This window comes from Mytilus edulis, chromosome 14 (assembly GCF_963676685.1).
Source record: "Mytilus edulis chromosome 14, xbMytEdul2.2, whole genome shotgun sequence".
NCBI classification, from domain to species: domain Eukaryota; kingdom Metazoa; phylum Mollusca; class Bivalvia; order Mytilida; family Mytilidae; genus Mytilus; species Mytilus edulis.
The window spans coordinates 56,017,672-56,161,850 of NC_092357.1; the positions used below are offsets into that span (position 1 = coordinate 56,017,672).

The 144,179-nt window shown below is 32.0% G+C and overlaps 1 protein-coding gene across 1 annotated transcript; it reads right to left on the reverse strand.

Annotated features, from left to right (window-relative positions):
* Window positions 1-213: 213 nt before the first annotated feature.
* On the reverse strand, window positions 214-93,297 carry LOC139504319 (melanopsin-A-like). The gene is made up of 3 exons (XM_071294387.1): window positions 92,893-93,297; window positions 91,957-92,083; window positions 214-620 (listed from the first exon to the last, which is right to left on the reverse strand). Exons 1-3 carry the CDS (start codon window positions 93,295-93,297, stop codon window positions 214-216), a joined length of 939 nt encoding a protein of 312 aa, XP_071150488.1.
* Window positions 93,298-144,179: the final 50,882 nt, after the last annotated feature.

The following is a 144,179-nucleotide window of genomic DNA, read 5'->3' on the forward strand; positions in this document are numbered from 1 at the left end:
TATAGATTTATTTCGTCTTCAAGTCATTGTTCCATAGAGATTTACGGAAGTCTCGGATCCGACTGTTAACACTGACTCTGACTGGTAAAATGAAGGGGGTCATCTCAAAATAGAAAATAATTAGTTTTTCAAGAAAAATTTGCAAGTAACAATTTAACAAGATTTTACACAAAGATTAAATTATTAAAACAAGGTTTGTCTTCTGTTAACAAATCATGCACAAGCCTCCACAATCAGTCTGGGTTTTTGTCTTAGGTGCCTCCACAAAGTACCCATCACTTTATAATTTTTAAGGTCACCCATGGCATGTTCAACAAGAACTCTATATTCTGCAATAACTCTGTTAAATTTTCTACTCTTGTGTTTCTGGTGATCTGGTTTTGTAGTAATTTGTTGTCGCGTTAAAGGCGTAAATACGGGATGCCGATTAGGATAGATTATATCTCCCAACTGCACACATTCTTCTGGGAAATTTAGCGGTGCATTGGCTCCAATTTGTCTCATCATCCTATACTGCTGTGCCTCATTTTGGTTGCCTAAATATCCACTTTCAACATAGCAAATGCTTCCCTCGTTGTCAACTATCACTTGAGTATGTATGGCGTGATAGTTACGATGACCTGAATAATATAGTTCTTGCGGCTCAATTTGTGGCCTGTATATATATCTACAGAAGTGCCGCCGATTGCACCTACGGCAGCAGAGAGTTTAGGCCAAATGCCTCGTTTTCCTCTCCATTCGTTCAAAGCCGGCCACTGCACGAACGACTCCAAGGTTCTTTGAAATATTGGCATGCACGCATTAATTTCTGCTTGAACTGTGGCAACACGAACATTACAAATCAACGCGAGAGCATGGTATGATGGATACGTCCGAAACCACATAATGTACAACATGACCCGATTCTTCTGTGATAATGTGTGGGGTCTACCAGTATATTGTGAAACTGAGTACTTGACAAGCTGCAGAACATAAACACAGTTGATATACGTAAATTTTACATTGAGGTTCTGCAAACCGAAATCATGAATTCACCAACATTCCATCTGACTCCCTTTTTTTTCGGAAAATTACATCATTCTGTAACAAACAAACTTTTAAATACCATTTAGGTATTTTTCACTTGTGCACACGACCTTTTCAACACCAGAATTTAAACTTTAAAAGATTTAAACTTGAGCGCATGACTTTTAAACTAGAGAGCACTACATTTTAAAACTGATTCGCACGAATTAATAAAAAAATATGCCCACGGCTTACAAAAACTGTTGCGCACGAATTGTTCACTCGTGCACATAACCCTTCAAACTCTAGAGCATAAGATTCAAACTTGAGCTCATGACTTTTAAACTCGTGTGCATGACATTTAAACTAGTGCGCACTATATTTTTAAACTCGTGTGCACGACTTTAAAAACTGGTGCGCTTGACTTAAAACTGGTGCTCATGGCTTTGCACAAATGTTGCGCGACTTTTCAACTGGTGCACACGAGTGTAAAGTTTCGAACCAGTTTGAGAGTCGTGCAAACCGTTTTGAAAGTAGGCATACCAGAGCTTCATGTCACAAAACTTGGATCAGTGCTATCAGCACACACACAACTGAAATATTAGTATTTTCGTGGCACTGAAAGGGCTTCGTACTAAAGGAAAAATCATTGGCACGAAATTGAACGGCATTTGTCATAATATGTACTTTTAATGAAATGATAAATAAATAAAGTAAAAAGATACAAAGTAATTATTTTTATTTCAGAACCAACTATTCTTATGAGGAAGAAAAAAAGTGTTTTTTGTCGGACCAAGAAGTCTTTTGTTAAAAGACTATTGTGATTCAGAGCGGACCATGCTACGTGCTCTTACAAAAAGGGGGAGATGTGATAAAAAATTTACCAAACATTTCCGTTATTCTAATAATATTTATCCACATCTGACGCCTAGAACAAAACTTAGTAGTTTTTTGGTCGGGTTGTTTGGTCGGGTTGTTGATTCTTTGACATATATTCCATTTCTATTTTAAATACCATTAGGTTTCAGGGGTTTCACCGGTTGCAAGATAAATAGAACATTTGTGCTCAGAAAATTGAGTAAATACATAACTTCCACTCCATTCTTCTAATTCATCACCCCTAATTCTACGACGAAGATACATTAAAGGGTCCGGGGGAGGTCCAATAATTGAATGAATGATCTGAAGTAGTTGTACAAACTCGGAATAAGGAGGGTTAAGATTTAAAACTGGATAAATCTCGAGAAACATTTGTTATCTAGCAGGATCCATTGTTATCTACAACATATTTATAGAAATTAACCTTCGAATATGTAAGCATACATGCAAATTTGTCGATTTAAACAAAATTATGGAAAGCCCTCTTATCCCCCAGGCGGATCCAAAATTTCAAAAAATGGGCCGGCTACATTTGTTTGTTCTTGAAAAGGGCCAGACCATTTTTTTAATTTTTCGATAACTATAAAATTGAGAATGGAAATGGGGAATGTGTCAAAAAGACAACAACCCGACCAAATAAAAAACAACAACAGAGGGTCATCAACAGGTCTTCAATGTAGCGAGAAATTCCCGCACCCAGAGGCGTCCTTCAGCTGGCCCCTAAACAAATATATACTAGTCCAGTGATAATGAACGCCATACTAATTTCCAAATTGTACACAAGAAACTAAAATTAAAATAATACAAGACTCCTTCTTAATCCGCCTCTGCCATGTCTGCCATTTTTTCCGTAAATTTATATTTGAAAAATAAATATATTGTATATGCGAGCTTCTTTTTTTTATGGTTTTCAGAGATCGGGAATAACAATCGAGTGCACCGTTTTTTCGTTCAAAGAAAGTTAACTTTAGTTCCACGTGTTGCCGGCATAAATTGTCAACATGGAAGACCGTGTTTCTGGTAAGATGCTTTTTGTTTTTGAAATTGTAATAAAGAAAACCCATTATATATATTTGTCACATTTATTTTATCTAAACATTGTTTGAAAATATAGACATTCCTGTAAAGCTTTTTAAAGAAAAGATTGAGATGACAGAATGGATTTTATAACAAAAATAAGTTTGCCATAAAATTCTATTCTTGCTTTGTGGATATCTTTGCACTGTCGTATAGTTTCATCAAGTATATCTGCATATAAGGTCACGAAAGTACGGAGCCCCATAAATGCAATGTAAATATAAATATGTTCGTTTGCCGAGGTTCAATCTGATGCGCACGATCTTGAAACCCGTGCGTGTGTCTTTTTCACTTGTGCACACGACCTTTTCAACACCAGAATTTAAACTTTAAAAGATTTAAACTTGAGCGCATGACTTTTAAACTAGAGAGCACTACATTTTAAAACTGATTCGCACGAATTAATAAAAAATATGCCCACGGCTTACAAAAACTGTTGCGCACGAATTGTTCACTCGTGCACATAACCCTTCAAACTCTAGAGCATAAGATTCAAACTTGAGCTCATGACTTTTAAACTCGTGTGCATGACATTTAAACTAGTGCGCACTATATTTTTAAACTCGTGTGCACGACTTTAAAAACTGGTGCGCTTGACTTAAAACTGGTGCTCATGGCTTTGCACAAATGTTGCGCGACTTTTCAACTGGTGCACACGAGTGTAAAGTTTCGAACCAGTTTGAGAGTCGTGCAAACCGTTTTGAAAGTAGGCATACCAGAGCTTCATGTCACAAAACTTGGATCAGTGCTATCAGCACACACACAACTGAAATATTAGTATTTTCGTGGCACTGAAAGGGCTTCGTACTAAAGGAAAAATCATTGGCACGAAATTGAACGGCATTTGTCATAATATGTACTTTTAATGAAATGATAAATAAATAAAGTAAAAAGATACAAAGTAATTATTTTTATTTCAGAACCAACTATTCTTATGAGGAAGAAAAAAAGTGTTTTTTGTCGGACCAAGAAGTCTTTTGTTAAAAGACTATTGTGATTCAGAGCGGACCATGCTACGTGCTCTTACAAAAAGGGGGAGATGTGATAAAAAATTTACCAAACATTTCCGTTATTCTAATAATATTTATCCACATCTGACGCCTAGAACAAAACTTAGTAGTTTTTTGGTCGGGTTGTTTGGTCGGGTTGTTGATTCTTTGACATATATTCCATTTCTATTCTAAATTTGAGGGTTCTTTTACTCATGATGTGAAAAAGCTGTCATGCTTATATATTTAAAATGTACATATTACCATGCGTCGTATATCTTTAATCGTCTAGCTTTATTAGTTCCAATTCATAACTTCCAAATAGAAATTAAAGTATATGCCTTTTTCTACCATTAAGGTTGATATGATGGACAACTTGACAAAATAGCTGTGAAGTGAACATTTCGTTAACAGTAGATCGTTAACCATTTAAATAAATGTATATCTCATTGATGTTTAATTCTAAGAAACAAAGCGGTTATCAGGAATAATAATAATTTAATTGTTTTACCACCGTCTAAATTAAAGATTGATGTCCGTTGCATTTCCGATTTTTATTTAATGTGTTGTGAAATGTTGCTTATTCTGTCGTTGTAGTTTGTTCACATGATGTTGTCAGTTCTAAATCGACTAATGCATTTCTATAATCAGGTTGTTTTTGCCTCCTTACGATTGATATACCTTTATTTTCCTTTATCGAACTACTCACTGGCTATTTTCTTATATCCGAGGTTTTCCTATTTCATGTTTTGAAAGTTTGACTGTCTTAACTCGAATAGAAGATAATACACGGGTTCAAGTCTCGCTTACTTCTGCTGCAGTCTCATACTGTTTAATTTTTATGCAATTCATTAGTGAGATTCTTGTGGTTAAGAAGCTTAAGCCAAGCAAAGAAGGATGTACGAGTTTTTGACATGATGAATTTGAGAAAATTAAGGTCACAATGATTTGTTGATGACCAAATCTTATATATAGATAATTATAAAAACAAAGACTAAAGGTAGTGTAAACCCAGGCCGCGGCGCCATAAAACGTTTTTTTTTTCTGAGTAAAAAAATATTCTCAGAATAAATTATTTTACTCAGCTAAGAATGAGAACTTTTTTATCCGCCATAAAAATATTCTTAACGTTGAGAATAATCTCAGCTGAGAATTTTTTGTCTTTGCTGAGATTTTTTTCCTCAGTGATGTAAGCGATAAAATAGATGTTTGGAAACTAAAAAGTATACCAAACTTCGCTAAAACTCAGTTTTATCTCTTTAACAATAATTTAAAAGATAAAAATAATCTATGATAGATAAAATGACAAGTAGCATTTTGTAAGCATCGGTAAATGGAAAGTTTGTGCAAGCATCTGTTAATGGACAAAAAGTCACAGGATACTGTATAAAGTCACAAATAAATTACTTTTCATATATTGGTCAGGAAGAGAAAATGTAAGAACGACTCGTGTGAGAAGGCATGGCATATTATATTGTCCATTTCATTTATTAACAACACCTTGTAAAAATATTCTTTTCTAAAATAAAAACTGTTTAGTAGAAAAAACAAAACAATCCGTCACACTGATATATGAGGGTCTTGATAAGGGAAAAAGGGGAGTGGAGAGGATGTTCTATTTTTCTGTATTCTGTAATTCTATTGGCTATTTTTCTCTATTCAGTAAGAAATGTTTTCTGTAAAATTCTTGTGTTCTGATCGTTCATATGGAAATTTCCTTCTGTATCATGATTTTGACATGATAGATGTTTGTCTGTATCAACGACATATATATATATGAAGACACTACCCAGTAACCCCCCCCCCCTTTTTTCACTTTACCGCACAAATGATACATTAATCAGTTTTGACTACTATCTGTTTAAAACCAAACAGGGGGTAAATTATTTAACTTACTTCGTAATAATTTGGATATCTGAGATAATAAACACTTAGATATGGTGACATTAGGTATATTTGAGTAATATACATGTATTTGGTAAATGAACATCAAGTTTAGCACCTCATTATTCAGTCTTTTTCTTTATCTGTTTTTTACAAATTTCTTTCTTTCTTTTTTTGGAAGGTGGGGGGATATTTTCTATTCTGAAAATCACCTTGTATATCTTTCAAATTTCAAATAAAGATCTGATATTAAAGCGGGATATATATATAGTGCACAATACTACAAGTGTAGGAGTATCTACAATGAGAAGTTGTTTAATTGTTCGTTTTTTTGTGGTCTCTTTTAGAATTCGGTAAAATTAATATGCTACAACCAAGGAGGTTATATGAGATATAACCTTCTTGCTACAACCAACTAACAAAGATGGGGTTATCAACTTAAATTTTAAATTCTCATATGCTATCACAGAATTATAAGACATCTTTTGATTTCTAAAGCTTAAATTATGTTGTATGCTACTCAGTAATTTTGTCCATGTTCAAAGAAAATGTTACGTCCATATTTGGAATATTTGTACTATATTGCATTTTATATAATACTTATGCTCATTTGACAAAAAAATCATACTTATTCATTTACTTCTATAAATAGCAGATTCTGCTCAAAGGGTTTTATTGGTTCTAAAAGATATTAGATGCTCTCGAGATCATGATTATATTAAAGGGCCACTAGCTGTCAAATTCATGTTCACCAATTTGATTCAAATTCTCATATTTTATTGATAACAATGTTAAACATTTTTCCAAACTATCAAAAGTATAAAATAAACAATTTACAGGTCATGGTCTCAATAAGATTTAGCTTCGTTTCGTGTGAATTTTAGCAATGACGCCATCTAATTAAATTTCGAAGTAACCTTCTATGACCATATAAGCGATGTAAACATAAACATAGATATAAATAGATTAAGCAACTCGTGCACCTGGATTTTTATAGGTCTACTAAATTTTGTATTATAGATTAAAAATTTATGTTTATCGTCGTTTTTTTTCAAAAATAAGAAAAAAATCTGAGGATCAAATCAGTCAATTAAATTATTTACCTTTGTTTCACTTTCATTGTTGGCATTCTTCTCCTAAAAATACCGTACACGGACTATGCATGCGTTATTCTATCTCTTTCTACGGGGTTAAATTGGAGTTCACATGAATACAGGTCAAATGAGATCGAGTTATTCACTTGCAAGTGAATAATTCATTATCAATTTTTATTAGCTTAATTTGACAAAATTGAACCATTTTAGGTACTAAAAGTGAATTTTTATTTCACTATTTCACTTTCATAAATGATTGAACAAAAAAAATCATACTTTAGATTTTTCATATATCTCATAGCTAGTGCCACTTTAAATAACTTTCGTAGTCATTAGATTGAATTGTTTTAAAAAAAAAAAACACTTTCATTTCTGTTTATAACATGTTTTGTGTCTACAGAAAATGAAGACAAATTTGATGTTGAGTATTTTATCCTAAAGAAAATGTAGGAAAAAGAAGACGTTAACCAAACAAAAAGTGTTGAACTGAGTAAAGATGTGTATGATTTTTCGGATACAATTTCATTTTAAGTAAACTTTTAAGATTTGAAATGTCAAAATTTCGACTTTGAAAAAAATTTAATGACCAAATTTATCTTTACTATGTCCCTGATACGCTTTGGAATCCGTAAAAATCCTATTGACATTTAGTTCTTTATCAAAATACCATCAAAAGCAACATGGAAAATTATTTTTTTTATACTTAAGTAAGATTTTGGCTATACTCAAATATTTAAGAATATTCTTAACTTGAGTAAAAAAATATCTAAGCATTTTTTTATGGCGGTGTACTTTGCTGAGAATTAAAAAAATGAGAAAATTCTCAGGCTGAGTTAAAAAAAACTTTACTCAAATAGTTTTATGGCGCCGGGGCCTGAGATTTTTTTTATGGCGGTGTATTTTGCTGAGAATAAGAAAATTGAGAAAATTCTCAGGCTGAGTAAAAAAACTTTACTCAAATAGATTTATGGCGCCGTGGCCAGATCACGTAAAAATTCGAGTAAAAGACATCCCATGCTCGGCTGACGATGGTCAGATAACCTATTTCTTAGAGAATGCAGGATGTAAAATATACAGATACTTTACGGAGCGCATACGAGTTGATGGCTTAATAACAAACTGCCTATCAGGAGACCAAATATTCTATTGTGAACTCATGGAACATTCTTTTCCTAGACAAGTAACAATAGGAAACTACAGAGCAACAACCTTGCATAGAGGTCAACCAACTTAAAACAGAGACGACATAGTTTGCAAAAAATGCTTCGAAAAAGGCCACTTCATCAGCAATTGTCCAAATGATTGGACATGTAATATATGTAAAAAAATTGGACACAAACAATCAGAATGTGAGAGCCCTTTTCAGACAACAACAATGAACATAATTAAAATGAATCATCAAACACTGATGATGACAATACCGATTCAGAGACTGATGACAATAATAAGACTAACAAAAATCAACATTAACAACCGTAGGAATCCTACGTATTCCAGAAACATCTAGACCGATGCGTCGACAGGATTAACGTCTCCTACTATGCCATTCTAATCAACATACAGTCGAAATGCCTCAATCGTAAATATCACAAAAGCAGTACAATTATGTTCCAGACGACAAATCATTTAACTTTTAAACACAAGACTGCAAAGATAAATGTCGTAACATATTGATGAAGTATTTTAAGATCGTTACTATACAGCTTATTTACCAAATTTTACCGGATTTGTTATCACATAAGCAACACGACGGGTGCCACATGTGGAGCAGGATCTGCTTACCCTTCCGGAGCACCTGAGATCACCCCTAGTTTTTTGGTGGGGTTCGTGTTGTTTATTCTTTAGTTTTCTATGTTGTGTCATGTGTGCTGTTGGTCTTTTTCATTTTTAGCCATGGTGTTGTCAGTTTGTTTTAGATTAATGAGTTTGACTGTCCCTTTGGTATCTTTCGTCCCTCTTTTATGATTTGTAATTTTTCAATTATCCGTTATCTTTAAAATGTAATGTATCAGTACATGGGACGCATATAAGCCACTCTATGCAAAAAGGATCAAGCAGTTCTTTGACTTATTTTACAAGACACAAAGAGAACATAAGCATAAAAAACTTAAGAACTTTAACTTAACATGGACTATAAGGAATAAAAACTTGACTAACTGGAGAAAATGTTATAAAAAGATCCAAAAAGTGGGGTGTAAGCACAAAAATGATTGCATAATTTAAAGCTTAATCGTATCCATGAGGAGTGTTTTGTCGACCAGTAGTCTGCTACTGATAATAATGTACCCTTTTTTTAAATTTTGCTCATTTTAGTTTATTTTGCCTTTTTGAACTGACTGTAAATAATGTAACAGAGTGTGCTTTAGTGATTTCAAGTGAAAAGTTGAAAACTGGAAATTTAGAAAAAAGAAACACGTTTGTCATAACCTCTTTTTAAAAGTATAAATATAGAGGAAACTATCAAGATATAATGCACACATTTTAGTTTCGATAGTATCTTGAATCTTCAGTTACATATATGAGACAATGTATCTGAAAGTTATATGTATCCTCGGTGTATTTCTTTTTTCATTACCTTAAACATCAAATAATCACATTCTAGTACAAATGGAGATCTGGTTACTAGTTATTAACGTGTATTTATTTGAGATTAGGATATACTAATGCAAAGCATTGAAAAATCTCAATTTTTTATTTGCAAACATCGAAAACAAACTGAAGTGTATCAATATTATAAAAACACAGTTCGATTATATCATCTAGACATTTGATTAGGTACTTTCTGATTGAATTTTTAACTGAGTTCAGTATTTTTTTATTTTACTTTGTTGTTGAGTCTTCAGAAGATGGTAGGAGCCTCACTCCATATTTTTCAAAAATTGAAATTTATTTCTAAAGACCATTATTTGTACTAGCAGTTAAAAAGAGTATAGTTATACATTAAAAACATGTAGGTTGTAGGCAAGAAGTATTCCTCATATCTCTCAACCAAAGATACAAATTGAAATTCACCAACAATTCACAGTTGATTTAAAAAAACGCAACACGAATTTCACCTATTTAACCTGGAAACAAATCTCTTGTTTTGGAAAATCAAAACTTTTTACTTAATTTATCTTAATTGTTACACTCTTTTCCATCTTAATAGCACGTTATAGAAAGAACACACTCTATGTTCAAAGATATGTCTGTGTGAACCTGATATTAAAAATTCCAATGAAAGTGAAAAATGGGAAGCGTAAGTGACAGATAATTGATTGAAATGGTCTTTGATATATGCATTTCATGGCAGAGTATTCAATTGGGTGAGTAGTCAGTTGGATACGCTCGAATCAGGTACATCAGAAATTGCATTTCAAACTTTGAATAAGTCTGTACGGTTGCTTAAAATTGCCTACATCTTTATTGAACGTTTGTGTATGGTTGTCTTATTGGCATTCGTACAACATTTCCTTATTTTAATGTTTTTATAATTACAACATACTAATTGCTTACAATTGAAAATGGAAATCCTGCATTGTCCAACCTTTGAATATTTGACAAATGGATCACCCAACTCTCGTTGAAACCTAGGGATTTGTTAAGTTCATCAAATGCCGTCTCAAAAAGAGAAGCAAAAAATACTAAGTTGACACTTAAACTCATTAATCGAAACTAAGTCACAACACGAACAACGCAATACACAAACCTCTGCATCGAAAAGTAAAGAATGAGCTAACACGAACCCCACAAAAACATTGGGGTGATTTCAGATATTTTTGAAAGGTAAACAAATCCTGCTAATGTGTATTAAATCTTTTTCTTTTAGTAAATAATAATAATATAATAATAAAAAAAATCTTTATTTAAAGAAGGTAAACACAGTTAGTTACAATTACTAATCTTCCATGCGGCCCTCATATACATGTATACAATACACATGATACAAGTAAAAAATAATAATAATAATAAGAAAAAAAGCAAACATACAACATATAAACACAATTGTATAGACATAATAGTTCAATGTACATGTACCATGATTAAAAGATATAAAACAGTTACAGATTGCATGTAGTAAATAGATATAATATACCAATCATTAAAATCATACATTCTAAGAGTAATAGTTGCAATCATTTCAGACTGAATATTGGGACTGTCTCAAGTATTGTTTTATAATTTGTTTAATAGAATAAGTATTTTGCACTTTACGCATTACATATGGTAGTCAGTTCCATAAAACTGATCCAGAATAAGCAAAAGATTTTTTAAACGGTTCAGTTTTTGACTTTAAAACTATCAAGTTACCTTGAGTAACACCCCCTAAGGCATAAGGATTATTTTAACAGATATAAGTTGAAACTTTTGAAATAGGTACTGTGATGCTTCTTTCCGCATACATTTAAATAGCAATAAATATTTGTGGTATTTGATACTTTTTTCTACTTTCATCCATCCAAGTTCTTTAAATAAGGGGGCTGATGGGGATAATGGGTCTGCATCAAGAATTAATCTAGCTGCTCTTTTTTGAAGTTTTTATATTCTTACTATCCCTTCATTTTTACATTCCCCCTACACAATACAGCAGTAATCGATGAGAGGCAGAATATACCGTTTATAATATGCTTTCCTGGCATTAATATCTAAAGATTTCTTAAATTTAAATTTAAAGAAAGAAGGTATATTCTTGATGAAATACTAGCACAAATTTGATCAATTTGATTTTTCCAGCTAAGTGTGCTGTCAATTTTAACACCTAATAATTTCTCACATGATGAATTTTGTTGTGTTTCTGAATTTATTACTAAATTTGGTTGAAAAGATTGGGTTTATAACTTCTGACTTGTTCCAGTAACCAAACATTTAGTTTTTTTTGGTATTGATGAACATATTGTTCATTTTGCACCATTCTTCAACCTTGCATAAATCTTCTTGAACATCATCATTTAAATTTTCTATACTTTCCCCGGATTTATGAAGAGTAGTATCATCAGCATACAAGTCTGTTTTACAATTTTGAATGCAAAGGGGAAGGTAATTTATAAATAAGACAAATAATAAAGAACCTAGTATAGATCCTTGGGGGACACCACATTTCACATCTTTTTTTAGAATTACTCTATTATTTGTTTAGTTTTATTTCTCCAAAATCTATATTCACTCCACAATCCAAGTGCATTATATTTATCCCTCATGTTCCTAGAATATATAATTTCACTATTATACCAATCAGGTTGCTTATCCTTTTTAACTCTCTTTTCAACATCAGAGAGGAGAATGAAGATCATCCTATTTTTTTTGTCATGTACATATATTTAAAAAACTTTTGAAATTCTGAGGTCAAATGTTTAAATATATATTGGTAAAAAAGAAGAAAATACGCAGCTGGAATATTCATATTTTGTGTCTGGCACATTAATATTTGATTTACAAATAAATCTAGATCTTTATTATTACAATTTATATAACGAAAAGAAGGATGAAATATAAAAGAAATAAAAAAAGAAAACGCGGAAAATAATCTATGTACAATAAACATTTGACAGATATATTAAAGATTTAGATTTTTTACAAATATTCAAACTTGCATAAATATATAGTCGATACATATACAAGATATAGTGTCTTAAAGAGGGTCAAAAGATACCAGAGAGATAGTCAAACTCATAGATCAAAAATGAACTGACAACGCCATGGCTAAAATTGAAAAAGAAAAACAGACAAATAATAGACCACAACATAGAAAACCAAAGACTAAGCAACACGAACCCTACTTAAAAATTGGCGTGATCTTAGGTGCCCCGGAGGGTTAAGCAGATCCTGCTCCACATGTTGCAACCGTCGTGAAATATACTTGAATAAGAGGCGAAAGATATCAAGATGACATCAAAAAATCATATGCTAAGAAAAACTCCATTGCAAAACACGACGAAAACGGGACGGTTAGAAGCTCGAGTTCCACATTGGTTTTTTTTTATATTATACTAATAGCAAATCATTTCACAAAGTTTTGAAGTACACATCTATTATTTTCCCGATAATATTGGATATTCAATCATCATTTCCGGGTTCGAGTAAAGAATCTGTTAAAAGACAAAACGACATCTAAACATATAATATTAGTTCATATAAATGTTTGTTGGCTTTGTAAAATTTGTTCTTACTGTTTTTAATTTTATATGTTTTAATAGTAATAATCATGTTTTAGACGAACTACGACTGCAACTGGTGCTGTCGTTTTCACCTTTTGATTTGAGCGTCACCGCTGATTCAATTGTCAAATGATTGTAGTCGAAAAGAAAAACATATTCAGTACACAACTTGAACCCGGTATACGCATATATTCTTGGTATAATACAACATATAAATACGAATGAATCTAAAAATTAACATTTTACCAAAAGATATTAATTTTATGCAAGAAAGTATGAACCCCTTGCTTTTTTTTGCGCGTCACTAGATGTGCTTTTGGAATTCAGTTTGTACAAGATAATGTACGTGTTGTTTAAATTGATGATACTTTGGTTTAAATTATGCTTACGAACTGAGTAAAACTGTTTTGTAGGTGTAAATTAAGGATTTTAAATGAGGAGGATTTCGAAAATATCTGTCTTATGATTTTGAATACAAAAAATCTCACGAAGTTAGGAATATTACGCAAATTAGAAAACCTGCATTTGCCTAACCAACCATTTGGCCATCGATAAAACATTAAGCCAGCAACTTTGTCGAATGAAATACCTGTCCTTGCAACGATCAGACACTAATAGTTATCAAAGGCTTATAATGTAATACTCCGGACGCGCGTTTCGTCTACATAAGGGACGCTCAGTTAAAAAAAGTAATAAAGTCAAGCAAGTATAAAGTTGAAGAGCATTGAGAACCATAAATTCCAAAATGTTGTACCGAATACGGCTTTGGTTATCTATGCCTGGGATAAGAAAATCCTTAGTATTTCGAATATTTCATACCTTTGTTAACAGTAAATTAATCGGAGACGAGAAGAACCTAAACAGATATATGTTTCAGTCTAAATCTATCAGAACCTCTTAATACGAGGTTCACATAGGACCTTTTTTGTACTAAGAACCAACTTTGTAGCTCTTGTAATATTGATGAGTAGAAACGGATACTAGTATATGCTTCTCTTCAAAATGTGATGTTTTGAGGTATTAAGTAAACTACGTTTTGCCAGACTTATGAATCAATCAGTACACATTCATTGAGTTTAATAGAAATTCATGATACACTTTCAGAGATAGTATGACATGTGTATTGCCGACATTAAAGTATCAACACTTTGTTCATGTTGTAGAATTTTAAGTTTCACAACTATTAAACATATTCTGTTGCCTTCAATTTATAGAACAAAAATCGATATAAGTACCGATGAAGACAATACTCAACCAAGTTACAAATGAATTTTAATTCATAACGTTTCCACACACGTTAACCTAAAGAATCATTCATTCAACTTTGCTGGGACAGTCCATTCATAGGCAGGGTAAACATAATGAATGCGCTTAACTTAAATAAGCCATTTATTAATTTTCAACTATTTATTGTTCATCAATGCGTACATGTTCAATGCAGCAATATTTTAATTTATGGGTCTCAAGTACTCTTAACGCTATTTTCATTTCTCACGTATTTAAACTTCCATATACAATTTGTCTTCTCATTCGTCTTTGTTACTTGTTTTCAAGTTATATAAATCATTCCGACCTTTATAATCAATTGTTACATTATCTTAATCATTAGCAAAACCAGTCATAATTGTATTTCTAAATGGATAAGTTCCATAATGTCGTGTATATTTAATTGCTATCGGACATTCATACTGTATTAGGAAGCAATACCTATAAACAGGATCTTATGAGGACCAGAAATGTATTTCCATTCTCAATTTTATTGATTTCCCGTTGTTGATATCCGTCCAAAATGTGTTTTCCTTTTTCGCCGTGACGCCAAAATTTCAGATTGTAGCCAAAAGAAAACCAGTGCTAGACAGATAAGAAGAAATTGTTGCTTAGTTTTTAGTTTTCTTTGTTGTGTCTTGTTTACTATTATTTGTCTGTTTGCCTTTTTATTTTTTGGCCATGGCATTGTCAGTTGTCAATCTATGAGTACGACTGTCCCTCTGGTATCTTTAACCCCTTGTTTTTAATTGCGGAGGATTAAATTATCCACCGGAGTCTTAATGAAGTGGATCTTATCGTTTAAACGTTCTTTCATGGCCGTCAACTATAAGTAAACCCGGAATTATAAATTCGGTGGTTTGAAATTGAAAAAAAAACATCTAATTTCTGTGTTTTACCTCATAGTTCTTTTGATAAAGTTATCGTGCGATAACCAACCATCTCGTGGTCGACAGGAATGCCAATTTCTTGTTTGTTACTCGAATATTTTCGCTTTCTGTTCCACTGCTATAGTATTATTGCTTGAGCGGTTCAAACTAGGACAGTGCGATCAAGTTATACACATACCATGCCAACGTAAGATTCAGTGTAAACTCTGATCAAGTAAATCAGAGAGTAAGAAGCGTACAGACTTATAAAATAAAACTTATTTTTCTACATGTACAATAAATTTATCTTGGCGTTCCTCGATCAACATCAACTGAGAATAGAAATCATGTGAAAGATCAGAGGAGTCCTGTTCTCTCATCATGTCATAATTTTCGTTAAATTCCCCTAACAGCAAATTGTCTGCACAATATTTCTGATTTTGATTTAGAGCATGTACAAACAGAAGTGCTATTTGACCCCCTTCTTGCTTTGAACGTAAACTACGTGATGATTAGTACTGTGATTATTGTAATAAAATGTAGTCTTGGTCGTTGTTCAATGGTTGTCGTTTTTAGGTATGGTTCATTTTCGTTTTTCGTTTTTTATATAGATAAGATAGTGGCATTTTATATTTAGAATTATTTTATCATAGTCATTTGTGGGCCTGTAAAGCTTGCTGTTCGGTGTGATCCAAGACTCCGTGTTGAACTTCAATATATAATTGACAACTGTTTATACATTGTGACTTTGATGGATAGTGTTATCATTGACATTCATACCACATCTTCTTCTTTATATTGACTCTAAAGTTTGAGAAGATTGTCATCAGTCAGTAAACAATTCAATCAGGACTAAGTCAGAGTAGGATCGTTAAAAGTTGAATTTCAAGGTTTTTTTTCTAAGAATAATGAGGGTTTGTTGTGAACGTTTACTGTAGTTTTCCTTGTTTGAATACTTTGCTCATTGATGAAGGCCGTACGTTGACCTATAGTTGTATATTTCTGTGTTCTGTGGTCTTAGTTGTTTGATTTGCAATTATACACCATCTTTTTATAGATTGCTGTGTTTAAATAAAATATCAAAGCTACCATTTAAGTTTTCGTTAGCCTTAAATAATTACACCATTATACGCTTTAAATCAACGATCTGTATTATGTTCATAAAAATGTTTTAATTGTGCTTGTTAAACAAAAGATAACTTGATATTCAATCAATGTACATGTGTTAATTTCATTGTTCATTAGAATACTGTTTGTATTTCGTCATAACTTTTCTTGGAAGAATGAGCGTTTGTTGTTTCGTCTTTTACAGTTACTGTAGTGATCCGTGTTTGTTCAATATTGTTAAAATGATGAACTCTATTCTTCGATTTCAAGCATGGGTATACATTCAACACATGTTTTCTAAAGACCTTGTTTCGACTCAAATAAACAAATGGTGTAAAAATTCCTGCTACTTTAGTTATCATGGAAGGTATTGCCATTGCAATAGGGTCGATTTCAGCTTCCTTATTCAATACTTTCAACAGAAGTAGCACTGTAAATGGTGTGTAACATATCAAGAAGAATCCTATAAAAGAAAACAGTAGATTTGGTTACACACAAATTCTTCTTATTTGTTTTTGAATAATCTAAAAACTAGAAAAATATTTTTATGATAAAACTATTTTTTGAAGATGTGAAAACGTCTAATTCCTCTTTCTTTTTAATAAAACCAAAACCAATTCGGACTCCTCTGGTTTCGACGGATTTAAGCACACCACCAAAAAACTTCAAGGCTCAAGTTTCAATAGCTGATTTAATCAAAACAGGAGAAGAAAGTCAAACTGAGTGGTGTTTAGTTCTTGTGAGCAAACACAAACCTTGAATACAGGTTTTGTATTCTAAATCAGATTTGAACATCTTTTAATATTGGTAATTTGTTTATGTTACAGTGTTTTTTCGTTTTCATTTTGTTTGTACTAACATTTGATCGTTTACTCCTTAACGTATACCCTATACCCTTGTTGTATTGATGATGAAAAGGAATCAACAAAATAAAAAATAAACACAATCAAGTTAATGCGTTTAAGGTGCTTTTCACAATCTGCCTTCATCAAGATTGTTCAACCCAAAAGATTTGAAAGTTTAAAATGTAAGATTGATGGACACTATGAATATATATAAATCGAATCACATAAATGCTTAGTTATATGACAAACGGGCCTAACAACTAACCTATGATTATGGTCGTTGTCACTGCCAGTTCTTGTTCCATAGTAAGTTTCTTTCGACCTTGATTTGCTTTGTTCAAGAATTTCTTCTTTAGACTTGATCTCAAGTGTGCCTTTGAATCTTTCATCACCTTTAAGTATTTCAATAAAAGGTTCATGCGGAGAACATTTGTTTAGAACTATAAAAAAAACTTTGCGAAATTTCTTCGTTTCTACAAAAATCTGTTTTTTTCTCGAAATTTTCCGATTATTGACATCAATTTGTATTACGTCGAAAACATATTTATAATTAAATTAAATATAGAATTAAAGCATAGACGTATACAGCTATATTAACAAAAAACCAAAGCAATGCATATTTTTTTTTATTATTTGTATATCGTTTGTTGGCTAATTATCTAAATTTCTCATAGTGTGAACATGTAAGATTGGGCATGGTCGTGCATATCAAAAAGGGATTGTGTTGTTACAAGAATAATTTGTAGGATATACAAACCTTTGCATACACATTTCCATATGAAAATATCATCACCGAAACTGGCATTACAAAGTAGGTAGCAAAAAGAGCCAAGATGAATGATTCTCCGTTATTGCTATCTCCAACTAGATCTATCGCACACAAGGTACCAACTCCTTCGTACGTGTACTGGTTCCATCCCAACAAAGGACTAATTGCAAAACCAAATGTAATGAGACAACAAACAATTATAGACATGATACTTGTTGTGGTTGACAGGTATTTTGCTAGATTTGTTTGAACAACACATATGTACCGGTCGACGGAAATCAAAGTCAAAAGAAGCATTGATGTAAGACTGCAAAACGACATCAAAAAGCCGTAATATCTACAGCCAGATTCCCCAAAGAGCCAGACGTTGTTAAAGCAGGACATTACCACCATTGGTGTCCCAAAAGTTGTCATTATCAAATTCAAACAACAAATTGCGGCAATGTACAGATTTGATCTAGCAATTCGTGTCCTTTCTTTAACCAGGAATACAAAAATGACAGAACCGTTCGAAATGAAAGATCCCAGCCCTGATATTAAAAGTACCAGACCGGAATTCAAATGAAACCAAGGTGGCGTTTGTGCAGCTATGAGTTCATGATGGTATTCTATAGTATTTCCTGTTGCATTACATGTCATAATTCACCTTTCACGTCTTTTTTTCTGAAATAATCAAATGTATCCTTTTAAATACGATTAACAACAACTATGACATTAAAACGTTTTATCCAAGATGTCTTTTCGACCAAGTAGACGAGCTATGCCCCATTTGCTCATAAATATTCATTAAAATTGCCTTATTGTTCTATCAAATTTAAATAAGTAGAGGTACGGTTTATACTCAAATCTAAAATTTAATGATCAATAGGAAAAAACTTTGAATGCTACCGGGCTTCTAAAAACTAACATAACAAATACGTTGAACTCCGAGGAAAAATCAAAACGGACAGTCACTATTCAAATGATAAAAGTGCATTATATTGACAAAATGTGTGACCAAAACAGACAAAATAGGAAAACAATGTCTAAGATATATACGTCAGACGGGTATTGTTTCTACAAAAAACTCATCAGGGATGCTAGAATGGAGAAAACAGTACTTCTAATTAACACAAGACCTACGTTTGTATGTTAATTAACTTATTTGTTGTATAGAACTGTGAAAGGAACAGCTGGTCTTCTTGATAGTTTATTTTGCCATTGCATTATTTTTTTATATCTTGAAATTTGGAAATTGAGGCTTAATGACAGAATTTTAATAAACTGATAAACAATCTAAATAATAACTGCCGAACAAAAGTTGGCACGCCCTTATTATAAAGATACATAGCCAAAAAGAAAACAATATTAAAAAATTTGCGTTTGTATAGTTTTTGTTTTAACAGGAAAAACACATTTGGACTTTCAGAAAAGCAACATATTTATTTTTGTGAAATTTTTAATGGTACGTATTGTCCTCTACAGACAAATATATCAGTTACATTTTATATGTTTATGTCTTTTTTGTCTAATTGTTTAACTTTAACGTGCTTTTCAGGTTTTTTTTATATTACTATACTATATGTATATATGAATTCAACCAATCTTTTATAAAATCGATACAGAAAAGAACCAATGATCACCCTACATGCCCTATCAGCACCCTTGTCATTTGATGTTTGATGTAAATATCAATCTTTTCAATATTTCAAGATTGTTAGAAAAATGCAAACCTTTGATTAAAAGAAGTTTACAATATTTTAAACCTGCTAGTATGATAGTATGACATCGTACATATTTACATCAGTTACCGTAGTTTGTTAATTTATATACTAAAATTTAAAAATACATACAAGACTAACAAAGGCCAGAGCCTCCAGACTATGTTTTCCTTGAAACTACATATTAAGTAATTAACGTTTATATATAAAAAGAAAGTTTGTGTAAGGTTGCACTTTGACCGATGTTTAAACAAATCAAATGTTTTTATTCTTTAATCTTTCTAAATTTGCGTCGTTTTTTTTAATTTGTAAACGTGAACTATATTTTATAACATGGTACATGGTAATTTAATACATCAATATGTATTTAAACAGCCATGTTAAAATAAAAATAAATAACAATAATACACCAATCCACTTAACTAATATAAGAATAAAGACCCCTCCCGTTTCCATCCACGATCCTTTAAACTAAAATAATATCATACCTATGTCCATGCGACAATTCTACTCCCACCAATTGAATTGACGTTATAGTAGGTTGTTACACTTTATATAGATGATTACCTTTCTATTTTACTGGTATTAATTGTTATCTGTCTGATATCAATGTATTATACGTTGCTAATCGTATTCTCTATAATAGGAATTATGCATCATGTACATGAAAGGACATACGTTAGTTATGTCGTTGACTTCATGTTCATTAATTTGCAGAGAACGTTTAGATTATAATGTAATTCAAAACGGATTGTGCTGTAAAATTCCAAATCATTAGCTCAAACATATCTAACGACTAGAAAACAACTGTCATAGTCCTTGCTTGGCTAGGGCATTTCTTTCCTGAAGTGCGCATCTGCGATTTTCCTTACGAAGTACAGACATTTGATGAGAGTTGTCAGATTTGCAATTCTGCACGTATATACATTTTACAAATTAAAACAGTCTGAAAGGACCCAACAATACTTTTTTCTTATTGCAATATTTAATCTATTATGTTTCATCTTATTCTCTTGTTCTCATGTTGTTTTAATTCGAAGTTTAATTAGTGTATAATTAGACTGCATCACCCTTAAACTTTACGGTCTAAATATAATCATAGTTCTTTCTCTGCACCCTTGTTGTCATTTGATCTTATATTATGCAAATATCTATTCTTTTCAATATTGCATAAATAAGGCGTAAATGAACCGGTTACTTTGCATTATGTTAAGTCAGGAAAATATCGGATTGATTTAATTGGTCAATGCATGTCATTGTTCGTTTACAGACGCACTTACGAGTTGGTTGACCATTATGTGATATTTTATTAACAGATGACGATGCATATTTTGCAAACATCGTTAAAACAACCCGTCCTTCTTTTTCCCTGAGTGTGACCTACCTAATTAGACTTAAAGGCTTAACATGACGGGTGTCACATGTGGATCACATTTTCCAAACTTTTCCAGGGCACATGACAACACCTCCAACTTTGATAGTTTCACGTGTTTTTGTTATACTGTTTGTCATTTTGTTCAGTCATGGCGTTCCAATTTATAAATAACTTTGAGTTTTAATGTCCCTTTAGTATCACCGCCAATTGGTTGAAAATGTCATAAACAATGGAAATTCAACCAATGACGTGAGATATTTTCATTTTGGGGTACGAACAATGAAATTACCCATGATCCTTTAGATTCTGTAAAGGCGAATTTATATATAACTTTGAGTTGTAATGTTCCTTTGGTATCACCGCCAATTAGTTATCGCATCATTTGTTTTATCTTTCTTGTCTCATAAGACATTGAAAACTATGTAAACAAGTATGTTACCACCAAGCTGAAAGTTGTCAACTGCAAATAAATCAGAAAAATATTGATCCAGAAATTTGAAAATCAAAACTTTAGTTCTGCATATCATTTTGATTTTTATTGTTTTATACTAAAAAAGTTTAATAATAATGACTACATGCCATCCTTTTTGATTTTGATGATTTCTCAGGTATCTTTCAGAAACCAACAGTATAACACTATGACATTTAACGTGACAACAAAAATATTCTCCATTTCAGCACCTATTATGTCTTTTATGTCTTGTTTCCATTTGATGAACGTTTAGAAGAAGTATACCTATTTCGCTTTGCCATCTTCAGTCAAATGATCTTAAAACTAGGCGAGTTATAATAACTACCGGAGAGGTCAACTAAATTTAAAAAGTTAAATTACAAAAATACTGAACTCCGTTGACAATTCAAAACGGAAAGTCCTTAATCAAATAACCAAACCAAGAGCACAAACACATCAAATGAATCTATGAAAACTGTCATATTCCTGACTTGAAACAGGCATTTTATTTTGTAGAATAGTATTAAATTTTGGCATAATTTTTATGCCCCACCTACGATAGTAGAGGAGCATTATGTTTTCTGGTCTGTGCCTCCGTTCGTCCGTCCGCTTCAGGTTAAAGTTTTTGGTCAAGGTAGATTTTGAAGAAGTTGAAGTCCAATCAACTTGAAACTTAGTACACTTGTTCCCAATGATATGATCTTTCTAATTTTAATGCCAAATTATAGTTTTGACCCCAATTTTATGGTCCACTGAACATAAAAAATAATAGTCTGAAGTTCAGGTTAAAGTTTTTGGTCAAGGTAGTTTTTGATGAAGTTAAAATTACATCAACTTGAAACTTAGTACACATAATCCCTATGATATGATCTTTCTAATTTTAATTCCAATTTAAAGTTTTGACCCCAATTTCACGGTTCACTGAACATAGAAAATGATAGTGCGAGTGGGGCATTCGTGTACTATGGACACATTCTTGTTTCACATATTTTTGTTACTGGATATTTGTTCCTTCAACTTTTGAAAAGTTAATATAATAGAAATTTTGTTGTTGGAACTGATTTTCTGCAATCGATATGATTTTGAATTGCTATGGTTTCAAACACATGTACGTACAATATTAAAATAAGTTTCATTTTAACAAAACAAAAAAACAATATACAAATGTACATAAAGTTTATTTTCAATCTCCACATTTAGTTTAAGCGAAAAGTGAACACTCGTTGACTTTTATGTGCACGTAAAAATTATCTTGTGAAATCTGAAGTAAACGCCCTTTTTCAAAAGAATAAACGTACGCAGAGTAAACGTATATTTACTTGGGTTGACATTAGAAATTTCCATAATGACTGCGTTAACGTAAAAATAGTAAACGCAAAAAATGAAGTTCACTTTAAAATATGTTCACTTGGCGTTACATTTATGTTATGCTTGGTCCTTACCCAACTGTAGTATTTTATTGTTTCGAAGTTCCATTCGAGGTCTAAAAAGTAAAATCACAAAAATACTGAACTTAGAGGAAGATCAATTGGGAAAGTCCATAATCACATGGCAAAATCAAATAACAAAACGCATCAAAAACGAATGGACAAGAACTGTCATATTCCTGACTTGGTACAGGCATTTTCAAATGTAGAAAATGGTGGATTAAACCTGGTTCTATAGCGCTAACCCTCCCACTTCAATGACAGTCTCATCAATTTCCGATATTTTTACATTGATGCGTTAAATAAATAAACAAGTAACATAATATAAATGGTTTCTATAATTATCATAAAGAGGAAGTCTCAATAAAACATATATTTACGCAAGATTAAAAGAGGTAGGGCGAAAGATACCAGAGTTACGCAAACTAACAGATGAGTTCGAATTAAGATAGTTGAATGTCAAATTGATAACGAGGGTGAAGATCATTTAAAAACAACAAAAAATTTTTGACAAATCTTGCGTAAGCCATCTATGTCTGGGTAAAAAAAAATATTCACTATGCAAGCTGCGTCAGGTAGAAATCGACCTCATGAAAATAATATCAATAAATCTGTTATGATCAAAAACCTATTTTGACTTCAGCAAATCCCAAAGCAAAATCTGTGGAAAATTAGGTCATTGTTTAATATGAAAGAATAAAATAAACATCTATTTCTAAATTTAAAATTTAAAAGCACATGACGTCTAGTGTGATATACATAGTTTTTCTGTTAATTGTTTGATAAACAATCAATATGAGGATATCGAAATTAGCACCACGAAAATGACATAAGGTCGGGATCACTTATCATTTTTATTCCTGTATCTCTTAATTTTGAGATCTATTTTCTGTATTTTCTGTTCTGTTTGCCCACTATGCACTTTTTTTTTAATTTCATTTTTGTACATTATTCTCTACATTTCAGCACCGGTTTTTTTTCTATGTTCTTGTTTTTCTTTTTTTCTTTATTCTGCACTTTTTTCCATTATCCTCTTTTTAAAAAAATCCCTTCATAAAAAGTAAAATAAGATAAAAATACAGAACGCCAAGTAAAATTCAAATCGGAAAGTACCTAATTAAATGGCAAAATCAATAGGTAATATTCCGGTCATGGAACAGGTATTTGCTCATTCAGATAATGGTAGATTAAACCTGTTTTATTTAGCTAGCTAAACCTCTCGCTTGTTATGACAGTCATACATAGTTACACATACAAATACTGTATATCACTCAAGATGTCGGTGACCTTAGAATAGAAATTGTCAGTAACTAGTAAATGGAGTGAGATAACAGTTTGAATTCCCTTTTAACATGTTTATTTTAAAATATCGACTATCTTAAACTTATTTAGTACTAACTTAGCACATTTTGCCGATTACGTCTTACATCAGGAAACGTCAATTATAAGTCTGGTACATAACATGTTACTATATATGATCAGCACGTGACATCGCCAAACCAATACAAATATCAGACAACATAAAAGGTTTGCTGGATAAATAATTTCTTGCGTCCGTAGCGCTTCATCAGGAACGCTCAAAGCCAACCATTTGAAATTCAAAGAAGTATAAGTACCGAAACCGTTGAAGAGCTATATGTCAAAAATACCTAGGATAAGTAGCCAAATTCATCTAAAGCCAACTTTGTCTGAGTTTAAGAGTAAAGGTTTAAAGATAAAAATATTTGTTTTTAAGAATGTGCATCTTAAAATATAAAACATTAGCTTTGTACATTCAATAACTTGTCCATTTTTTACTCTTATTTTCAGGTTTCTTTTTAATCAGTTACACACCATACACATGTGTACTTCTTTGGAAAGTTTTGAGTACGGATGGTGAAATCGACCCAATTGCGATGGCTATACCGGCTATGATAACTAAGATAGCTGGAATATTTACACCATTCGTCCATTCGTCTATTTAAACAGGAGCAAACTCTTTCGAAAACATCTGCTGAATTTATATCCCTGTTTGAAATCGAAGAAGAGAGTACATACCGCGAGGGGAATTGAGCAAACAGCTGTCCTATCCGTTAACCTCAAAGGCGAAACAACAAAGGTGTATTCTTCTAACATAACAGAAGTGAACAACTCACATTGTCACCCTATCAAACATAAAATCTCAATAATCGACGATAACGTGCCAAATATGATATCAAATATCCATTCTACCGTGGCTTTTTTACTGTGGCCAACTCTGATATCCATGAACATGATGAATATCAGGAGGATTCTTGATGTAACGGAAAAATTGTCGGTGAAAAATTACAGATATACTTGCCTGGTGTTTATGTTATTTTTTTGCACGTTGAATGATATGTCAAACGTTTGATTTTGTTAAGGTGTTTATGGACTTCTATTTTCTTTTTGTTAGACCTTTTTAGGTACAGAGAGAATAACGATGTTATCGTAAATTAGCAAAATCGATGGCTTCGCACATTCTACCACATTGTAATAAATCACACTTTGTTTGATTGTTGCCAAGCAATTCCGAAATGCTACAGTTAACTAATGTTATACTATGCATGATGTGATTGATTATCGTCTGACCATATACAATTCAGAAAATGTGGTAAGATTGCCCATGTGACAATCCTCTCCATAAGAGACCACATGTCACAGAAATAAACAAGTATAGGTCACCATACGGCCTTCATCAATGAGCAAAGACCGTACCTCATAGTCATCTTTTAAATTGTTAAAAAGAACCAGAAAACTAACTGCCATTATATTCTTAGATTTTTGTTAGTTACTTTTTGCCTTGAATTAGCTGTAAGAACTGTGGGTAATCTGAAGTCAGTACTTTTGTGTTTTTTTTAGAAGTGAGGGGTGCATTATTTCTTCCCTATTACGTCCGGTTTATGTCTGGATAAAGTTTTGCCTGATTTGTATCGATCTGATTAGTAAAACCCTTCTCAAGTGATTTTTATAGTTGTAATGTTACACCACTGCCCCTTGTTGGCGCCTTCAAATTTGTTTATTCCTGCCACATGCTGTATGTGCATGTCTCAAGTCAGTAGCCTTTACATCAGTGGTTGTCGTTAGTTGCTGTACTTCATATCTGTCATTCGTTCATTATTTTATACATAAATCGGGTTGTTACTTTTCTCGTTTGAATAGTGTGGAAATTGTCTGATTATGCAGTGTGTGTATAGCCCATTGGTAAAGCCATATAGATGTCAATTTCTATGTCAGTTTGTCTTTTGTTGAAAGTTGTATCTATGACAATCCTACCACACCTTCTGATTTTTATATTGGCAACTATTTTTACATTGTAGATCCTGTTTTGTCAAATACTCTTCAAGCTAAACATTTTCTGTAAAACATTATGACATAACCCTTTTATGAAAACACTAAACTTAACCCAAAGAGTAAAGAAAAATCATAAACTTCTAACGGCAAACGCGATATTTTGACAGCAACTGACATTTTTCAGCATAGATAGTGCTTGATTTGTTTTTAGTTTATTTTGACATAAAGAAAAGAATTGTAGTAGGATAATTTGAAGTCCCTACTTTTGGATTATAATTATTGATGGACAAATGTATTGAGAATCAGAATGAAGTGTGATACACCTAACAATTTCGACAACAGTACTTGCATTTAAAAGTTTGAAAATGGTATAAATAAGTTTTCAGGCGTATAATTTAATAGGTGATTTTTTTTTTAAATTTGATTTCAAAGCAATTATTACATCAGTTTCAAATTTGTTGTTTTTTTATACCCGAAAAGATTTGACAACTTCTTATACATGTTATATATGTAAAATCTCCTTGTGCATACTTAGAAAGTAAAATAACAAAAAAACTGAACCTAGAGGAAAATTAATCGGAAAGACCATAATCAATGCAAGTAAGGTCGTCGATATGATATCGTAAGCTTACTCAATATCTACTACTACCTAGTCTCGACAAGACAGTTGTTTGATTGAAGAAGTGTAAGTAAAATACAGTACAATACAATATACATTATTTAAAACCACTCCGTCACATTCACATGTAAAACAAGAGGTTAAAGGTTATATTTAGAAATTAACTGTTTTTAAATTTTTTGACTTTTCTACCTCAGGTATAAACCACCTTAGCTGTATTTGGCAAAACTTTTAGGAATTGTTGGTCCTGAATGTTCTTCAACTTCGTACTTTATTTGGCCCTTTTAATTTGTTTTTGGATTCGAGCGTCACTGATGAGTCTTTTGTAGACGAAACGCGCGTCTGGTGGATATATAAAATTTCGTCCAGGTATCTACGATGAGTTTATTAATACATACAAAATACAATCACATACAATTATTGATAGAAATAAAACAAACTTGAAATGAAATATATTAATAATTACTATACTTTGTGATGACTTTGAAACGAATGAAAATATATTTTAGTACCTTTATGTTAACTAATGATAGTAGTCCTTTCATTTCTGTTGCACTGAGATATTTAAGATAGTATACCTATCAAAAAGGACTAATCAGCAATCCTCATATACCTTGATTTGGACAATAATAGTGAAGCTATCGTCTACCTATTTATCTTATGCACGTGTTTTCAAATACACATGCACGTTACTTTCAAACACCTACCAATGTTTGCTACATCAATCAATCACTATGATATTACTCACATTTTTTATTGGCACACTGGATTTGTTAATCGTAAACCTTATTGTATTTGTATTGATATTGTATGTAAACAGTTAATTTGTAATTAAGAAGATTTCAATGATAATTCATGGCACCTCATAAGTGCTGACAACTGGGCTCGTTATATTAGATTCATGAAGATTTGGTGTTAATAAACCAATTAAGATTTTCGGTGCTTTGAATGTATTTTTAAGCTGCACAATAATATAATCTTGCCATTGAGTATTGATAATAGTATAATAGCTCTGAAGTTTACTGTTTTATCTTAAGCTTCTTAATACTCTCTTGTCGATCTTAAGCGTTGTAGATCAGTCTGATCGCTGGTCATTCGCTATAATCTGTGTTTTACAGGATTCATGAACAGATCATTTGAATTATTCTTAACATTATGGATCACCTGTTTCAACTCAAAAAGTCTTATTGTATATGTATTTTTATTTGTTGGTTACTTCGTACCATTATTATGAATTTTGTAGTAAAATAAATTGTATTGATTACTCTATTAACGACAGTTTCCAATAAATTATCTACGGTAATCACTTTCTGTATTATTATTAACGACCAATATATAAGTGTATCACACATTGTTATCAATATAATGGAATCAAATGCCACTGCCGTACAAATAAGGGCAACAGTAGTATACCGCTGTTCGAAATTAATGAATTTATTGAGAACAAAACAAATCCGGGTTACAAACTAAAACTGAGAGAAACACATCAAATATATGAGGAGAACTACGATATTATATGCATTAATCAAGTCTCAAGTACTCAATTAATTGTTTCTGAATTTGAAGGTTGAACAACTATGTAAAACATTAAATGCTTTATACACTTAATTTATAAGAAGATCTATTAATTTCTAACTAAAAATTGCTCACCAATGCGCACATGTTCAATGCATCATTATATTCATTGATCGGGTCTCAAGTACTTTTAACGCTATTTTCATTTCTCACGTATTTAAACTTCCATATTCAATGTGTCTCATTATTCGTCTTCGTTACTGATTTCCAAGTTATATAAATCATTCCGACATTTATAATCAATTGTTACAATATCTTAATCATTAGCAAAACCATTTGTAATTGCATTTCTAAATGGATGTTCCATAATGTCGTGGATATCTGACATTCATATTGTATTAGGAAGCAATACATATAAAGAGGATCTTATGAGGACCAAAAATGTATTTGTTATCCCGTTGTTGATATTCGTCCAAAATGGGTTCCCTTTTTTGCTGTGACGCCAAAATTTCAGATTATGGCCAACAGAAAATAAGTGCTAGACAGATAAGGAGAAATTGTTGCTTGTTTTTAGTTTTCTACGTTGTGTTTTGGTTACTATTATTTGTCTGTTTGTCTTTTTATTTTTTAGCCATGGTGTTTTCATTTTTGTTTTCAATCTATGAATATGACTGTCCCTCTTGTAACTTTAACCCCTTGTTTTTTTTTAACTGCGGAGAATAAAATTATCCACCGGAATCTTAATGAAGTGGATGTTATCGTATAAATATTATAGCATGACCGTCAACTATAAGTAAACCCCGAATCATAATTTGGGTTGTTTGAAATTGAAAAAAAAACCATATAATTTCTGTGTTTTACAATAAAACATTTTAAATCCAAAAAACCTATGATCGATTCTTAAGGTATCTTACGATTTTCAACCATCTCGTGATCGACAGGAATTTCATTTTCTAGTTTGTTCTCGTAGAGTTCCTCTTTTTTCCACGAATATTATATTATTATTTATTTCAGACAAGGACAGTGCTGCATATCTAGAAGTAAATATGCAAGCTTACATACGAGTCTGTACTCTATTTCTGCAGATTTCTTCGGACATACACAAACAGAAGTACGAATTGACTTCCTCCTTCCTTAGAATATAGATGACGTGATGATTAGAACCATGTTGATTGTAATAAAACGTTGTCTTGAATGTTTTTCAATGGTTGTCTCTGTGTCACATCGCTATCAATTTAATAAAAATTTAAAATACTGTCATACAAGTTAGAGGTTTAGCTAGCTATAACCAGGCTTAATTCACCATTTTCTTCATAAGAAAAAGTCTATTCAAAGTCAAGAATATGGCAGTTATTATTTGATGAGTTTGAGCTTTTAATCTTGCAATTAAATTAGATTAGATACTTACCGTTTTGATTTTTCCTCAGAGTTCGGTATTTTTCTGATTTTAACATTTTGTATTGTTTATAGTTGTTTTTCGTTTCTCGTTTTTTATAACGATTAGATCATTTGTTTTTTTACTGTTTGAATAATTGTATACTAATCATTTTGGGACCCGTATAGCTTACTGTTCAGTGTGTGCCAAGACTCAGTGTTGAACATCGTACTTCAACCTATTATTTTAAAACAAAATGTACAGTGTGACTTAAAAAAAGAGTTGTCTTATTGGCACTCATGCCACATCATATCATTTATATTGACAAAAAAGTTATCAGCTAACAATTTCATAACGACGAAGTTATGATAGAGTAGGATCGTTCAGAAATTAATTTTAATATGTTTTTTCCTGTGTTGTTTAATCTTTTATGTATATTGTAGTTTTTCGTGATTGTTCAATACTTTGTTTATTGTTGAAGGCCGTACAGTAACCTGTAGTCGTTTATTTCTGTGTCATTTGGTCTCAGTTATTTAAATTTTCAATCATACCAAATGTTCCTATTTTATAGCTTGCTTTTGTTACAATTCAAACATATCAAAGCTACCATTTGCGTTTTCGGTAGACTTCGATAAATACCTTTAATATCAACGGTAAGTATTTATTTCCCAAAATAGTTTTTAATTGTGTTTTTTAGTGAACAAAAGATAACTTGATATTCAATCAATGTACAATAGTCAATTTCATCGTTCATTACAATACTGTTTGTATTTCGTCATAACTTTTCTTGGAAGAAGGAGCGTGTGTTGTTGTTTCGTCTTTTACATCTACTGTGGTGATCCTTGTTTGTTCAATATTGTTAATATGATGAACTCTATTCTTCGATTTAAAGCATGGGTATACATTCAACACATGTTTTCTAAAGACCTTGTTTCGACTCAAATAGACAAATGGTGTAAAAATTCCTGCTACTTTAGTTATCATGGAAGGTATTGCCATGGTAATGGGGTCGATTTCAGCATCCTTATTCAATACTTTCCACAGAAGTAGGACTGCAAATGGTGTGTAACATATCAAGAAGAATCCTATAAAAGAAAAAAATAGATTTGAAATCACACAAATTCTTCCAATTTGTTTTTCGAATATCTTAAAACTGTAAAAACACTTTCCTGATAGAATCATCTTTCAAAGATGTGAAAACATCCAATTCATCTTCTTTTTTAAAACATTTGTAACATCTCTGGATTCGTCGGATTAAAACACACTTTCAAAAACTGAAAGACTTAAATTTGATTGACTGGCGTAATAAATACAGGAACAAAAAGTGATATTCACTCCTAGTAGGCAAACAAATAATAGGATCTGTATAGTTTAATCAGATTTGAACATTTTTAGTATTGTAATATGTGTTGTTTTTTCGTTATCGTTGTGTTGGTATTAACAATTGATCGTTAACCCCTTAACGGATACCCTTTACCCTTGTTTTATTGTTAAGAATAAAATGATCCTAAAAACGATTCAACAAAATGAAGAAAAATAACACTTATTAATTTGATGCGTTTACCCTTCCGGAGCACCTGAGATCACCCCTAGTTTTTGGTGGGGTTCGTGTTGTTTATTCTTTAGTTTTCTATGTTGTGTCGTGTGTACTATTGTTTTTCTGTTTGTCTTTTTTATTTTTAGCCATGGCGTTGTCAGTTTGTTTTAGATTTATGAGTTTGACTGTCCCTTTGGTATCTTTCGTCCCTCTTTTAATGCGCTTTCCACGATCTTCCTTCATCAAGATCGTTTAACTCAAAATTTGTTTTGAAAGCAAGATAGATCAAATCCCACAAATATATACTTGTAAAAAACGGACCTAAAAACTAACCTATGATTATGGTCGTTGTCACTGCAAGGTCTTGTTCCATAGTAAGTTTCTTTCGACATTGCTTTGCTTTGTTACACCATTTCTTCGTCAGATTCGATCTTAAGTGCGCCTTGGAATCTTTCATCACCTTTATTCATTTGAATAAAAGTGAAACATTTTATAAGAACGATAAAAAAAAATAGCCTTTTTTTTTATAAAGGTTCGATTAACGACACGTTATAATTTGTTATCTCGAGATTTCTCGACTATTTTTCATATATCGTTTTTAACATTGAGAACAAATTTATAAACAAGGAGAAAGTGAAAGCATGAACGTATACATCTATATTCATACAAACAATACATAAATAAATTTTGCCTTATTTGTATGTCATTTGTTGGCTGATGATATAAAATTCTCATTGTGTAAACGCAGGTTTAGGATTGGGCATGTTCACACACACCAAGACGGGTTAGTGTTTTTACAAAAATACTTTGTAGGATATACCAACCTTCGCGTAAATTTTTCCATATGAAAATATCATCACAGAAACTGGCATTACAAAGTAGGTAGCAAAAAGAGCCAAGATGAATGATTCTCCGTTATTGCTATCTCCAACTAGATCCATCGCACACGAGGTACCAACTCCTTTGTACGTGTACTGGTTCCATCCCAACAAAGGACTAATCGCAAAACCAAATGTAATGAGACAACCCACAATTATAGACATGATGCTTGTTGTGGTTGACAGGTATTTTGCTAAATTTGGTTGAACAACATATATGTACCGGTCGATGGAAATCATGGTCAAAAGAAGCATTGATGCAAGACTGCAAAACGACATCAAAAATCCGTTATATCTACAGCTAGATACACCAAAGAGCCAGACGTTGTTAAAGCAAGACATTACCACCATTGGTGTCCCAAACGTTGTCATTATCAAATTCAAACAACAAATTGCTACAATATACAGATTTGATCTAGTTATACGTGTCCTTTCTTTAACTAGGAATACAAAAATGACAGAACCGTTCAAAATGAAAGATCCCAGCCCTGATATTAGAAGTATCAGACCGAAAGTTAAATGAAACCAAGACGGCGTTTGTGCAGCTATGAGTTCATGATGGTATTGTATAGTATTTCCTGTTGCATTGCATGACATAATTCACTTTTCAGTTGCGTACGTCTTTATTCTGAAAGAAATAAAATTTCGTCTTTCTTAATAGGATTAACAAAAACTACAACATTTAAACGTTTTATCCAAGAAGTCTATTCTTTCTATCAATAGATGTTAGATTTGAGTATTTCTTAAAGACACAATGTAACAAATATTAAAATACTCGAGTTGTGCATAAAAAGTCGTTAAAATTGCCTTATTGTTTCATCAAATATATATAAGTAGAGGTACGTTTTACACTCAAATCTAACATTTAATTGTCAAAAAGGACAAACTCTGAATGATACTGGGGTTCTAAAAAGTAAAAAACAAATAATATTGAACACCGAAGAAAATTCAAAACGGACAGTTACCAGTAAAAGGACAAAATTGCATTATATTGACAACAATGTGTGAATAAAACAGATCGAAATAATAGGAAAACAATGTCTAAGATATACACGTCAGTCGGGTATTGCGTCTACAAAATACTCATCAGGGATGCTAGAAAATAATAAAAACCGTATTTATAATTAACAAAAGACCTAAGTATTTATGTAAATTAACCTATTTGATGTATAGAACTGTGAAAAGATCTGCTCGTCTCCTCAAGACGTTTTGTCTGGCATTGCTTAATTCTTTTATACCTAAATATTTTGAAATTGAAGCTAAGTGACAGCATTTTAATTACTTGATCACAAATTTAAATAATAACTGTCGAAAAAAAGTTTTCATGCCCTTATTATAAAGATACTTTGCCCAAAAGAAAACAATAATAAAATAATTGCATTTGTATAGTTTTTGTTTTAACAAAAAAAAAAAACACATTCGGACTTTCAGAAAACATATTTATTTTGGTGAAATTTGTAATGGTACATATATTCCTTTTTAGTCAAATATATCATTTAATTTTTATATGTATATGTCTTTTTCGTCTAATTGTAATTGTTTTACTTTAACACGCTTTTCATTTTTTTTTTATATTACTATACTATATAGGTATAAATGATTTTAACCAATTTTTTATAAAATCAAAACAGAAAAGAGCCAATGATATCTTTCTCTACACCCTTGTCATTTAATGTTAGATCATACAAACATCAATCTTTTCAATATTTCAAGATTGTTAAAAATGCAAACGTTTGATTAAAAAAAGTTTACAAAATTTGTAACCTGCTAGTTTGTTAGTATGACATCGTACATATTTTCATCAGTTACTGTTGCTCGTTAATTTAAGGGTTGAATTTTGTATAAACAAATTAAATGTCTTTATTCTTTAATCTTTTTAAATTGACGTCGTTCCTTTTAATTTGTGAAAGTGAACTATTAATCATAACATAGTACATAGAACATTATATATGTTTTGATGCATTGTATCCTCACTATTAAAAATGAAAATAAATAACAATAATACAGCAACTCACCAATTACATATAAGAAAAAGATCTCTCCAGTTTCTATTAACCGTGCCTTAATAATAATATCATACCTATGTCCATGCGACAATTCTACTTCCACCAATTAAATATAAGAAAAAGATCTCTCCAGTTTCTATTAACCGTGCCTTAATAATAATATCATACCTATGTCCATGCGACAATTCTACTCCCACCAATTAAATATAAGAAAAAGATCTCTCCAGTTTCTATTAACCGTGCCTTAATAATAATATCATACCTATGCCCATGCGACAATTCTACTCCCACCAATTAAATATAAGAAAAAGATCTCTCCAGTTTCTATTAACCGTGCCTTAATAATAATATCATACCTATGTCCATGCGACAATTCTACTCCCACCAATTAAATATAAGAAAAAGATCTCTCCAGTTTCTATTAACCGTGCCTTAATAATAATATCATACCTATGTCCATGCGACAATTCTACTCCCACCAATTAAATATAAGAAAAAGATCTCTCCAGTTTCTATTAATCGTGCCTTAATAATAATATCATACCTATGTCCATGCGACAATTCTACTCCCACCAATTAAATATAAGAAAAAGATCTCTCCAGTTTCTATTAACCGTGCCTTAATAATAATATCATACCTATGTCCATGCGACAATTCTACTCCCACCAATTGAATTGACGTTACAGTAAGTTGTTTCACTTTATATAAATGATTACCTGTCTATTTTACTGTTATTAATTGTTATCTGTCTGATATCAATGTATTATAAGTTGCTAATCGTATTCTCTATAAGAAGAATTATACATCATGTACATGAGTGGACATACGCTATGTCGTTGACTTCATGTTAATTAATTTGCAAATAAATTTTGGATTATGATGTATATAGTACTATTTGATACAATGAGAGGACATACGTTATGTCGTTGACTGCATGTTTATTAATTTGCAGGGAACGTTTAGATTATAATTTATATAGTACTATCTTATATAATGTCTTATAACCGACGACTTAGAATCAATAAAATATAATCTGCGTTTTTTTCATTTGTATTTTTAAACGAATTTCCAAGGCTAATTCAAAAAGGGGAAGTATAATTAAACTTGATAAACCAAACTCTATAAATATAAAAAACAAAAATACCAAACTCTAAGGGAAATTCAAAACGGACTGTGCTGTAAAATTTCAAAATCATAAACTCAAACATATCTAACGATTAGAAAACAACTGTCATAGTCCTTGCTTGGCTTAGCTAGGGCATTTCATCCCTGAAGTGAGCATCTGCGATTTTCCTTACAAAGTCTATAAGTACAGACATTTGATGCGAGTTGTCAGATTTGCAATATACATCGCACAAATAACAGTCTGAAATGACCCAACAATACTACTATATTTTTTAATCTTACCGCAACATTTAATCAATTATAAAATAAAATTGAGAATGAAAATGGGGAATTTGTCAAAGAGACAACAACCCGACCATAGAGCAGACAACAGCCAAAGGCCATCAGTGGGTCTTCAATTCAGGGAAAAACCCCCGTACCAGGAGGCGTCCTTCAGCACGCCTCTAAACAAATATGTATACTAGTTCATATGTTTTATTTTATTCTCTTGTTATCATTTTTTGGGTCTATTCTATTTAGTATAATTTGACTCATAGTATGCCTCACCCTTAAGCATTGCGGTCTAAAATGTTACCATAGTTTTTTCTCTGCACCCTTGTTGTCATTTGATTTTAGATCATACAAATATCTATCTTTTCAATATTGCATAAATAAGACGTAAATAACCCGATTACTTTGCATTATATTAAGTCAGGAACATATCGGATTGATTTGTCAATGCATGTCATTGTTCGTTTACAGACGCAATGACGAGTTGGTTGACCGTTATGTTATATGTTATTAGCAGATGACGGACGATACAAATGTTGCAAACATCATTATAACAACAACCCGTCCTCCTTTTCCCTAAATTTGACCTACCACATTAGATTCACATAAAATTGAAAAAGGAAATAGGGAATGCTTGTCACATGTGGATCACATTTTTCCGTATCTTAAAGAACACCTGACAACACTTCCAGTTTTGTTTGTTTTCCGTGTTGGTTTTTGTATACTTTTGTTTGTCTTTATTTAGTTATGGCGTTCCCATTCTGATTCAACTTTGAGTTTGAATGTCCCTTTGGTATCACCATCAATCAATTATGGTATAATTTTTCATCTTCCTTGTCCTATAAGTCATTGAAAACTGTGTAAACATATATGTTTACCACCAAGCTAAAAATGGTCTACTGCAAATTAATCAGAAAATCAGTGATCTAGTTTGGAGTAGGTTCAGTAAGACCCCTTTTTGGCCCCAAAATATAGCAGTTTTACAAAATTGTTAAAATGTAAACCTTTAGTTATTTATTGGACAGTAGAATGCTTCTGCTACATAAATTATGACTGTTTTTGACAATGCAATGCACATATATCCGGTACTAGCACCATTAAGTCATGCTAAATTACTGAAATCCTCATAATTCTAGCATTTTAGTTAAATTTTAGACGGTTTTCGTGTAAAACAAAAGTGGCCGCATTCGTGTTCATCCTTAATATTGAAATGTAAGTTGTATTTTATGATAATACATAACATATATAAAGAGTGAGGATGAACACGGATGCGGCCACTTTCATTTTCACAAAAAAACATCTGAAAAGTGACATTTTTCGGCATATTAGGTAGATTTTTCATATTTGAGCTTGAATCGGATCGTTTTTAATGACTAAATCTGTTAAAATCTTTCACATAAACAAATGAATTCAAATGTTTAAAAAGTGGTCAAAATCTTTCGTCAGATGAACCTGAAATTTGAGGCCAAAATCGGTCTTTACCGGACCTACTCCTTTGAAATTTTTTACCGTCACCGCTATAGTAAAAGCTGCAATCGCTGCTGCAGATTTGACACACTGTATGTAGTGTGCCGGTAGATATTTTGAAACTCGAAACTCGCATATTGGTAATTGTATAATTAAAATAAAAGACACTTCTAAAGTTTGGTCGTCGTTTCAAAAGTGAGGCATTTGCCTCCATTACGCTACGGCCCTGTAAGCGTTCGTTATACAAATAATACCAAACGAAGCGCTTCAAACATATTATATTTATAAATTGTTGTACTAATTTTTATGTCTTTTTTCATCCAGAAAAAGTCTCACCTCGGATATTTTCCTTTTCTAATTGTCATAACATAAGTAGAATATCTTATGAACAATTTCTGCATTTCAAAATATATAATAATGTGATAAGATACAACATGTGAAATTCAAATAATCAATGCTTGTCTATTAACACCCTCCCTCTAGTTAATCAATGTTTGTCTATTAACACCCTCCCTCTAGTTAATCAATGCTTGTCTATTAACACCCTCCTTCGAGTGAATCAATGCTTGTCTATTAACACCCTCCCTCTAGTTAAGCAATGCTTGTCTGTTAACACCCTCCCTCTAGTTAATCAATGCTTGTCTATTAACACTCTCCCTCTAGTGAATCAACGCTTGTCTATTAACACCCTCCCTCTAGTGAATCAATGCTTTTTTTTTATTAAAACTCTCCCTCTAGTTACATTTGTAATCAATGCTTGTCTATTAACACCCTCCCTATAGTGAATCAATGCTTTTGTTTATATGTATTTTGTATCGAGTTAATAATGTTACACTACTATTTCAGGTTAAGGTGGAGGTTGACGCCTGTTAAAACGTTTAAACCCAATACATTTATATGCACCTGTTCTAAGTCAATAGCCTGTTGTTTAGTTGTTGTTGTTTGTTTCTTTATTTTCGTTTTTTGTATAGATTAGACCGTTGGTTTTCCTGCTTGAATTATTTCTACAATAGTTTTTTATGGACTTTTTATACCAATACCATGCTGTTATGTGTCAGCCAAGGCTCTCGGTTGACGGTCGTTCTTTGACCTATAATTGTTAACTTTTTTTATTGAAACTTCGAACGATATTTGTCTCATAAGCACTCATATCACATATTCTTTTTTTCATATTTAATGAGAAAAATCTCTGATATTAATGATATATCATAAAACAGAAACACGACACATAATATATTGTAAATTCATAATTTATTTCATCAAAATCTGATAAGAGATGAAAGAGAAAAAGAGAACATGAATGTATACACTAGTGTTAACATGATGTGCTTCTTGTAATGGCACGCATATTTGGGTAAAAAGGGGGCAAACAATATAGTGAAGAGTGAGAGAAAATTTCCCCTAATGGTAGTAAGGATTTTGGAGAAGTTAAAGATACAAAGATGTCTTCGTAAATTAAGCGTTACAGTCATGAAGATTGTGAAAAAAAACCATGTACATGTATTACTGGTTATGAAGTAAAAAGTAAGAATTTCTTGTTTTTTGGGTTGAGACTGTTAATTGTATGGTCCGAATAGCTTGTTAATACGTGTTTATTTAACAGAAAGTAACTGGTATATAATATATCTGACATATGTATTGTTATGTTGTTACTCTATTTATCAATAAAGGCGACAGTAGTAAACCGCTGTTCGAAACTCATAAATCGATAGAGAAAATACAAATCCGGGTTACAATATAAAACTGCGGGAAATGCATCACATATAAGAGGAGAACAACGACACACAACGGACAACAGAAACACGACATTAAAATGTAACACACATAGAACCGAAGTATAATATAACAGTGGCCATTTTCCTAAAAAAAATGGCGGGTTGTACCTGATTTTGTGGCTTGCCAAACCTCCCGCTTTTCTGGCAATGTTAAATATAACATTGAAATGACAGGACTACAATACAAACAAAATGGGAAAGAGGAACGAAAGATTCCAAAGGGACAGTCAAACTCATAAATCTAAAACAAACTGACAACGCCATGGCTAAAAATGAAAAAGACAAACAAACAACAGCACACATGAAACAACATAGAAAACTAAATAATAAACAACAAGAACTCCATAAAAAAAACTAGGGGTGATCTCAGGTGCTCCGGAAAACATATAGGACAGAGAAACACACGAATAATAGCTAACAAAAAGTACCAAAGTTAAAATTTTTATACGCCAGACGTTCGCCTCGTCCACACAAGAATAACCAATTACGCTCAGATGAAAAAAAGTTCGGAAGCCAAATATCAAACATTTTATATTGCTACTATTTCCAAATGAAATACGTGGGGTAAACTATTGTTAATAATAATAATATAAGGCGGACGACGTATACATTTCAGACAAAATTAATTGTTTACTTGCGTCATAAAGAAATATCTACTTAAACGCTTTATTAAAGTCACAATCACTGCAAAATATAGTCATTGACCGTACGCCAAATGATCAGCACATTAGCAGTATTAAAATCCAATCGGAAGTGTCAGGAATATTTGCTGCTTCCATTAATTCCCATTAAAGCCTATTAACGGGTTGATAGTTTTTAAACCTACATGTATTGACCGGTTACCAGTTTTTCACAGATGCATATACGCTTTCATGAAATAGTTGAAACCAGGATATAGTTTTTGAATTTTTTAACCGGTAAAAAGTCTTTTTTTTCAGATAATTTCATTAGTAAGTCTTTCTACTTTTCTGTTGAAAGACTTATTGTTTTTCTTCTGATTATTATTATTATTAAGTCTTTCCACTTTTCTGTGGAAAGACTTATTGTTTTTGTTCTGATTATTAGGTCTTTCCACTTTTCTGTGGAAAGACCTATTGTTTTTCTTCTGATTATTTTTTTTTTCTTCCACCTAATTTTGTTCTTGCAATAAATATTTGTTTCGCAATATGTCGCTTAGATATTTGGTATATGATATCGAACAGTTTATGCGCTTTTGAAATTTACCCTGCGTAACCGAATACTTTTCTTTGTAGGAGTTATCTCCCCAAACTTTGTTTTCCTTGTGTCCACGACTCCTTCGCAACCGTAAAAGATTACGACAAATTTATTTTATAAAATTGCTCGTTATATCCTTCGCATGATTTGTCCAATTTCGACCGAAGCAATATGAACGGTCCATATAAGAGTTATTTACCCTTTTGTATTTGAAATTTTGAAATGTATTTTAAACTGGAACACCATAAGTGATAGAGATCTAGGATCTTTTGATTTGAGGTCCTTGGTCCAACAAAATGAAAATTAGGTCAAGGTCAAAGGTCAAGGTCATATTCTAATTTTTGAATTTGTCTTATTTTGTATAAATTGTTAGTTGCGACATGTGGTAACTAAATAATTTTAGTTGAAAGGGTGCGTAAACAATGAATGGGAGTTTTCGCCCCTATCATATCTTAAATTATGTGTAAAGTGATATAACTTATTAACCATACATATTAGAGACCTAGGGTCTTTTGATTTGAGATCCTCAGTTTGTGACCTTGAAATTGAGGTCAAGGTCATAGGTTAATTTGAAGTTCTATATTTTGACCTTTGCTTTAAATTTATAGCTATACATCATAAAGCCATATGAACTGACATTTTAGACTGATTTTTTATATTTTAATATCAAAATAGATATTAACTTGTGGAAAGACCTTCAATTGATCTCTGAACAATTGGTTTTTAATTTTTTTTTTCTTCCGCCAAATTTTGTTCTTGCGATAAATGTTTGTTTCGCAATATGTCGCTTAGATATTTCTCATATGGTATCGTATAGTTTATGCGCTTTTAAATTTCACCCTGCTAAGGCAAACCATTTCCTTTGTAAGAGTTATCTCCCTATTCACTGTTTATCATGTGTGTGCATCTCCTTCGTAACAAAAAAAGATAGCGACAAAATTCCTTTTACAAATTGTTCGTTACATCCTCAGGAATTTTTGGCTAATTTGGATCGGAGCGATTTGATGAAATTTTTAGGAGTTATCTACCTTTAAAAAATAAATTTGTCGGTATGTTTTTGTAACTCATAAACAGTTAACCGTATAACCCTTGAATGTTTTTATTTTAGGCCCCTAGGTCCTAACTTAGAAAAAGAGGTCAATGTCAAAGGTCAAGGTCAAGTTCTTAATTGTGACTTTTGCTTGTTTTTGCATTTTCTCCGACACTTTGAAAGATACATTTGAAAGCATAAGTGCAAAATGTCTGCTTTATTGTAATGAAGATATGCTACATTTAGTATTATACAATTTAATAGCATCTTAAAGGAGTTGGTGCCCCTGAAATGTCTTTATATGAGGTAATTTGATTATAACTTCAACTAAGTTCATTATAAAGGCATTTGACCTTATACAAAAGGTAAGGTGATAAATGACCTTGATAAATGACTACCGGAAGTGACCTTGAGAAACCGGAAGTAGCCTTTTTTGTAATATTTTCATATAAAGTACTCAGAATCCATATATTTTGTCATATAGATACATAAACTGATGACTGAAGACTAAAAATGACTTCCAACAAACCGGAAGTGGCCAATTATCTCCCATTCTACATACAAAAGTATATAGAAACTATATATTTTTGGAATCAGTGTGAAAGAAGCTATCATATGAGACCGGAAGTGACATTAATTTCACCGGAAGCTTTATATTATCTCCCTTATATCACTCAAAAATATAATTTAACCATTATTTATAACATCAGTATGAAGAAACTTTCTTTCATATGGAAAGACTTTCCATTGTTCTCTGAACAATTGGTTTTTAATTTTATCTATAATTCATAGTGAAAAATAATACATTTTTGGGTATACTAATACATTATTTGGTTTAGATTCTTTGACAGTTTGTTTGGAGACGGTGCATACATACACCATATAGTATTGGTTGTAGTGACGAAAAATTTGATGCACGGTCGTACAGACGGACGGATAAGGTATCGGACATCCAGACATTAAGACTATATCTAAGAATCACCAGCGTAATTATCAAAAAGCTTTGTTTAAATGAATTTGAAAGAATAGATAGGAAATTAAATCTATGTTTAATATGTGATATCTTTACTGCAAACTTAGTTCATTTTTTAACTTACTGAAAGTATTTACCTTTTCAAAGCAAAGCTTACATTTCAAAGCAGAACCGATATTGAACAATACAGCTCATTTACTTCAACATCTACAACCACTGGGTCGATGCCACTTCTGGTGGAGAATTATTTCCCCGAGGGTATCAAAAGTCCAGTAGTCAGCACTGTTTGTGCTGACATGAATTGTCATTGATATGGATATATTTATAAATTTAATGTTTACAAATTTTTGAAGTTTTTGAAATACTAAGGCTTTTCTACATCAGGCATAGCTTATCTTAGCTGTATTTGGGAAATCTTTTAGGAATGCTCAATGCTCTTCAACTTCGTACTTTATTTGGCCTTTTTAACTTTTTTGGATTCGAGCGTCACTGATGAGTCTTTTGTAGACGAAACGCGCGTCTGGCGTACATGTATATACTAAATTTGGTCCTGGTATCTATGATGAGTTTATATATAGACCATATTAATATACATTAATCTACTAAATGCAAATGACAAACTAATGGTTTGAGTGCTAAATATAATAATGCGATATTGGTATGATCTATCAAATGAAAGAGTGCTGTTAATTATTTACCTGTATACAAATTGCCAATATGCATGAAGGTAATTTGCTTATCAATTACTTTTGTTTATTATTGTTTTGTTTAAATCGATATATTTTCTCTGTCTTAAATCTGTCCAATTTAGTTAGCATTAAGAAACGTTCGGAAATTTAGTTACGGAATAATCAGAAACTGACACTTTGTCTTTTCGTTGTTGCATTTCTAGTGTTCTCAATATAGCAAGTAAGAAAGAAAAGTTTTTTTCTCAATGACATTTTTATTTTATTTAACAAACAGGCGCAAAATAGAAACAAACAGGTATTTTCACTTTTCTCTGATTATTTTCTCCCCAATTAAACTGTCTTAAATGACTTTTGTGATTTTATTTAGTATTTTTTTTCTCAGAAAAAGTCTCTTCATATTTCACTATCTGCAGGGATAAATGTTTCACAAAGACAAGCCTGTTTAAAATGATTATCTCCTATTGGGTCTGTCTGTATGACCTTCATTGTAACCATGGGAACGATTGAGATTCGCTGTTCTGTGTGTGTGTTGGGTTTTTTCAAATATCTTATAAGAAATTAACTGTAACTTACACAGTTATTCACAAAACAAATAAAAAAAAACATCTTTAAAAAAGCAGATCAAATAAAAGTGGTTTTTTTTTAAGAATACGTTATTCTAATCACTGTTCGTTATTAACGACCCTCTTAATTATTTTGCTTAAATACCATCAACAGTACCAAATAAACAGTTTCAACGACGCTTTTCGACGATATATGCGTAATTGAAAAATATTCGAACACCCTAAACTTACCGCAGAGCTGTTAAACCAAAAATATAAATATTTATAGACAATGCCGAGAATAGAATTTAAGCTTTGGATATCCTTTGGCCATTTATTGTTTGCGTATTTGCTATATATTCGTGAATTCAAAACTATTCGCAATTTTAAAATGTAAAATTTTATAAAAGTATTACCATTGTTTCGCAATATTTTTAATTTGCTAATTGCATAAAGACAACAGCAGTTTACTGCTGTTCAAACTCCATAAATCGATTGAGAGAAAACAAATCTGGGTTACAAAATAAAACCGCGGTACCACATTAATTAAAAATTAGAAATAACGGAGCAGCAAAAACAAATGCCAAACAAACTAATTGATAACAAATGTCATATTCCTGAAAAAGTGGTGGTGAGTTGACCTGGTTGTATGGCTAACCAAAACATCCCATTTATATTGCAGAGTTATAAAATATCATCAGAATCAAATGCAACAACACGCTGCACGTTGAAAGCACGGATGAATAATATAATACTAGCAGTCAGTCGTAAAAACATGCAGCAATTAACATGTTCTTTTCATGATTGGTATTTACTTAGTAAGACTGACTGTTTAATTCAAATCTTAATCAAATTCCCTTTCATAAGTGACCTACCAAATTAGACTATTTACTGAATTTGTTATCACATAAGCAACACGACAGGAGCCACATCTGGAGCAGAATATGCTTACCCTTCCGGAGCACCTGAGATCACCCCTAGTCTTTTTGTGGGGTTTGTGTTGTTTATTCTTTAGTTTTCTATATTGTGTCATGTGTGCTGTTCTTTGTTTGTCTTTTTCATTTTTAGCCATGACGTTGTCAGTTTGTTTTAGATTTATGAGTTTGACTGTCCCTTTGGTATCTTTCGTCTCTTTTTTACTGTATCATTATCATTTTTGGTCTTTTATATACATTTGTAGTGTGTGGGTTTTTTTTTAACTCAACGTGCATTGGTCATGTTGGTAGAGGGCATTTGGTACTATGTTAAAAATAGATAAGACTACAAGTTTTCATAAAATGTCAAAATGTGTGTCATAATGATGTTAGATTGGTATCTAAAAATATACAATGATAATCAAACCTGTCAGTCTAACATAATTTATTTGTCAACCCAACCAGTCGTTACTATTGCTCATCAATGATAACTATCATCAATGAAGCGTGTGTAGCGGACAACATAGAAGTTACTAATTTTATTTGCTTTTTGCCTGATTAGGATGTAAACCATTATTGTACTATGAAATATTTAGAGAGTTGAATATCTATCACAAAATTAATCTATATAGGGTGAAAAAGGGGAACATTCAGAATTTAACCAAATTTGCTTTATTTCACAGATTTTAAAGAAATTAACTGAAATAAGAAGTTTTATAAATATTTAATGAAGATTGATAGAATCCTGGGCCTTAAATATGATGACTCAGCATAAATTCACAGTTTACAGTATGCATAGTTTACTTAAAGTCCTGGATACAAAATTAAATCATAATATTTGCATATTTGTAAGTTAAATTGTTAAGAAGTGCTCATATTTACTCTTCGCAGTCATTGAAACTCATAGATCCTTCCTGAATATTATTTATGGGGTATTTGTGTCCTTTCGATAACCCAAAAGTAAGCCGCAACACCTAAGTTTGCTTTTTTCACCACGGCATAATAAATACAAGCTAGAAAAACAAAAATATCTCAAGAAAACTTACAATAGTGTGTTCTATCCTGAATATGTACTAAATATTCCAAATTGCTAGAAACAGCAGAATGATTTAGGAAATTTGAGGCCCCAGGGGCAAAAAACATAGAAAATTGTCTACCCCCTGGGTCATAAAACAAATAATTTAACTTGTAAATGCTATGCTTTTATGATTTTAAAGTTCTTGATATAGAAAACAATAACTATGCTTGGAAGTTATGCAAAATTCAGATGTTAGCAGTCATCTCTACAACATTTTGAGTGAATTTATACAGTCGGGGCACTTAGCGAACTCCATAATATTATGGAATTGGCTAAATTTGACTGCTTTATGAAAATCCATAATATTATGAGATTAAATAATATTTCCAGTTATATTATGCGTATCCATAATTTTGAATATTATTGAATTTCATAATTATGCATGAAAAAATTAAATTTGATGTGTCCGAAAAACAATGTTTTGGGTACTGCTAACAAGTTCCGTACTTTATTAATCTTAAAATGCTATTTTTATGATCATCTATTGATTATATTCATCCGACAATCGTCGCCTTTCTCGCGTCATATTTAAAATGCTTTCGTCTTCAATGTCTTTTATCTAGGACAGTATTTTGTACAAGGGAGACAAATCGTGTCGTCTTATAAGCCATATTTTTCTTAAATGTATTATCGTTCCTTAAACAATGAATAAATCGTGTTTTAGAAAATAAATGTAGAAAATAAGTGTGTCAGTTGACCTCGTTTTCAATACATTAGTTTTATCAAGGGGAAATGTTACAAAAAAATAGTACACATCCTTCAGACGTCTTTATAAATTATAAATGATTATGTACACAATAGGTATAGAAACACATTACTTTCACGTGTTTATATGTCTTGATTTGACGAAATTTAATTAATGGTCAGATCCACAAAAACTCATTACATGCAATTGTTATTGTTTCAAATTCAGTTTATGTTGCAGACCGTTTTAATGTTGCTTATGTGTATTTGTGTATATTGGGTAAGGTGGGTACATTAATTCGAATACACATGCATACAACGTATTTTTTCTGTCACCATCAAATTTGAAATGTTTCTTTTCAAACCCTTTAAAATTAAAATTGTGTCTGTAAAAGAAAAGTCTCTTGTGTTGTCTTACATGTAAATAAAAATTACATCTTAGAATAAAAATCGAGACATCAAGACAGAATTTAAAAAAAATCATAATCTATAAACATAGGCAGGTAGAAAATAGATATTCATTTTGATGTATTACCAATACATATTTATTTCGACGTCGGTCAATATTTGATGATAGATACACCTGAGTATTTAAAACAGCACTATGACATGTATGATTGTTATTTTCCTACATAACACGTTGCATATCAAAATTCAGTTATTGTCCATTTGACTTCTATATATCTGCAGAAAAAAATTCTTAAAAAATTAAGATAACATATTGGTTCTTGAGAAGCACAAAATTAATTTATATACAAGTATAAAAACAGCAGAAGAAATAAATTGTAAATATTAAACTATTTCAAAGCGAAGCAAGGTCATGTAATACAATATTATTTAGTTCAGCAGTATGATTAATTGGTAAGAAACAGATGACATAATTTACGTTTGATATGAAAATTTATACACATTGCAGAATGAACTCATAATATTAATGCCTAGTTGAAATTATATCACAACATACTAATGGGAGTGCAACCTGTCAAAATAATCTTTTGGAAATAAATATATAAGTACTGTATGAAATGTGGATGATGACTTATGCATGACGACATTTATAATAGACTTTTATTTTTGTTTGTTAATATATAATATTAAAATCGAAAAAAAAAATTCTATTTCTATTTATCCAAATTTATTCGTTGACTTCTTTGCACATCATACTAGTCAAAAACACGAAGTTTGTTAGTCAAAATATAATATAGAATAATATAAATAAATATATTAAATATTTATAATATAGAGATTTGAACACTCCAAACAAATATCAATCACTACGTGTTAATCGCAATTCATTGAATGGTAAATCAGTTGATTCAAACAATAAAATATAATATAAAAGCTACGAGAAATGTTGTATAAAGGTTTAAAAATTGTTCTATTATCTCGGCTAATATTCTTAAACTATAACACCTGTATTCCTTAATTTCCGAATTAAGTAGTATTTTTTTATTGAGAGTAATGACTTATTGCTCCGGATTCACAATAATATGTCCGAGTAGGACGTCATGTCTAATTACATAAAATTGAGATCGAAATAGGGAATATATGTAAAAGAGAAAACACTCCAGCCAGAGAGCAGACAACAGACTGACACTTTGTGAACTAGCAAGACTTGAATCCTGGTCAACATTTAAGACTAGTAAAAAGCCGGGTTGATATGGTATTATCGTGATTTGTCGTAAGGAAGCTGTTTTTCTCCAATTTAAGTTTAGACGAGTAAATTCATATAAGATATATGACGTCCCATTGAATTGCTTTAAACTAATACAATAATATATTACATATATGAATGTTACTTCCTATTAAGTTTACAAAAATGTCGCGCTTACAAAATACTAAAACAATATAACCACTCTCTGTGAAAGATGGGCGACAGATTCCAGAGGGACAGTCAAACTTATAGATCGAAAATAAACTGACAAGGCTATGGCTAAAAAAGAAAAGACAAACATTCAAATAATAGAACCCAATACACAACACAGAAAGGTAAACACTGAGCAACACGAACCCCAACGAAAACTGTGGATGATATCAGGTGCTCCGGAAGGGTATGCTGATCCTGATCCACATGTGGCACCCGTCGTGTTGCTCATGTTATTACAAACCCGGTAAATACTTTAATTCGGTATGTCATATACGTGAAAAGGAAAGGGGATTTTAGTTATGAAATAAGGAACATATCCGATATCATCTGTAAAACGGTTAATCCATAACTATCATTTATCATCTACAAAATACCACATTTAATAAACATACTCTATCGACACCATTCAAACTCTCGTCCTCTTTGAAAAACTAAAGCTAATGATTGAAGAGTTTTGAAGAAGGCTTATTTTCTTTGGTAAAGTGCTAGTTACATTACACCATAACGAATATTATGGTACACCATAATTTAAGATATATTATAAAAATCAATAATATTATAAGATAGCATAATGTGTGGATTAATATTATGAAATCAAATAATTTTGGAAATGCTTATAATGCATCAAGATATTAAAAAATCGATCATATCGTGATAACGATTTTATTGGAATATGTTTTTGTTTCGGTAGACATGTCTAACATTTGGTGCTTTCATAAGATAAACACTGGCAATGTTTTGAATTTGACATAGGTAACAATTTATTTAAAAATAAACCATTTATCCGCTATTTCATTTACTTTAAAAAAAAAAAACATAACTAAAAAACAGGCAAAGGATACCCAGAGGACATAAAAACCCACAAGTCGAAAATAAACTGACTAAGCCATGGCTAAAAAAGAAAACAAAAAAACACTCTGAAAACAGTAAACATTACAGAAGAATAAAAAAACGTAGACAATCTCATCTAACCTTTACAACATACCCAATTTAATAACCATACTCTATCGATTCTATTATATAAGTGCATTAATTTTAAAGCAATGTACTGATTCGTTCATTCAAATAAAGCAGTCAATATAAAAGTTTCGACACCATTCAAACTCTGGTTCATGGACATTTTTATAAAACTTAAGCTTATGATCGAAGAGATTTGCAGAAGGTTTATTCTCTTTGGTAAAGTGCTACCCAAAGTATTTTTTCGTGAAAGCAGCATACCATCCGTATATACATTGGACATCCGTTCAGTCCGGACATCTTTTTTTTTCATCCGTTAGGCGTCCGTTCGTGCTATCCAGTAAGGTGTGACCGAAGCACGAACGGACGTCTAACGAATGAAAATAAAAGTTGTCCGTTGACAGAATTGTTATCCGTTGGGAGTCCGTTGATGTACTGACCGAATACAGCGGACGTGTAACAGATGCCTTACGGACACATACCGGATATGCAAAGTACGAGAAACGGAAACGTACCGGACAGAACGGATGTCGAACGTACATCCAACGGAAGAGTACCGCATAAAACGCACACCTAACGGAAGCGTACCGGATAAAACAGATGAACAATATATACGGAAAAATAAAAGGCAACAATAATAATACATGTACATCGCATAAATATTCAAAATGTTTAGGTGTAACTGTTTTTGGTTTATTCTTCAAAATACCGCATAAGGTCAGCGTCTGAAATAAGAGCTGCTTGATTGTGAAGAATCGCCCTTACTTTAAGGTTGATTATGAATAATAAGAATTCATGAACCTTAAGAAATCTGACATACCAATAATTGGCATTTCTGACGAAAATTTCAATTGGCATATATCCGTTTCAGATCCGTTCTCATCCGTTTTATCCGTTATACGTCCGGTAGAAGTCCGATCTCATTCGTTCAACATCCGTTTTATCCGTTATACGTCCGGTAGAAGTCCGTTGGTGAGTTTATCATCCAGACCACCAATAGATGTATAACGGACACGTAACGTATACAAAATGGAAACGAAACGGACGAGTATCGTACAAAATGGACGCCTAACGGACGTTCAACGGACGTTCAACGGACATTTTATCCGTTGGACGTCCGTTCAACGTTTTGAATATGCTCACAATTTTCGACCGGACAGAACGGACGTCGACGGATAAAACGTACGCTTAACGGACATGCAACGGATATGGACGGACGTCTTACGAATAAGAACGGACGTCTAACGGACATGAACGGATGGAAAAAAGGTTTTCCGTTAGGCGTGCGTTCGAGATATCCGGTAAGATGTGACCGAGGCTTTTCTTGCATCCTTATTTGCAACACACTATAAAACACGATTTTACATTTCTAGCGATAGACTTTACATCTACAGCGCTTGAATTTACATCTTCAGTGCTACACTTTATACGGATTTGGCTATACTTTTTGGACCTTTTGTATTATAGCTCTTCATCTTTTTTTTTATAAGCTTTGGATTTCAAATATTTTGGCCACGAGCATCACTGAAGAGACATGTATTGTCGAATTGCGCATCTGGTGCAGAAAATTGATACCGTTAATTGTATTACTACCACTGGGTCGATGCCTCTGGTGATGGACTATTAGTCCTAGAGGGTATCACTAGCCCAATAGCCAGTACTTCGGTACTGGCATGAAAATACGGATTTTTTATGTGTTATTAAAATTTGCTATTACAAAATGATAGAAATTGTTATAAATTAAGGAATGTATCTCCCTCATGCAAAGCTCTGATTCCTTTTACAGATTTGGCTATAATTTTTGGACCTTTTGGGTTATAGCTCTTCATCTTTTTTATAAGCTTTGGATTTCAAATATTTTGGCCACGAGCATCACTGAAGAGACATGTATTGTCGAAATGCGCATCTGGTGCAAGAAAATTGATACCGTTAATTTTATTATAACTTCAGCGCTAGACTTTACATTTTCAGCACTGGACTTTACATTTCCAGCGCTTGACTTTACATCTCAAGCGCTAGACTTTATATCTCCAGCGCTTGACTTTACATCTAGATCTCCAGCTCTTAACTTTACATCTCCAGCGCTTGATTTTACATCTTCAGCGCCAGACTTTACATCTCCAGCGCTTGATTTTACATCTCCAGCGCTTAACTTTACATCTTGAGCGCTAGACTTTGCATATCTCTAGCGCTAGATATTACACATCTCCAGCGCTAGACTTTACATCCCCAACGCTAGACTTTACATCTACAGCGCTTGACTTTACATATCCAGCTCTAGACTTTAAATCTCCAGCGCTGGACTTTACATCTCCAGCGCTGGAGTCTACATTTCCAGCGCTTGACTTTACATCTCCAGCGCTATACTTTATATCTCCAGCGCTTGACTTTACATCTAGATCTCCAGCGCTTAACTTTACATCTCAAGCGCTTGATAGTACATCTTCAGCGCTAGACTTTACATCTCCAGCGCTTGGTTTTACATCTGCAGCGCTTGACTTTACATCTCCAGCGCTAGACTTTGCATATCTCCAGCGCTAGATTTTACACATCTCCAGTGCTAGACTTTACATCCCAAGCGCTAGACTTTACATCTTCAGCGCTTGACTTTACATATTCAGCGCTAGACTTTAGATCTCCAGCGCTAGACATTACAACTTCAGCGCTGAACTTTACATATCCAGCGCTAGACTTTACATCTCTAGCGCTAGACTCTATATCTCCAGCGCTAGACTTTACACATCATCAGCGCAGGACTTTAAAATACACTTTATAATCTGTGTGAGACCAACAGGGCTTCGTACTTTAGAGCCTCTAGTTATTTATTATAAAGAAATCGCATGTATAGGCGCACCTGTATTCTGGTTGATATTCGCATGTGTTACGGAGAATATATCTCCCAATTGAAACTATATTCCGCGCTTGTATGACAGTTATGAATATTTTTATATTTTTCTCATAGTATTTGTTATATGATATATTTTATAACAATTGCATTAGGATTTTTTGTAATTTCACATTTAAATTTGCAAAAGTATCATCTCCTCTAAAGCAGTGACATCGAATGTTTTCTTATAACTAATTTTTTTTATCCAATATTTACAACATTTATTATAATTTCACAACATTGTTTTCGCTGTAATAAAAGCGAACTGTTTACGTCTGCAACATTAGACAGAAAATTTCACACTAAGTTAACCTGATTCCCAGAGATGATAAAAACAATGTAATTAAATATCCACCAGCTGCATTTGCAGACGACTATTATTTGAACTCTTAATGACTAGACTGACCTACTGAAGGTGTCATAACATTTAGGAATCCCGTAAAGATTAACGTTCAACTTTCTACACTGTAATAAACTATTTAAAAAATACTGTTATTTTTAAAAGAAATTGTAACTTTGTTTCAACATAATTCATATTGTACTGAAAAATAACGATTAGATTAATTTAACTTGCAAAATTATAAGTAAAACTATAAAAACGAGTTCTAATCTACTTAAATTCAATCATACTCCTTAAAACTATTTAAAACTATTAACTATTGTTTTTCAATAATTTAAAACTATTTAAGTTAAGATATCTAATCGGGTCCTACTAAAAAGCGTCGGGAGCGCCCGGATGAAGAAAAAGCGCCCGTGGAAAAAAAATTAGCGCCCGGGGAAAATATATAGAGATGAATGTTTCAATTTTAACAATAATATATGAATACTATTTCGAAAAGCTAATAATGGATCACAGTTTATGCTGAAGATTTATAAATCGTTAAACACCGACAGATACGTTTCTCAAATTTCCCAGATAAATATTAATTTTATAAAATTAAAAGAGTTGCACATTATTTAAGAACGGTAAAAGTAATTGAACAAGTGTTCACCATGCAGTTGCGAATATTAGACCTCGGGAACTGAATTTTTTTAAACTAACTAAATATACGTTTTGATCGAGGACAATATCGTTCATGATTCTTCTATATACTTATATTTACCAACTTATATACAATTTTTAAATCTAAAATGTAAAAGTGCAACAACACTATCTAAACACTTTAGATTTAGCATCGTTAATATCCCCATTTATACGGGTGAAACACGCAATGTTTTTTTTTCATTCAGGAAATCACTTATTCTCCCGGGCCTTTTTTTTCTTCCTCGGGCGCTTTTTCTTTTCTCGGGCGCTCTCGGGCGTTCCCAAGCGCTTTTTAGTAAGACAGATCTTATCGTATTATTTATTTATCGTAGGACATGTAGAAAAAAATCCGTCCTTTCGGATAAGTAGTTTTATACATATCAGCCCAAGGTTATCCTAGTAACGTGTCGAGTAACGAGTAGCAGCATGAAAACAAATAAATGGTGGTGTCAAACTGTCAAATCCAATGTATCTGTGTTTTCCTCCCAAAATGTTTTTATACGGAGCACTCAGGGGAGGACAGGATAACTTCTTTAACACCGAAAAATATATTAGAAAAAAAAAATGAATAAATGATATGTTTTAGAAATTGTAATCACAATGACTGACATGCTTGAAATCCTAAATTGGATGCGCAGTTGCTTATTATTTTCTGTTCTTCAATTTTACCCCACCCCCCTTTTTTTAAGAAATGAATATATTTCATAGATTAGACTACATCCATTTTTTTGGGGTAAAATATGGTTCTTTAAATCCCAACATTGGTAGAGCCTTCAAACACCAAACCCTGGATCAGTGCATTTAGTCTGTTATGATTATGGCAGAAGACATGCAGAGAAATGACTAATGACCAATGCATTATAGGATTTACATTTTTCCTTTTGGTCAATCATCTTGCAGGGTCCAAACGAGTTCACCTGTATGTGTGCCATTTGTTTTCTTAATTTCTTTATCAGCTATTGACTTGGTATCTTCTTATCAAATAATGTGTGTGAAACTTAAATCTCATTTAGATATACATGTTAGTTTCTTACCCTTTTTACTTAAAAAAAAAACCATTTGCCAATGTAATAAAAAGAATAACGAATCAAAGAATTCAAATAGGCTGCGCGCATTAGCAAATTCATGTGTTGTTCGGTCACTCGTTGAATATTTTTCTTTTTGGATTCTTCGATAATTTATTCTATAAATCTCATTTTAATTTCAATTGTACGTACACGTACTTATGTATATATGTTTGTTAACTGGAAAATATTTCTCGGTCTTAAAATCAATTATACGTCGTATACTTTTCTATGTTAAACTTATATAGTTAGGCACTTTTGTTGTATGTTTATATCATTCGGTTTTTTTAGACATTTATTTTCATTAGTTCACTGTTGTAGCCTAAACATATATTCAAAAGGCTAAGTCTAAGAAATCAAGTTGAACCCCATCATGAGTTGAAACATCAATATATATAGTCTTATGTCTCTACTTTTTATATTTTGTTGTAAGAGATGTATAAATACTCTGTCACGTCCGGTCTATGTTTTAGTCAGTTTTTTTCTGTTTGTATCGATCTGATGAGACAAGCCATTTTCAACTGGCTTCTATAGTTTGTTCATATGTTAGAAGGTTGAGCGCTCACAAACATGTTTAAACCCGCCACATTATGTATGCGCCTGTCTTTTGTATAGAACCTGCAATTTAGTGGTTGTAATGGTTCATGTCATTATTTTTTGTTTTTCCCAATTGATTTGTGAATTATGCCGTTATTTTTCTCAATTTATTTGTTTCACTTTTTATTTATGTCTTGGCCTTTCATAATCGACTTTAAGGTATCGACTTTTGTCATTGTTGAAAGTCGTACCGTTACCTCTTATTGCTAACATCTACTAAATATATGAACTTTTGGGGAAAGTTGTCTCATTGGCAATCATACAACATCGCCTTATATTTATAATCTTAGGAAAGGTATAGGAAATAGTAAGGAAATTGGAAATATATATGCACGCCATTTAATAAAATGCATGCTAGTGCTTTGTTACAGAAAATAACATGCAAAACATTAAACGTTTGAAGTTGTAAATTGTGTTAAAGCTTGCTGAAGAATATCTCAAAAACGTTTTACGACACTCCCGATAAGGACCGGTAACTCTGTATTTTTTTGCGGGAAAATATGAATGGCTTCTCATATCTAATCTTTCAGAAAAATCGATTTCTTACAAAAGAGTGTCCACCATGCACTTACACTGCACTATTAAAAGCATAGTAGAATATATTGATATACAATTGGATGAAATATAAAAAAGAAGATGTGCATGGTATGATTGCCAATGAGACAACTATCCACAAAAGACCAAAATAACACAAACATTAACAACTATAGGTCACCGTAAGGCCTTCAACAATGAGCAAAACCCATACCGCGTAGTCAGCTATAAAAGGCCCCGTTAAGACAATGTAAAACAATTCAAACGAGAAAACTAACGGCCTTATTTATGTTTAAAAAATGAACGAAAAACAAATTTGTAACACTTGAACAAACGACAACCACTGAATTACAGGCTCCTGACTTGGGACGGGCATATACATAAATAATGTGGAAATTATATATACAGCCCTTGGATGGTGTTAACTTTCCAAAAAATTGTATAGTGTACTGGTGTAATGGTGTAAGGTGTATGGTGATGTGGTGTATGGTGCTGTGGTGTATGGTGTAAGGGGAATGGTGTAATGGTGTTTGAGGAATGGTGTGATTGTGTAACTAGCGATCGGGAATGGTTTGAATGATGGTGTACGACATCTCATTGGTTGAAACGAATTTCTTTTTATTTTATTTTTTCGAGTTGTAAACATACTCAATAATAATAATCTTAATATTTGAAATTTAATTGCATTATGGGTAATTTCGGATCGTGTAGATAGAATGGGGAATGGTGCATGGTGTAATGTGTAAGGTGTATGGTGCAAAGGTGTAACGTGTATGGTGTAATGGTACAAGGTGTATGGTGTAATGCTGTAAGGTGTATGGTGTAATGGTGTATAGTGTTAGTGGGAAGTTTACACCATCCAAGGACTGTGCATGTAACTGTTATATTAATAATAAAATAACAACAAACCAGTACATACTCTGTGACGTTTATTATAATATGAGGCAGGCATTACCTGTAAATGGGGACGAAGTCTGTATGAATTATTATTTTGTAACTTAAATATTTGTTCAAAAAAAAAAGAAACGGAAATACCGTATCATTTCCGATTTTGGTTCTGTTGTTAGGGATTTTAGTTATGACGTTATTTAAATTATGACGTCATATACAATGTAAACAAAGAAACGCTATCATCAGGTAACGTTTTTTCATATCAAGGAATTATGTAAAATGAAATTGGTATTGCGCGTTCCTTCCTATTTTTATACTAAACTGATAAATATATATTTTACTCAAAGATTCATGCAAACGAGACCGGAAAAAGGAAGTACATAGTACATTTCTGCGCAGGTCCGGGATTTCAAAACACGACAAAAAAAAATTTGAACGATTTTGAGTTCATTAGAAAAATGAAAAATTCGGGAAATTTTCCCGTATTTTTTTTTTTATTGAATTTTCTACTGTTATTGGGGACTACGTCCCCATATTCGTATAATAGTCCCAAGTAAACTGATTTGTATCTCAACAATATCATAGTTATTACGGTGCGGTTGAATTTCCTGTCATTTATTCATCATCCACGCAAGAACTTGTCTCAGAAAAAAATATACTCTGTACATTAAACTCAGTTTCAGGAATAGCAAATGTACAGAGGTGACTGTGATCTTTTTCTGTGACATCTGCTTTTGACCATCCACAAGAACTTGAGTCATCCGATGTTTAGTACTTCAGTACTTTGATTAAGTTGGAAGTTTTCAGTTCAAAATCGATTCATGATTTTTTTTGGTGAAAATAAGATTTTTGAAATATCAATTATTGCAACAACAGAAATCGCGTATTTGTCTTCAATAGTTTTAATAAGAACATAACACTTTGTAAATATAGGACCAATTGGCCTATTATTTTCCTTATTACAGTGTATTCAATTTAATGATATACATTGCCTTGTATTGTTTCTTGTGTTCGTCCGGAACCATTCATGAACTATTTGCCACTGGAGTCCAATCAAATCGTTTCCTTTGTTGACTAGTATATATAAATCGATTGAAGCTTGTTTATATCAAGTGACTAATTACATGTAATATTTGTTTTTATAAACTGTAGTATCAAAGCTCCTCTATGCACACAAGACGTAATTTATTATTAATTATGGACTTCTTCCAGTAGTTATTTTATATCTATGTTAATCTTTGGTACACCATTCTTACATGTCAGTCCTCTCCCACCATAACATCACTCGATTTTGGTTAATAAGTTGAAAAGTTAAATTTCGTTTATTGTAAGTGTAATGTATCAAGAAAACAAAGACGGGTTCAAACAGAAAGGTTTTGAAATCAAAGATAACTGTGCACCTTAAGATCAGCATGGGTTTATTAGTCGTCAATACGTGTACTTAAAGTCCAGTCTAAAAATAAGCATACTAGGTACTTTGATTCAAGGACGAAACCACGATGTCTAGTCTTACTAAAAAATATAATCAATATTCAAACTCTACTTATGAAGATTATGTATCTCCCTCATGCAAAGCTCTGATTCCTTTCACAAATTTGACTATACTTTTGGACCTTTTGGATTATAGCTCTTCATCTTTTATATAAGCTTTGGATTTCAAATATTTTCGCCACGAGCATCACTGAAGAGACATATTTTGTCGAAATGCGCATCTGGTGCAACAAAATTGGTACCGTTGATTTTATTAGAACAGATTATACCCATGTCATATATTTTACCAATTCAATTCAAATATTTATTGTCATATAAACTCTGAACAATAAGTTTGTGACAAATAATATAAACATACACAAAATGCATTTAACAAACAAAACCATGAAAACAAAAACAGCAAAAAAGCAAAACAATCTATCTATATGATATATAAATATATATTTTATAAATAAATCAAGAGTCCCCTGTCCTCAGTTCTAATGCCTGTTTAAAATAGGACCCTAAGCTTTCTACTTCTTTTGAGGTTGATGGACAAAGAAGATATGTATTTTTTTCATTTTCTTGCCAGGACATAAAATCTGGCATATGTTTAATTACATTTCCTATAAAGTTCTCTCTTAGTTTAGCAATTTTTTTGCAGTATAAAATAAAATGGGCTTCATCCTCCATTGTATTACAGGATGTGCATAGTCTTTTTTCTCTAGGTATTTTTAAATGTCTGCCTTTTTCTATCATTAAATTATGATCGCTAATTCTCATTTTTGTTATGTTACTTCTCTTTTCAAAAGATTTACAGTTTAAGTAGTTTTCCATTTCTAAATTTTGCTTTAAACTTTTATATAAATACAATTTACTTTTTTTATTTATTTTTTCAAATTTTTGTTCAAATATATTTGTGTAGAAATTTAAGAATTGATGTTTTAAGGTTTTTTTTAACAACTTTACCACTTAATCATAAAAGAATCGCGTCTTGTCATTGCCAGTGGCGATCTATGATAGGGCGTGTGCAAGATGTTCACCCCTCCTTTCATCGAAATAGACAGAAAATAGTATGGTTTTCACAGTTATATATATCTAAAGGATAAAGTAGTCCTTCACCTAGCTCCTCTCGCCAGTATGAATTGCCTTTTTGGGATTTACACTCCCTTTTCACATTTCATGGATTCTCCCTGATTGTACTAACTATTGTATAGAAATGAGTTAAATCAGTCTAGAAAATACTGAAGGTGGTATGGGAGTCTAAATAAAAATGATAGAATTTGTTCGTTACTTTGCCAAAACGTAGTATCTATTGATACATGTCGAAAAATATAATAAAAATGATAAGTCAACGCGCATTTTCTCAAGCTACAGGACGGGACAAAATGACACATTGTGTATGGATAACACCATTTTGTGATTAGAAACTAAACAAAATGATAGAATTATTAAATAGTTCAGGAACATATAGATTTCAGACACTGCTTTGAGAATATCAAAAGAAAAGATAGGGTCACCGTACTTTTTTCCGTCTAAAATACAAAATAGGAAAATTCCATGAATCCTTCAGAAAATGCACTGTTTTAGAGATACCTCCCCCTAAAATGCCAATTAAAAAAACCTAAAAACAAGCCAAAATAGTTAACATTTGCAATAATATTAATATTTATAAGTTCTATTCTTATAAATTGGCTCTTATAAATGAAAATTCACATTAAATATCTGCATTCCTGCATCAAATTTTGCTATCTTGATGGAAAATCTAGATCTTTGGTTCTCTGTTTTTTTACAATCCAAGATGGAGGAAGACACTAATACCACCCTAAGACTAGATCATCTTTTATTTAAATTTTCTCAACTTGTAATTTTTTTAAGAAAAATATGTATTAGGTTTTCAATCAAATTAGTATTATCACAACTGCATGTGACCATGATGACTTTGTGTACTTTTGAAAATATTACAATTACTGTTACACAGTAGCATATCAGATTCCTAACCATATATATAATTATCTATAGATGAAGGCTATTCATTGGGGAACCGTCGTGTAATGCATTAAATTTTTGCTCGCGTAATTAACATAATTTAAAGAAAGATGTGATATTGTAATCAATGAGTCAATTTTTCACAACAGACCAAGTGACACAAAAATTACCAACTTAAGGTCACCGTACGACCTTCACTAATAAAATAAAATACCAAACTGCAAAATCAGTTACAAAGACTCGAAATGATAGGTAAAACAATACAAACAAGTTAACAAACAGCCTGACTTATGGTTTAATTGGTGAACGACAAAAAATGAATTATACTTCATATGAAAATGCAATATTTTGATGGCTGATACGAGGGTGTTAATTTACTCTATCACATGGCCGAGAGAGTGACAATTTTTTTTTTTAATATTTCCTTTTCGTCTAGAAAATCGATAGTTTAAAGGACAATGGGTTGACTATACATCAAGTAAATAAAAACACGGCTAAAGTTCTGCTACGTTTTGACTCAGATTTTATCATTTGACTGTCAATCCCCCCCCCCCCCCACCCACCCAAAAAAAAAAAAAAAAACAAGACCGTTCCTGTTTGTATATGGTTTAACACTAGTAATTTTTAAGACACTTTATAGCTTGTTGTCCGGTGTTAGCTAAGGCTCCGTGTTGAAGGTCGTACCTTGACCTATAATGGTTTACTTTTATAAATTGATACTTGGATAGAGAGTTGTCTCATTGGCACTAGCACATGCCACATCTTCCTATATATATGTATACTATATAAATAGAAAAACTGATTACCAAAAACAAGATGAATAAAAAATATCAAACAAGAATTACAAATACATCATTTAGTGAAATATTCCATGTGGAACACCTAATAAAATTATTATTTAGCGAAACAATATTGGGAGGAACATATATATATTTGCATATAGGAAAACACATCAACTTAACATTGAATACAATGTTTCTTTGAGGATTTTATATTAAATGGTCTTCAAGTGAAATATGCCAATTTTCACCATTGAAGTGTTCTGTTAGGGGAACATAGAAATATTACACTAAGAACACATTTACATTGTACAAGTTACAGTTTGGTAAATAATTATCTAGGGAACCCACACACCTTTTAAAAGACACATATTTATGGTAAACACATACATGTATCACTTAAAAATGAAGCGATCCCACATAACCCGTTATTTCCTGAGAGACGGACAGAGATAAAGGAACATGGGAAGGGAAGGGAAGCGGGGGTTAGCGGGCGGGCAGTTGGGGTCAAGGGATTAGGAACTGGATGAAGAGAAGAGGTAAAAGATGTGATATTCTGGTGAAAATGATTTGACGGATTTTCGTATAGGGGTTAAGAAAATTGAAAGTAGGAATCATCCCTCTTTTCTGTAACGCCAAACGTATTTTTTATAAATAATTTAACGACCGAAAATAGCAGATTTTATATAAACATGTACATACACGTATGTTATAAACATAAACATGTTTACCCCCGCCACATTTTTGCGCCTGTCCCAAGTCAGCTGCCTCTGGCCTTTGTTAGTCTTGTATATTTTTTAATTTTAGTTTCTTGTGTACAATTTGGAGTTTAGTATGGTGTTCATTATCACTGAACTAGTATATATTTATTTAATAGGGACCAGGACCAGGACCAGGTGCGGGAATTTCTCGCTACGTTGAAGACATGTTGGTGACCTTCTGCTGTTGTCTTTTCTATGGTCGGGTAGTTGTCTCTTTGACAAATTCCCCATTTCCTTTCTCAATTTAATGACTTCCTCATGTTTTATAAACAAAATGGAAAACAATTTTCATGCAAGTAACTTTTGTAGATTTGTAAATTAAAATTTTACTACAGTTTGGGGATTCCGGAGTGGAGGTGGGTGAGGTTCTAGGGGTTGAACCCCCCTTTTTTTTCTTAACTATTATTGCATTTGAATTGGGACATATGTTGGACCCCCCTTTTTTTAAATGGCTGGATCCGCCTCTCAAGTATACGTTATGTTAGGTTTCATTGCAAATTTATTGTGTAGCATTTTAAAACAACATATTTTATACAACCTTGAAAATATATATCAAAGTTCACCAATATTTACCGCAGATAGAAAAAGGCGCGTTGTTGAAACAATCAAATGTGATTATCAAACAAGATAGGAATGTTAAAGTTAGGCTTGTTGCTAATTAAAATAAACAGGCTGGGAGTTCCGATAATAAATCTCAGACAAACGCTCCAACTAAACTGTCAACAATTGAGATTTCCTGTCGAAATAATTATCCGCTATATAAAGAAGAAATGCATGTGTTGGACGTTATAAAATGCGAGTTTCATTTTAGTATTATAATACTAGTGTAGCCAGGTGTAGGGTGAGGCTGTATAAAGAACTAGCTTTATACATTTTTTTTCTAAAACATTATTATATTATTACATATTACTTTTAACTGATTCGCTGTAATTGATTGTTATTTTCTTTACGTCCAGTCACAAATATTTCGAACATGTTCAAGACAAGAACAGATAAATCATAAGTACAACATGTAGGTCCTTTATGTAACTGTATGGAGTTTAAACATCACGATTTTAATTGTTGTGAAATAATTCTGACTCTGACCATTTAGATATTGACAAATATAATGTCTATCAATATTAGAATAGTATAAAGCATGACATTATTCTCATTGGAAACTTTAGAACTTAAAATTGGGAATGTGTCAAAGAGACAGTAACCCGTCCAAAGAGCAGAAAACAGCACAGGGCCACCAATTGTTCGACACAGTGAGGAAATCCCACAAGTGAGGTTTTGCTTGCATCTAAACAGTATGTTTGTATCCAAGTTCAGCAAATATGAAATTTAATAAAAAAAAAAAATCTCCGAAACATATAAAGGAACCAAAATAAGTAGTAAAAAAAACCCATACTAAACTAACATAGGCCAGAGAATCCCGACTTAGAATAGCCGCACAAATGCGGCATGTATATATATAATGGCAGTCAGCAGGGTTAAAGAAATCAGTTGTTCGACCTGTTAGTCAAATGCGTTTTGTTTAAATATACTTTTTCAATATTTTGGTCTTTTGGAAAATGTTGTTTGTGCTGTTTTTAGACCCTTCTACAACGAAATTTGGTTTACATGCACGAGTATAATAATTGCGGTTTTTATCCAACGCAATCATAGGTTTGAACGTAGTTTTCAATTTAGACTCGTATAAATATATATAATTATATATATAAAACTCGTCTTAACATCAACCCAACAATGTCAGATCTATAAACTTGCTTTCGCAAATATTTTGTTCTTCCCTCGCCGGGACACCCAATCGCCTGCACTGTTGCCGTCCTGCTAGACCTCAATTTATATATAACTTGTTTAGTGAAATCTTACCCCCCCCCCCCCCCCCCATGTATACATCTATCCTATGTGGAATCAACAAACACACAGCAATATGCAAAGTAAAAAGAAGTCCGGAACCGATCTTAGAATAGGTAACACAAGAATATTTTAAGACACGTTCGAAAGGCGGCTATTGTGATTGTGTCAGCTCGACAGGGACACATTCAAATGTCTGAATGTTGCAAAACTCCACGAAAAACGTATCGCATGTAACACACCCACAAAGAGGCTGCCCAACGGAAATAAACCCTAGTACTGAAATGTTGCAAAACTACAAAAAGACAAAGAGTACACAAAACAACATTAAATACTGAGTAACAAAACACCTACAAAACAAACAACAGAAAAGTAAACAGATGAATGCATCTCTCACAAAAAATTAATTGTTTAGCTCTACCATGATTTATTCTGAAAGTTATAGATTTTTTTGGGGGAAAAAGATCGTGGATTAAGACTTGTGCCTGATCAAACATATAAATTTAAAATCAGTATTTGCTGCTTGACAGGTGTAAAAGAAAATCTTGTCTGCCAGGAGTCAGAATAATGTATTCGAGTAGAAACTCTGCAATTTCGAACTTTATTCGATCGTCACTGATGAGCCTTTTGTAGACGAAACGCGCGTCTGGCTCAAATACAAAATTTAAATCCTTGTATCTACGATGAGTTTATTAGGCTTACTGTGAGTACTCTCATATTTGTACTTAGTGTCTATTTGGTTTTGTTTGGGATGTACAAGTACCCGGACACGTCCACGTGTAATTTCATGTAGTATTTGTATCTTTAATCATCTGTCGAGTTAAGACTTTCAACTGATTTTTATAGATCGTTCTTATGTTGTACTATTACACCACTGTTTCATGTAAGGGAGTGGGTTGCGATCACGCAAACATGTTTGACCCCGCCACATCCAGTATGTATGTGTCTCTCCCAAATCTGGAGCCTGTAATTCAGTGGCTGTCGTTTGTTTCTGTTACATATTTGTTTTTCGTTCATTTTTTGGTACATAAATTAGGCCGTTATTTTTCTCGTTTAAATTGTTTTATATTATCATTTTGGGGTCTTTTATAGCTGACTTTTATTAATTTCTGTGCCATTTTTGGTCGTTTGTGAAGAGTTGATGCATTGGCAATCATACCATTTCTTCTTTTTTCTATATTTGCTTTGTGAACTAGCACGCTTAATAAACTGACCCAGTGCGTCATTGTAGTACAAAGTTTTGAAAATTTTCAAACCTCATATATCAATTGCCGTCATAAGACGGCATGCTGGACTCATTCGTATCTTGGACTGTTCGCATTCGGGATGCAATCTGGACTCAATCAGCAAAAAAACAGCAGTGGTAAATCTTTCTAGATCATGCCCGTTCCACATGACACTGTCCAGAAAATAGTTATCAAAGACACAAGGATTATAGTTTTTTAAGGCAGACGCGCGTTTCGTCTACATAAGACTGATCGGTGACGTTAAGTTCCAAAATAGTTATTAAGCCAAACAAGTACAAAGAAGAAGAGCATTGAGGACCAACAATTCCAAAAAGTTGTGCCAAATACGGCTAAGGTGATCAATTCCTGGGATAATGAAATTCTTAGTCACAGATCAATGTTACGATTTTGATCATCGCGATACTAGAGAATTTGTCACGACATAATAACGATTGTAATTCGACTAGACAAAATTGATTGAGACTTCCCGAATGTTAAGGGATGCACCTTACTGTCGGGGTGCTTGTCCAAACTCTCCGATCCGTAGGAGTCCGAGTGTTACGAACGTATACTACAGCGTTCAGGCAATAACAGGACATTCCATATCATTGAGGATAGTAATCCGACTTTTTAACTTTTCGAGTCTAAACGCAGTCTGATCTCAAATGGGAGCAATAATCGCCCTGTGTAAACCCCGCTTTAAAGATCATAGAACGATTCTAGCACGCTCATGCCGTCCTAATCACGCACGTCTTACGACCTTACTACGTTCATATTACGACCATTTTTACTTATAGCCACGCTCGGGCTCATTCTCATTGTCATATAAAGCATGCAAAAGCTCTCCAGGTTTTATTCGTCTGTATATAATTTGGACCTAATGTTGCTAGTCTCCAACAGCTCAGCCATGCTTGACACATTTGTATCATCCCACTATTAATTGTTCAATAAAATATCTTCATTTGATCTTGATAGATCAGCAATATACGTTGTGATAGGTTAATCCGACATCTCATCTGGATCAGGATTCGTATCAGAGGCCCCACTGACTCTACCTCTATCCATATCATGCACAAATACAAAATATTGTAGATTTTGGTGGCCTGTCTGTGTTGTTATCGAGAATTTTACGTATAAATGAAAATAAGGAGGAATGGAACAGTATTTATATTGACTCCGACAACATGATATTGACGTTATTATATTACCGAGAGCGTAGTAAAATCGCCATATGAACATGGTAAGATCGTAGAATGATCGTGATAAAATCGTTCTTTAATCGCAGAAGAAACGTGCTAAGATCGTTTTTTAATCGGATAAAGTGTGATATAATCGTAGTAAGAACGTGATGAGCGTAGCAAGATCGTGATTATCGTAGTGAGGTCGCAGAACAAGCGTGGTGAAAACGGGGTATACTCTTGGCGGAATCGTTGTAGAAAAGTAATGAGGTCGTAGTAGCATCGTGAACTCATCCAAAATTTACATTTTCATGCCGCCCATACCGCGACCTCAACACGATCTGAATACTTTTTAGATCGTGATGAGCGTGGTGCGATCGTGGTCTAGTGTGACTTGTTCATAAAATAACAGCGGGCAAGCTGAAGAGATGCCGTGCATTTACATTGATACATGTATACATTGTATATTTAGTATTGACCATTTACTGAAATAACTATCTATTCTGTCTTTTTGGAACATTACCATTGAACTTTCATTGTAATTCTTTTGCACTATTGAGGAAGTTATATAATATAAAACATCGTAAAGCTTAACTTATAGCTGTTTTGATTTTAGCCAGTGGCTTTATCTCCGAAATCTAAAAATAACAGGAAAGACGAAAACACCTGTTATATTTACCTGAATGTGTGATCTTGGATTGGGTTTTAAATAAAAAGACACTTTTCTATTATTACTGTTACTATTACAAAATAGAAAAGAAATGAATTTCATCTTCAAATTGGTTGCAGTTAATCTTTCTTCTATATATATTGGCATTCTACATTTCTAAGATATCTTCCTTTTTCTATTAATAAATTATGATCTCTTATTCTAGTTTTGTTATTAGTTTTCTAAATTAAAATTTTGAGTAAGTTAAATATTTTTCATTTGTATTATTTAGTCTTACAAGATTATAAATAGTGAGTTTGCTGTTATCCTTCATATCTTATCATTTACTCTCTTTTCATAAAAATCCTTCAATTTTAATTTTATTTGTTCTCTAATAGTTTTATTTATCTTATGAGAGGAATATTTCTTGAAAGTGTCTAAATCCATACCAGTTTCTTCTGATACATGTTTTACAAATGAGAACCAACTGAAGAATAAATTCGCACAGAGTCTAAGCTTTGAGACAAACAAAATGATTCCTTTACAAGAGGATAAATGGCATGAGAATATAAACGTATACCATACAATATAGATTGAAATTTAATATGTAGTTCCAGGGGAAGTCTCTCAAGACCAGCTCTTAGATATAGGAAGATGTGGTGTGCAGTGCCAATGAGACAACTCTCCATCCAAATAACAATTTAAAAAAAAAGTAAACCATTATAGGTCAATGTACGGCCTTCAACACGGAGCCTTGGCTCACACCGATCAACAAGCTATAAAGGGCTCCAAAATTACTAGTGTAAAACCATTCAAACGGGAAAACCAACGGTATAAATTTGATGAAACTATGCTTAAGCCACGTGTATATTTACAAAATTGTAAGTATGACTTTTTAAAAGGTGGTTTGACATGAAGTGAATCAAATTATCAAAGGGTATCAAATAGTTGCAGGGGCGGATCCAGCCATTTTAAAAAAGGGGGAGGGGGTCCTAACCCAGGACAAAAGGGGGGGTCCAATTACATGTCCCCATTCAAATGCATTGTTCGTCCAACAAACCCCCGGACCCCCTCCCCCTCTGGATCCGCACCTGAGTTGCCACTGACACATTGAGTCTTTTTAGTTTCATGCTCTCTTAATCAACTCAAGATCCAGAAAACTAGTAAATGGTACATATAAGACTGTACTTTGACCTTCAATGGTTTATCTTTAAAAATTATGACTTTAATGGAGAGTTGTCTCATTGGCAATCATATGTTATCTCCTTATATCTATAAAGGTCATGATACGACTTTCAACTATGAGTAAAATTCGTGCAGCATAGTCTGCTATATGAAAGGCCCCGAAATTACAAATGATAAAACAATTCAAACGAGATGCATTATGATTAGTTTGTTTTTTTTTCAATCCAAGAAAATATGTATAACTGTGTATATAAAATTTACAAATTGCCAATATCTCCTCTTAAGCTAACCAGGCCAAAAGTGACAAAGTGCGATTATTTATTAAACTTTTCTCATCAATTGTCGTCCTTCGTCCGTCGTTGTCGTCTGATAGCTTTTACAAAGATATTCCACTCTGAATCTACTGGGCCAAATAAAACCAATTTCGGCCTAAATCATTATTAGGGTATGTAGATAAAATTTCATTCCGATGCATATGACCACGCTTGTGCACCGAGATGGCAGTCATCGCTAAAAACAGAACATCGGGGTAAAATGCAGTTTTTAGCGTATAAATCTCTGAAACTAAAGCATTTATAGCAAATCTTATGTTCGTTCAGTCAAAAGTTATCTGCCAATGCAGTAGACAACCCGTTGTTGTGTTGTTTCCCCTTGAACTGATAGTTGAAAGAAAATTTTGCAGTTTTTGGCTATCATCCTGAATATTACCATGCATGAAGAAAAACTGATGACAGCAAACTTTTTCAGCAAAACAAGGTCTACAAAAAGTAGTTATTGCCTTTTACAGTTAATTTCCCACAATTTGTCTTACATTTCGGTAATCCTTTGCCAAAAAATTCTCCTCTGAAACTACTTGTCCAAATTAAAACAAACTTTGCATAAACAATCCCTAGGGTATCTAGTTCAAATTATTGTATCCATTGACCAAACATCAACCAAGATGGCAGAATGGCTAAATAGTAAATAAGCGGGGATGCAGTGTTTGATTTATATCTCTGAAACTTAAGCATTTAGTCCTAAATAAGATATAAATGAGAGAAACTGAACAGACTTAAATGACCGCCAATATAAGATAAAAAAAAAAAAACATATCTGTTTTTGTCATTTAATAATACTTTTCTCGTCTGCAATGTTGAAGTGTGTCTTTGTCTAATATGATATAGACCAAGATGAGCAACACAGGTTATTTTGAGCCTCCTGTTATTATTAAACTGGCGTTTTTTTGTGTTGTTTTAACTCGCACAATATTCCGGAACAGTAGTGAAAATAGAGGTAATTCGAATCTTTCATTACAGTGCAGACAATGAATGAATAAATAAAATTGAAAGACTTCGTCTAGCTGCAATTGAAAGACTTTGTCTAGCTGCAATATTCCTTTTTTCCTCTTTCAGTATGCAATGCTAGAAACTCGACATGAAATATTAGTTAGGACTTCGATATGGGGAAAATATCACTCACCTCAAGTTCAAGAAAAACAATTTTCACTGTGTAAGTGATTCTTGATGTTGAAAGATTTCAGAAATCATGAACTAAACTTTATCTTATAAAAAATATGTTGTATGATTGCCAATGAGACAACTCTCCACAAGAGACCAAATGACATAGAAACTAACAATTATAGGTCACCGTACGGTCTTCAACAATGAGCAAAACCCATACCACATAGTCAGCTATAATAGGTTCCGAAATGACAAATATAAAACAATGCAAACCTAAATTACGTACAAAAATGAACGAAAAACAAATACATGTATGTAATACATCAACAAACGACAATCACTGAATTACATGATCCTGACTTGGGACAGCTTGTTTGTAGTTCTTTTGTGTGATGAATGCAATAATATTGAAGGTCGACTTGTTACTCATTTTTTTCCTGCATGAAATATTAATTCTCTACCGTATTATTAGAATGAAATTAAGCAAAAACTCCTAGAAAAGTTTAATAAATTAATTGAACATATGAACAATACTGCTTATGTTAAAAGAAAGATTACAATACATGTATTGCAATATAATTAAATGTGTCATGTCATGTTCAAACCGACCCGTCAGTTTCGTGCTGGCATAGACATCTTTCGTATGAGTGATATTTTTCGAGGCAATTAATAAGAACTATTACATTAGCGGATCCAGGGGGAGGGGGTCCGAGTGTTTGAACCCTCCTCTTTTTGGTCGATCAATGCATTTGAATGGGAACATATAGTTTTTGTCCTGAGTTGGGACCCCCCTTAAAGCTTTTAATATGGTTAGATCCGCCCCTGTATTATATGTCAGAGGAAAGACTGTGGTGCTCGCGGAGTCATATTAAGTTTTGTTGACTATTTAAATCTACATGTACATTAGCACGTAAACAAAATACAGCGCTGCTTCCCAGTTTAGTTGAATATGCCATAACATTAGTCATATAATTCAAACAAACGCGAGAAGAAAAGAGTTCTAGTATTTCACAAGCTTTTAGCATTGATTATAAATTTAATTTAAATTCCAGCAACCTTTCACGTTGAAGTCCGTGAAAGTTAGAACATACGAAAAAAAAAGTGTTTTTCTATTATATAGACTTTTTCAAATGATTAATTTAGTTTTATTTTATTTTGTGTCGTCGATTAGTTTGTTTTCCTTCAGAAGCATATTAACAATTAAAGTTAAAACAAAAATAATAATTTATAACTAATATCTACGCTTGTGTATTATGATGCGTTGTCTGTTTTCAAAGTTGGCGATTATAAATCTCTAAACTTTTATCACAAAATATTATATATTAAAGTGGCAAGTGCAATTTGAGGGATCAGCGTACCAATGTGACTTCTAGCTTAAGAGAAATGTCTAATCGTTGAAATATCATTAGTTATAATGAGGTTTCCTGATGCACTTGAGCCATTAAAAATCAAATACCTTGTTACTGTAGCTTACAGTACACAGATGTATTAGTATCGTATTTCACTTCATTGATAAAACACAATATTTTGTAGCTTAGACGATTTATAATTACACAGTTTATATATCTCTGCAGATTATAATGTATTTATAGCACACATATGGAAACAGATACGCATACGTCAATGTGATTGCATCAACAATTTGTCAATAGTTGTATTTATGTCCTGCAATTATACTATCTAATATTTTTCGATAATTAAAATACGAATCGAATATTTCCGCTAAGCTCTCATTTAAAATTCTCCCAAACAGAGGTATGCCATGAACAAGATCAGTTTTCAAAATCTTACACTTTAAGCTAATCTAAGTCATTCCCTCTCCATTTATACCGTCAGAGCATATATTTTCATCAGCAGGACTGTTAGTTACAAATAAAGTTGAGAATTAGCCTCATCCCAGGCACAGTTGTCAAGATACTACTTTTAGATCAGACAAATTCAATGCACCTTATGTCGATCCTCAGAAAATTATTAAAGTCATCAGTGATCATCAGTTAGTTCAAACATCACCCCTTTGTTGATTATTTTAAAAATGTGTTTTTTACGGTCCCTTAATACTGTTGTTTGAGTAATAATTTTTCTATAGATATCACTTTATTACTGGATTAGATAATTGTCAGTTTACATAATAAAATAAGAACATGTATGTCATGTATTAAATAAGCTTTTAATTATGATTTATATGGTATATAATTCATATTATCTAGTCCATTGTTATAATGTTGAGGGTTTTACGTTTATAAGTCCTTAAATTCTTTATTGAAAAGCACTTTACGCCCATATGAGCCCTCAGTATGAGCCAATGGCTTAAAACATTATACATAATATACAGTTTACATATATAGGATCATATATAAAACAATGAAAGACCCACAATACATAAAATGGATATAATTTTGTGTTTCCATTTTGTAAATGTTTTACCGAGCGAGTACTCTTCACCGAGGTAACATCCCTTCATGTTATTATATATTTTTTTCCATTGTAGTTAAGAAAACAATAAATAGATTTCATTTGTCTCCCTTGTTTTTTTTTAGAGAATCACTTTCAAAATATAGTTATCTCCCATCTTAAATTTAGCCTGTTAGTCAAAGGGAGACAACTTTAATTTTCCACAAAAATTACGGAATTCCATAATATTATGGAGTTCGCTAAGTGCCCCGACTGTTATATCTCAGACTGGTATCTGCATACATACAACTATTGCAAATATGGCTTTGTTTGAACACTTCTAGTATATATAGTAGCTAAATTGTGTCAGATATATAATTACAGATGATACTGTTGTGACAAGAATTCTAAATTGACCATTTGAGGCAGAAAATGTGTTCTTTAATTGACAAATAGGCATACAGTAAGATGTGGACTGGAGATAGAGGCTGGATTGGATACTTTATATAATCTTGAATGTTGTAATGAATGACTGCTAAACATTACATTTATGATATTCTGATATGCTTTCAATATGTTATCAAAACAGTTTTTAACAGGTTCTAGGCATTTTTTATCAGAAAATATGCAAATAGGGTAAGCTGGCAATAATTAAAGTATTGTTTTCAAATTCTTCAAAAAATTAAAACAGGGGAGGGGGTATAAAATGTATAGTAAAGAAAAACTTAGAGTATACACAGTGATTTTTTTAAGACTTTAATTCTGATAAATGAGTATTAATGTGAGAAAAACTGATTTTAGAGAGTTTTCTATTTGAATAAATGTCTGTATAGGTTGCACTTTGTAAATACAGCTGTTTCTCAAAACACGCCTCTTTTGGGGAGTAATTGAATATTCATAGAAAATTGATTTTGTTTACATACTGGTTCCCAGTTATACTCTCTGTGTTCCATATCGCAGAGACAGAACTTGGGAACGTTACCAGTAAATAAACACGTGCATATTGTTTACATTGAAATCTGTGGTAACCTTTCATTCGAGGTAGGGGAAGTTAAGAAAATTAGTGTAAGTTTAAACTCTGAGAAGTTCAGGGCATATAAACGTTGAAAATATGCCGCACAGCCCTATATTTTGACCTTTGAATAAAATTGTGGTGCATATGAACTTTCAATTCTAGGATAAGATTTTTTTCAAAACTTCATAGTTAAACTGGTACAGTTTTAGCCGTAAAAGGAGTTCCTATGGGAATTTGCATTGTCAATATTTACAGAAATGCAACCTATACTCTTCTTGGTATTATTGTTACATAATAAATGCAATATTAAATACAAAACAAAGATCATGAAAAGCTATGAATGCAGCTTCTGGTAATAATGATATTCCGAAAAGACATGAATATCAAACTCAGGAGACATGGTTAGCTATTATATGAGATATGTATTTTAAACGAGACAAGATGAAGAGGAAGTAAACAGCTATCGTGCATCATATCAATGCATAAAACCAATAACGTGTAGCAAAAAAGTAAAAGATTTCCACGGGAAACACATGGCTGCTTACTTCAAACTTATTCATGGCATATTATGGTTCAAGTTAAAGTGCAAACAATTTTATAAAAAGTTTTACCATGCAAAAGTAGAAGAGCTTCATATTTGCTTTCAACAAAGCTATGAAGCATTTATAAATGCAGAAAATTAGCACTTTCTGACGCATGTCTTTTAACTTGCTATTAGATGTTGAAAATAACCACACGTATCATGGCAAGTTTCCTAATGAATTGAAGGACAATAGACGTATTTATCACACAGAACATGACTTAACAACCATCAACACTCGACTCTTCAGAATAAATGTTCTTACAAAGCAACAAAGAAAAAAACAGATAAGATATGGTATGATTGCCAATGAGACAACTCTCCACAAGTGATCAAATGACACAACAAATAACAAGTATAAGTCACCGTATGGTCTTTAAGAATAAGCAAAGCCTATACCACATAGTCAGCTATAAAAGGCCTCGAAATGACAAATTTAAAACTATTTAAACGAGAAAAATAACGGCCTAATTTATGCACAAAATTTAACGACAAATAAATCTGTAACACATCAACAAACGACTACCACTGAATTACAGGTTCCTGACTTTGAGCAGGGAAAAATCCATATATACAGACAAAGGTATGATAAATTGTACATTCGTGCTTCCCATTTATCAATCCATGCCATATGTCGTAAAAGTAAACCATACGACAAAAAACCTGCTAAAAGTCAAGCTAACAACCGAATGATCACGAACTGGAATGACGACAGTAAGAAGATGGGTGACAAATATGAAAGTAATAAAGAATGCTAGCTTAGGTAGCTTAAGCGATTGACTAAATATAAAGAAATATAAAAAAAAAAAATTAAAAATCTTCAACATTTCTCACAGCAATCTATTTCACTTTTCTATTGCTTTTTATTCATTTCAAAAAGTATTGATTCCAATTAATCCAGATATACCTATATTTGATAATGCATTACCAAATAATTAATAACATCCTTTTCTAGACTAGTGAATTGTCAAATTTGCCAGAGAGAATTTGACACTTCACATTTAATAAGTCTTATGCAGACGAAACACAGGTCTAGCGTACTAAATTATAATCCTGGTACCTTTGATAACTATTCACAGTTAATGATTTCTTGGTTATTTGCTACTAGACTAAAATACATTTATACAAATAACAATCATGATTTCATACATTTAATAAGATATATATTTTCTTAGATGATAATTTCATATACAATTCACTGTTTGAGAATCTAATGCATTCAGTGTGATGTACACCAAATCGTGGTGATTGGTTAAATAGGTCATAACTAATGGCAATTCAATCCATGATGTTATATTATTTTTTTTTGAGTTATGAACATTAAAATTTCCCATAGTCTTTACGTTTCTGAAAACGGATAATAAGGACAGTAAGGGACAATTTTTAATAAACTGCATAATGTTAAAATTATGCAAAATACAGTTTCTGAAAATTATTTGTATCATTAAATTACAACGTGTTTTGATATTTCAAAAACAAATTACGTAACGATTGATAAAATGTAGATTCAATGTTGTCTAATGCAATAATAAAAAAAACATATTTAGATTTCATTGTAATTCTTGATGAATGGATGTCACAGTCAGCCTTAGACACCAACGGATCATGCGTCATAATTTTTTACTGCATTGGTCTACCTTAACTATTGTACTTACGTTATATTTTCTCTGTTAAATTGTATTTAGGTTTTAGATATAAAATATCTATCTATCTATATGAAATGGAGTTAGTTAAGATTATAATTGGAAATTTACAATCGATCGCAAATACATCGACTCTAGATCTCGCCTATAGGTCAATACCCTTGATAAATCCGTTACTTTATTCTGATTAAAGGCAAATATCTACGGTAGTTCAAGCGGAACTATTTGTTAATCACAGAAGAGCGGTAAAATGTGCTTGAAGGTTGCAAATTTATAACTGTGCTAAACATCAGATATTTTCATAATATTCTCCGCATCTAATGTGTCTGTAATACCTACTGAACATTTCCCAAAATGTCTTGCAAAAGAAAGTTTCTTCTGATATTCGTAAATATCAGATTTATCTACAGTGTAAACAGCAATATTAGAACAATTATCTGGTGCTATTTTAGTCTGATCAGTTATGTCATTTGTCGTGGTTTCCTTTCTGATAAGTGAGCATTTTCTATTATCACACTGCTTGGAGTTATTGCTGTCGTTTGTCGTGGGTTTCCTTTCTGATAAGTGAACATTTTTTATTATCACACTGCTTGGAGTTATTGCCCTCGTTTGCTTCAGCTCCATTCAAGCTTGTTGTTTTATCGTTGATGTGTACATTTGTAACTGCTGTTTGCTCAAAACTTTCAGCGGCATGTACTTTTTGTCTGGATCTCAAACAAGGATAAATCTTCATCATATGTTCTCGAAATACCTTGTTTTTTCTCAAAAAAACGCACGGAGTAAAAATTCCGGCAATCTTTGTTATCATGGACGGTATCGCCATCACAATGGGGTCGATTCCCACATCCCTAATCAACACTCTCAACAGAAGTACAAATGTGTATGGAGTGTAACTAATTAAAAAGAAACCTAAACATATGAAAACATCATATATATCTTAATTTATAAAAGCTTCCAGATTCGTACCAGGTTTACCGGACCACCAATACAATATTATTAGATTGAGATATACAAATAGAAGGAGGATTTTGTGTTGCTGACAGAAGTGCCGGAAGCACACCACTAGTCTTGCAGATAATTTATGTTATCTCCCCTTAGCCTTTTGTTTTTTAATAAAAGAGTAGACACTTATGAATTGAAGATGAAGGTAAATGGTAAAGCATGATCACACACTCTGTATTTTGATAATGGAATAAGATCGGACACACATTACTCCAAATGAAAAAAAAAGTAAATATCACACAAACTAAACCCCTATGAAAAGAAAAGACTATGGCTAATTCAAAATTTCAAACACAATGGAACACAGCTGTTATATTCCTGACTTAATAAAGGCATTTCATCTAACTGAAATTTGAGGTAGTACAAAAGACTACTATTTCCTGAATGCAATTTGAACAGAACAAAAGTTCAAAACTAAAGCTTAGACAACGAATGGGTATTTTATTGGTTAATGTCAGAAATGTGTTACAACTTTGGAATCATTTCTAGACTTTTGCCAAATTTAGAAGAAAAAATGACAACAAGACTGTGTGAATCTTTTGTAGACAAAGCACGTCTGGCACACAAATATAATTGCAATCCTGTTATCTATGATGACTACGTTTATCGCTCAACGACAAGGACGTATACAAGTTAGGACCTGTGAAGAGTTATTTTTGTTTGGTTCACTTTGCTTGAGGGAGTAACAGTTTTATTTTCTAAATAATTTCTAAAATCATGATCCACACAATACATATTAAAGAATATGGTATGAATCAAGTCACTACAAAACATTGACGTCTGCAATGTTTGGAATTTTTATTATTGTGATATACTGTTAACTCATTTGTCGGCTGCATATAAATAATAAGTGGTGATGAGGTTGGCAATGTGACTTTCAATCGCCAAATGACAAGCCTTCTTTGTAAACAACAATTGACTTCTAAAAGTCTTTTTTATGTATCAATAGTACAATATGATCTCGGTTTCATTGACATATACATACAGCCCTTGGGTGGAATAAACTTCCCCAAAAAACGTGTATGGTGTAAGGTGTATGGCATATGGTTCAATGGTGTAAGGTTTATGGTGCTATGGTGTAGGGTGTAAGGGGAATGGTGTAATGGTGTATGAGGAATGATGTGATTGTGTAACATGCGATCGGGAATCGTGTGAATGAACGGTGTACAACATTTCATTGGTTGAAAACGAAGTTCTTTTTATTTTAATTGTTCGGATTGTAAACATAAACAATAAAATTAATCTAAATATTTGAAATTTAATTGCATTATGGGTAATTTCGGATCGTGTAGATAGAATTGGGAATGGTGTATGGTGTAATGTGTAAGGTGCATGGTGAAAAGGTGTAACGTGTATGGTATAATGGTACAAGGTGTATGGTGTAATGGTGTATGGTGTATGGTGTATGGTGTAATGGCGTATGTAAGTGGGAAGTTTACACCGTCCAAGGACTGTACACTTTTTGCTCCGGAAATTTAGATTGTCAAAAACGATTAAAAGACTAACCGATAATACTGGTAATTGTTACAGCAAGTTCTTGTTCGATAGTTAATTTCAATTGGAACTCTTGCCTGCTTGCAACGAAAGTCCTTCTCCGACTGAATCCCAAATTGGCTTTGGACTCTTTCGACACCTATTTAAAGACAAACATTAGGATACATGAGGATACATTCAGCAATTCTCGATCTTTATATTATGACGACAAATGCAACAACAAAAACATCGTATATTTTGTAAGTTATTTACTTCTTCTTTCAGCAGAAAAATATTTCGAAAATGCGATGGATTTTTCAAAACGTAGATGTTACGAACATAATAAGTTATCAAAATAAAGTAAAATTATTACTCTGGTTAAGCAGACTTATTTTAGAGCTGCCTATCTGATAAAACTATTGTTATTAATTAAGGAAGGAATCATGCACTTGTTAAGAAATCGGCATTAAAAATGGCCATTAACATCTCTTAACATACTAAACATTATTTGTTTTAGTCATTGTCAATCCTTTGTCAATCCTACGGTTAGTTTGCAGATTTACACTCCGACGTAATTTCAAAACGGATGAACTTCGGAAAAGATGAAAGAAATGAAAAGAACACGTCATCAGTTTCATGCGTTCAAAGCGCTTTTCTTGATTTACCTTCATCAGGAACGCTCAAAGCCGAATATGTATTCATACAGTTTTCCCATGGAACATTCAAACTTATCAATCGAAAATAACCAGACAATATTATCAAAGCGAAATCATGATTTTTAGTGTTGAAATAATAAATTATCCCAACACAAAATCATTATTTTGCTTTTATATTTTTGGTAGGTTTGTGTTGCTTAATCTTTAATTTGCTATGCTATGCTGTGTTTTGTGTATTATTGTGTATTATTGTGTGTAATTTATCTTTTTGTGTCCATGGCTTTGTCGGTTAAGTTTTGATTTATGAGTTTGAATGCCCCTCTTTTTGTACATACCTTTACATAAATAGACCCGTATGCAAATATCATCAGAGAAACAGGTAATATGAAATAGATAACACAGATGGTTATTACGAATGATTGTCCGTTGTTATTGTCTGTTGCTAAATCTATTGCACATGAGGTACCAACTCCTGAATACGTGTACTTGTTCTACCCTAGTAAAGGACTAATGCTGAAACCAAAAGTCATGAGAAGGCAAACAGATAAAGTGATTATAATTGGTTCGGTTGGTTGTTGTTTAGATAAATTGCGTTTTACAACGTATATATACCGATCGACAGAAATCATAGTCAAAAGTAGCATTGATGCAAGACCTCCAAACGTCATCAAAAAGGCGTAGGAAGTACAGCCGAATTCTCCAAACATCCATACTTTGTTAAAGCATGGCGCCACCACCATTGACGTGCCAAACGTGGACGTTAACAAGTTCAAACAACATGTTGCAATAATATAGACACTTAATCTGGTCAGAAGCTTTCGATCTTTTACCAACAATGCATAGGTAACCGAACCGTTTGAAATTACAGTTACAAGATTTGTTAAAAGAAGAACAACACCGAGAGTAACATGGAACCAGGAAGGAGTCTGTGCAGCTATTGATTCGTGATGATTATTTATGCTTAGTATTGAAGTGTTGTTAGACATGTTCTCTGTTTCATTTGATACAGTTTTCAACCTGAAAAATAAACAAATAATGTAACATTATTAAGACGAAAGTTTATCAAAATCAATTTCTTCTTAGGATTCGAAAGGCATGATGTGTATTTATCTTAGGGGTGTAGTATTTATTATGAAGATGGTCATGTGCATTAATTTTTCAAAGAGCGCTTAAAACCTGTATTATGAAATATATGGAAAACAGTTGATCAAGGAAATCACCACCATAGTACTTGTACCATAGTACTTATCGTATCGATAAACAATTTCAACGTCTAATATATTTTACAATTTCTCTTTACAAAATTTACCAACGTTTTGTTTTCATTAAACAAGACAGGTTTTGCATGTTTGGCAGGATCCATGTGCTTGAATACTGTTAGGTTCAATCGACCGAATGAATGATTTTTCTCGTTCTTTTACCAATAATAGAGGCGAAAAATAACAAACAACTTGTGTAAAATTGTCATAAATGGGCAATAACTCCTTAATGAATCAATTGACAATTTTTGTTAGATTAACGGTTTTGTAGATCTTACTTTGCTGTTATCAGTTTATCTTTTTCTTCAATGATATCTCAGAATAACGAAACACTGCAAATTTTATCGTTAAATAGCTAGTTTTACACATTTTTTTTTTTTTAAACTTTAAAAATCAGCATAGATAAATCTAGTATATTTTTTTTAATTTTATTTCCTTGTACATCAAGAAACATAGACAATGGGTTGTTGATTTGTCTGAAAATTTCAGGGCTGATAGTTCTTGACCATTATTACCCTTGACAGATTTTATCTAGTAATTGCTTAAGTTTCTCAGATATATGCGAAAAATTGAATTTGAACCCTATGTTTTATTTTTAGCCTTGGTGGCTATGTTTGTGATGGATCAAAAATTCGGATACAATCCATAAACCAGATTCCTAAAGAAAATTTAATTTAAAGTAAAGAAGAATAAGCCACAATAGTTTCAAAGGAGAAGATACTTAAATATTAGCAAATTGATGAGCAAATGGTGAAAATTTGTCTTTCAAAGGCAATAAGTCCTTATGGGAACGATTGATAAATTTGGTCAATATTAACTTTTTTGAAGATCTTACTGTGTTCAACATTATTGAGGGTTACAGTTTATATTTATCTATAATAATATTCAAGATAATAACAAAAAACTTTAAAATGTCCTTGAAACTTCTAATTAAGTTGCAGCAACTTAACAATGGGTTGTGCGATTTGCCTGCAAATTTCTTGGCTGATAGATCTTGACCAATTGCATACATTTACATTTTTACCTTATGTCAGATATGCCCTAAAAGCTATATTTTTTTTAAAGATATAAGCCAAAAACTGCATTTGACTCCTATAATCTATGTTTATCCATGGCGCACATGTTTGTGGATTGATCAAAACTTCAGATACAATATATAAAAAGATATCCTAGGGAACTTTTGGTTAACGATTAAAGGTATTTGGCCTTAAAGTTTCAGAGGAGAAGATTTTTTAAATAGTTTACGACGACAGACGACGGACCACTATTGTTTTATACGCAGGTGAAGATGTTATTTTGCTGATAAGGTGTGAATTTACAAATTAAATATCATGAATATCTCGGAGGGCAGATACAGTAAAATATGAAATAATAGTCTAAAATTGATACGGTGGGCGCTGTATGTCTGTATTTGCCTTAATTTGTGAGGACGACAACATGAAGGGATCCAACCTCAAAACAGTTAAGAGAAAAAAAAATATTTTCAATATTACTCTGTGTAAAATTAAATGACCTTGTTTTTTTGTGTCTGAAAGAATTTCGATTCGTATGAAAATAAGAAAACAGTCTTTCATAAAAAGGATTGAATTTTTCTAACAGTGTTTAATTATTCTTTAAAAATCATATTTCAACGTAAAAATAAATATTAAATGTATACTCACGAATAATTTTGCTTTCTTTTTTATTGTTGTATGTAAATGTTAAGAATATTTATTTCATAATAGTTATCAAAGGTACCAGATTCCACGTAATTAACATTGCCAATAATTACGAAGTTCCGGGTCGAGTCAGATACCGATACCAATAGTATATTCACCTGTTACCGATTACCTTATCTGTACGTTCCGCATCTGACAGGCGCGCCACCAAACGGTGTATTCAGGATTAATATGCTATATAGTATTACACGGGTCATAATCACAGGGCTGACACTACTTAATTGTCAAATTGTTACCTATTGTAGTATTTTAATCAGTTAGACTTTCTAAGATAACAATACGAATACTAAAAATCTGGACTAAAATAAGGCGTATAGGTACAGTTTTCAATTTGTTAGCGGGCATGACGTTAAACAGCGAATCAAAGAATTCAATATTTATAACTAATATAGAACAATGCTGTTGATTAAAAAATACTCCATTCCAGGACCTTTTGTTTTCCAAATGATTAATATTATCAATAATTGATAAGTTCCAGTTCGACGGGTTCAAACAGAAAGATTTGAAAGCAGAGAAAAAATCTTATAATCAGCATGACTTAATCAGATGACAATACTAATACTAAAATAAGGCTTGCACATAGTTATACACTTTAATTTAGTCACGGACCCGCGATATACGGGTGTGTTCTAGTATATTGTAAATTTATAATTTATTTCATCAAAATCTGATAAGACCTGAAAGAGAAAAAGAGAACATGAATGTATACACTAGTGTTAACATGATGAGCTTTTTGCAATGGCACGCATATTTGGGTAAAAAGGGGGCAAACAATAGGCTTTTATAGTGAAGAGTGAGAGAAAATTTCCCCTAATGGTAGTAAGGATTTTGGAAAAGTTAAAGATACAAAGATGTCTTCGTAAATTAAGCGTTACAGTCATGAAGATTGTGAAAAAAACAACATGTACATGTATTTACTGGTTATGAAGTAAAAAGCAAGAATTTCTGTTTTTTTTGGGTTTAGAGACTGTTAATTGTATGGTCCGAATAGCTTATTAATACGTGTTTATTTAACAGAAAGTAACTGGTATATAATATATCTGACATATTTATTGTTATGTTGTTACTCTATTTATCATTAAAGGCGACTGTAGTGAACCGCTGTTCGAAACTCATCAATCGATAGAGAAAATACAAATCCGGGTTACAATATAAAACTGCGGGAAATGCATCAAATATAAGAGGAGAACAACGACACACAACGGACAACAGAAACACGACATTAAAATGTAACACACATAGAACCGAAGTATAATATAACAGTGGCCATTTTCCTGACTTGGTACAGGACATTTAAAAAAAAATAGCGGGTTGTACCTGGTTTTGTGGCTTGCCAAACCTCCCGCTTTTCTGGCAATGTTAAATATAACATTGAAATGACAGGACTACAATACAAAAAACGGGAAAGAGGGACGAAAGATACCAAAGGGACAGTCAAACTCATAAATCTAAAACAAACTGACAACGTCATGGCTAAACATGAAAAAGACAAACAAACAACAGCACACATGACACAACATAGAAAACTAAACAATAAACAACACGAACCCGCTAAAAAAACTAGGGGTGATCTCAGGTGCTCCGGAAAACATATAGGACAGAGAAACACACGAATAACAGGTAACAAAAAGTACCAAATTTTAAATTTTAATACGCCAGACGTTCGCCTCGTCCACACAAGAATAATCAATTACGCTCAGATGAAAAAAGTTCGGAAGCCAAATATCAAACATTGGTATTGCTACTCTTTCCAAATGAAATACGTGGGGTAAACCATTGTTAATAATAATATAAGGCGGATGACGTATACATTTCAGACAAAATTAATTGTTTACTTGCGTCATAAAGATATATCTACTTAAACGCTTTATTAAAGTCACAATCACTGCAAAATATAGTCATTGACCGTACGCCAAATGATCAGCACATTAGCAGTATTAAAAGCCAATTGGAAGTGTCAGGAATATTTGCTGCTTCCATTAATTCCCGTTTAAGGCTATTAACGGGTTGATAGTTTTTAAACCTACATGTATTGACCGGTTGACAGTTTTTCACAGGTGCATATACGCTTTCAGGAAATAGTTGAAACCAGGATATAGTTTTTGAATTTTTTAGCCGGTAAAAAGTCTTTTTTTTCAGATAATTTCATTATTAAGTCTTTCTACTTTTCTGTTTTTCTTCTGATAATTATTATTCCACTTTTCTGTGGAAAGACTTATTATTTTTCTTCTGATTATTAAATCTTTCCACTTTTCGGTGGAAAGACTTATTGTTTTTCTTCTGATTATTAAGTCTTTCCACTTTTCTGTGGAAAGACTTATTGTTTTTCTTCTGATTATTAAATCTTTCCACTTTTCTGTGGAAAGACTTATTGTTTTTCTTCTGATTATTAAATCTTTCCACTTTTCTGTGGAAAGACTTATTGTTTTTGTTCTGATTATTAAGTCTTTCCACTTTTCTGTGGAAAGACTTATTGTTTTTCTTCTGATTATTTTTTTTTTTTCTTCTGCCAAATTTTGTTCTTGCGATAAATGTTTGTTTCGCAATATGTCGCTTAGATATTTATCATATGGTATCGTATAGTTTATGAGCTTTTAAATTTCACCCTGCTAAAGCAAACCATTTTCTTTGTAAGAGTTATCTCCCTATTCACTGTTTATCATGTGTGTGCATCTCCTTCGTAACAAAAAAAAGATAGCGACAAAATTCCTTTTATAAATTGTTCGTTACATCCTCAGGAATTTTTGACTAATTTGGATCGAAGCGATTCGATGATATTTTATAGGAGTTATCTACCCCTACACAATAAATTTGTCGGTATGTTTTTTTAACTCATAAACAGTTGACCGAGGTTATATTTTGTCATATAGATACATAAACTGGTAACTGAAGACTAAAAATGACTTCCAACAAACCGGAAGTGGCCAATTATCTCCCATTCTACATACAAAAGTATATAGAAACTATATATATTTGGAATCAGTGTGAAAGAAGCTATCATATGAGACCGGAAGTGACATTAATTTCACCGGAAGCTTTATATTATCTCCCTTATATCACTCAAAAATATAATTTAACCATTATTTATAGCATCAGTATGAAGAAACTATCTTCTTATCGAAATTTCATTCATATGGAAAGACGTTCAATGGTTTTCTGAACAAGTGGTTTTTAATTGTATCTATAATTCATAATCAAAATACATTTTTGGGTATACTAAAACATTATTTGGTTTAGATTCTGTGACAGTTTGTTTGGAGACGGTGCATACATACACCATATAGTATGGGTTGTAGTGACGAAAAAGTGTATGCATGGTCGTATAGACGGACGGACAAAGGATCGGACATACAGACATTGAGACTATATCTAAGTATCACCAGCGAAATAATCAAAAGCATTGTTTAAATGAATTTGAAAGAATAGATAGGAAATTAAATCTATGTTAAATATATAATATCTTTACTACAAACTTAATTCATCTTTTAACTTACTGAAAGTATTTACCTTTTCAAAGCAAAGATCAAGAATGCACATCTTACATTTCAAAGTAGAACCGATATTGAACAATACAGCTCATTTACTTCAACATTTACAACCACTGGGTCGATGCCACTTCTGGTGGAGAATTATTTCCCCGAGGGTATCAAAAGCCCAGTAGTCAGCACTGTTTGTGCTGACATGAATTGTCATTGATATGGATATATTTATAAATTAGCTGTATACAAATTTTTCAATTTTTTGAAATACTAAGGCTATTCTACCTCAGGCATAGATTACCTTAGCTGTATTTGGGAAATCTTTTAGGAATTTTGGTCCTCAATGCTCTTCAATTTCGTACTTTATTTGGCCTTTTTAACTTTTTGGATTCGAGCGTCACTAATGAGTCTTTTGTAGACGAAACTCGCGTCTGGCGTACATGTATATACTACATTTGGTCCTGGTATCTATGATGAGTTTATATATAGACCATATTAATATACATTAATCTACTAATTGCAAATGACAAACTAATGGTTTGAGTGCTAAATATAATAATGCGATATTGGTATGATCTGTTAAATGAAAGAGTGCTGTTAATCATTTACCTGTATACAAATTGCCAATATGCATGAAGGTAACCTGCTTATCAATTAATTTTGTTTATTATTGTTTTGTTTAAATCGATATATTTTCTCTGTCTTAAATCTGTCCAATTTGGTTAGCATTAAGAAACGTTCGGAAATTTAGAAACCGACACTTTGTCTTTTCGTTGTTGCATTTCTAGTGTTCTCAATATAGCAAGTAAGAAAGAAAAGATTTTTTTCTCAATGATATTTTTATTTTATTTAACAAACAGGCGCAAAATAGAAACAAACAAGTATTTTCACTTTCCTCTGATTATTTTCTCCCCAATAAAACTGTCTTAAATGACATTTGTGATTTTATTTAGTATTTTTTTTTCTAAAGTCTATTCATATTTCACTATCTGAAGGGATAAATGTTTCACAAAGACAAGCCTGTTTAAAATGATTATCTCCTATTGGGTCTGTCTGTATGACCTTCATTGTAACCATGGGAACGATTGAGATTCGCTGTTCTGTGTGTGTGTGTGTTGGGTTTTTTCAAATATCTTATAACAAAATAACTGTAACTTACACAGTTATTCACAAAACAAATAAAAAAAAATCCTCTTTAAAAAAGCAGATCAAATAAAAGTGGGTTTTTTTAAGAATAAGTTACTGTTCGTTATTAACGACCCTCTTAATTATTTTGATTAAATACCATCAACAGTACCAAATAAACAGTTTCGTTTACGCTTTTCGACAATATACAATGTATGCGTAATTAAAAATATTCGAAAATCCTAAACTTACTGCAGAGCTGTTAAACCAAAAATATAAATATTTATAGACAAAGCCGTGAATACGATCAAAGATTTTGATATCCTTCGGCCATTTATTGTTTGCATATTTGCTATTCATACCTTAATTCAAAATACATTTACAAATTTAAGATGTTAAATTTTATAAAAATTTTACCATTGTTTCGCAATATTTGGAATTATTGAGTTGATCTGGATGTATGGCTATTCCAAACCTCCCACTTATATTGCAATATTATAAAATATCAAGAATACAGCAGAAAAAATGCCACAACACTCTGCACAGTGAAATAATATATTACGTAAAACATGTAGCAATTAACGTGCTCTTGTCCGGATTGGTATTGCATAAATTTGACTGAATGTTAAATTCAAATTTTACTGTATTATTATCATCTCTGGTGGGTCTTATGTAGACGAAACGCGCGTCTGGTGTACTAAATTATAGTCTTGGTACCTATTTACACCACTTGGTCGATGCCACTGCTGGTGGACGTTTCGTCCCCGAGGGTATCACCAACCCAGTATTCAACATTTCGGTGTTACCATGAATATCAATAATGTGGTCATTTTATAAATTACGTGTTTACAAAACTTTTTAATTTTTCGAAAAACTAAGGATTTTGCTATCCCAGGCATAGATTACCTTAGCCGTATTTGGCACAACTTTTTGGAATTTTGGATCCTCAATGCTCTTCAACTTTGCACTTGTTTGGCTTTATAAATATTTTGACATGAGCGTCACTAATGAGTCTTATGTAGAGGAAACGCGCGTCTGGCGTACTAAATTTGATCCTGGTACTTTTGATAACTATTTGATCTTTTATATACATTTGTAGTGTGTTTTTTTTTTTTAACTCAACGTGCATTAGTCATGTTGGTAGAGGGCATTTGGTACTATGTTAAAAATAAATAAGACTACAAGTTTTCATAAAATGTCACAATGTGTGTCATAATGATGTCAGATTGGTATCTTAAAATATGCAATGATAATCAAACCTGTCAGGCTAACATAATTTATATGTCAACCCAACCAGTCATTACTATATATCATCAATGAAGCGTGTGTAGCGGACAAAATAGAAGTTACAAATTTTATTTGCTTTTTTTCTGACTGGGATGTAAACCATTCTTGTACTATGAAATATTTAGAGACCTGAATATCTATCACAAAATTAATCTTTATTCTTCTTGGTATTATTGTTACATTAGAAAAACTGCAATATTAAAATACAAAACCAAGATCATGTAAAGCTATGAATGCCACGTTATCTATAGTATCTTTAACGCATATGTGCAGCTTCGGGTAATTTGGATATTTCAAAATGACAAGAAAATATCAAACTCAGGAGACATGGTTAGCTATTATATAGTTATCAAAAGTACCAGGATTATAATTTTATACGCCAGACGCGCGTTTCGTCTACATAAGACTCATCAGTGACGCTCAAATCAAAATAGTTAAAAAGCCAAACAAATACAAAGTTGAAGAGCATTGAGGACCCGAAATTCCAAAAAATTGTGCCAAATACGGCTAAGGTAATCTACTCCTGGGGTAAGAAAATCCTTAGTTTTTCGAAAAATTCAAAGTTTTGTAAACAGAAAATTTATAAAAATGACCATATAATTGACATTCATGTCAACACCGAAGTGCTGACTACTGGGCTGGTGATACCCTCGGGGACGAAACGTCCACCAGCAGTGGCATCGACCCAGTGGTGTAAATAGTTATCAAAAGTACCAGGATTATAATTTTATACGCCAGACGCGCGTTTCGTCTACATAAGACTCATCAGTGACGCTCAAATCAAAATAGTTAAAAAGCCAAACAAATACAAAGTTGAAGAGCATTGAGGACCCGAAATTCCAAAAGAATACGGCTAAGGTAATCTACTCCTGGGGTAAGAAATCCTTAGTTTTTCGAAAAAATCAAAGTTTTGTAAACAGAAAATTTATAAAAATGACCATATAATTGACATTCATGTCAACACCGAAGTGCTGACTACTGGGCTGGTGATACCCTTATATGAGATAAGTATTTTAAACGAGACAAGATGAAGCGGTAGTAAACAGCTATCGTGCATCATACCAATGCATAAAACCAATAACATATAGCAAAAAAAGTGAAAGATTTCCACGGGAAATGCAATGACTTACTTCAAACTTATTCAAGGAATATGGTTCAAGTAAATGTGCAAACAATTTTATAAAACGTTTTAACATGTTAAAGTAGAGCAACATACATGACATATACTTGTTTTGTTCAAGTTATTTTTTCGAAGAGCTTCATGTTTGTTTTCGAAAAAGCTAGGAAGCATTTATAAATGCAGAAGATTAGCATTTTCTGACGCATGTCATTTAAATTGCAATTAATAAAGGCAACAGTAGTATACCGCTGTTCAAAACTCGTAAATTTGTGGACAAAAACAATTCGGGGTAACTAACTTAAACTGAGGGAAACTCATTAAATACAAGAGGAGAACAACAACACAACATTAAAATGTAACACACACAGAAACGGACTAAGCATTAGACAAAATCCGATGAGATATCATATAAGGGTGTTGAAAATAACCACACGTATCATGGCGAGTTTCATAATGAATTGAAGGACAATAGACGTAATTATCACACAGAACATGACTTAACAACCATCAACACTCGACTCTTCAAAATAAATGTTCTTATAAAGCAACAAAGAAAAAAAACCAGATAAGACATGGTATGATTGCCAATTAGACAACTCTCCACAAGTGATCAAATGACACAAATATTAACAAGTATAAGTCACCGTACGGTCTTTAACAATAAGCAAAACCCATACCGCATAGTCAGCTATAAAAAGCCCCGAAATGACAAATTTGAAACTATTCAAACGAGAAAAATAACGGCCTAATGTATGCACAAAATTTAACGACAAATAATTCTGTAACACTCCAACAAACGACTACCACGGAATTATAGGTTACTGACTTTGAGCAGGGAAAATCAATATATACAGACAAAGGTATGATAAATTGTACATTCGTGCTTCCCATTTATCAATCCACGCCATATGTCGTAAAAGTAAATCATACGACAAAAACCCTGCTAAAAGTCAAGCTAACAACCGAATGATCACGAACTGGAATAAAGACAGTAAGATGGGTGACAAACATGAAAGTAACAAAGGATGCTAGCTAAGGTAGCTTAACGATCGATAAAATATACAAAAAATATACAAAAAATCAAAAACAAATCTTCAACATTTCCCACAGCAATCTATTTCACTTTTCTATTGCTTTTGATTCATTTCAAAAAGTATTGATTCCAATTAATTCAGATATGTCTATATTTGATAATGCAATACAAAATAATTAAGATTATATACATTAAGAACCTTGTCTAAATTGTTGAATTGTCATATTTTTTTTCTTAATTAATCAAAGTTTTATAGCACTTTTGCTGTTAACAATTTACTCAATCTACAGCTTCAATTAAGTATCCCTCAAATTAGTCATTGAATATTTATGGAAAAATATTCAATAAGTATATCTATAAACTTAGTTGTATTTATTACATACATAATAGCAGTTCTACAGAGTACAATTTCATACCTGAATACGGTATATTTTTGAATTGTCATAATTGCATGTAACTGTTATAGGAGGGTACACAGTTACTGTTTTCTAAGTTATTTCCATTAATCTATTTACTACACGAATAAAATCCATACAAACAACAATCAATTTTATTTTAAAACATTATATGCCGGTTCATCATAACATTTATTTTCTCACATGATAATTTGATATACAATTTACCGTTTGTTAATCTATTGCAAGCAGTGTGATAAGTGATATACCAAATCGTAATGATTGGTTAAAAAGGTCATAATAAATGGCAATTCAACCATATGGTATGGACATTTAAATTGCCCATACGTTTCTGAAACAGATAAGGACAGTAAGGAAAAAAATTTTAAAACATGGCATAATATAAAACTCTGCAAAACACATTATCCTGGTTTAGAGTAATTTCTGAAAGTTTGATTGGCTGATATTGTCCTAAAAAATTTCAGTACAATTTTTTATCAGGTCAATCAGAATTATCTTTCTTATTTATGACGTCAATTGGAATTATCTCTCTTATACCATTGACCTAATAAAAGAAAAATTGAGTTGCTTCCTTATATTTTTGATTTTTCTTCGCCTCACCCGATACGAATTTTATTGACCGGATAAATTTTCATATTAGGACAATTGCACACTGTGTAACTAATTGTGTACGAAATTTATAAGTATCACCAAAGTTACAAAGTTTTTTTGATATTTCAAAAACAAATTACGTAACGATTCAAAAAATGTAGATTAGATGTTGTTCAATATAATAATACAAAAAAAAACATGTTTATATACAATGTACCACTGTAATAGGTGATACATGGATATCACAGTCAGCCTCAGACAGCAATAGATCATGCATCATAATTGTGTACCTCAATTTAGAATTTTGTACTGCATTTGTTTACCTAAACTATTGTATTCATGTTGTATTTTTCTCTGTTAAATTGTATTTAATTTTTAGATATAACGTATCTATCTATCTATATGAAATTATAATAGAAAAGATGCAATCGATCACAAATACATAGGCGCTAGATATCGGCTTTAATTCAATACCCTCCTTAAATCCGTTACTTTATTTTGATTAAAGGCAAATATCCACGGTAATTGAAGCGGAACTATTTGTTAATCACAGCAGAGCGGTTAAATGTGCTTGAAGGTTGCAAATTTATAATTGTGCTAAACATCAGATATTTTCATAATATTCTCTGCATCTAATGTGTCTGTAATACCTACTGAACATTTCCCAAAATGTCTTGAAAAAGAAGGTTTCTTCCGATATTCGTAAATATCAGATTTATCTACAGTGTATACAGCAATATTAGAACAATTATCTGGTGCTATTTCAGTCCGATTAGTTATCTCATTTGTCGTGTTTTCCTTTCTGATAAGTGAACATTTTCTATTATCACACTGCTCTTAGTTATTGCCCTCGTTTGCTTCAGCTCCATTTATGCTTCTTGTTTTATCGTCGATGTGTACATTTGTAACTGCTGTTTGCTCAAAACTTTCAGTGGCATGCACTTTTTTGTCTGGATCTCAAACAAGGATAAATCTTCATCATATGTTCTCGAAATACCTTGTTTTTTCTCAAAAAAACGAACGGTATAAAAATTCCGGCAATCTTTGTTATCATGGACGGTATCGCCATCACAATGGGGTCGATTTCCACATCCTTAATCAACAATCTCAACAGAAGTACAAATGTGCAAATATCTACGGTAGTTCAAGCGGAACTATCTGTTAATCACAGAAGAGCGGTAAAAATGTGCTGGAAGGTTGCAAATTTATAATTGTGCTAAACAGCAGATATTTTCATAATATTCTCTGCATCTAATGTGTCTGTAATACTTACTGAACATTTCCCAAAATTTCTCGAAAAAGAAGGTTTCTTCCGATATTCGTAAATATCAGATTTATCTACAGTGTATACAGCAATATTAGAACAATTATCTGGTGCTATTTTAGTCCGATCAGTTATCTCATTTGTCGTGGTTTCCTTTCTGATAAGTGAACATTTTCTATTATCACACTGCTCTGCGTTATTGCCCTCGTTTGTCGTGGGTTAGTTTTTGATAAGTGAACATTTTCTATTATGACACTGCTTGGAGTTATTGCCCTCGTTTGCCTCAGCTCCATTCATGCTTGTTGTTTTGTCGTTGATGTGTACATTTGTAACTGCTGTTTGCTCAAAACTTTCAGCGGCATGTCCTTTTTGTCTGGATCTCAAACAAGGATAAATCTTCATCATATGTTCTCGAAATGCCTTGTTTTTTCTCCAAAAAACGAACGGTGTAAAAATTCCGGCAATCTTTGTTATCATGGACGGTATCGCCATCACAATGGGGTCGATTTCCACATCCTTAATCAACACTCTCAACAGAAGTACAAATGTGTATGGAGTGTAACAGATTAAAAAGAAACCTAAAAAAAATGAAAACATCATATATATCTTAATTCATAAAAGCTGCCAGATTCTTACGAAGTTTACTGTACCACCACGACACTATTGTTAGATTGAGATATACAAATAGAAGGAGGATTTTGTGTGGCTGACAGAAGTGCTGGAAGCACACCACAAGTCTTGCAGATAATTTATGTTATCTCCCCTTACCCTTTTGTTTTTTAATAAAATAGTAGACAATTATGAACTGAAGATGAAGTTAAGTGGTAAAGCATGATCACATACTCTGTATATTGATAATCGAATAAGATTGGACACACATTCCCCCAAATGAAAAACAAAATATAGCAAATATCACACAAACTAAACCCCTATGAAAAGAAAAGACTTAATAAATGGCTGATTCAAAATTTCAAACACTATGGAACACAGCTGTTATATTCCTGACTTTATAAAGGCATTTCATCTAATTAAAATTTAAGGTAGAACAAAAGACAACTATTACATTATGTACCTGAATGCAATTTGACCAGAGCAAAAGTTCAACGCTAAAGCTTTGACAAAGAATTGGTATTTTATTCGTAATGACAGAAATGTGTTACAACTTTGGAATCATTTCTAGACTTTTGCCAAATTTAGAAGAAAAAATGACAACAAGAATGTGTGAATCTTTTGTAGACAAAGCACGCCTGGCACACAAATATAATTGCAATCCTGTTATCTATGATGACTACGTTTATCGCTCAACGACAAGTACGTATACGAGTTAGGACCTGTGAAGAGCTATTCTTGTTCACTTTACTTGAGGGAGCTACAGTTTTATTTTCTAAATAATTTCTAAAATCATGATCCAAAAAATACATATTAAAGAATATGGTTTGAATCAAGTCACTACAAAAACATTGACTTCTGCAATGTTTCGAGATTTTTTTTATTGTGATATACTGTGAACTCATTTGTCGGCTGCATATAAATAATGAGTGGTGATGAGGTTGCCAATGTGACTTTCAATCACCAAATGACAAGCCTTCTATGTAAACAACAATTGACTTCTAAAAGTATCAATAGTAGTATATGATCAAGGTTTCATTGACATATACATAAACTTTTTGCTCCTTAAATTTAAATTGTCAAAAACGATTAAAGACTAACCTATAATACTGGTAATTGTTACAGCAAGTTCTTGTTCGATAGTTAATTTCAATTGGAACTCTTGCCTGCTTACCACGAAAGTCCTTCTCCGACTGAATCCCAAATTGGCTTTGGACTCTTTCGACACCTATTAAAGGAGAAACATAAGGATATATGAGGATACATTCAGCAATTCCCGATCTTTATATTATGACAACAAATGCAACAACAAGAGCATCGAATATTTTTAAGTTATTTACTTCTTCTTTCAGCAGAAAAATATACCGAAAATGTTATTGATTTTTTTAAAAAGTAGATGTTTAGAACGCAATAATTTATCAAAAAAAAGTAAAAGTATTACTCTGGTACAGCAGACTTATTTTAGAGCTACCTATCTAATAAAACCATTGATATTAATTAACGAATAAATCATGCACTTGTTAAGAAATCGGCATTAAAAATGGCCATTAACATCTCTTAACATACTAAACCTTATTTGTTTTAGTCATTGTCAATCCTTCGGTTAGTTTCCAGATTTACACTCCGCCGTAATTTCAAAACGGATGAACTTCGGAAAAGATGAAAGAAATGAAAAGAACACGTTATCAGTTTCGTGCGTTCAAAGCGCTTGTTTTGATTTACCTTCATCAGGAACGCTCAAAGCCAAATATGTATTCATACAGTTTTCCCATGGAACATTCAAACTTATCAATCGAAAATAACTAGACAATATTATCAAAGCGAAATCATAATTTTAGTGTTGAAATAATAAATTATCCAAAAAAAAAAATCATTATTTTGCTTTTATATTTTGGTAGGTTTGTGTTGCTTAATCTTTAATTTGCTATGCTATGCTGTGTTTTGTGTATTATTGTGTGTAATTTATCTTTTTTTGTCCATGGATTTGTCGGTTAAGTTTTGATTTATGAGTTTGAATGGCCCTCTTTTTGTACACACCTTTACATAAATAGACCCGTATGCAAATATCATCAGAGAAACAGGTAATATGAAATAGATAACACAGATGGTTATTACGAATGATTGCCCGTTGTTATAGTCTGTTGCTAAATCTATTGCACATGAGGTACCAACTCCTGAATACGTGTACTTGGTCCACCCAAGTAAAGGACTAATGCTGAAACCAAAAGTCATGAGAAGGCATACAGATAAAGTGATAATAATTGGTTTGGTTGGTTGTTGTCTAGATAAATTGTGTTTTACAACGTATATATACCGATCGACAGAAATCATAGTCAAAAGAAGCATTGATGCAAGACCTCCAAACGTCATCAAAAAGGCGTAGGAAGTACAGCCGAATTCTCCAAACATCCATACTTTGTTAAAGCATGACGCCACCACCATTGGCGTGCCAAACGTGGACGTTAACAAGTTCAAACAACATGTTGCAATAATATAGACACTTAATCTGGTCAGAAGTTTTCGATCTTTTACCAACAATGCATAGGTAACCGAACTGTTTGAAATTACAGTTACAAGATTTGTTAAAAGAAGAACAACACCGAGAGTAACATGGAACCAGGAAGGAGTCTGTGCAGCTATTGATTCGTGATGATTATTTATGCTTAGTATTGAAGTGTTGTTAGACATGTTCTCTGTTTCATTTGATACAGTTTTCAACCTGAAAAATAAACAAATAATGTAACATTATTAAGACGAAAGTTTATCAAAATCAATTTCTTCTTAGGATTCGAAAGGCATGATGTGTATTTATCTTAGGGGTGTAGTATTTATTATGAAGATGGTCATGTGCATTAATTTTTCAAAGAGCGCTTAAAACCTGTATTATGAAATATATGGAAAACAGTTGATCAAAGGAAATCATCACCATAGTACTTGTACAAACCGTATCGATAAACAATTTCAACGTCTAATATATTTTACAATTTCTCTTTACAAAATTTACCAACGTTTTGTTTTCATTAAACAAGACAGGTTTCGCATGTTTGGCAGGATCCATCTGCTTGAATACCGTTAGATTCAATCGAACGAATGAATGATTTTTCTCGTTCTTTAACCAATACGAGAGGCGAAAAATAACAAACAACTTGTGTAAAATTGTCATAAATGGCCAATAACTCTTTCATGGGTCAACTGACAATATTTGTTAGATTAACGGTTTTGTAGATCTTACTTTGCTGTTATCAGTTTATCTTTTTCTTCAATGATATCTCAGAAGTAACGAAACACTGCAAATGTTTTCGTTAAATAACAAATTTTACACAAAGTGTTTGTTTTTAAACTTTAAAAATCAGCATAGATAAATCTGGTATATTTTTTTTTTAATTTTATTTCCTTGTAAATCAAGAAACATAGACGATGGGTTGTTTGATTTGTCTGAAAATTTCAGGGCTGATAGTTCTTGACCATTATTACCCTTGACAGATTTTATCTAGTTTATCTTTTTCTTCAATGATATCTCAGAAATAACGAAACACTGCAAATTTTTACGTTAAATAACAAATTTTACACAAGGTGTTTGTTTTTAAACTTTAAAAATCAGCATAGATAAATCTGGTATATTTTTTTTAATTTCATTTCCTTGTAAATCTAGAAACATAGACGATGGGTTGTTTGATTTGTCTGAAAATTTCAGGGCTGATAGTTCTTGACCATTATTACCCTTGACAGATTTTATCTAGTAATTGCTTAAGTTTCTGAGATATAAGCGAAAAATTGCATTTGAATTCTATGTTTTATTTTAGCCTTGGTGGCTATGTTTGTGATGGATCAAAAATTCGGATACAATCCATAAACCAGATTCCTAAAGAAAATTTAATTTAAAGTAAAGTAAAGAAGAATAAGCCACAATAGTTTCAGAGGAGAAGATATTTAAATGTTAACAAATTGATGAGCAAATGGTGAAAATTTGTCTTTCAAGGGCAATAAGTCATTATGGGAACAATTGATGAATTTGGTCAATATTAACTTTTTTGAAGATCTTACTGTGTTGAACATTATTGAGGGTTACAGTTTATATGTATCTATAATAATATTCAAGATAATAACAAAAAACTGCAAAATGTCCTTAAAACTTCTAATTAAGTTGCAGCAACTTAACAATGGGTTGTGCGATTTGCCTGCAAATTTCTTGGCTGATAGATCTTGATCAATTGCATACATTTACATTTTTACCTTATGTCAGATATGCCCTAAAAGCTATATTTTTTTTAAAGATATAAGCCAAAAACTGCATTTGACTCCTATGATCTATGTTTATCCATGGCGCACATGTTTGTGGATTGATTAAAACTTCAGATACAATATATAAAAAGATATCCTAGGGAATTTTTGGTTAAAGATTAAAGGTATTCGGCCTTAAAGTTTAGAGAAGATTTTTTTAAATAGTTTACTATGACAGACGACGGACCACTATTGTTTTATACGCAGGTGAAGCTGTTGTTTGCTGATAAGGTGGGAATTTACAAATTAAATATCATGAATATCTCGGAGGGCAGATACAATAAAATATGAAATAATAGTCTAAAATTGATACGGTGGGCGCTGTATGTCTGTATTTGCCTTAATTTTTGGGGACGACAACATGAAGGGATCCAACCTCAAAACTGTTAAGAGAAAAAAAAATATTTTCAATATAACTCTATGTAAAATTAAATGACCTTGTTTTTTTATGTCTGAAAGAATTTCGATTCGTATGAAAATAAGAAAACACTCTTTCATAAAAAGGATTTTCTTTTTCTAACAGTGTTTTATTATTCTTTAAAAATCATATTTCAACGTAAAAAAAAATGTTAAATGTATACTCACGAATAATTTTGCTTTCTTTTTTATTGTTGTATGTAAATGTTAAGAATATTTATTTCATAATATTTATCAAAGGTACCAGGATTATAATTTAGTACGCCAGACGCGCATTTCGTCTACATAAGACTCATCAGTGACGCTCATATCAAAATATTTATAAAGCCAAACAAGTTCAAATTTGAAGAACATTGAAGATCCAAAATTCCAAAGAAATCTGCCAAATACGGCTTAGGTATTCTATGCCTGGGATAAGAAAAAGTTTTTTTTCGAAAAATTCAAAGTTTTGTAAACAGGAAATTTATGAAAATGATCACATTATTGATATTCATGTCAACACTTAATCGCTTAAGTGTTGACTTCTGGCCAGCAGTGGCATCGACTCTATAATACGTTTTTCCTTGTTCTTGGGAAAATACATTTGATTATTTGTTTTTCATCCATCACTTTTGCTTTTTAAATTTTATCTGGTGTTTATGTTTCATTTCGCAACATGTCGATACAATATATGAGGTACATGACCGTGCACTGATTTTTCTCTTTTCGGAGTTTTCATGTTTTTCATGTAAACTTTTATCACATTTTAGATTTCTCCGTTATTATGTTTGTCTAGTTATCCTTATTCCTCAAAAACGGTTTCAATCAGAAAGCTCTTATGTTTGTGTATAGCTTGTTATTGTACTTTAACATATGAAAATAAATAGTTTGATAGAAGAACTTTTTAACTATGGATATTAAAAGAAACTGAACTTTGTACTTTTTGTTCAGAAATTTAAAAAAATATTTTTCACATTTTTTGGGAATGTTATGTATCACAAAACTTCTGGCTATCCGTTATTGATTGGATTAAAAATTATGGCATTCCCCTGCCTTTCCGTGCAAAAGAAGTCATTTTAGGTGTGTCTTAGGATTTTGTTAACAGTAAAACAGTTAATGATATTTTGTTGTTATTCAAATATTATATATACAAATGTAGATGTAAGAACATATTCCCCACAAAATATGGTGGGGTAGAATATTTAAAATATTGAATTAATATAGAAAAATACTCTGCATATTTCTTAACCCCTGTACAAAAAGTAAAAATGGATCAGAAATGGCATTTGTTAGAAGCAGCTTTTATTTAATTTATTTGATTAATCAACAAAATCGTTTGTAATATTTATATATATATCTTATTATATCCTTATGACTTAATTGATCTATCAAGTATTACTTTATTTTTAAAATTTGTATCGAATACTGTAGTATGTAAGTTCACATGTTTCATCATCAAAAATAAAATAATTACAAAAAAAAAAAACCTTTTCAAATTCCATAAATTATATTCTTGAATATATAAACCTTTTACACCAGAATATCATAAACCATTTGGTTTGATGACATTTTAACCGGAAAATGTCAACAGAAACAAATCCTGAATAAACCGGAGAAAAGAGAATTTGATTAAGTTCATATAAAAGTACATTTCAACTAAGTATTTTAAGTGTTATTATGTAGAATCCTGTCATATGAGACATGCAAAGTATAAAGAAACATGTTTTTAATAAGTGTAATGAAATGGAAAAGAATTGAAAGTTCATATGCATCACATTTTTTTTTTCAAAGGTCAAAATAAAGGGCTGCGTCATGCGATACATACGTTAGTCAAATATTGATTACTCTTGTCAATGAATAGTGTGAAATATGAATATCGATAAACAGAACAAATAACAACGAACAAAATCCCTGGCCACTTCATTGAAATATTTTTTAGATATTATGTTTCGAGTCTTTTTAAATCAAAATAAAAAGTCGGAGAAAAATCACTCCAAACGATGTCTATTAGAAAATGCTTGTTTAGGTCGGTTCAGTCACAGATATTTTAAACTGTATATACATTGTAAAAGTTTTCGGCAAATGATGAACAGAATTCATTTACAGGCTTAAATTTTTGTGTACCAGGGTTGGATGTCAATACTATATATCTCCTCAGTGATACCAGAAAAGTTTAAATTCCCCTTCATAAACTTTAACTAACGTTGGAGCGCTAACATATATATGATATCAACATGATCAATCCAGCCTATTTTTCTGGTTCCTGAATTCGAATATAAGTGTATTTGTAAAATACAAACAACCTCTATCATAATCATCCCATTATATCTATAAGACATTATAACATCTCAAAAGTGAGGCTAAACAAACCAAAGAGACATATAAAACTCCACTTTAAGGAGGTAGACCTAGGTTAAGGGAAATAACTCTTAAAATCATCAGTACGTTTGTGTCAACCATTTTCAAAAATATATTCTAAGCTTCTAGGTTACATAGATTATTTTCAATCTGTTTCAGGTAAATGCTTAAAATACATTGATGAACTTGACTTTTACAAACGCTTAACTGATTTAAAGAGTTATCTCCCTGGACCAAGGTCTACCCCCTTAAACAAACGGTGGAGCGCAATCACAATCAAAGGGAAATTAAGTGTAAATCATGGTCAACGGATCAAATCTTGTTGATACGTATATTATTAATTTAGTTTTAATTCGAATGAAAATATAAATATTTTGATTATACCTCTTTTTCTGCTTCTCTAAAAATCGAAAATAATTGTATTCGTACGACAATAACAATCAAACCCAAGGAGTAAACAAAGACTCACAAAACCAAAGGACATTTACATCAACAGTTATAAATAATACATAAGAAACAACACGAACTCCACTAAAAACCGGGAGAAAAATCAGGTGCTTCGGAAGGGTAAGTATTTCTTGCACAGTATACGGCACCCGTCGTGTTATTTCTTTTTTCTAATATGAAAACATAAGTTATATCATAATAATATAATCATTTCATCTATTAGACATAATACGTTTTAGAAATGAGGCACAATTTGACACAAAACACATACAATGACACGTCATTGCAAAAATAAAGGGGGAAAACGACAAACGTACAGTACATAAAAAGTAAAATCACAAAAATACTGAACTTAGAGGAAGATCAATTGGGAAAGTCCATAATCACATAACAAAACGCATCAAAAACGAATGGACAAAAACTGTCATATTCCTGACTTGGTACAGGCATTTTCAAATGTAGAAAATGGTGGATTAAACCTGGTTCTATAGCGCTAACCCTATCACTTTAATGACAGTCTCATCAATTTCCGATATTTTTACATTGATGCGTTAAATAAACAGACACAATAAATATAATAGCCAAAATATGGGTACATCAGTAAAACTACGAAATATAAAAACTGAGCGACACAAACCCCATAGACAACCAGGGGTGATCTCAAGTGCTTTTAAACGGTAAGCAGATCTTGCTTCTCGAATTAAATATTCAAATATAAGTTTAGACTGATAGTAATTTAAAATTTGTTCATCAAAGAAAAAGGGAAAAACAGTAAAATATCAAATGAATTTCTATTCTATTCAAATTTGTTTTTCTATCAACAATTTACAATCACATATCAATTAAACCTTATTCGTAAGTAGTTTCAATAAGAAAACAGAAATACCTTTCAAATGTGAACTCCTTTCCCTTGCTAGAAGATAGAATCAAATAAGAAATACCCTAATTCTCAAATGTGAACTCCTTTCCCTTGGTAGAAGATATAACCTGATTGTTGACAGATGAAATTGATATTGATCTTATTAGGCCATATTAAACTGACACATTTACATGACTTTTTAAACACAGCGGTTTAATTTGCAGATGCTTAACTAACTATTCAATATCGACTAATTATATGATAGTGTGAATTTTTATGACCAAACAATGGACATGTTGACAAATTGTCATGTGTTTTTATTAAAGTTATCATGCAATGTGTTTAACATACATATCAAACTCTTATGTACCCTTAAAAAGGGAAAACATTATAATTTCTGCAAAAAACAATAAACGTTAGACTATATCTAATGAAATGAAAGTAAGCAGATTTCATATTACTGATCAGTAACAGAAATTTACGGAATAAATTGGTCGGTTAAACTGGTTTAGAATTACGAACAACGCTTTAACATCTGCAGTATTGCAATGAATTTGAATGAACTGTTTATTTAATAATTAGAAGAAATGTAATCATGATTGTATCGATTCTAATGCATATGATTATGATGCTGTGATTGTGTGAGCATTAATTATTTCGATTGCTCGTCAATCAGAGCAACTTGCTAGTTTGATCATTTCGATTAAGAATAAGCATCATAAAATTAATGTAAGTCTTCTTTTGTTTTTTCTGCAATGCTTATCGAGGCGCAATTTTTACAATGATAGAATATTGTTTTTTCTTCTTCCTTAGGAGGGTAAAATTGTACACCGTAAATAAATGGTTCAAACAAAATGTCTTTGAAACTTAAATCATTATGATGCATAGTCCTGGGTTAACAAAATAATATGTTACGTTTAGAGAACGTGTTTTGCAATGAGCAATCGATGTTTCCATGGACACCAACTGTGCTCTGTTTCTTGTCGACTAGTTCTTTATTCGTATAAGGCTTACTTCATACAGGAACGATGTAGGCAGTAAGAAAATGAATTAGCAATGTGCCTCAATTTTTCTTTCCTTTTGAAGGATATTGTTCTCTCACGAAATAATAAATTTTTTGATGATTATGTTGAACACGTCTATCCTATCAATTCTGAGATAATTCTGCTATGATATTCCAGGGCTTGTATTTTCAATCATGATATCTGTGAGAGGAGGTTGCGGCTCACGGGGAAACTATAAAACCAAGAGCTGAATTATTCCTTCTTATATCTTACGGTCGACATCACGAATTTGTTGACTGTTATAGAGAATCTTTTCAATTGTCATAACTACAATTCTGTCCTGTTCCCCCGGCAATGAACTACCAAATAGGCATTACCAGGTTTTAACTAGCTTGAGCAACAGGACGGATGGCACATTAGGGACAGGATTTGCTTACCTTTCGAGGACACCTACAGCATATAAGATCGCCCAAAGTTTTGGTGGGGTTCGTGAAACGCAAGCTTTGGTATAGCTCTCTTATGTTTTATATTTTTTTCTGTTTTTTATGTTGGTCTTTTTTCTTTTTATATCCAAACCGATGTCACTTTTTTCCTGCTTGTGTTGTTGAATGTCCCTTTTGTAACCTTCGCCTTTTTTTTCAAGACAAATTCGATCATAAAAGAATAAGTTGTATTTAACAGTTTTAATATACAACTCTAGAATATAAAAATAAATGTAGTATGAAGGTATTGGAAATTCTCCATGGATAGGTATAAAAGGTATACCATTAATGAATTAGTCATAGGTCATATACCATCCAGTTCTCCTATAAAACTAGTTTGAAGCTCAACAACTGGTTTACAAAAAAAATCCCATTAAAAGAATTATTGGATTTATGTATTGCTAAATCTAAGTGTAAATATATGTTGGAAATTCATCTATTGAAATAACAACTTGACACCAAATGATTAAAACGTAATGTATTGTGTGCTATGTGATGAAGCATGTGTTTGCATTCGGTCACTTACAAATATTTATCAGTATTAAATTATAACATAACAAAGTGATATGATTGCCAATAAGACCAATATCGAGTCAAAAGGGTTGCGCCAATTAAGGTCATTCTTACTATTAAACAATGAGCTTAACCTATGAAAGAGGGACGAAAGATACCAAAGGGATAGTCAAACTCATAAATCGAAAATAAACTGACAACGCCATGGCTAAAAATGAAAAAGACAATCAGACAAACAATAGTACACATGACACAACATAGAAAACTAAAGAATAAACAACACGAACCCCACCCAAAAACTAGAAGTTATTTCTGATGCTCCGGAAGGGTAATGATCCACATGCGGCACCCGTTCCTGTAGTCCTGTGCAAAAGATAAACTCGTCAGATATACCCGAATTATTAAAACATATTGTACGACAAACAATAAATTATTTTCCAAGTCACTACAGTATGAAGCACATCTAACTGATATAGTATTAGGACATTATAAAAGCTGTTTTATTGTTTCAAATTAAACATATGCCTGGGTTATGCTGTAACTTGGAACATACCGTTCAGGCATATGTTGGCAGGAACAATAATTTTGGGAAAACTATATATTATCAACTATCATCACGTATATCTAAATTACTAATATGCTATAAAGGGTTCAAGATTTTACCACGGATTTCTAAAGTAAGACTATTATTCAATTCAATTCATTTGATTTTATATAGCCAAAAAATTATGCTAAATAATGGGTTTTTTTAAGATAAGATTGATGTTCATGCACAAAAAAACAATTTCTCTCTGATGAATAACCCATGTTAAACAATATGAGTGAAAACTATGAAAAATTAACACAAAGAAAGATAACTCAATTTAGTTTTTTATGTCTTTTGAAATTGACTATACACATATCACAGTGACTGTTGTCAAGTTTTCATTGACAGTTTGGTGTACATGGTTCTAACAAATTACTTATATTGAGAATAAAATTACATTTTTCATGTAAAAAGATTTTTTCTGGATTTCACTGCATTTTATTTTCACTGTGGAATAAGATGGTAAAGGGAAGTGCATGATTGACCAACAACCTTCAGTTCTTATAATATATATATATATATATATATATATATATATGTAATACTGTATTTATACCCTCTTGATATCAATACACTAATGTGTAGGTGAATATTATATACATTTCTTATCAATATAAAATATAGGGATTTCTATCTATCAGAGGTAAAAAGTGTTCTACTTGCAAAAGCTGTAACAGCTAAAAGTATTATCTAAAAATTTACTTGTTACTAGACATAAATAAGTAAAATTAGAACAGTTTTAAATGAATTATTGCCAAATTTAAATATAACATGTGAGATATTAACAATAGTGTTGTTAAATGTACATTATTGCTCTTGTTTAAATTAATATACATGTATATTCAAGTATCCACATGCCATGTTAAACATGCGTTTAACAGGGTTTATAGCACATCAGCGATTTTTCAGCATTATAATCCTTTATAGCAATATTTACAAAAATGACAAATTCATTGTTTACTAAAAAATGGTAACAAAGTATATGGTTCAATATTTCATTCAAAATACTTACATACTGGAGTCCCTATCCCTTCAGCATACCTTTAAAATCAGAAGTATCTTTCGAAGCATTGATTTTGCTCTCCACTGCCACACTGATCGGCTTTAACAGATACTTATGAAAAAAATGGGAGTTGTAAGTTAACTCAATTAAGTAATGCAATGCAGAATTGTAAAAATAATTTAAAAAACAAAATGAAGATATCTTAGTATAGTTATCATTAACTGTCTGGTATCTTGAAGAAGCAATCAATCTGTGCTGAAAAAGATGAGCTGACATGGTCGGCAGAATATATCTTGTGAGACTATTGTCTTTCTGAAATAAAATGAAATGGAGTTACTTAATAATCAAGGGTTGTTTTTAACAATTCTGTGATTTGGGATATTTATTTGATAATTTATACTCTTCATTAAATCGGAATGAAATACAAGTACATGTAGCTCTTGAAAAATTGTGTTCGTGTCTCTGTTTTCACGAGCTTTTATTTTAATACTAAACCTAAAAGTATTTATAGACCTGACCTATATATCTCATTGGTCATTACTTCTCTCGCAAATGTATCCAAAATAATGTTTACATTGGACAACAACCCCACTCTTCACTTATTGACCAAAAGGTAACACTTATTATATTTTCCAGTCAGTTTTAACATTATAAGAGAGAAGACGTTATTAAAATCAAAATATATTTTATTGGCGAAGTAAGATCATGGCTTCTGTCGGTTACATTTTTTGTACCAACCCACAAACAAAGGGTCTTTGGGCAACCGTAAATTAGATGCAAATAAAATAGATCAATAAAATTCAAAATTCAAATAAAAACTAAAATGAAATAAAATTTTGAAATAATGGGGTGCTGACTTGAACCCTGGCAACAGATGTCCAAAATCAACATGAGAAATTACGTTTGAGGTGGAAATGAAGATTACATGGATTAATGTTCTAAATTAAATAATAATACAGTGATAAATCAAGTTCATCGGTACTGGTGCAGCCTATAAAGTCCGCCCCAGTGATGAACTCTGCTAAAAGACTGTCATAACATTATTTATCGGTACACTATGACTGTTAATCCGTTATCACTCATCAGATGGACGCCATACTGTGGTTAATTGTGTTTATAAACTGGTGAAAAGTTGTAAATCCAGAAGCCGTGACAGGAGTTCTAGGTTGAGGTTAAAAACAAGCAGAAATCTGTAAAATAAGACAGAAAAGAGCAGTATCGAAAAAATAAAAGAGGAGGGATGGGTGGGTTTACATTAATTATGCGTACAATAAACTCAACAATCTGACCTTAGATAAATTCAGTTACTTCTTAGCAGACCGTGCATTCAAAATATTGTGAGGAGTGCTTTAGCTATTAAAATTGATATGCCGTGTAATCGAATTAAGACATGCGCGTTACATTGACCTGTGCATGAACTGTCGCAAGTCTTGCCTTCCTCTGATAACGCGATTTAACGGTCAAGCCCTTTAAATCGAATTATAAGAGAGAAGACGTTATTAAAATCAAAATATATTTTATTGGCGAAGTAAGATCATGGCTTCTGTCGGTTACATTTTTTGTACCAACCCACAAACAAAGGGTCTTTGGGCAACCGTAAATTAGATGCAAATAGAATAGATAAATAAAATTCAAAATTCAAATAAAAACTCAATCATTGCTAGTATACATTTATATTACCGTATAGCGGGTTATTTTTGCGGAGTTTAAATTTTCGTTTTTTTTTTCGCGGATAGAACAAAATCGCCGAAAAAAATTCCGCCAAATTATAAGTGTACATGCAAAGGTCTTGACAAAAGTTTTGATTCCGCCAAAATAATAACCGCTAAAATATTTCGTATACCTTATTCAATGAAAATCGGGAAATATTTTCATCCGCGAAAATAACCCGCTATACGGTATAAAACATGACTTTCAATTAACATTTTTGATCCACAATTTAGGAATCTATATCTTTAAAAGAGGGACGAAATATACCAAAGGGACAGTCAAACTCATAAATCTAAAACAAACTGACAACGCCATGGCTTAAAATGAAAAAGACAAACAAACAACAGCACACATGACACAACATAGAAAACTAAAAAATAAACAACACGAACCCCACCAAAAAACTAGGGGTGATCTAAGGTGCTCCGGAAGGGTAAGCCGATCCTGCTCCACATGTGGCACCCGTCGTGTTGCTTATGTGATAACAAATCCGGTAAATATTCTAATTCGGTAGGTCACATTCATGAAAGGGAAGGGGATTGTAGTCAAGACGTAAGGAACATATCCGATATCATTTGTGAAACGGTTATTCCATAGCGGTCAACCAACTCGTGATGGCGTCGGTAAAATGTACGAAGTGATGATTTCAACTTCACCATTTGGAACTCTTGGTTTAATAGCTTCCTTGTGAGCAGCAACCCTCTATCAAAAAAATCATGATAGGAAATGCAAGCACGGGAATATCGTATCAATTGGGAGATATATACCCCGTATGCAGGTGCTGCTGGAATATTGCTACTTAGAAATGGAAAGTTCACAAATCATCTCTTTTGTCGTAAAGTTTTGTTTTCAACCGACCTTCATTGTCAATTTCTATATGTAAGTCAAGATATGAGGCCGACTTAACTGTATCTGTAGTATCCTTTATCTCTAGCTCGATGGGATAGATGCGTTCCACATAGTCACCAAATTTTGAATTATTTAGTGAAAGAACATCATCTTAACTGTAATGTTTATCCTGGATACTTGACAAAAGGTTTTACTGCTATATACAAATCCTCAATTCTATATAGCCTACAAATGAAGCAAATTAATGGACTTTTTCTTTGAAGATAAAATTGCAAAAATTATTTTTTTTTAGTAATTCATTGTCATAGTTCGAGTACATAGTTATTTCGTAGTGCATTTCTTAAAGACAATAAATGGAAATAAAGAAAAACCTATTTGCGCTATCTCAATAATATGTTTACAGTGTGGTGTACTACTTTTGGGACAAATTATATCAAAATTATAGAAAACTTCATCAGCTCTAATTCACAATATGCACAATTTTATGTTCAGGGGGTCTTGAAATCTTTTGACCGCTTTCGAAATGCTTATTTAAAACTTTTTCAGCGGGACCAAATCACTACTTTACTTTAATATTCATGAATCAATTTTTTTTGCAGTGTAATTTTATCCCCCTACTTGCTATTTGAGGCATAAAACATGAAGAAATAAATTTGGAAGGGATAAACAAAAGATTGGCAAGTAACACAATGTCCACACTACATTCGTAGACAACGAAAATCAGGGGACGATAACTGTGTACACGGACCTCATGTGAATGTGTGTATATCTTATTTCGATATAAACCTTGTATACTCCATGATGTTGGTCTGCTTTAACTTATTCCTTTATGCTAAAAAAAAAACCTGTACACAATTTAAAACCAGAAAAACTCCGGCAAAAAGAAAGATAACTCAGTTTTGTTTTATAATGCTTTTTTTAAATTTACTATACATAATTATGTCATAATGACTGGTACAGAAGTAAATCATCCATTATTTTTTTTCATTGTGTTAAAAGTTGATGGCAAACAAACATGGCTCTTACTAAACAATATTTATATCGATAAGATGATTTGTATGAAGTGATTACTTCGCATCAATATCATACGAATGAAATTTATACATTAAAGGTTACAAAAAGGTTAAAGTTTTAACAAAACATAAAATTTTATTTTAGCCATTGATGACGACAGTATAATAGGGGATTTCTTTCAAAAGGATATTCTTCTTGATGCTGATGACGAGCTATGGTCTTGGATTTATCTGCAATGTAACCAATGAGAGCAATAAAAACCCAAATAGATTCATTGTTTACAAAAGAATGTTTACAAAGTAACAACATAAACATTTAATTATGATGATTTCCTGTTTGGCCACAAATTAACAATACTATACTATATCCAAAATTGCAATTAGTTACGCATAATCAAGTACAAGTTTTTTATCCAGCTGAAGTACCTGATTTGTGAAAAGTTTTTAACCAAAATAGTGTCAAACTATATATAGCAAAAGTTGATCTTTTTGGAATTTTATTCTTCTTTTAGGAAAATTAATTATCTTTGCATCTGCGCGTCTTTTCCCACCTGCCATTTGTTTTTTTCAATATTTTCTATTTATAGAATACAACCTTGAAATGATCTTTACGAAGTAACACAAATTAACAGGTTCTTTCCCTTCAGGGTTCTTTTAGTTTAATTATGTAATCCGGATTTGTTTTCTCTAAATCAATTTATGACTTTTAAACACCGGTATACTACTATAACCTTCATTTAGCCATGCCAGTGTTGGAAATAGATATAAAAAAAATCATAACATTGCCATTAAATCAGACAACTTAGATCTAAAAGTACTTAACAGTATCACAAAAGGGGCGACAAATACCAGACGGACAGTCAAACTCATAGGTAGTGCACCATTTTGTATGCTTATGTAACAATACGTTCCCTTCTCGAACATTTATATCAACTATATAATAATGCCATTCATTTTTATCTAGCTCTATGATCTTTAGTAACAATGCCAACTTTTTTCAATACAAGGATATAATGCACAATGTTTAACAGTTATCTATTTAAAGTTTTCTATTGTCTTTTTTCGTGCACGTGGATCTTTTTATAGCTATAAACCCATATTTAATCCTATTAAATCATAAGCTTTTGATAGCTATTATGTGTGTGTTTCCCTGACCTGTTTGTTATCCCATTTAATTGTATTGTAGTCCTGTCATGCAATGTTGTCATTTTCATGTTATATTAAGCATTGTCATAAAAGTGGGAGATTTGGATACTTACAAAACTAGGCTCAACCAACCATTTTTTCTTAAAAATGTCCTGTATCAAGTCAGGAACATGGCCATTGTTTTATTATAGTTCGTTTCTGTGTGTGTTCCATTTTTGTGTTTCTGTTGTGTCGTTGTTCTCCTATATTTGATGTGTTTTCCTCAGTTTTAGTTTGTAACCCGGATTTGGTTTTTCCCTAATCGATTTGTGAATTTTGAACAGCGGGTTACTACTGCCTTCATTAATCCCCAACTTTCTACGTAAGAAAATGCTTCAACCAAGTCAGGAATATGACAGTTCTTATTCATTCGTTTAATGTGTGAGAGCTTTCAATTTTGCCATTTCGGACTTCCCGTTTTTAAATTTCCCTCGACGTTCAAACTCGAGTACCATGATACATTGTAATAATGTCCCTGCTATTTATTATACAATAAGAATAAGAAAAAATAAGAATAAGAATTTTATTAGTCTAAAATCCAAACAATAGGATTGTTACTAAAATATACAACGAAAACAAACAAACAGACAGTGGCATATTAATTATAAAACGATAGTCATTAAACACTACAAACATGTAGCATTGAAAGGAAAACAAAAACATAGAGTATTAGTATTAATTATAATACTATTTTTGACAGCATGCCTCCTCTTTAAAATTATCAATTAAAATATTATGCTTATGTTACAAAAAATATGTTATAATATATGTATAACATTATAAGTTGAGCCATCCATTACACAGTTCATATATTGACATTATAATTGTTTATAATTTGAATATACATGAAACAATGCTACAAAGCACGAGCACAATCATACATTGTTTAAAGCAACCCTTCTCGATCAGTAGCAATATGCTAAACTCGAGCATTAAGATATATATTTTGTATATGGGGCAATGCAATTTACTGCAGCAATGCCATACTTCCCGATCACTAGACTCTTCTATACATGTAACAGTTGCAACAATCTCGGAGGAAGTTTTTGTATTTTTCGAATATTTGGATTCAAACTTCAACCAAAAAATGCCAAAAATCTTGAAACGCAGAAGCTGTAGTAATGTTAACATTAAAATGTCAAAAATTTTCAGAACTGCAATCTTTTGTGCAGGATTTCAACGAATTTCGGGTACGAGGGTATATCAGAAACCTTTCACTTCATAGAACACAATGTTTAAATATGTGCTCTCATGTTTCTGATATCATTGTACTTAAGTGATCGTTTCAGAAAAATAATAGAAGTCCACAGTTAATGATATAATGATGAATGATCGATTGACATTGCCGATACATAAGGTGCTGATTATCTGAATTCGTTAAAAGTAAATCTATTTTTAAAACAACCTGTTATTTAAACACAAATCATAATGCAGATGTTTACACATTTGGAGTTATATTTAAACAGTCACAGTGACGTAAGACATCGTGATTTAAGAAATATCTATAACATGTATATGGCGATATTTTTAACGTTAAGTTCTTAAGTGTAAATCCATCCCATCAGATTTACATTATGTAGGAAATATTTTAACATTGCAGAATAGATTAAAAATAAGTAACATCTATAAACTACTTTTAATTATTAACACAAAAATCCCTTCTTTGTCTAGCTTACAAAATGCTGTGTTTGTATGTATGCATTTGTTGAAAGAGAAATATGATTGCTATTGCGTTTGAATTTTTGTGCATTAATTGATGAAGAATGAATCCTTTCATCAGTTAGAAATAGTGCAACTGATATCACCTAATGTATTGATTCGATCATTTTGATTTTCGTCTCAGTGACGACGGATCAGGCTTTACATTCATTTTGTTATCTATTGCAAATAAATACGGTAAACTCAATTTTGATTGCAAATAACTGGTATCTTTGCTGAATTTATTTACAACCACTGGGTTGATGCCACTGCTGGTGGAGTTTTTATTACTCGAGGGTATCATCAGTCCAGTTGTCAGCATTTCTGTGTTGACCTGAATTATCATTGTTATGGTCATACTTATAAATAAACTGTTTACATAACTTATATTTTTGAAATACTTATGCTTTTCTTTGCCGTATTTGGCACAACATTTTTGAAATTTGGACACTCAATGCTCTTCAACTTTGAACTTGTTGGGCTTTATAAATATTTTTATATGAGTGTCACTGATGAGTATTATGTAGACGAAATGTGCGTCTAGTGTACTAAATTATAATCCTGGTACCTTTGATAACTATTTCTACCTCTGGAATAGAATACCTTAGCTGTTTTTTGACAAAACATTTAGGAATATTTGGTTCTCAATGCCCTTCTACTTCGTACCTTATTTAGCCTTTTTAACTTTTTTTGTCGAACTTCACTCATGTTTCTTTTGTAGTCAAAATTTAAATCATGGTATCTTTAATGAGTTAATTATTTACATATTCTAGAATTGCAGGTTATACAAACGATGTACAAATTACTTTTTAACACAAAAGACCTTTAACATATTTAAAAATGTTTGGTTCTCTATGTTTTTCAACTGCCTTCATTATTTGTGACCTACCGATTTAGACTATTACAGAGTTTGTAATAACATGAACGACTCGCCAGAATCTGCTAAACTTTTAAGAGCACCTGAGATCACCCCTGATTATTCACGTAGTTCGTGTTGTTTGGTCTTTGGTTTTTATATGTTGTGTATTGTGTCCCGTGTACTACTGTGTGTCTGTTTGTCTTTGTCTTGTTTGGCCATGGACTTTTCAGTTTGTTTTTTATCTTTGAGTTTGAGTGTGCCTTTTGTATCTTTTGTCACTCTTTTATATAGCCCATGTCGGTTTTATTCTCACGACCCTAATGAGTAAATTATATACATCGTTTTAATCCTGGTAACCGATTTTTAGATTGTTGCAGATTTTTTTGGGACTTAACATCTGAAATACATAATAAAATCATGTTAAGTTTGTTTTAGACTTGAAGTAATTTCAGTAAATGTTTTATTTGTACAGGTAAAAAACAAATCCTTAAAAAAGTCTATTCATATAAATTCCTTGCAAGAAATTTGTCGGAAAAGTACTGAATTTACCACAGTAAATTAATCTGAAAAGTTACAGACAGACTGAAAGTGAAATAATTTATTGTTCATTTTTTTTAAAAATCTTTTATGATAAAAATGACTTATTCTGAGTTTTTGATGCATCACCCCAATTTTTTTTTGGTTTCATGTTGCTTCCTATTTACTTTTATATATTTTATATTAAGTACACTAGTGTGGATCTCGTTATTATTTCTTCTTATTTAGCAATGGCATTGTTAGTTTGATTCAATGTATGAGTTTGTATATCCCTTTATTATCCTTCGCCACCATCTTTTGTACTTTTCTTTTATAGTCAATCGGTGCTCAGATTGTTGATGTGTGGGTATCACATATCACTATTAGACTTAACAACATGATTAGCAATGAACCTTTAGGCAAAATAAGTACTTTAACTGAAAAAAAACCACATATTAATTCAATGTCTCAACAACCTACTTTTTTTAATCTCAATTCGATGTTGCCATCGTACCTTCGTAAATTCATTGAATCCACGTTATGCCCATTCCCTTATCGACATCGAAATGTTCTGCTTTGAAGTGTACATATAGCATCTTATTTTTCTGGTATGCATGTTCACATAATAGAACAACAGAGAGTATGGCTCATTCCATGCACAACGAAACAGAAAAAAACTAAAGAGACAGACCTTGTATTGCTGTTCTTCATCCCTAGCACCGGCTTGAGTTGAATTTTTTGCAAAATAATTTGGATAGACTTTCTTGATGTAACACCACCTAATTGTGCCTGGTCAGAAAAGAACATATATGTTATAGCTGTGCACGTGCAAACATATATTATACTAGCATTTGAAAGGGTAGATAATAGTATAGACAGGGTTCCCGCAGGCGATTTTCGAAAAATAATAAGTGTGGCGATTAAAATTCGTCATTAGCGAAAGAATTTGGCGAAAGAAATATATATAACGATTTATTTTTATCCATCTTGTTTATTTACTTTTTTTCAAGTTTCTCGGATTTCACCTCGGACAATACTCGGAATTCATATTGAACTAGTTAAGATTTTGACAAAAAGTTAATAATTAGCTGATTGTATTTTATACAAATGTAGCTATTGACAACAAAGGGCTAATTAATAAAGGTGTTGATTGTATTGTTTGACAAAATGATATAGCTAATTGGCTTCCGTCGCATGTCACATAAAGGATTCATTGTTCCCTTTACGACGCACGTGTTCGAAGCAAACTTTTGACGTCTCCTCTCCTTCTTTGATAGTAAAAAAAACCTGTTGTTTACCAAAAATAATTCAAAAGCAAGAAAAATCTCCGATTTAAAACTAAATCCTTTGACTTTGATATATATAATTGATTTAAGAGAGTACTTTAAATACGTTTGAGTGACACGACGTGTTTAAGAATAGTTTTACGTCTCAACATTTTCATTTACGATGGTCTAGAAAAAAAACTGTCGTTATGAAGATATCTATGCAAAAGGTTGGGAACAACCCCTCGAATGAGAGTAACCCTTCACTGTTAAGACTAAACCTTATATGAGGGATCAATTTCAAGTGATAAAAGCTTTTGTTTTGTTGTAAAAACCACTTTTAGTACAAAAGAGCACATATGTTTCTCTTGAAGAAACTGTACATCTTTTTTGTATTATATGTTCAAAACATGGCAAAACATTTTGTTATATTCAGGGACTGACATCGTCTTTATTATTAAAAGTAATTGCCCCTCATTTAGAAAAGAATCAATTATTTTTTCCACTTTTAAGTTAAAAAAAGTTCTCCTTTTTAAAAGTAATTTTTTAGTGTTTATTCATTACAATGTAGACTCAGAGATAAGTTTGAGAGAATAACTATAGACAATAATGGGGCAAACTCACCTTTTTGGGGGGTTGGGGTCGGTGGGGTGTAGAAAAAAGGAACATTTAAACGAAAAGTATATTTATATTACTTGGCAAAAAAAAATAATATAGTGACGAAAAATATATTGTTTTCGCGAAAGAGGTGTCGAAAAACATAATTGACCAAGGGGAAACCCTGAGTCTGGAATTCGAAATCTTTGTCTTGACATTTGTCAGTATAATTAAGCATAAAACCGCGTTTTATTACCATTATTTGATTTCTTTGTTTGGCTTGCATAATCGGCACATTACGTTTAGCTGTACCAAAAGTACGACAGACAATATTAACTAAATGATTTGTTGACTTCGGTAATTATTATTTTTTAAAGATTTATTGAAAACAAAATTACATTTCTTTAGAGTTGTCTGACACATTTGATAATTGCAAATGTCATTGTCTGGTTGTACCATTAAAGTCACATGATGCTTCGGATCTGACAAAGCAGATTTCTAAGATTTATGTAACCGAATTGCTAATTAACACATGTGTTTCAATAAACGCTTATACTTGTTATTGCAAACATTAGCTTTACCGTATTTAGATTTAAATGAATAGTTTATCCTAACTACTGTTGAAATTAACATGCAGATGTCTTACTGTTAAATAACTGAAAGGCTAAATTCAATTATGAAACACGTATACATAGATCTTTTTTAAACATCATTTTGTCGACGTAATATGATGAAAACACTACATGGAAGTTATTCAGATGAAACTATTAACTCTTTTGCATTTTAGACCGTGCACCCCAGAAAATGTAAATACTCATGGCACTACATTTGAACCAGTTTTAAGCTAAGAGACCCTTCGAAATATTTATACTAATTATTAGTTACCTAAATTACAACTCGTTTCATCTCGGTTTCTAATAAGTTTTCTACAATTAATCTTCCTTTACTGTTAACTTTTACTCCACTTTGACGGGCTTCAGCATTGGCGATTCGGCGATTGTAATCCAATGGAAACCAATTGTGCCTCTTTTACATACGTAGTTCTTTTACAGCATACCTGTTTCTATAATATTTTTAATTACATGTTATGCGCCTAACAAACTGAGCTTTTCTCCTTGACAATCTCTTTTTATTTTCATATGAGTCGGGGTTTCTATCGATAATGTTCAATCCAAACTTTTTTAATTGAGTTATCTTAATACATTCTATAGAATTTAAAGAAACAACATACATGGTTCCTTTTTCCTAAAGGAGTAGGTTCAGTAAGACCCCTTTTTGGCCCCAAAATATAGCAGTTTTACAAAATCGTTAAAATGTAAACCTTTAGTTATTTATTGGACAGTAGAATGCTTCTGCTACATAAATATGGGCTGTTTTTGACAATACAATGCACATATATCCGGTACTAGCACCATTAAGTCATGCTAAATTACTGAAATCCTCATAATTCTAGCATTTTAGTTAAATTTTAGACGGTTTTCGTGTAAAACGAAAGTGGCCACATTCGTGTTCATCCATAATATTGAAATGTAAGTTGTATTTTATGATAATACATAACATATATAAAGGTTGAGGATGAACACGGATGCGGCCACTTTCATTTTTACCAAAAACCGTCTGAAAAGTGACATTTTTCGGCATATTAGGTAGATTTTTCATATTTGAGCTTAAATCGGATCGTTTTTAATAACTAAATATGTTAAAATCTTTCACATAAACTAATTAATTCAAATAAAATAGACACTTAAGTGTTTAAAAAGTGGTCAAAATCTTTCGTCAGATGAACCTGAAATTTGAGGCCAAAATCGGTCCTTACCGGACCTACTCCTTTTAAATTTACACCTCATCTCAGTACCGGAATCAAGCACACACGGGACGATTAAAATTTGTAAATCATCTATTCCTCCCACCTTCTTATAAATATATAAATTTCACCTACGTATCAACTCATTCGGGATACAAAAGTTTCCAGCTGCTACTCAGACTGTGATAAACGTCACTCGTGTCTGAGCAGCTAATTGGTGAATATTTGAAAGCACATCTCGTCTATTTCTAAAAATTTTCATCCGAAGAAACCAATTTTTGTTGATAAACAGTTGATAAATAGTCTGTATCAACATCACACATAATACACGATGGTCTAAAACTTCCAGGTACTGACGTTAATCATTTACTCATTGTTATATTATTATTTTATAACTTTGTGTAAAGTATAACTTTTATTGTTAATATAAAAAAGAAGATGCGGTATGATTGCCAATGAGACAACTATCCTCAAAAGACCAAAATGACACAGACATCTAGGTCACCGTATGACCTTCAACAATGAGCGAAGCCCATACCACATAGTCAGCTCTAAAAGGGCCCGATAAGACAATGTAAAACAATTCAAACGGGAAAACTAACGGCCTTATTTATATAAAAAAAATGCACGAAAAACAAATATGCAACACGTAAACAAACGACAACCACTGAATTACAGGCTCCTGACTTGGGACAGGCACATACATAAATAATGTAGCGGGGTTAAACATGTTAGCGGGATCCCAACCTCCCCTCTAACCTGGGACAGTGGTATAACAGTACAACATAAGAACGAACTCCATGTGATTTGGCTAGAGACTTATCCATCCCGACATGATATTTTGATATGATACATTTTTGTACGATTTTATTAGTGTGCTTTGTCTGTATGCTGTTTTATATTTATTCTTCTTTGGTATATATGTTTGTGTCTAAAGTGATTAAGATTATAAACAACTCTTGACTGCTTTAGCCCTATTTTTGACTATTGTCTGTGGTTTGTTTACAAATCGTAATCAATATAATTGATTTTTATGCAACTGTCATACACTTTAGATGTGTAGCTAGCTTTCAACAGGTTTAATCCATTTTCTACATAAGTGTAGAAAATGTCTGTATCAGTCAGGAATATGACAGTTGTCATCCATTCGTTTGAAGTGTTTGATATTTAGATTTTTCAATTTGCTCAGAAGCTTTCCGTTAAGAATAAGACTTAGAGTACGGTATTTTCGTTATTTTACCTATAATTTGATAAATATTCGTTCCGTTTTGTGATTTTGGTATCTCAATTAATAGAACTACTTCTTATTTCTTTCAAGGTTTTTTTTTGCAGTACCTGCTGCATTCTTATTTTCACTTTGATGTGCATATTATAGCCCATAAATTACGATGTGATCCTTGCAAATTCATCGATCCTTTAAATAAACTTATTCTGATAATTCTAACAGGATAACATTGTCTCATCAAAACAAACATTAAATTCGTTTTTTGAATTATTAAAACATAACTTAATTTATGGTTCATGTCTACATACACTCATCAGGGATACATATTTCAGTTGGTATGTCTTTGAACCAGCAATCAGTATACTGCGAGTACTGTTACATCGGTGATTTGTGGTATTTTTTCTTTGTTAGCTGGGTTCATTTTGTTTTTGTTTTTGTAGCAATCTTTCAGTGAACGCCTTTTCAACTAACATGTTCTGTTTCACACTTCCATGTCAAGGGGACGATAGATATTGTTAAATCCTCCATATCTTTTATCACGTGTTCATATATGTTTGTCTCGAGCCAGGAGTTAGTCATCTTTGAATTCCTGAATGCACACCAGTGTTTGTGTCGATTGTATTTTATTTGTTCTTAGTATATGAATAATTGATTTTACACCAAATAAATTTATGTTTGGTATTAAAAATATTAAAATATCATGACATCCATAGGATATTTGTATTTTGTATTTCTTCCATACGGTGATAAACATAACAGTTATCGTGGAGTAAATTTTTCTTGGTTCACTAGAAGTAACTGTTGAAGCGTCTACTTCATTACCCCCCGGAGCCCATGCGACGACTCTCGTTTTAAAGAGGATAATGTTGCTCAGTCTAGTTTTCTACATTTGGTTTTGTGTTTCGTTACTTGTCTTTTTAACGTTTTCCAGGTTTTTTTTTGTTACCATAACGTTATCAGTTTTAATATCCCTTTGGTATATTTTATCAATTAACAAATAATAAAAAAATCAATGAAATATTTGTAAGCCATCGTTTATAATATAAATATTCCCATGCATACGACAGACACAATCACAACAGAAAACAATTGTAGAAATTAACATTTAGATCTGTCATTGCAAGTCCTTGATTCACAATTTAAGGAACCGTTTGGTAAAACAAGATATAACAAAAAAGCAGCCTTAACCATGTTAAAAAAATATATAAATATATAAATACAACCGACGTTACAGTGAACAATGTTGCTGCTTCAATGAGGAATGACTGATGAGTAATGAATTATTATTCAATATTTTAAAAAAAAAACATTTCTGTGGAAAAAAACCATATTATTGTACATCAACCATCTTTGAGATGAATGGATGTCACAATTTGGGTGAAATATATGATAAGACGATCTCGAAATCATTACGAATGATGAAATCGAGATATCTGTGTATGATTTGTCTAGTAAGGCTTCAATTGATCATACATGTATTGAATAAAGTTATCTTATTTGCATACGATCGACAAGTAGACATATCATGGAGTGATCTGTTTAGCCTATGGTTGGTTAGGCGACAGCTAATCATACATAGATGAAACTCAGTGATTTATTTAATGTATGATTGGAAGACGGCAATAATCACACATGATACAAATGGAGTAATATTCGTATCATATGATTGGTAAGACGAAAAATTATCACGCATGATGACATGTAGTTATCCGTTTTACCTACTTTTGTTTATTCGACAATCACTCATCCATACATAATAAAGATGTACTGGTCTGTTTGGTCTTAAGTTGGTAAGGCGACAATTGATCACACATATATGAATTTTTAAAGTGATCAGTTCAGTCTCTGTTTGAAAAAGTGGCAATGATCATACACAGTAAATATGGATTTCTTTGTTTGGAATATGGGTGGTTAGAATAGCACACCAGGATAAAAAGAAGTTATTAATTTAGCTTACGATTGCTTATTCAATAATCTTTTAACTAAGTTCGAAGATTGCATATTGCCAATAATACTAAATCTCCTTTTGAATATCAGATAATTCTACAGTGTACAAATAAACTGCGAATTTGATATCTTTTACATTTTGTCAATTAATGAGGTTTTTTTTATAAGTTAAAATTTTCTATCGTCAGGCTGCTTAGAGTTGTTGCCCTGTTTTGTATTGGAAGGACGCACGTTTGTTGTTTCATCTATGTTGTGTACAATTGTCATTGTTGTTTGTTCAATACTTTCACGTGTATGTACTACGTTCCTCGGTCTGAAACACGGGTATATATTCAACACGTGTTCTCTAAAGACGTCGTTCTTGCTCAAAAAGACGAATGGTGTGAATACTCCCGCAATCTTAGTTATCATATTCGGTATTGCCATGAAAATTGGGTCGATTTCAGCATCTTTACTCAATACTTTCCATAAAAGTACACATGCATATGGTGTGTAACACATTAAGAAGAAACCTAGAAAAAAGAAAAATCATCATAATTCTATATATATATATATATATAAATGCGAATGTGTAAAAGATTTTCACTAATACACTCAGTAATAAGTGTCAGTTCGTCCGTTCTCCGGCTTCCAGTTAAAATGTTTGGTCAAGGTAGTTTTTAATAAAGTTGAAGTCTATCAATTTGAAATTTAGAACACATGTTTCCTCTGATGTGATCTCTTTAATTTTACTGCTTTCATCACGAACGCTCAAAGCCAAATATATGTACGTACCGACATACGTGAGTATCTATATGCCATAAAGGGCCCTTAGAAAAATAATAAAATAATCTTTATGCAAGGATCGGTGTTCTGAGGGAGTTCCTAATTAAATGTTATAATAGTTTGTAAAATATACAATTTAAGAATATGATGTCTATACCGAAGCACTAACTCCTGTGCTGATGACCCTCTTAGTGACTTACTTAGAATGGACTATGGTGAAGTTTAGGAACTTGTGTCAGATGTTCGCACTAATTTTTAAAATATTTTGTTTCATAACATCCATTGTTTTTCCCTATAAGACTTCAATAACTCGTAAAAGGACATTTAGCATTTGTTTCATATTTTTAATAAGCAATTGATTTTCAAAATTTTTGCCTCAAACATCACGGAAGAGACATTGGCGGTCGAAATGCGCAAATGGTGCCAAAAATTGGTACCGTTTTTGTTATTAGCAAAATTTAAGCATGTTCTTGATTTCTGTTTTACCCTTGTCCATCTGTATGTAACATACGTTTGTACATCCGAGAATGGTTTCCGTCCGAGTCTTCCTTTTTTACACAATTTTTGAAAAAAAGATATCCCGAAAAGGAGCTCAATAACCTATCAATATTTTAAGCTTATTTGTTCCTTTACAATGCTCTTTCGACATAAGGTATCAGTTCTAAATTCTGGATTTTTTAAATTTCAACTAAGTTCATTCATTAGTTAGGAGCAATTTGTATATTCAGTTGTCTGCAAATTATGATATGTGATATGAATGTAACTATTCATCTAAGACCAAATGGTAAGCCTGGGACATGTAGAATGTAAACTTTTATGTATCTATTTATTGAAACATACCAACATCTTTTTCTCTTGAAATTTAAATTGAGTTTAGATGTTATTTATAACTTACAAATATTAATGATAACTGTTATGGCAAGTTCTTGTTCCATAGATAATTTCTTTCGAAATTCTTTCCTTTGTAACGCGACATCCTTCCTTCGACTGTATCCCAATTTGGCCTTAGAATCTTTCAACACCTTTCATGAAAAAAAGTAAAATTATAAACTTACGATGAACTCAGCACTAATTTCGTTGACAAATACATACTAGTAGTCACCACATCTGTTCTGGTTTCTTCCAATGCGACCTGCTGAATTAGACTTATCACTTAGTTCGTTCTTACACGAGCGACATGACGGGTGACCTTGAAATAGTTTGTAAACATTACAGTTTTCTCTTTTCGAAAAGCTTTGTTTTACAACCGTTATCAATTTTACAAAGTTATCTAACATTGTTAAATTTCAAATTCATTAAGATTTCTGATTTTGTACAGATTTACTGAAGACCTTGTAGGATCAGCATGTTTTTTTGTGGTTTTTTTTATTCCATAATGCTATAATACTACTGTAAACTGCAATCCTAAAGGTAGCAATGGTGGTCATATTTCATAAAAAAAAAATATTTTTACTTTGTTTTACGTAGATTTGCAGTGTACTTTCTTTTCCTGACAGTCAAATGTTTAGTTTTGAGTATATAATTGATGATGGCAAGGTAATGACAGTTTAGACGAATGATATTAATGATTTTGTTTTTGTATCATTAACATGATGTTGTTTGTTTTTCAAAACGTTTGAACTCCAGCCTATATAGCTAAGACGCTATGTTGATATAGCACCCAAAAACGTGTTTCACAACTATGTTTTGATACATTTTGAAGTTGTACATACCTTTGCATACACAGAACCGTAAGCAAATATCATCACAGAAACCGGTAAAGCAAAGTAGATAGCACATAGAGCTAAGACAAATGAAGGGCCGTTATTCTTCTCTCCAACTAGATCTATCGCACACGAGGTACCCACCCCTGCATATGTGTACTGGTTCCATCCAAGTAAAGGACTAATGGTAAAACCGAATGTCATAAAAAAGCATACAGTAATTGTAATAATGATAGGCATCGTTGACTGATGTTTTGATAAATTGTGCTTTACAACGTAAATGTAACGGTCGATTGAAATCATAGTCAAAAGAAATATTGACGCAAGACCACCAAAAGACATCAAAAACCCATAGTAGGTACAACCAGATCTCCCAAACAACCATAGTTTGTTAAAACAGGATATTACCACCATTGGTGTTCCAAAAGTTGCCATTAATAAGTTCAAACAACATATTGCAATTATATAAACAGTTGTTCTGGTCTGCAGCTTTCTGTCTTTAAGCAGTAATGCAAATATAACAAAACCGTTTGAGACTATAGATACAACAGTCGTATTAAGTAGAATCACACCGGAAGTGAAATGGAACCACGAAGGCGTCTGTGCAGCTATAATATCATGATGGCTGTTTATGCTTATAAGTGTTGAGTTGTTAGGCATGTCTTCTGTTCTTTTTTTACCCTGAAATATAAATATTGAATAAATGTTTTATGCGTTACATAAATGTTTTCCGTTCATTATTTTGTACATACATTTGGACGTTATTTGTCTCATTGTAACTATTTTACATTTGTTATTTATGAGTATTTTACAGCTGACTATGCGGTTTAAGCTTTGATCAATGTTAAAACCGTACGATGACCTATATTTGTTTATATCTATGTATTTTCTTTCTATTATAAGGAGGTGTCTCATTCACAGTGATACCACCTCTTTTTTTATACATTATTATGAGATTATTGAACTTGTATCTACTGTCCTCTCTAATCAAATGTATCAAATGTGCAATCCAACTGAATTTCATAGGTATTAATAAATTATTCGATTTACATTCAAAAACAGCACTTAAGAAAAGATATGAGGTCTCTCATCGTCTGCTTCTTGAATTAAAACTTAAATTGTTTTGTAAATAGTTATCAAAGGTACCAGGATTATAAATTAGTACGCCAGACGCCCGTTTCGTCTACATAAGACTCATCAGTGACGCCCATATCCAAATATTTATCAAGCCAAACAATAACGAAGCATTGAGGATTCAAAATTCCAAAAAGTTGTGCCAAATACGGCTAAGGTATTATATTCCTTGGATAAGATCATCCTTACTTTTTCGATAAATTCAAAGCTTTGTAAACAACAAATTTATAAAAATGACCACATAATTGATATATAATGTCAACACCAAAGTGCTGACTGCTAGGCCGTTAATACCCTCGGGGACCAGCAGTGGCATCGACCCAGTGGTGTAAATAGTTATCAAAGGTACCAGGATTATAATTGTCGATGCCTCTGCTGGTGGACTATTAGGCCCCGAGGGTATCACCAGCCCAGTAGCCAGTACTTCGGTATTGGCATGAAAATACGGATGTTTTGTGTTATTAAAATTTGCTGTTACAAAATATTAGAAATTATTTTAAATTAAGGAATGTATCTCCCTCATGCAAAGCTCTGATTCCTTTCACGGATTTGGGTATACTTTTTGGACCTTTTGGATTATAGCTCTTCATCTTTTATATAAGCTTTGGATTTCAAATATTTTGGCCAAGAGCATCACTGAAGAGACATGTATTGTCGAAATGCGCATCGGGTGCAAGAAAATTGATACCGTTAATTTTATTAGTACGCCAGACGCGCAAATAGAAACATAATCATTGAACTGTTCTTCTCTTTATATATACTAGAACACACCCGAGTAATCGCGGACATTCAGAGCGTAGTTTAAAGTATGTAAAGTGTTGTTGGAAGAATTTTGTAAAATATTGAATGACTGGAGAATTTCAGCAAAAGTATCATAAGTCATAGGGTTATAGGGTTATAAGTCATAAGTTACTAGGGACAGGAAAATGTTTTTGTTTTATCCCTACTCCTTCATTTCCAAAATTCCCAATTTTTGGTTTTTTATCAATTTCAATATGAACATACATTTAGTATGTTATGAACATTTAAGTAAGGAGCCTTTAATTCAGTGGTTGTCGTTTGTTTATGTGTTACATACTTGTTTTTCGTTCATTTTTTGAACATGAATAAGGCCGCTAGTTTTCTCGTTTGAATTGTTTTACATTGTTATTTCGGGGCCTTTTAAAGCTGAGTATGCGGTATGGGCTTTGCTCGTTGTTGAAGGCCGTACGGTGACCTATAGTTGTTAATTTCTGTGTCATGTTGGTCTCTTGTGGAGAGTTGTCAACATGACAATCATACCACATATTCTTTTGTAATCAATGAATTTTGTAAAAGATTTAATGACTGGAGAATTTCAGAAAAGGTATCAAAAGTTAACATGAATAATTTTAGCGCTAATCTGTATATTATGAATATTCATAACCGAGCTCATTACTATATAAATAAAGTGTATTTACTTTCAATTCTAAGTTTTCTAATCGATCCATGGTGGTCATAGATATAGTATACAGACCTTTAATAAACTCTGTGACCGCCGTGGATAGTAAACTTGAAAATGATAGCAGATAGAATTCTGAAAATACACTTTATTCGTTCAATGTATACAGAAAAACGCAAACCGGAAGTCTAATCTGACTTAAAATTTTGTCAAATGACGGGAAAATATCCGGATGCCTTTTTTCTCGTTTTTCCCCCAAAATAACTTAATCTGAATAGTCATATGAATTGATGACAAATGCGACAATGCACTGTACCTAATTTATTGTGGAAAGAAGAGAAGCGACACACAAAATGAGGTCTTCTCGTTTAATAGTATAGATTACCAATTTTAAGATCTTTTAGCTAAAAAATTAGATCTACCCTTAAAATTGATACTTTCATTACAATGTCACCAATTTTTATAAGTGACGAATGATCATCCGTTGTATCCATGGAAACATAAAAAAAAAACTACCATACCTGTGAATGCTGAAATACTCTCGTATGGTAAAAAAACACGACCTTGCTGTTCACATATTTAGTAAAGAGTCATCAATAAACAAACATATCTGATAGATATTTGTATTTCTTGCAGGCTCAATGCTATTGGTTGACAGTATTTGGGGTCCGGAGGGCGTATAGAAAAGACAGAATAAAAACAACATGAACTTAAAAAGGAATTTATATTAGAGAAGATGAACAAAAAAGGAAGGAAAATAATCGGGCTCTTAATTTTTAAGTATAAAAAAAGGAAACTACTAGGCATAAAATATAAAGTAGAGAGAAAAATTATCAAACATAGTAAGGAAACAGAAATGAATTCCCCATTCAGTCCCTCATATTGATCACTGCTGTCAAAAAGTGTAAAATGGTTGTAGGAAACAATTAACATGTAAAGACAAACTGTCTTACATACTTATATAAGAAATCAGACAGACTTTTATAAATAGAATATATATGTAAAAAAAAATATAAACAAGTCTAAATTGAAAACAACGTGCAAACCTATGACTGCGTTGTAAAACATATATATATAGGCAAGTTATTTAAATAACTATTTTATGCAGACGAAGGAAACCATTAATTTTTATGACAATGTACGTTTTTTCTGAACCCTGTGGGGAACGCCTTGAATTGCAATCTTTTTGCTTGATGATCATTGGTCAGTTTCTACACAATATGTTTTACTACACATTATTAGCTGATCTACAGATCGATATTTTGTAAACAATATTTTTATTTGGAATTTAATTTTTTTTTTATTAATATTAAAAACTTATTAAAACGTATGGGGTGATTTCTCCTACAGCCCTTCAAACACAATTTAAAGTTTGAAAGCAGGAACATGTATCTCCTTCATTTATCAGAAAACGTCATTATAGAAGTATAAGTTTTGTACAAGTAATGTGAAGTCCCGTGTAATAATCGCTACACATGAATGCCATTACGTAATATAAGTTGAATTTAACAGGCGGACGAACGTAGTGAATAAGAGTGATTAGTGTGCCTTGCTGGTTTCACGAGGAATAGGTGTTATGGCCATTGCACAGTCACTTTCCAGTTGAAACTAGAGGTTTGGTGATTCAGCGCAAAAGCAAGCGTAAACATTTGTTGAAAATCGCTTAAAATGATGTGTCATATATTTCTGGCAAGAAGGTGTGAATTATTTTATACGATTGTCATATAAGTGAGGAGTTAAGTCATCAGTAAACCCAGGTTTAATCCACAGGTTTTACATAATGATTGTACCATGTCAGGAATATCAAAGTTGTCTTCGATTCGTTTGATTTTGCAATTTGTTTAGGGACTCACCATTTTTCTTTGAGTTCGATAATTTTGTTATTTTACATTTTTCATAGATGTAATGTAAGCTTCTTTTTTGGTTGCTTCCCAATTTAAAAAAATTAAACACTGCGTCCAGGAGCAACTACGATTATGAAGCAATTTGGTATAACTAGACGTTGGATAAGGCAATCACCAATACGAAGATACTTGTAAAACTGTGTCTGAACAAGTGTAACAATATTTTAATATGAGTGGTTATGTTCAACAACAAAAAAGCAAAATATACGGGAAAATCTACAACAAATTTCGTATAATTTTGTTATTCAATTAACACCTACCTGGATATGCTGAACAAAGTGAAATAGTTAAAAAGTTTCTAAATACTATCGATGACTTTCAATTTCGAATTTTAATGTACCATAATATTCACACTAAACTGGTGCCTTTATTGATGCGACACCTAAAAAAATCACAAAAATACTAAACGCCGAGGAAAATATTTATGTAATAAGCAACATAAACGCATTGATATTCAAGAAAAACATCTTCCTGGAATAGGTGTAAGAGCAAGCTTGAGACATGGGATTTTTGGAAAGAAATTTGGAAGATTGATGTCATAAAATAACTTCAGATTGTTTATGTAAGACGGTAGTTTACAGCTCTAGATGATAGTAATACAACATAGAATTGGAATATTGTAGAAAAGCGTATTGTAATATGGAATGTGGTCCGTTTGTGAGACTTTTAAGTGTTCTGCATTGAAATATCTATGTGCTTTCACATAAATCATTTTATGTATGATAGATATTTATTATACAAATTGATCAGTATAAACCAAAACGTAGTTAGAACTGTTGGAATTAAACCTGAAATTGCATGATTTCAAAATTGTTTTGCATATAAATAATGGTGTAGAATTGGTTCCTAGAACTTCCAATAAGAAAGCAGATATCATTAGTCGTATTCTTAATTTCGACCCACGGGAGGTAAGAAACCAAAAAGAAATGCATTTAGATAACTGATTCTCTGTGGGGAACCCACGAGAAAGACTGTTTCCGATTTATGACAATCACATGCTACTGGTATTTTATTATAATTCATACTGGTATTTATTCATTCACCATTAATTAGAATGTTGTGATGATTGGTTTAATTTATGGAATGTTGTGATTGGTTTGTTTAGTATGGAAAGCAATGAATGGCACATTGAACAAAAGTTTTGCCTTGCCAGAATTCGCAAAACTATAAGCGGATATTAGCTCCTTTGCCATCACAAGTTGGTTGACCGTTATGGAATAACCGTATCTCAAATCGGATATGTTCCTTACGTCGTAACTACAATCTCCTTCCCTTTCCCGAATTAGACTATTTATCGGATTTGTTATCACATAAGCAACACGACGGGTGCCGCATGTGGAGCAGGATCTGCTTACCCTTCCGGAGCACCTGGGATAACCCCTAGTTTTTTGGTGGGGTTCGTGTTGTTTATTCTTTAGCTTTCTATGTTGTGTCATGTGTACTATTGTTTTTCTGTTTGTCTTTTTCATTTTTAGCCATGGCGTTGTCAGTTTGTTTTAGATTTATGAGTTTGACTGTCCCTTTGGTATCTTTCGTCCCTCTTTTAGTTGAAGGTTTAAATAAAAAGGTGATGGTCTACTTTGATTTACTAACTAAAAATACTATCCTCTAGAGAAGGAAAACACTCTGTATTAAGAAATTTTGATTACCCTTTAAGGGTATTGGCATTGATAATGGTTTATAAGCATAGTAGGTGATAATTTGTTTAATTTATTAATTTGTGTTGGTTTATTCTATGTGTATCAGCGTTTGTGTAAACTACATTTTTGTTCGGCAGCCTGAATGGGTGTGGTGGTGTTTAATTTCAGAGTAAGCACGGGACGAGTTGTTCGAAACATTAAGTAAAAAAAAATACTGAAGTTACATGTTTTTTGTTAAAATTATGAAAATATTTATGTTTTTCTTATTTGAAAACGATCTGTTGCAATAACCTGAAACCAAATCTATTCCGTATCTATTAACTGAGAGTGAATCAAAACATCATTGTACGTTACGATGGCTAAAATGTGTTTTCTGCAAGATTGTCCATTTATTTTAAAGGACAAATCACATCACATGGTTTTATATCTTCCATCTTCAGTGCTTCAAATCAAAGTCCGGTACACCAAATTAAACTTTTAATACAATAGGTTGGATTTTCACGTAATGATTCGTTCTCCGGCGCAGATATCATATCCGTTACGTTCAATAGTATGTAACACTACATTCATATTAAGAGCAGTCTTGCAGAGCATGTATAGAACGGATATGAACTCTGGGTCGGAGATTGGTACTGATTCTGAGAGTGGATTTGAATTATGATTGATGGAAGCAAAGCATAAGACACTTCTTTCTAATTTGGTGTTTATTTTCTTAAAGGTATCAACAATCCATGGCCAGAAGTCAGCACTTCTGTGTTGACATAAACTATCATACCTATAAATTAAATGTTTACAAAACTTAGATTTTGTTTTATTCCTATGGATTTTCGACCGCACGAATAGATTATCTTAGCTGTATTTGGCAAATCTTTTAAGAATCTTTGGTCCTCTATGCTCTTATACTTCGTACAATATTTGCCTTATATTATTCGAGTCGCTGATGAATATTTTGTAAGCGAAACGTGCGTCTGGCGCAGACGCAATATTTCAACTTTTCTATCTTTCTATCTATGATATATATAGTATATTCAGATATCATAAAAAAATTATTGGTTTCTTGATTTGTATTTTCCTTCTGCCATTTAAACTTTTATCAAGCTGACATTTCCTAAGTAGACTGCCATTGGCAAATTTTGTTAATTTTGGTGTGTTTTAGTGCAGTTAAGGTGTACTATCACCATAATCATAGTACGGCAAATGCGGTTACATACGAAAATAGGTCGAAAAAAGTATTCCCTTGAATTGGACAGCTGTAAAAGTTAATCATACATTGCATTGCAGTAAAACATTTCGGGTTCATTAACATATATCTTGGGTATTTCAGTGTATTAATATGATGCAGGCATTACCTGTAAATGGGGACGAAGTCTGTATGAATTATTTTTTTGTAACTTACAAATTTGTTAAAAAATGGAAACGAAAATACTGTAACGTTTCCGATTTTGGTTCTGTTATAAGGGACTTTAGTTCTGACGTTATTTAAGTTATGACGTCATATGCAATGTAAAAAAAGAAACGCTATCATCAGGTAACGTTTTTTCATGTCAAGGAATTATTAAAAATGAAATTGGTATTGCGTTCCTTCCTACTTTATACTAGACTAATACATGTATATTTTACTCATACAAACGAGACCGGAAAAAGGAAGTGTATTGTAGATTTCTGCGCAGATGCGGGAATTCAAAACATGACATCAAAAAAATTGAACGATTTTGAGTTCATTAGTACAATGAAAATTTCGGGAAAATATTCCCGACTTTTTTTTTTTTATTTATTTATTGATTTATGTACTGTTATTGAGGACTTCGTCCCCATATTATTTTTTTGATTTGGGGTTCTGTAGAATATTTAAGAAACTTAAGACTGCATGATTACTAAGACTTGTAAACATTTAAAAAAAAAGAAGTAAACATTTGATCAGTTAGCTTGCAGTGATGGTTATTTTCATATATGCAATGAAATGTTATGTGTATTATTTTCTATAGTACAGGACAACATAAATCTTTAATCATGGTATTTCTTTTTTAATTTGAAACAAAGATATTTTCTGCACATTATTTTAAAGAGGAAAAATGTAACAAAGACTAATGGGGGAAATCAATTGAGGTATTACATCTTAAACTACGCAATTACTTTTAACTTTAACCACATGTTTATGTTCGAGTGCCAATGATTCGTCTTATTAGCCTTGTGTAAACGTGAAAAACTACAACGTTTGGCATAATTTAAATAAAAAGTGGTAAGTCTTTCCTGATCAAACGTCGCACTGCATTAACTATAGAACGAACGAAATAAAAAAAACTGTCATATTCGTAATTTGCATAGGCATTTGTCCTTATCTGGTTATGGTGCTATTAAAACTTCCTCCTACTTGTATGGACGATATAATGCTGCAGCAATTGTACATTTCGTTCATGAAGAAATGAATAGCGAGTAATCTATTAGTACATGTTGTGTAAATGTTATAAATATGGTTGTTTATCAACATTTTAACGAATGACAATGAAAAAATCAAACAGAAGACTTATTATTTTTACAAGGCCAGATGAAAAATATATTTTTGTGGAATTAAGAGATGTCAAGGCTTCAAAGTGTCGTTAGAAACCTTGCACGACTGGAGAAACATATACACTCGTATTTTTATGAACATTTTTCAGCGTTTAGTTTTAAGTTTGAATGTAATTATGTACTGTATGCAAAGCCATTCCTCAGCGGCTAAATATTCATGTTGCTTTCGAAAGTTATAGAACATTACATGATAATAAATGATTAGGAATATAATTCCACTCTAGGTTCCAAGGGAGAGAATCGAATCAAGTTATATCAATACACTTATAGCATTCTTTCGGGAATTTATTTAACAAGTATTTGCGACAGTATAAAAGGGTATTTTCGAAAAGCATTAATTCGACTAAAATACTTATATTTACACTTGTTGCTTGTTTTAAAATCCTATTCGAATACTTGAATTCAAATGATAATTTCTATAAATCGTAATTAAATATTGAATACACTGTAAAATGTGTCAATATATTGAAAAGCATGGATCCGTTTATGCTAACATTAATCAATCAACGTATTATCAAAATATCAAAATAAAATATAAAAAAGGAACCTTACACAGTTTCATGCGTTCACTTTTCTGACATTGCATTATTCAGAAACGCTAAAATTCGTAAATTTGAAAGCCAATGGCATGTTGGAACAGAAATAAATGACGAATTGTATAAATAAATAAATTTAAACCCATTGGCTATAAAAACGTTTAACTAAATCTATAAATGATTCCATGGATATAAATTAAAAGCAAGTGTGTTAACGCATTTGCTACAAACCGAATTATAACATGTATAACATTAACCTAAAACGCTGCAAATAGCTTTTAAGTGGCAACCGGTTTACACAATGAGAGCAAATGTTCCTCAAACATATCCATTATATTTTAATTTCTATGATCTTTTCAAATATAACACCTGTTATATAAATAAAGATTAAACTACTACAACCAAATACGATATTTCTTTAAATTATCTGAGAAAAATATCTACATCTCACTAGTGTAATATTTTTACTCGGCAAATGATTGGTCAAATTATTTATTTTTTAAAATTTATAAAATTTCCTTGGTCTCTCTTGAATTTCCTACTGTGACGTGATGAAAAAAGACGACCATGCCTACTGACGACACAATGTTTTGCATAGCTTTGGAAACGTCACAATCAGGAATTAAAGAAAAGAAAGAAACTGTTAACTAATGATTGAATTTTGAAAAAACTCAGATTAAAACAAGAGGCTCTCAAGAGCCTGAATCGCTCACCTGGTAAACAATGCCTTATTGAACATATTGAACCATGCCAGGCAAACATTACGCCATGTCAGATTTGCTCTAAATGCTTTCGTTTTTGAGATATAAGCCAAAAACTGCATTTGACCCCTATGTTCTATTTAAAGTAAGGGCGGCCATGTTTTTTGACGGATCAAAAATCGAAGCACACACTTTGTGCAGAATAATCTAAGGAACTATCATGCTAAGTTTCATCCAAATCCATTCAGTAGTTTCAGAGGAGAAGATTTTTTAAAGTTAGCAAATATGATGAACAAATTGTGAAAAATTGTCATTAAAGGACATTTACCCCTTAAGGGGTCAATTGACAATTTTGGTCATATTAACCTATTTGTAGATCTTACTTTGCTGATCATTTTTGCTGTTTACAGTTTATCTTCATCTATAATAATATTCAAGATAATGACCAAAAACTGCAAAATTTCCTTAAAATTACCAATTAAGTGGCAGCAACCCAACAATGGTTTGTTTGATTCATCTGAAAATTTCTGGGCTGATAGATCTTGACCTAATGAACATTTTTACCCCATGTCAGATTTGCTCTAAATGCTTCCGTTTTTGAGATATAAGCCAAAAACTGCATTTGACCCCTATGTTCTATTTTAAGTAACGGCGGCCATTTTTTTTACGGATCAAAAATCGAAGCACACACTTTGTGCAGGATAATCTAAGGAACAATCATTTTAAGTTTCATTAAAATCCATTCAGAAGTTTCAGAGGAGAAGATGTTTGAAAATTTTTTAACGACGACAGACGACGACGACGGACGCCAAGTGATGAGAAAAGCTCACATGGCCTTTTAGGCCAGGTGAGGTAAAAAGTACGTAAAATAAGAAACTCATAAGGGTCTAGAAAACGATTGTTATCCAATTTTTTTGTCATTGAGAATGGCATGGGAAATGTGTCAAAGAGAAAATACCCGACCAAAAAGCAGATAACAGCCGAAGTCCACCAACATAACCGATGCGTCTTCAATGTAGCGAAAAAATAACGCATCCAGAAGCGTGCTTCAGCTGGTTCCTAAACAAAAGTGTATACGAGTTCAGTGATAATGTATGTCATACCAAACTTCGAAATATATTTAAAACAAAATCAAAATCATACAAGACTCCGATGACGGAATTGTTTTTTCTTTATTTTCTAATGTTATTTATCATTGAAATAGTTTGCTGTTTACTGGTAAAATCATTGAAAAGAAAGAAAAGCGTCTGTTTTGAAATGATCGTCTTTCATGTTGTAGAATATTATTTTAAATTTAGCCTTTTCTAAAAAGAAATTTCTCACTGTATAACCATGAAACAAAACTTTGCATAGATGCAATGACTGCAAGAAAAATTAGATAAACTATCAAATACTAACAAATGATATGACTAACAGAAACAGTACGTTCCTTTGCTTACTTTATATTGTGTCTTAGTCCGGGACAAAAAAAAAGGATACTGTACATCTATAAAATTACCAATACTGAAACAACAAATGTATGATAAACAGTTAAAATAATACACAGTTAAAATAATAAATACAAAATATGATTGAAAATTAAAAAGCAATTAAAAGGGTAATTTGACGGGTGGCGTATATGGTGCAGGAAATGCTTACCCTTCCGGAGCACCTGATTTCACTACCGGTTTTTAATGGAGTTCGTGTTGTTTCTTATTTATTATTTATAACTGTTGATGTATATGTCCTTTGGTTTTTCTTTGTTTACTCCTTGGTTTTGATTGTTATTGTCTTAAAATTATGCAAGGCTGTTTTAGTACAAACAATTTTGTTTCTTATTAATATCCCGGTCTAATTGCTTGCTCTTAGATAAAGCTTTTTCTTATTTTGACATATTTAGTCACAGAAAAATTGAGCAACTACTTTAATCGTGTTTCTAAGCACTTTCTGACCTCAAAGAAGTTGAATTTGATATTTTGTTTGTTCTGTTCATATATCCCTATTTAAATTAGTGATATTTCAAGGTGCTCCTATTGGTCAATGAACTAACAGTGTACACACAATATTTAGTAAATCAAAATTACAATTCTAATGTTTATTTGACACTTACGATTTTATAGTTAATAATATCACAAATCAGAAAAAAACAGCTGTCACATTAATATGAAACGGATGCCATATACAGGAATAGCTCATCCCTGTTAATCACATATACAGTTGTATGCACTAACAGGTATCCTGGTACTTTTCGTAACTATTTACACCACTTGGTCGATGCCACTGCTGGTGGACGTTTCGTTTTACCAGCCCAGTAGTCAGCACTTCGGTGTTGACATGGATATCAATTATATGGTCATGTTTAAAAAATTTCTGTTTACAAAACTTTGAATTTTTCGAAATACTAAGGATTTTATTACCCCAGGAGTAGATTACCTTAGCCGTATTTGGCACAACTTTTTGGAATTTTAGATCCTCAATGCTCTTCAACTTTGTATTTATTTGGCTTTTTAACTATTTTGATCTGAGCGTCACTGATGAGTCTTATGTAGACGAAACGCGCGTCTGGTGTATAAAATTATAATCCTGGTACTTTTGATAACTATTGCCATGTCAACGGTAACACAATATATTATGGATAAACAGTTTCAAAGTATATAAACCCCTTCAAAATAACAATCTTGGAAAATAACACAAATTACATTTTGTAAATCAAAACCTATTTTTCGTAATAGACAGAATAACTGTTTTCAAATGTGCCCTTATTTCAAAACTTTGGCATAGTTTATTGCAACTAAAATTGTATTATTGATCGACTTATATGGGTCCATTTAAAAAAATGTAGAAAATTATAAATTTACCAAATTGATTTAAAGTTACTAATTCAAACAACTCTCGTCATAGGCAAATTAAAACAAAATAATCATTACTTAAAGAAAAACATGTAAAAAGATGCAATCTTGATAAATTCATATAAGAATATATTTAAATATTTTTTTATAGGTGGTGCAATTGTTTGGCTCTTCTGCTATCAGGTTTAAAAGATATTCAGGGTCATTCAGACAAGATATCGATACAATTTCAAAGCTGTTTTTCGTAACCAATAAGATGAATTTCAAGAGTAAAAACTTTTATATGAGTATTTGAATTCTGTGAAATGAAAGATATTTGTCATTTTAACATTTTGTATTGAAAATTGCCTCTAAAAATTGCTTATCAAACGTTATAGAAGTAACCTTCAGTAATGCAAGTCTAAGATATTAAATTTTTTTGTTCAGATTTTATTTTTATCTTTTGTAATAAACCCAATATCAAGTAATTCCCTCGCCTGTTGGTTTATTTGTGTATTTATGTTATTAGTAACAGTACATTTATGATATATCGCCATACTAAGTTATATCATGTTTCATTTTTTGTCTATCCTTATACCGACAGCAGTATTGCATCTGAAAATGCTTAACTGCAAAGATTAGGACGTTTTAACCTGTAGATGAATTCAAACAACGAATTATAACACAAATATGTGAAGAACGTTATGACAAAATCATTTTTAAAATCATCGGTTAAAAATGTTTAAAAACGAACTCAAAATGCTTCCATGGAGTGAAAAAAGCAAGTTTGCTTCAAACCAAAATCTGAAAAATAATCTTAAATGCTGCAAATAGCTTGAAGTGACAACCAATTTACACAATGCGAGCGAATGTTCTTCTTAAATATCAAATCTACTTTTATTAGATATGACACTTTTTATAATTATATCTTTACCCACTACAACAAGAAGCGATATTTTTTTAAATGTTTGTGCTATTTTCATATTTCTTGAGTGGTGTGAGAAAATTATTTCTCCTCATTAGTGAAGGATTTGTACTCGGCAAATGATTGGTCAAAATTTTATTATGTCATCAAATTGTCTGTGGTTCTATTGAAATTCTTATTGTAACGTCATGAAAAAATGTGATCTTGTCTGATGACGTCAAATATAAAGAACATAACTTCTTAAAATCAAATTCCACATCTATAACTTGTGCGTTAAGATATTTCTCCACTCTCATCTGTAAAGTTCAAATTATTTAAATAATTAAATTTAACTGTCTCGAGTAGCAAATATCGTAAAGCACTTGTTTCAATAGAGAAATCAATATTTCTTAACTCAAGACAGATACGATTTTTAAATCTAAAAACGAGAACCGGTTTTGGAATCTGTTTCTTTAATAATTCTGAGATTATATGCAACTTTAATCATTCTCCTAAAAGATCTGCAAAAACTATGTGTTTTGTGTACAATAAACATGACAACGATTTGTTTTGTAAAATCACAACCAGGCACTAAATGAAAGCTAAACTCATGATTAAATTAGGAAAAACAAATCGTACGTTACTAACATGTGAAACTCACCAGCAGGTCAAGAAAATGAATGCTATCCCTTTTTTGTTTTATTTAGTGTTTTTCTTTTTTCAGCTTAATTTATGATTACAATATTTTACTGGTAATTCGGAAAAGCATTGAAAATAACGAAACCTGTCTGTTTTGAAATGCTTGTTTTTCAGATTTTAGATTAAGTCATTTCTATCGCAACCATGAGGCAAAATTTTTCACAGATTCAGTGACTGCACGGAAAATCAGATATTATCCTAAATTTTAACAATATTAACAATATTTACAATATGAGTGACTAAAATCAAAATGTCAGTTCATATATATCATTACAGTACGTTCTTTTGCTTACTTCAAATTTTATCTGATTCCAGGCAAAAACAAAATACTGAAGATCAATAAAATTGCCCAACATCAAATTAACAATTAACAATTAAAAAAATAATAAATACAAGATATGATTGAAAATTAAAAAGCAATTAAAAAGATTATTCAAAATTATGCAAGACTGTTTCAGTACAAACAATTTTGTGTCTTATATTCTAGAGGTGGCGTGAAACAGATGTTGTTTCTCAAAATATCCAAAGATCTCTTAGAGTACATACAATCTAACTCTCTTTCATCTTGCAATAGTGTTAAAACATTTGACTTTTCTACACTTTACACAAGTAGTCTACATTCCAAACTAAAAGACAAATTGATAGATTTAATATTGCTTTGTTTCATAAAAAAAAGTCCAACATAGATACAAGTATCTTGTCTAAGGGAAGGATAAAACCTACTTTGTAAAGGATCATTCTGATTCAAAAAAAAATTCTCTAAAACTGACATTATAAAGATGCTTGATTTCTTGATTGACAACATATTTGTTACGTTCGGAAGACGTGTTTTTCGACAGACTGTCGGTATTCCAATGGGAAACAATTGTGCCCCTTTTCTTTCCGACTTCGTTCTTTATTATTATGAAGCTGACTTCATATAGGAACTCCTGCGGAAAACAGATAAGATGTTGGCAATATCCCTGAACTTTACTTCCCGCTATATAGGTGATGTTCTTTCATTAAATAATTCAAGATTTGATGACTCTGTTGAACGCAACAATACCATCGAATTAAAAATAAAGGATAAAACCGATACCGTCTCATATCTTGAATAACATCTATAAATTGACAGTAATGGTTGGAAGAAAACAAAACTTTAAGACAAAAGAGATGATTTCAGCATTCCAATTATGAACTTTCCATTTCTAAGTTGCAACATTTCAGCAGCACCTGCATACGGGGTATATATTTCCCAATTGATACGATATTCCCGTGCTTGTATTTCTTATCATGATTTTCATGATAGAGGGTTGCTGCTCACAAGGAAGCTATTAAACCAAGAATTGCAAATGGTGAAGATGAAATCATCCCTTCGTAAATTTTACGGTCATCATCACGAGTTGGTTAACCGTTATAAAATAACCGTTTCGCAGATGATATCGGATATGTTCCTTACGTCGTAACTACAATCCCCTTACCTGTTCGCGTCGGTCGTATATATATAATTTAGTCCTGGTATCTATGATGAGTTTATTTACAACCACTGGGTCGATGCTACTGCTGATGGAGATTTATTTCCCCGAGGCTATCATAAGCCCAGTAGTCAGCACTTTTTGTTATTGATATATTTATAAATTAACTGCTTACAAAATTTTGAATTTTTTGAAATACTAAGGCTTTTCTACCTCAGGCATAGATTAACTTAGCTCTATTTGGCAACACTTTTAGGAATTTTGATGCTTTTCAACTTCGTACTTTATTTGACTTTTTTAAAGCTTTTTTGGATTCGAGCGTCACTCATGAGTCTAGTGTAGACGAAACGCGCGTCTGACGTATATATAAAATTTAGTCCTGGTATCTATGATGAGTTTATTTACAACCACTGGGTCGATGCCACTGCTGGTGGAGATTTATTTCCCCGAGGGTATCACAAGCCCAGTAGTCAGCACTTTTTGTGCTGACATGAATTATCCTTGATATTGTAATATTTATAAATTAACTGTTTACAAAATTTTAAATGTTTTGAAATACTAAGGCTTTTCTACCTCAGGCATAGATTACCTTAGCTGTATTTGGCAACACTTTTAGGAATTTTATATCTCAATGCTCTTCAACTTCGTACCTTATTTGGCTTTTTTAAACTTTTTTGGATTCGATCGTCACTGATGATTCTATTGTAAACGAAACGCGCGTCTGGCGTGTATATATAATTTAGTCCTGGTATCTATGATAAGCTTATTTTTATGAATGCGACCTACTGAATTAGACTATTTATCGGATTTATTATAACATGAGCAACACGACGGGTGCCAGGATCTGCTTACCCTTTCGCAGCACCTAAGATCACCCCTAGCATTTGGTGGGGTTCGTGTTGCTTATTCTTTAGTTTTCTATGTTGTGTCATGTGTTCTATTGTTTGTCTGTTTGTCTTTTTCATTTTTAGCTATGACGTTGTCAGTTTATTTTCAATTTATGAGTTTGACTGTCCCTCTGGTATCGTTCGTCCCTCTTTTAATGAAGTTCATAGGTGTGTCTCGTTTTTATAAAGATTACACATTTGGTTTTCCAGGTTGTTATATCCCTCTTGTATATTGCGACTCATTTTGCCAAGAACATGTTCACTTAAACTCAATATTCCCAATCATTGTGTTGAAATACCACCTGTTATTTCTCCTCCTTATATCAAACGAAACTAAATATGCCAGTTAAATCTATTCGTATATGGTAAACAGAGACTTCTTCGATGCATATTTGTTAGAACAGTCAAAGTGTAAAATTTCAGGGTTAACAAATAAGGCCTTTAACAATGTTTAAGGTTAAATATTTTTTTTGACTGCACTTGCATTCAGTTTTAAATTGTCTTTTATTTTATCGATACAGTAATGGTTGAATATCCAACAAATATACCTGTGTATTTAAATTAAGATGGTATATAAAGGAAACAGTAGTATACCGCTATTCAAAATTCATAAATCCATGGACAAAAAACAAAATCGGGGTAACAAACTAAAACTGAGGGAACGGCATTAAATATAAAATGTGAACAACGACACAAAATTAAAATGTAACACACACACAGAAACGGACTAAGCATTAGACAAAATCCTATAAGAATAACAAATATAAAGTTAAAACCAAATACATGAATTTGGGATAGATAAGTACCGTGACACGTCTTATAGTAATGTGAATTCACACTCAAAAATAAGAGAAAACAAACGACACAACGGAAACACAACGTTAAAATGTAACACACACAAAAACGAACTATACTATAACAATGACCATCATCATTTTATACAGGCTATGTGTATAATTTGGGTTTTTTTTCTAACCATTTTTTATATACAGGTTCGCAAGAAAAAAAAATAATAACGGGATGCTAAATTTAAGAATACAGTACAGAAATGAAGCTAGCTAGCTTTCCAAATGGTGAAGTTGAAATCATCCCTTCATAAATTTTACGGACGCCATCACGAGTTTGTTGACCGTTATGGAATAACTGTTTCAAAAATGATATCGGATATGTTCCTTACGTCGTTACTACAATCCCCTTTCCTTTCATGAATGTGACTACCGAATAAGACTATTTACCGGATTTGTTATCACATAAGCAACACGACGGGTGCCACATGTGGAGCAGGATCTGCTTACCCTTCCGGAGCACCTGAGATCATCCCTAGTTTTTTGGTGGGGTTCGTGTTGTTTATTCTTTACTTTTCTATGTTGTGTCATTTGTGCTGTTCTTTGTTTGTCTTTTTTCATATTTAGCCATGGCGTTGTCAGTTTGTTTTAGATTTAAGAGTTTGACTGTCCCTTTGGTATCTTTCGTCCCTTAAATATATGAAAAAACGTAATACAATAGTTTCTCGACGATTTTTCAATTGCTTCTTTCTAAACAAAATCAAGGACACAGATCCTTCATTTTATTCTGCAATTTTATATTTTATCAATTTTAACAAATCGTTTTAGGGGGGGCATGAGCTACCAGATATGTAACTGAAACTTTGTCCAAATGAGATAAGAAACATCGCAAATGGATTATTACTTTCAGAGTGATGGTTCGCCTAATTAAATTTGTATTCATATTACCTATAATTAAACCCCTAAGCTGGAAATGGTTTACGCACATACATGTGTGAATTTTTAAGCAGGCAAAATAATGTGAACTTTGAAAGTGAAACAAAGATGTAGCATTAGTCGACTGATTCGATCCACAAAAAAATCATTTTTACACACGTAAAACGATGATAAACATACTTTGTTTTAACTACAAATAAATTAAACAGATCTAGAAAAATTACATTGCACGTGAGCGCTATCTCTTTATATTCATATTTGTGTTAATATCGGGTTTAAATGCCCGTTTGCAGTCCTCAGATGTCATCTCCATTGTTAATTAGATGACAAAAATACACTAGAAATTGTGTTACATATCATCAAGTCCATACATTGTTAATTGTTTATTTTAGACTTTTTTGCAATTTTTATATACGTTAATAGACTATAACTCAAATATGAGAATTTGATTCAAGTCGGTGAAGATTGAATTGACAGCTTATACTTTTTTAAAAGGCTTGTTATTTTAAAACAGCAAAGCAAACATCTTAGATATAGTTCTAGTTAGTCATATACAGTCCTAAACATACATTTCGTTAGGAAGTTTTTCCATTTAGCTTTAGATATGAGGTAACATATGACAATCGTTTATATATTTATGAAATATGACATTGTCGGCGCTAGACAATAACTGGTTAGACAAAAATCGTTCACCCAAAGATTGAGTTATATGTTTAACCTTTGATTAGTCAGCCATCAATCCAACACACCAAAATGACTATCTTATGATTGGTTAGAAGACGATTCATCAAATTTTAATTGGTAACAATCAAATTAGATATCACCTAAGGTAACATTTTTTATACCATCAGATTTTTTTATAACATTTTCTGTATCAAACGTGTCTGCAATATCCACCGAGGGTTTCCGAATATTTTGTGAAAAAGAAGATTCCTCCTGATTATCATAAATATCAGATTTATCTACAGTGTATACAGCAACTGTAGAATGCACATCTGATATCATAAGGGAACCAGTTTTGTCAATTTTCGTGGTTTTCTGTTTGATTAGTGAACATTTTCTATCATCAAGCTGCTTGGAGCTGTTGTCCTGTTTTGTTTCAGACTGATTCACGCTTACTCTTTCGTCTATTGTATTAACGGTTGTTACTGCTGGTTGCTCAATATTTTCACAGGCATGTACTCTGTTCCTCGATTTAAAACAGGGGTAAACATTCGACATATGTTCTCGAAAGACTTTGTTCTTGCTTAAGTAGACGAATGGTGTAAAAATTCCCGCAATTTTAGTAATCATGGCGGGTATTGCCATGGCAATTGGGTCTATTTCAGGATTTTTACTCAATACTTTCCACAGAAGTACAATTGTGTATGGTGTGTAGCATATCAAAAAGGAACCTAAAAAAATGAATATATACTGGTATATGATTTAATAACATGTATGTTTCATTATAATATCTTATTTTGATTAGCTAACAGCAATACCGTTTTTTTCTGAAATTAACTTTCATTTCAAAATGAAACGCAACATTTGGTGATGACACAAATAAGTGATCAGGTAAATAAAAGAAAAAGTTGATAGAAATCGTGAATTCCTATCATAGCAAAATAAATGCAATTGTACGCTTCTTTTAGTAATTTTATACGGATGATTGTTTATTGATGCGACTGTCATACAAGTGAGAGGTTCAGCGCAATGAAACCAGATTCAATCCACCATTTGCAGTTCATTTTCAAATTGTAACACGATGATGACTGCTGTACCCATATTTTGACTATTTTATTTGCTATGTCTGTTTAGTTCACGCATCGTTGTAAATATAACGGAATTGGATGAGACAGTCAACAACGTGCGAGGTTTAGCGCTATGAAACCAGGTTCAATCAACCTTGTTCTATATTTGAAAATGCCTGTACGGAATATGACAGTTTTTGCCATTTGTTTGATGTGTTTTGTCATTTGATTTTGCCATTTGATTAGGGATTTTACGATTGAATTTTCCTAGGAGTTCAGTTTTTAACTCTGCGCATATTTTTAGAACGAACTTTCATACAATTTTTTTTTGTCAAAGCTGTAACACCCTTATAAATATACTAAAGAAGCATTCAATCCTTATTCAATATAAACAGCAATAATATGTAATGTGCTGCGTTGAAAAGAAATCCACCATATGCAACTGGAAATCAATACATTTGTTATACTGTTTCGGTTTGATAAAATCTGTACGAAAAGATTATCTGTTGGAAAATTTAGTAGCTTTTAAATCCCTACAACATTGACCAAAATTCATATTCATTTTTATATATAAATGTTCCAAAATCAATCATACACATGTATATGTACATTTGCATAAGTTTGATGTATAAACATCGTAGCTCATATTTAGAAAGGTAGAATGTAGACTAGAATAGTATAACTTACTTTTAATACAAACAACAGCGAATATATTTTCAAAAAGTAAATCACTATAAACAATTATTTGGTGCTTTCTATTCTATGATTATTATAGGGTTATAAAACATTTATAACAAAGTCGACAATCAATAATAATTAAGGATGTCGGACTCCTTTGTGCTTTTCCATACGATACCAGGTAAAATATTTAGCCCCAGAACACCTATTTTTCTTTTAACATATGACTAATTAGCTCATAAAACAAAGTTTTAGCAGATTCTTGATTTTCTTTCTTTTGATTTGAGATCCAAATATTGCTAATGTAAATATAAGGTAAAAGTCCGAGTCAGCTTTTTCCCGTCATATTTTATTATTAAAGTAATATGAAATATCTCGAAAAGGAGCTCCATGACCTATCACTATTTTTAGCTTATTTTTATCTTTAACTAATACTGTTCCAGTTAAAAGTATCAATTTTGGATTCTTGATTTATTTAATTTTAACTTAGATCACCTAAGTACATCCTTAAAGTCCTTTCTAGATATAAGACTACTCTCGTAATCAATTTGTTTACATCCTTGGATTTCATTTTTTTTTAATAGAACGTTCCTTACATGTATGAACATTTTTCCAGAAAGTGGTAATTTCAAATTCTAATTGTATTCATGAAGAATATATGGTTTAAGAATGTTCGCTACTCTGATTCAAAATAACAAGCTTTTAAAAAGATTGTTATAAATTGATATAATATAAATCAAGGAACATAAGGAATTTAAAAAGCAGGAAAAAAAATATGAGTGTGTGTGCTTGACATACGCTATTGAAAATTTGGGGGGAAATAATTCTGTCTAAAAACATTTTCACCTTTTCTATTTAAAAAAAACATGAAAAAATAATAACGTGAAAGGTGTTTATAAGATCTTCAAAGATGACAATTTTAAATACATGTAATCAAATAATGAAAAATAAAAAGTTGGGTTAGCAAGCAAAAATTGTTCGTGCGAATAGACAAAACCAGATGGCCATTTCCAAAACTAGGGGAACGAACATCCTTAATTTGCCATTAGACCGTCCAACTAAGACCAAATGATAAGGACGTAAACAAAGATTTCTTTTAGATGTCTTCTTATGGCAATGTCCTGACGTTTGTATTGTTTCAACAACGTATACCCACACATCTGTTAATAAAATTTTATGAAAACTTTAAAAACAAACCAATAATAATAGTCAGTGTAACTGCAAGTTCATGTTCGATACTCAATTTCTTTCGGAATTCTTTTCTTTTTACCACGGAATCTTTTCTGCGACTATATCCCAATTTGGCCTTGTATTCTTTCGATACCTTACATTAAAATAAGTAAAATGTTAAAATTAATAACTGTACATTTATTATTATTCATGAAAAACTCAAAAATAAAGAATAAAACACAAGCATTAACTAAACAAGTCTACAAGATTGTTGCCATTTTTTACCTTCTACTGTTTCTATGTATTAATCCGAAAACAAAGAAGCCTTGTTACAAAGGATTTAATACGCAGAGAATAGACATTCTCCCTACATGAGGTACCTGAATATCTACAATTTAATTAAGCATGGCGGCTTACATTTAAAACCAACATAGCCCCCACTTTTACCCATGTTATACTGTAACTTTAAAAAAAGAAAGATCTAAAATAATTTATTCTATTTTTTTATAAAACGATGATAGTCCGTCGGAAGGTCACGTTAAAGACATATTTGTAGATTTCGAAAAAAGCAGGCTTATGCCGCTACAAGGCAGCACTCGCACCCGCAAAGTGGAAAGGGAGTTGCAAAACTTGTTTCCCAATCCACTATAAATAAATATGTTTAAAGCAATAACTTACGTGTTTATAATATTGACACGAACTATTGTGCCAGTAAAAGAAACAAATTAAGCTTGATATGGACACGTTTGTGGGATTGGACACGTTTTGATGTTTATTAAAAATGAACACGTTTGGGCGTTTAAACAAATGACAAGCTTTGGAGCCCTTTTGCAAATAGACATGTTTTGCAGTTCAATGACGTCGATGTGGACACGTTTGTGGGAATCGTACACGATTGGGAGAATCGGACACTTTTGGGAGAATCTGACACGTTTGGAGGGACACGTTTCTGAGTGTTACATATATATAATTGAATAGTTGTACATACCTTTGAATAAATTGATCCGTATGCAAATAGCATCGAAAATACTGGTACAGCAAAATATATAGCACAGATGGTTAACACGAATGAATGACCGTTATTGTTTTCTCCTACAAGATCTATTGCGCAAGAGGTACCAACTCCTTCATATGTATACTGGTTCCATCCAAAAAAAGGACTAATGGTGAAGCCAAACGTAATGAGGCAGGATGCAGTTATAGATATGATGACTGTCATGGTTGACAGATGATTAGATAAATTGTGTCTAACAACATATATGTACCGATCGACAGAAATCAAGGTGAAAAGAAGCATAGAGGTCAAACCGCCAAACGTCATCAAAAAGGCATAGTAAGTACAGCCTAATTCTCCAAACATCCATACATTGTTAAAACAGGACATTACCACCATTGGTGTGCCAAAAAGTGCCATTAACAAGTTCAAACAACATATTGTTAATATATAGGTAGTAATCCTAGTCAGCAACGTCCTGTCTTTTACCAATAATGTAAAAACAACGGACCCGTTTGAAATCAAAGATATAAGGGTTGTAGTAAGAAGAACAACACCGGAAGTGAAATGAAACCAGGAAGGTGTCTGTGCTGCTATCAATTCATGATGGTTATTAATACTTTTAAGTGTCATGTTGTTAGACATGTCATCTGTTCAGATTGAACCAGTATTTATCCTAAAAAAACAAATGATAAGTTTGAATAGAGAAAACGCAGATTTAACAAAGACTTTTTTCTCTAGGGATATAATTCTTAGACAGATTTGATTTTTTCAAAATCATATTTGTAATCTTTGACGTATAACAAAATACGAACTCGTCATGTAGGTCCGCGAAAACAGTTATCGTCTTTTGATTTTCGTTGTCTACGAATATAGTCCCTAGTGAAGACAATATCATGAATATGTTACTTGTAACTTGTTACTTTTTTATATCCTTTCCAAATTTATTTCTTCATGTGTTATGCCTAAAATAGCAGGAGAGGGTGCAAGTACACCGTAAAAAAATGTTCATGAATTTATAGGTAAAATAGTGAATTGGTCTGTCTATAAAATATTAAACACAAAGTAGTTCGAAAGCTGTCAAAAGAATTCAAGACCTCCTAAACATAACACTGTTCATATTTTGAGTTACAGCTGATAAAGTTTTCTATAACTTTGATATTATTTGTCGCTGTAGTAGTACAACACACTGTAAAAATATTATTGAGAGAGCACAGGTGGGATTTATTAAATTTCCATGTATTGGCTTAAAGATATGCAATACGAAATAACTGTGTTCTCTGACCATTATGTAGGACATACAGGGTGTGCG

What these genes read in the sequence shown, in the direction of transcription:
- LOC139504319 (XM_071294387.1), bottom strand. Translation starts at nt 93,297, where the DNA reads ATGGTGGTGGCGTCATGCTTTAACAAAGTATGGATGTTTGGAGAATTC. An exon ending in ACGGGTCTATTTATGTAAAG is followed by an intron (nt 92,084 to 92,892) that starts GTGTGTACAAAA and finishes CTCCTTTAATAG; the next exon opens with GTGTCGAAAGAGTCCAAAGC. An exon ending in AACAATTACCAGTATTATAG is followed by an intron (nt 621 to 91,956) that starts GTTAGTCTTTAA and finishes TATATTATTCAG; the next exon opens with GTCATCGTAACTATCACGCC.